The following is a 137,140-nucleotide window of genomic DNA, read 5'->3' on the forward strand; positions in this document are numbered from 1 at the left end:
CAAGCAGCAGGATCCCAACTAGAGAGAGGCCGGGATTGGGTTGGAGAAGGAATAAATTTGAGGGACAAGCAGAATCCATGCTCACAAACTCCGCTGGGCCATCTCCATTCCTCTCCAGTGATCCAAGTGGTGGGCAGTTGCACCACCTTTTTTCCTCTGTGCACCTCTCCAAAGATGAACACCCCTTCAGGTTAGCACTGTAATAGACGCCACAACACAGCAACCGAGGTACACTAAGACTCTGTTCAGACAGCAGCACCTGGAAGGCTGTCTAAGCTCCCAGACCCAGCGGTGAGACGCAGCTCACACATTCAAAACAACATTCCCAGATGAGGCTCCAAGAGGCCTCACCTCGTCCTGTCTCCCTAGTTTGCCTGGAAGGGATCTTTGTGTAAGAGCATGGAAGGGAGTCCAAGCCCCTCAGCTCAGCAACCGGGAGCCCTGCACCTGGGACACCTCATGTCTACTTTTCACAGGGTTCAGACATGGTCAAAGCACCCCTAGATGATACAGCGAGTGCTGCTGCTGAAGCCAGGCAAGAAGAAGATGGGCTACGTTTGGCTGCTGTCCTATTCACATGCGAAGGTCCTTGGGCTGTCCCCAGTGCTCTCGCTGCAGCGCTGTAGAGGAAACCCATGGCAATGTGTCTTGAGGTGAATCCTGTGGGCTGGTGTATCCAAGGGGGCTATACCTCACTGGGCACCCAGCCAGCCTCTCTACTTCCCATCATGTCATTCCTCGGGTAGGAAAGGAAAAGAAGGGCTAGAGTTGTGCTGTTTATTCCCAGGGTCACGGCTGGGTGGCCTTCCAGAGTCACGGTATATGATATTCATAGCACCTAGTAAAACTCATGGGAAAGCTGAGCTCCAGTGACCTAGCAGACCTCAGAGAACTGCCAGGTCACATTTGGCAGCTCTGCCTGATCAACAAAGAGCAGAATCCCATTTCACTCACTCTCTGGAGAAGGACACACTGCTTTGAAGACTAAGGTCACTTGGCCACAGAGACACTTGCGTGTGCTACAGAAGTGTGAGCAATCGGGGAAAGAGCAGACAAAACTTTTACACTGTGCTGAAGTTCTACTTGTCCAAGGGCAGTGAAAGTAAGAAAATAAGAGAAATGAGAACAAATATATTGCCACGTGCAATTCAAGAGCAAAGGTACCTGAGGAGGAAGGTACCTGTGGCTTGACACATGCAGCAGGGCTGACAGAGTTCCTCAAAGCATTGACTCACAGCTCATTCAGAACATGCAGCCCCCACTCCAAAAACAACATTTGATGTTCATAGGGTCTCTTTTACACAACATATACTCTAGTTTCTCAGTACTTCCCAAATAATAATAGATTTACAGTACTCATACAGAGCAAGACAGAAGCATTTTAGAGAAGATCCAGCATTCCTGGAGGGAAGGTCAAATGCATCCTGAAAGGTGGGGATGCTGATCTGAGCACTTTACCAGAGTGCTCTGCAGTTCAAAGCATTTTCTAGAGTCAGGCGCAAGTCCCCCTTCACATGCAACAGGGAGCAATAAATACTCCTGCAAATGAGACATCAGGATCCCAGGATAGCACAAGGCTAAAAACAGAGCAAAATGCCAAAATAAATAGAAGATAGCTAATACCTACCTCTGAAAAGATTGCTGTGAGTGACTCGCTCAGCATCAGGTAGGAAATCCGCAGCAGGGGCAAGGATCCAGGGCAGCACACAACTGCCTCAGCAATGAGTCACTCCTCTCTCTTCACGCTTTTGTGAAAAAAAAAACCCGAAACGAAACAACACAACAACAAAAAGAAGAGATGATGATGAGTCCCTGCAAAGAGCCTTCTTCGTGACACAGCCCAGACTCATCCAGAACACCATCTAACCTGTGTGCTGCAGGTGTCTTGTGGAAGATAAATCTGTGGCCACATAATTAGAGACTCAACTGTAATTCATATGCACGAGGACATTGAAGGGCAGTTGTACAGCCAGCCTTGGTGCTGACATTTCTCAGTGATGAGAAATGTGTATTCTGATATAACAGCGAGCAGCAACTGCCTGTTGTCCTCAGCAAGGTGCAGGACTAGCAAGAGGTGACATGTGCTGTCAGGTAGCATTTGGGGTAACGGCACAGGAACAGTAAGAGCTGTGAGGAAGACTTGGGAGAAGACCCTTGTTTGGATACTGGAGAAGTCTCCAGTCCCAGAAACACAAGCTGATATGGCTGTCCTCCCTTGTTCCCTTGTCCCCTCCATGCTTTCCCACTTTCAGTTTCCCTTCTTGTAAGGAAGCCCTGGGCTCTGGGCTCAGCCACTGCCCCCTTCCAGGTCCTCCTCACCTGCCCTTCACTGTTCCTTCTCCCGCTGTATTCCCAGGCCCAGTATCCTGCCCAGACAGTACCAGGCTGGCTCAGCTGCATGTCGTTGGCCACTCAGCCCCAGCCTTCCCACCACATGCTGTCCCGCTCCACACAAGCTGCTCCCTATTGCCTAAGCCTTCCTTTGCAGTTGGATGGATGATGGGAGCACTGCTCCATCATCTGTCACTAGAAACTCCCACCACCCAGGCAGATGGGCTGAGCTCCTCCCATCCCCTCTCCCCATCCCACTGACAATCACCCCTCCTTTGCTCTTCCCATTCCCCATCTCACTGCCCCAGCCAGCCCTGCTTTCTGCTTCCAGTCATCCTGGTCAGCCGTCCCAAGTCCCTCTACCAGCTATCAGGCAATAGCCCCTTTCCCAAACAGACCCAGCATTTCCCTGCAGCTCGTGGTCTCATCTGCCTCCCAGTCTCATTTGCTTTCCCCCAGATGTTTGGTTCTCTCCCTTGAGTTTCATCCCTTCTGTATTCAAATCAGGGAGTTTTCTCCACCAGGCTTCCCATAAGGCAAAAGAGAGGTGGCTGGGAACATGGGGCAGAGGAAAGCACTGAGAGATTCAAACAGAGCATGACACATAACAGCAGGTTGCAGGTCTAGAAGGGAGAGCCCTCCCAGTTTCCTCCTGCGGTGCTCCACCCTGGGAAAGTCCATATGCTGTCATGACAGCCTCAGCAACCAAAAAGGTTGGGCAGGTTAGTAGAGGTTGAAAAGTTTGTAGCTGTGAAGCTGTGACGAGTCTTCTTTCCATGTTTAACAAAACCATGTAATTTGTCCATGCTGGTGGGGGAGAGTAGTAGTGTTTCATGGAGCTGGCAAAACACAGCCTCCATGACACAAAACCTGACATCCTGCCCACCGCCAAGCCCTTGCTTGAAAGCCCGTAAGTTCCACAGCTTTTGTCCCCTGGGCCATATATATATATCCTCTAGCCCAGGAAAACTAGTGGTGGGTCCCCATTTTAAAAAATAACTAAATAAATATGCCCTATTCCAGCCGAGACAATAGCTTTCTATGGAAAATTTCTGCTCCAGTGGTGAAACTTTGACAAAGTTATAAGCAAGTGAAAACAGGGTCTTGAAAAGGGAAGTGTTGACAACCTTAATAATAGGAGCTGTTTCTGGCCACACCTGTAATTAAGTGCATTTATTGCTTTTTTCCATATATGCCTTGCCTTTTTTATCCTCGTGGTATTCCCAGCCTCTGTCAGTTTGCAACTGGCTCTCTTTATTACACCCCTGCTGGCTTGCTTTGGTAAAAGGAAAAAAAAAAAAAAAAGGCGGATCTAATGGGGAAAAGAAACAAATAAACAGGAATATTTAGGTGCATTCTCAGAGCTGTGTCAGGTCAGGGCAGATGTATCAGAGAACCACAAGACAGGGCCAAGGTTCTTTGGGAGGAGCTGGACTCAGGGCTGAATCAGCAGGATCTTACTTGAAGATGTGTAACCTCGTTCCTGCTCTCCTGTACGTTGAGTACTCCCTGGGCACCAAGGCACCCAAGTGCCTGCAGGGTCTGGGAAGATGAAGGGTCACAGGGGAGGCACCATGCCTGCCTTGCCACGTCTTACAGATTCCTCCTCACCCTGAAAGCAGCACATCTCCCTTTAAAATACTCAATGCTTGGTTTTGGGTTTGGGGTTTTTTTTGAGATAAAGAGATGAACTGGCCCCTCTCTCTGTTTGGCTTTTGCCCCATGGCCTCATCCTGTGGCAGAGCATCAGCTGAGGCAGCCATGTCCTATCTTCCTGAAGGGGTGGAAGCAGGCTGCTCTGCACCCTTCTCCCTTCCTGCAAGGCACTGGGGGCAGCCTTTGGCAGCAGTGTAAACTCAAAGCCTTTAGTGAGAGGTTGTGATGCCCAAGGAGAAGATCACAGCCTTGGGGCTCAGAGACACAGCCCTCTCTCTGTCTCTGTTAGGAACAGTAAGAGTAAAATAATGGAGAAGTAAGAAGCTACATTCATCCCTTTAGGGAGCTCTACAAGTCAGGCCAAATGAAATATAGGACTGCTCAGGTGGGAGGCAATGCAGCTGTGAAGTGATTTGTGTTTGGGAGGCTGCTTGGAGGAGAGGCTGGGTACAGAAGTATGGATCAGACAAGGTCCCCCATTCTTCTCAAAGGCCTAAATACTGATCCTGAGAGCTACAAGCTGGTCAGACTCATTTGAGCCTTGGAGTGGGTCCTCTTGAAACATATTTCTGAGCACATGAAGAATAAGAAGGTGACTTGCAACTGCCAGTGTGAATTTACCAATTTACTGAACAACCCAATCACCTTCTTTGATAAAAAGACTGGATTTATGGGTGAGGGGAGAATAGTGGAAATCATTTATCTTCAGTTCAGCCAGGCTTTCAACACTGTCTCCCAATGTTCTGATATCCAAGTAAAGGTGGTACTGTCTCAATAGGTGGACAAGCAGATGGACACAAAAAATATTTAGCTGGTCAGGCACAGGGAGTAGTTAATTGTTAATGGGTTATCCTCTCCCAAGAGGCTGGTACCAAGTGGGATGCCTCAGGGGGCTGTACTGGGACCTCTCCTGTTTAACATGGTTATTGATGACCTGGAAAACGTGATGGGGTGCACTTCCACCAAACTTTCAGGTTGTTGAGTTGGAGGGGAAACAAATCACCATGACTGAGGGAAGGACTGCCCTCAGAGGGCCGTAAGCATGCTGGAGGGATGGGCCTGCAGGAACACTGGGAGTTCAGCAAGGGCAAATGCACAGCCTTGAACCTGGCAAGGAAGAGGCTCTGGCAATGATTTGGGCTGGGGAGCTGATAGATGCAGAACAGCTGTGTGGGAAAGGACCTGTGAGTCTTGGTAAAATACAGAGCCAAGCTCTTCACTGTGGTGCTTGGTGGGAGGATGAGAGACAAGGAACATAAGTTGAAAGAAGAGAGGTCCAGCATGAATACAAAGAAGATTTTTTTGTCCTCAAAGGCAGTCAAGTGTGGGAAAAAGTTGCCCAGAAAGGCTGTACAGTCTCCATCCTAGTAGTTTATAAGATCAAATAAAGCTCCCAGCAACCTCATTTGACCTCTTTGCTGACCCTGCTTTGAGCAGGAAACCAGACTAGAGCTGTCCTGGGGTCTCTTTCAAACTGAATTATCCTTCAATGCTGTGATGCCCAGGGCCCCATTTGTGTGTAGCGTGTGTGTCTGGCAAGTGCCAGGTGTGTAGGTGCTACACACACGTGTGTCCGTGGCAGGGGTGAGCTGCGAGCCTGATTCCCGTGCGAAGGGAGCGGCTCCAGGGAGACAAGGCATCCCGCAGATATGATGGGCGATGGGTGAGGAGCACAGCGTGGCAGGGGAGCTGCAGCTCCAAATACCTGTGACAACTGTGCCAGTTTTGTGCACGCCGGGGAGCTCGCTGAGCATCACAGCAGCAAAGTGAGCTGGCAAGGAGCCTGTGGTGTCAGCGTGCGGGGGGACTGTGCGTGTGTGTGCCAGGGGAGGGAACGTGTGGCCGTAGTGGTGAAATGTGCGTGCAGCACACGCAGCAGGCACTGCGGGCAGCGGGCAGCGGTGTCTGTGGGGGCTCGTTGTTCACAGCAGCACAAACCGGCCGTAGTTAAAAAGCCTCCCATGTACGAGCATCTCCCAGGCGGGCTCTGGGGCTGAGGGGACGGGACAGAACGCAGGCGGTTATGAAAGCAGCTGGCCCAGTCAGAATAATTCGCGTACTGCTGTGGGAGGGACAGGAGAGATAAACAATGCACTGGAAGGCGGGAGGGCAGGGAGAATGGCTTAAAATGCATCTTCCCGACATGCCCTGGTGGATTAGTTCAGCATCTCAGCGCAGCGCCTCTTTAATTCTTATGCAAGGGGTTTCTCTGGAAGGGACAGTGTGTCCTCGCCAGCTGAACACAAGGCACAGGGCACCGATTAACAAAAGGCCATCTCACCACCCGTCCCACACAGCGAAGGGCGAGAGGCAGCTGGGACTCATTCCCTGTGAGGACTGAGGTTGTGTATTTTTGTTTCTGCCCCGCATCATGCTGTTGCTCGTCAGGGACTGCAAGACTTGCTCATCTGAGCCTCCCATGGCCTCCTATTCACTTCTAGAAGGTGATGATTTGTGTCAGTAAGGCCTGCCTCGAGTAGGCTATTTTTGGGGAAGATCTGAGGCCCAGTGGCTCCCAGTTCCTGCATCTGGATGTCTAGAGGCCAGGGGTATCTGAGCTGGGAATAAGCACAGCATCTGGTCTGGGAATAAGCACAGCATCTGGAATTGTAGGCAGCGGTACAAAGCTGATGGGTGTTGTGTGTGTACCCAGGGAAGTGCGATGTCCTGGCAACAGCTTTGCTGCAGCTGCAGACACAGGATAGGCAGAGACAGTCTAGGAACTGCTCCTGGTTCATTTATCACTTGCAATGTCCTTCTTCAGCTGTACAGGGAGGCGACAGGTTAAACCCACAGTGGAAGGTTCAATCTGTCCTTTGGCCACTGATTGCTTCATGATCTTGGGAAAGTCACTTTGCCTTGCTGTCAGGTGCTTCTGTCTCCCTTTGCTTGCTTTCTCTCTGAGAACAGAAGCTGTCCGTTCTCTTGTGACTGCAGCAACAAGCAAAATGGAGCCACTGAAGACATGAGGACTCTGGAGGCTTCTCCGTGGGACAAATCATCAAATTATTACAAGGATTCAGAAAATCCCACGCTTTTCACAAATGGCCCTTGCATTTTAACAGTTGACAATGCATTTTGAGCTCGTGAGACCATCTGACCACTGCAGGAGAGCTGTCTCAAACAGAGCAGCAGGGAACTTGCAGCTTCATCTGGCCAGGACAGCTCTACCAAGACACCTTGTACCTCCTCTGCAGCAACCACTGCCAGCTGCTCTCACCCTGACTTGCCTCCTCCACTGACCTCAGACTGCTCTGTCCCTTTGGCACCCACTGGCTTGCTGAGCACTGCTGGCTCCTTGGACACTCTAGGGCACCCCGGGTGCAGCCAGTCACCCCATGTGTGCAGCTCTGTGCTCCGGAGCTGGCTTACATCACAGCTCTTCCCTGCTTTTCCTACAGCCTCACACGACACTGGAGAGGTCACATAAGTTTCTCTATTCAAGGCAGCCTCCTTGCTAGTGAGCACAACACTGTATCTCAGAAAACAAAAGGCACATGGTGTAACCCAGCAGCCTGGAGCTAAATGATGGCTCCACTCTGCTTACATTGAGTCAGATCATTCTGTGTGGTACCAAGTGTTCTGCTATAGGTATGCACTGCCTGTCATGTGCTCGCACCCACTCTCCTACTGATTCATTACCTTATTCCTGAGAGAAGCATGTGGAGACTGCAGGTCATGTTATAAATACCTTCAAAGTCTTCTCTGGAGTTCCTGCACCAGCTCGTCCTCCTCTGTTCCATACCCCAGAAGTGGTGCTCAGGCCTGTGCCCGGCCCCCAGTAGACACACAGAGGCTGTTGCTGGGTGAGCACCTAATCACCTGTCAGGAGCAATTTCAAGCTCCTTATTCTCTCAATTGTGCAGCTTCTGTAACAAGGCTTTGTGCTCTACAGGCCCTCAGCTGACTCTTTCAGTGACTGGGACATTCAAACAACTCTATCAAAGCACTACAGCCAGGCACCCAAATATTGCCAGGTCCCAGGTTTCAAGACTTGCTATTTCAAATCTGGGGCCAGCACCAAAATAATCCTGCTAATTTCAGAGGCCAAAAAAAACTTTTAAAGCTCAAATATCTTGTGTCACACAGACTATTTCAGGATAGTGTTTGTGTCCATCCTGAATTTCTTCACAGGCATCAGGGTGATGCCTGGAGTGGCTACCTAAAAACAGAGGCTAGACAAAATAAGAGAATAAAAGTAGGTATTTATTTGAAGGTTAAAACCTAAGGCATCATTTGCAGTGGAACCACATTGCTCCACTTTACCTCTTCCCGGGCTGACCTGACGTCGACAGTGAGTCGCTTGGGATCCGTGTGCCCAGGCTGCCCAGAAAGCAGAGACATTGCCCACACTAAATGCTCCCTTCTGGAGGGGACGTGGTCAAAGGTAAGCATTACATGGGCAGCCCACTGACTGCTCTGCTGGTGTCGCTTTTCTTGGGAACTGGAAGAAGCCCAAGACCAGAGCCGTCTTACAGTTTGCAAGCCAGGCTGTCTTTATCTCTTGTCCCAAGGGGATACAAAATGGTTGTTTGCCTGAAGAGCTCTCAGGGCATTGCAAGCCTTCTTCCTGACAGCCCTCATGCTGACGAGGACACCACTTCCATGCAGTTTCACTGCCCCTCTCCCACCATCGGAGCGTGCTGGCCTCCCACCTGTGGCATGGGAGAGGCAGCAGCACCATGCTACAGCCATAGGTTGTACATGTCCCATCGAGGGACTGAATAATCGGAAGAAAGAGAGCAAATTTCGTACACTGAGCACGTGCAACCAGGCAGAGCTGAGAAAGAACTGAAGGACAAGCAGACAGCAAGGCAGCAACCAGAAGAACCTGACTCTGAAAAAGGTCATCTCTGCCTAACTTCCCAGAACTGGCATGGCTTTGCAGATTTCTCCCCAAGAAGAAGTCAAAGTGGTAGCACATATCTGAGCTGTTTCCAGAGTCAGTGTCCGCTCTGTGAAAACCGTGGCCCGGCTGTCAGGAGGGCTGACCTTTATTGCAGCATTGGTGGTGGATGCTGGTACTTTCAGAGCCTACTTTCATTGCAGATCAAACATTTTCTCCCCCGAACCCCAGCTGTGCCCCATGGCAGTGCCTGGAGAGTTGGCCTCAGCCCCAGCCCAGCCCCACAGGGTCCCACCAGCACTGGGGCCAGAAGCAGCACTGGGTGAGCCTGGGGAGTCAGGAGCTGCAAGGATGCTGTGGGGATGAGCACAAGTCTTATGAGGAGCATCTGAGGGAGTCAGGGTTGTTTAGCCTTGGAGAAAAGGAGGCTCTAGGGTGACCTTATCACTCTCTACACTTACCTAAAAGGAGGTTGTAGCGGGGGGGGGGGGGGGGGGGGGTGAGGTGGCTATTTTTCCCGAGTAACAAGCAATAGGACAAGAGGAAATGGCCTCAAGTTGCACCAGGGAAGGTTTGGTTTGGATATCGGGAAAATTTTCTTCACTGAAACTGTTGTCAAGCACCGGAACAGGCTTTTCAGGGAAGTGGAGAAGCCACCACCCCCATCTTTAAAAGATGTGTAGATATGGTGCTTAGGGAGATGGTTTAGTAGTGGACGTGGCAGTGCTGGTTTAAGGGCTCTGGTGACCTCAGAGGTCTTTTCCAGCCTGGGAGAATCTATGATTCTGCGACGGCAGGACCCGCGGGGATGCCAGCCTTGCTTCCATCTCTAGATGGTGCTCTGAGGCCGGGCAATGGCCGGGCTTGCCCAGTCTCGCCGCGCCACTCAGCCTCCGTGCGCCCGTCCTGCGGGCGGGAGCTCACCGGGGCTGGGAAGGGCAGGACCCCCGCCCTGCGGACCACGGCAGGAGGAGAAGCCTGTGCAGCCCTTCCGAGAACTGGCTGCCATCTCCTCTCCTGCTGCTGCGGCATCCCCCGGCGGTGGGATCCCGTGCCGCAGGCAGCTGCGAACAGAGCCTGCCTCCCCTGCCTCCCCATCCTCTGCTGTCCCCCTCTCTCTGCCCCAGCGAGGCTGCTCCAGCTGCCCTACACCACCCCACGTTTGCCGCACCCCAGCAGGCTGCATTCCCTCCTCTCTCCCTCCTGCGCATGCAGCAACAGCCCATCCCAGTTCTGCGGATTTAGCACGGGGCCGGGCCCTGCGGGGTTTTCCAATAATGATGATGCTCCATTAGGGTCCAGCTCTGCTCTTACCACGGGCAATGCCAAAGTCCCATTGACTTCGCGGGGGCAAGCCCTTAATGGTCTGGGAAGATAAGACTTGTTGTTGTTGTTGTTGTTAGTTTTTTGGTTTTTGTTTTGGAGGGGTTTTTTTGGGGTTGTTTTTTTTTTTTGGGTGGTGGGGGGGTTTGTTGGTTTGTTGGGGTTTTTTTTTGTGACATTTAAAACCATGGCCACTTCGCATTGCCTGTCCAAAAGCTGAGAGAGACCTCAGCCCCTCCTACAAAGGCAAAGAAGAGCTGCTAAAGCTCAAAGAACACAGAGGAGACATTCTTGCAGAGGTCACAAGCCTGTGCACAGCTGCTGGGGCAATGCCATGTGCCCTATCCATTCCTGGGCAAAACTTGGATGAAACCAAACTGTTTGAAACCTGTTTGTTCAGAAGCACAGACATTTTCAGCACCATTTCCTAATCATGGAAATCCAAACCCATTTTCTCCCCAATTGAGATTATTGTTGTGTTCCTTAAAAATATTTTTAGTTCCAGTGTGTATCAAAGTGTTTTGCTGAGCAAGTTTTGTGTGAGTTGAAAGGTGCCAATGATGATTTCTTTTCAAAAGGGTTGTCCAAAAGTGTCACCAAAAATAAAACATGAAACAAGTTTCTCAAGTGTCATTTCAAACAACAACATTCATTTGAGAGCTGGCAAGAGCGACAACAGCATGGTTAGTTGTCATGGGGTAGAGGATCTGAACCAGTGCCTGGATCCTATTCATAGGGGAAAAGTCCTTCCTCTCCCCATTATCTTTCTGGTACTTGAATAGCTTTCAGTAATGAGCCAAGTAAGATGTTCAGAAGTAAGACAGGAAAGAAGTACAGATTGTGGTCGAATAAACAAAGAAGCAGTGTCTTCCTCCTGAAAAGCAAGCTGCCAGTCCCTCGGGATTAGAGGCAAGTCTTAGGGAAGCAGTCCCTCCATCAGGTCCTGGAGGAGGGAAGGACCCCAGGGACATCATGCCCTCTCATGCATTAAAGGTATCTTCTCTGGAGAGCACAGGGCAAGGAGGTATCACCTACCTCGTGCTCCACACACTGTGTGCAAAAGGTAAATTACCTGGTGTGTTTACAGTTATGAATGGCCTGGATGGCTGATTCGGAGAATCCTTAAAAATGTCAAGCCTTCTCTATAGCAAACACTTTTCCAGGATGGATTCTCCCGGTGGCTTTTCACAGGCTGCGTAACAGAGTCCCCAGCATACAGCCAGAGAGGCACTTGTTGAGATACTGGCTGCTGTGGGGCGTTTTTGGGAACGTGGTTGGGTGTTTATGGGATGCAGTTGTGGTGTAGGATGGATTATGCCCCCACGAGTGGCGTACACATGTAGGCACGTGCAGTGTGTCCTTGGGCACGAGTGCTCAGGGATTCCAGCGTGCAGGCAGAAAAGCACCTGTGCAGAGCAATGTCCTGCTGCTGTGTATCAGCAAAGCCTGTGGGCGTGTGTGCAGCTTGCAGGAACAGTCACTGGAGTGGCTGCACCATGTTGTTTGAGGGGCTGTGTGTGGCAACAGCAGCACAGCTGCATGAGGAGTGTCTGATAGGCAGAAACTTACTCATCACCTCTGTTTTCCTACACTGGCTGTTCCTCTCCTTCCCTCTGCCCCCTCCCCTCAACCCCTTCTCTCTCCCCTCTCTAATGATCTGAGAGCACTGAAATCTTTCTTGCAATTTTATTTTGAACAGCAGGGGTTTAGCTGGGTATTCTTCAATGCCTCACTGTCTTCTCCACCGTGACATGAAAACGTCCAGCAGGTTCAGACATATGGAAGGGCCTGGAACCAGTATGGCTGAACGATGCTTGTTCCCTCAGATTTATTGCAATCTTGTCCCGTTTTTCTCCCAAAAGCCCCACCAGGTGAAGTGAGGGGTGCCAGTGCTGACCTGTTGTCCCAGCCACTCCAGCTGTGCATGCCCATGGTCCTGGTGCATCATCCTTGTCTGGCATCTCTGCACACTTGCTCCTTGGTGATTGATGAGCCTCCCAAGAGCTAACGGGACGCTTCATCCCCACCAAGCACTGCCACCCACCTCCAAAGGATGCTGTACGTCCGTGAGGGGGGTGCCCAGCCATGAGGGTTCCCCCTCTCCTGAAGGCCACCACCCCAGCCTGTGTCCTGAATGCCCATGTCCTCGCACGCAAAGTCCTTCTCTCTCGGTCCATTAGTTTGTTTCCATGGCCAGTGGCAGACACACGACTCTGAAAGCTGTATTAAAAGCCAGGTCAATACCAGCCCCCACTTATTCCCTCGGGGGAAAATAAGTAAATAATGAAAGGAGTAACTTCACTTCCTAAACCAGCAAATTCTCGAATTCAGTACTGAGAGAGGCACCCCAGTTCCCAAGTGGGGAGCATTGGAGTTCTGAGGAGAGACAGCTCTGCCTCAGCACTGGCAGAACCAGGAGGGATGGGGGCCACTCAAAATCCAGTGTATCCATTATTTCAGTGAAGGCTCTGAGGCAAACTGCTCTGGCAGATGGACTCTGGAGCCGAGGATCACTACAGGAGCGAGGTAGAGACTGAGGTACTTAACGTCTTCTTTGCCTCAGTTTTTAATAGTGAGACCAGTTGTCCTCAGGGTACCCAGTCCCCTGAGCTGGAAGACAGGGACAGGGAACACAATGAAGCCCCATAATCCAGGAGGGAATGCTCAGAGACCTCCTACACTGCTTAGACACTCCCAAGTCTGTGGGGCTGGATGGGATCCAACTAAGGGCACTGAGAAAACTGGCAGAAAAGCTCATCAAGACACTTTCCATCCTTTCTCAGCAGTCCTGGCTAGCCAGGGAGATCCCAGGTGACTGGAGGTTAGCCAGTGTGACATCCATCTACAAAAATTGTTGGAAGGAGGATCTGGGGAACTACAGCCCTGTCAGCCTGACCTCAGTGCCAGGAAAGGTCATGGAGCAATTCACCTTGCCATCATACAGCACAGCCAGGGAATCAGGCCCAGCCAGCATGGGTTTGGGAAAGGCAGGTCCTGCTTGAGCAACCTGATCTCCTTCTGTGGCAAAGTGACCCGCTTAGTGGGTGAGGGAAAGGCTCTGGAGGATGTCTACCTGCACTTCCGTAAAGCCTTTGGCACTGTCTCCCAAAGCATTTGTCCTGGAGAAATTGGCTGCCTGGAGAAATTGAATGGGTGCACTGTTCGTTGGGTAGAAAACTGGCTGCATGGCTGGGCCCAGAGAGTGGTGGCAAATGGAGCAAACCCGGGCAGGACAGCTGCCACCCCACAGAACCTACATCCTGGGGTGAGAAATGACCGTGTCTAGGTCTAGACACATCTTGTGAGTCTATTTGTGCTCTTTCTCAAATGCACTTCCATATAACCTCACTTTCTCTTCCTCTTTTCCCCTTCCTTCTCCACCAGCTGCCTGCTATGTCTGCTTCTTCCTCTCAGCCCTGCTATTTCCTTCCTTACTCTTCTGCTTCTTCCTCTCTTCCTTTTGCTTCTTGAACCAATTCCAAATTGATATTGAGATGTTTTTTTCTGCTTTGTAGATCAAGGATTAGGTGGGACATAATTTCTTCCCCACCACAGCACAGCTATTGGGTGCCCAGAGCAGCTTCCTGAGTTTCCTGTTTGTCTTTCTGTCCTCACCTCATCTGCAGTTTTGGAGGGGTGATTCTGCTGCTCCTGAAGGAAGATGCTCATCAGGTTTTCAGCTCTTTTGTGAAATGACAACAAAGAGGTGTTACAGGTCTAGCTTTGGTTGATGTCCTCCCTCATTTTCCCTCCACTTGAATCTAGCAAAAAGAAAGGCTTTGGGGTTTTTAATGGGGTTTTTAAGCCTTCCATCTAGAGCAATGTCTTGCACATCTCTGCCTCTTCACCATGTCTATCTATAACCCTTCCCTGGGCAAAACCCTCACTTATCTCCAAAGCAAACAAGATTGCTTGACCCATCCTACTGGTAATTTTAATGCAAATTATTCCCTCCATACATACATTTGTATGACCTTCTCCCTGAGCAAATTCTCTGAGCCTCTTATTGTAGGTTTTTATCAGAGAGGCCCAGAACAAGAGAGCCCTCGCAGTGGAGCTTCCAGGGTCCAATGCCATACAAATAGCAAACAGCTGTGTTAATAACCCTCATCAGTCTCCACAACAGGCTGCAGCCTTGGAGTCTCTCCTTTGCTTCCAAACCTCCCCTTGGGATTTTAGACTTTATTAAAAATAAATAGTTACAAATTCAGTTTTACAGCTGATGGCAGCAGGGAGAAGAATGGAGGAGGCAAAAGGAGCAAATGGAGGGTCTGCTGTCCAGTCAGGTCACCTGTCTGTCATCCCGGCTGTGCTGTGCCAGGGAGCAGTCTGAGTGTGGCAAGCACAAGGCCCTGCCTCCTCCGCCAGGTATCTCAGGAGAGGAGCAGGACATGTTTTTCAAGAGGACTGGGAGAACTGGATCTGAGTCCGTGGAGCTGAGCTGCTTCTGGAGGTGACAGACACCAAAAGCCAAGGAGACTGCAGAGTGGCTTATGCAGAGCGTCCTTGTCTCCTAGCTTGGCGTTTGCAGTGGAAGAATATGGATTTCAGTTCTCCTTCTCTTTTATATACAGAATCATGTGCAACAAGCAACAAACATGCAAATAAACTCCTCCCTTGAGATCCTTCCCCACTCCCTCCAGGAGTCCCAAACTCTCCCTTCTATCCTCATCTGGTCAGTGCTTAGGTGTCGCTCCTCTCCTAGTGACAGCGATGACCCTTGACAGCCATGGGGCCTACCCAAGGTGAGAGGGGACAGAATGTTTGCTGTTGCCTCAGTAGCAGAAACACTTGCTGTGGGTCCCAATCTGTCCACTGAAGGCAGGGACTCCTGTCACCTCTCCAGAGACAAGAGACCAGGCCTGCTGCTCTCCTGTCTCTGGGCAGGAAAGGGGTTCTAGCCCGAGCTGCATACCCGAGAAGAGTAGTGTATCCTCACTCCTCTCCCAGGCTGTATGACCTCATGAGAAAGGGAGTGTATCAGAGCAGCTCCAGGCTTTGGTGTACTCGGGGGCTGAGAGGCAATCATGGGAGGCATTGTTTGGTGGTGAAGGGGCTTATCCAGTGTATGGGTACGGAACAGAGGAGACTGTGGGCAGTGGGTGCAGAACGGGGAGGCTGGAGGAGTTAGATGGCTGACTCCCTGCGGTATGAGATTGTATCTAGGGGCAGAGTTGCCTGGAGCCGCTCCAGGTCCAGGTGGCTTCCAAAATCCATCATCTGGATGATACCTCCCTCCTCCTTGGTGTTGCCCCCTAACACCACACCCACTTCATCATCATCTTCATCTTCATCTTGACTGACAAGTGCCAGCTCATTCTCGTAGCAGAAGGCACTGGGAGGTGGTGGAGAAGGTAGGATGGTCATCTTGCTTTCTTGCAGCTCCCGGGCTGAGCAGCAAGGTGTGCCAGCCACCTCGTACGTCTTGTGAAAGCGTGAGTAATCCACTTTGTAGTGGTTCTTCTCCTCAAACACAACTGGTTCAAAGCGGTGACCCCAAAGGATTTCACTAGCAAGGTAAGAGCTCCGTGCCTGTGTGGTCATGGCTGTGGCTTCCACCATCCCCTCCAGAATAACCACAATCTCAAAGTTCTCCGTCTCCAGCTCTTCCTTGCCAATCCCATAAAGGGGGCTCTCCTCATCAATCTCATGAACGATAATAATGGGTGAGACCAAAAATATACGATCAAGACCCACATCGTAGCCCACATTTAGGTCCCGCTGGTCCAGGGGGAGGTATTCCCCTTCCTCTGTCATGTAGGGCTTGATGAGCTGAGCTCGGACATGGGCCTCCACGATGTGACTCCTCCTCAGGTTGCCCACCCTCCACATGAGACACAGTTTGCCATCCCGCACGGAGATGACCGCATGATGGCTGAAGAGGAGGGTCTGGGCCCGCTTCTTGGGCCTTGCCATCTTGGCCATGATAGTGCCAATCATGAAGGAGTCAATCACGCAGCCCACGATGGACTGGACTACAACTGCCATGATAGCCAGCGGGCACTCCTCAGTCACGCAGCGGAAGCCATACCCAATGGTTGTCTGCGTCTCCACTGAGAAAAGAAAAGCCCCCAGGAAGCTGTTCACGTGCATGATGCAGGGCTTGAGGAGAGAGGGACCACCTGCCACCGCCGGTGCATTGAGGTCGCCGTGGAAGAAAGCAATGCACCAGAAGAGGAAGCCGAAGAAGAGCCAGGAGACCAGGAAGGCGGCCGAGAAGATCATCAGCATGTATCGCCAGCGCGTGTCCACACAGGTGGTGAAGATGTCGGCCATGTAGCGCTGAGATTTGTTGCTCAGGTTGGCAAAGTAAACGTTGCACTGGCCGTTCTTCTTCACAAAGCGGTTGCGGTGCTTCCGCCGGGGAGCGTGGCCCTTCCCGTTCCGGCTGTGCCCGTTCATGCTGCCCAGCGCAGAGACCTTCTGTCCATCCTCTTCGGTTGACACGATGCTGTACCTGGGAAGAGAAGAAACAGGTGCTTCCATCAGGAATTCATGAAAGATAACAGCAACCACTGAGACAGCAAGGGCAGGAGACGTGGGTGGCTCACAGGGCTACGGTACCACCCTGTGGGATTTCACAACGGCACGATTCAGTGATTCTTGCACCATGGTGCCAACCTGACCAAAATGGTGGAGATCAGCCACAACGTTTGCTGAGTGTTGCTGCCAGGAGGTTGCATCTAGCAAAGTCCTGACAGGGCAGCAAAGCAGCAGCAGCTTGTAGCTCTGTGGTACCTTCCAGCCTTTATGGTGAGGGGGGATGCAAGGTTTTGAAACCTGACAGCAGCTGGGACAGCCAGGAAGCCTGGGAGCAAGCACCTGCAGCCTGACCACATTTTGGCCCTCATATAATACAAGGCTGGGAGTATCTATTTTCTCCTCTGCTCTGCTCACTGATTTCATGGTATGTGGTGACAATGTTTATACACATCCTGCACTCAGGACAATTCTGTTGCCACAGCAACATGTGTGTCTTCCAGCATCCTTTATCTAAAGCCAAAGGTGTAATTTGGAAATCAACAGCCAAAGCACTGGCAGTTTCCTTGGCAGAAGCTACACACACACTTTCTGAGAGATCTTTGCCCCTCTGGCTACCCTCCCTCGCTCTGACACTGCCCCTCGTCATGCTGTGACAGTTGCAGATATTCCTTAGAGATGTGGTGGCAGGAGATGTTCTGACCACCGAGGAAGTCAAGAGGGTGCACTGAAGCACGAAGACTGCTCTGCTCTCATGCCTGACAAGCTGCAGCCTCATAGGACCCTGGGAGTTTCTCTCTCCCACACCATAGTGTTGACATGTCAGCTGGAGCCCTCCATCCACATCTCACAGCAAAGACAGCACTGGTGGCTGGAGCTGTGATTCCTGGGAACATGGGGCTTCTGCAGTGCTGCTGGAATCTGTAATTTCTGGCCCAGCACTATGCAGTGCTTTGCTTCTCCTCCATAGTATTCCTCCAAGCACTACCCCTACAATATGGCATGCTTTGGATTGGAGAAGGAGAGAGGAGTCACCCCTCAGAACAGGAAAGCCGCTGGCAGGTAATTTGAGAAGAATATATCAAAAGGCAGTCTGAAGTTAGGGTCTGAGGGGCCAGATGAGGAGGACCAGGTCACTCCCAGAGCAGCAGCAGGTCTTGAAAGGAGGGTTACTCACCGATTGACTCGGACGCTGCCCATGGCTCGCTCTGTCATCGGATGTCAGGGGGCCGCGGGAGCTGGCGGGGCGTGGGCACTCATGCAGCAGCACTCACGTGGGACTGGGCAGCTCCAGGTTTCACCTCTGGCGAGCTGGGACCAGCGCTGCCATTGCGATCGCTCCTGGGCACGCGCCTGGCAGAGAAGGACGAAGCAAAACCCAGTCAGAGCCTCCCCTGACAGCGCCCATCCCAGTCCAGAGCGGCGGGCACAGGGCTCCCAGCCTTTTGCTCAGGGGGTGTCGGGAGGTCTCCTTGGGGCACTGCAGCCTGGCTCAGGCAGGTGAGGAACTGATGGATGCAGCCTGGGTGCAGGGCCCGCAGACCCCGCGCTCCCCAGCACCTCCCGCCTGCAGAGGAGCAGGGCCGGCCGGTCACCGCTCTCCACATCAAGGGCACAGCAGCTGAGCAGCTCACGGGGCCCTCGCCCTGAGCCATTATATTAATATCAGAGCTTACACCAGGACGAGAGCTCAGCCAGGCTAAATACCTCGCACACAAGGGCTAACGAATGCACAGCAGCCCTCAGGGATCCCCGTCAGCCCAGCCTAACCCGGAGGGGATTTTTCTCCAGGGTGTGCAGAACATCCCCCCCCGCCCCGTTTCAAATAAAAGAAGGAAAGCAATGGGTAGAGCCCAAAAGAACTGATGGAAAGGAAGGGCTCAGGGGTAGCCAAGGAGAAGCCAGTTAGAGGAAACAAACCTTGCGCCATGCCCTGTGTACAGCATCCAAGGAGAAGCTCAGCAGCAGGGTGCTGGGAGGATGTCCAGCAGATGTCCCAACCCAGTCCTCCCAGAACAGAAGAATGTGAAAGTCAAAGACAAGAGCCAACCTATTTCACCTGCCCAGAGCTGCTGGGAAGTGAAATGCCCTGAGGGGGTAATGACTCACAGATTAGGAAGGGCTTTGTACACCCATGTTAATCCTTCACTGTGTCCTTTGGATTACAGCAGCCAGTGAGGAGTGTGGATGCAGGCAGAGCCAGCTAGTTTGCTTCCTCCCAGCCTCACCCATGAACAGCCACTGGTTGCCAGATATGGGGAAAATACAAGGATTTTTGGGATCAAATGTAAGGTTTAGAGTTGCTTGCAAGTGGTTGTGCACAGACAGGAGAGAGGAACAGTGAGCGATGTTGTCTAGGATGGAAAAGCTGGTGAGAACCACCCGTGTCTCATCATCAGTGATGCAGAATGGGGCTGCACGTGGCCAGGGGTGCCCACCAGCTTTCCCCAGTTAGGAGCACAGACTGGAAAGCAGCAAGTAAGGAGCTCCAGACATCACCTCTGATAGGATGAAGACTAACCAGTTACTGAGGCAGCTAAAGCTCTGCAGCAACACAAACATAGTTGTTCAGACCAAGAGTATTATGAGACCAGGAGAAGATAACAAATCTGTAATCCACAACTCACCATATAAAGACAAAAGTGAACAGCTGCCCAAAAATCCCCATCAGGAAAAAGCACTTTGACACCGAGCTCTGCCAGCTCCCAGCCCCTCACTGCCCTACAACCTCCAAGTCTTTATGGAGTCAGTTTGGCCAGATACAGGAATTTTTGCTGTGCAGCTGGGTAAACCTATAGCAGACCCTGGGGTTGGTAACCTAAATTAATCAGAAATGTTGATGTGATGAAGAGAGGACACTTCATACTCACAGATGGTCCTGCTGGGATAAAGCTAACTAGAGCAATTACATGGTGAGTTCGGACTGCAGGGTCCCACATGACTTTGGGAGGTGACAAAAGGTGGGCAGTTTATATAAACCCCTCTATGCCAGCCCCAGCTGGGAGAGGAAGGGCATCCTCTTCAGCTGGCATCTTCCTCAGCCAGCCTGGATATGCCAGGCTCATCCTTAGCCAGCACTGACCCCAATACCACAGGGAAGGCGCTGGCAAAGCTCACACATATGAGTAATTCACAAATTCCTAGAAGTTTCTACAACCAACAACTCTCTTTCTCCAGCTGTAGAAACAGATGCACCATTTCTAGAGATTTTGGATTTCTGGCCCAGGCAGCAGCCAGCTCCAAAAGAGAGGAAGGAGGACCTAAGAAGCTTTGTGAAACCTTGTGCAGCAACACCTGGATCTCTGCTCCTCATCTTGCCCTCCTCCACAAGAAGGGGCAAAGAAAGCAGATGAAATACAAGGGCTTCGTTCAGGCTGGTACAGCCATGGGATGGGATGAGCATGCTGTTAAAGAGTGCTGCATCCTATGGTGCTGTGCTTCCTCCTGGCTCCCACATGGGAGCTCATGTCAGCTGGAGCTGTGGCAGAGCCTCTTGCACAGAGTGCATCACGGCTGGACCGTGCAGCTCAGAGCCTGGGCAGTGTTTGCTGCTGGCTCCACAGCGCCCGAACAGAGTATCAGCAGCTAAAGCCACATCAATTCCTGCAACTGGTGCTTAATCACAAGGAAAGTATTTCCATAGAGGATAAAGGCTACCAGTCTGAGCACACACATTTGAGAAAGGGAAAGTAAATGCTTTTATTTGCAGTAAATGGCTGCAAGTGGGAGACCCATGGCCTTGGATCGTAGACGGATCCATGGAACTCACACAAAATTGCACTCACAGATCTTCTTCTGCTTAAAATTTGAGAATTTTTCTGGTAGATTCAAGGACCTCAGCAACAACGGGCAGCATTCCTGAGGCAGGAGCTGCCTGAGGGAGCCATTTTTGCCCATTATGAGCTCGTGGGGGTTTTGCCTGTTGAAGTCTAAACTGTGCTTCACTGCTTCCAGGCCAGTCTGTTCTCCGGTTTTCATTCTCCAGCTTGGATTTCTCCAGTTGTCCTTGGAGAATAAAGATCTTCTGCTTCAGCCTCTCCATGTTTATTTCAGCATCCAGAACCCGCTGGCTCATTAGCTGAAGATGACACTCACTCTGCTGGGCTAAGGACTGGAGCTCTCGGACTTCCCTCTCTCGTTCAGCCTGGCTGGCCTTCAGCTGATCCTGCAGGCTCGACGCCATGCACACCTGTCTCTTCAAGTTGTACTGGAAGGTGTTTAACATTCTCCTGACCATGGCATTGTCCTTCCTGAGCGCAGCATTCTCACCCTCGAGCCTGTCATACTGCTTCCTGAGCATGTCGTATTCCTCCCTGGGCATGACATCCTCCCCCACGAGCACAGCACTGTCGTCCTTGAGCTCTTTGAACACCTGCCTGAGTGCAAAGTTCTCCGACATGAGCACGAGGTTCACATTCCTGAGCATTTCATTCTCTGACCTGAGGAGGATGTTCTCCTGCCTGAGCGACTCGTAGGTCGGCTGCAGGGACGGGGACTCCCTGTCCTCGCTGTCCTCCTCGTGCAGCACGTGGGGCTCCGCTCCCGTGCTGCTCTCTGGGTGTCCCACATAATGGTCACCAGCACAGGCCCATGTGGCAGTGGCCTCTGTCCCCAGGTGCTGGCCTGAGCTATGCTGGAAAGATTCATGGAAGCCACTTGGTGCTGTGCTGGCCTTTAGGAGAGCAGGCCCCCTCTGATGCCCAGGAAGGTGATAGGTCGGGCTGGGCTCCTCATCTCCAGCCAAACTGTCAGACATTCCCATGTCTTCATAAAATGGTTCCTGAAACTCCTGATCTTCCTCCTCAAACTCCAGTGCAGGCTTGGCCAACCCCACTCGTTTATCTTTCACCATGTAAGAGAGCCTGGGTTCTCCCAGATCCTCTGTCTGATTGTCATCTCTGCTATCATTGCTCTTGGACAAGGGTGAAGGACGCTCAGAGTGGCCGGAGTTCCCTGATTCTTCACTGTCATCATCATCACCACCATCTTCATCATCACCTTCCAAGCCTTGAGATTCTGGATGGACCATCATCATTAGCCCAAAGATGCTAAATGGCTGCGGCATTTTTCAGGATGCTCTGGGCTGCAGCAAGCAGGAGAATCCGGATTGTCCTCCTGGAGTGCAGGCCGTGCAGGCCATTGACACTGATGAGCAGCGTGCCACCTTCTGCAGCCTCAGCAGGGCTTGGTGTGGCCACCAAAATCCCTCTGTTTAGAACACCAGGATGTTCAGGAGGGAGAGGAGAACCACATACCTCTGCATCTTGTCTCTGGGGACAACTGGAACCACCAACATTCCAAGGTCTGTGATGTCATCGAGTTCCATGTGTGCTGAGCTGTCAGAAGCAGGGGAGAGGGAGGAAGCAATCAACTGCTGTCCTGATTCTGTCTAGGTCTGCATTAATTTTCTTCGTAGTAGCCAGCACAGTGCTGTGTGTTGGATTTAGTACGAGAACAAGGCTGATAACACAGACATGTTGGAGTTGTTGGTGAGTAGTGGATTACTCTAAGCCAAGGACTTCTCTGTTGCCCATGCTCTGTCAGTGAGGAGCTGTGCAAGAATCCAGGAGGGAGCATGGCCAGGACAGCTGGTCCAAACTGGCCAAAGGGATATTCCATGCCATAGAACATCATGCCCAGTATGTAACTGGGGGAGTTAACTGGAAGGGACTGATGACTCTCTGGGGACGCGCTGTTCGTCAGTCAGTGGGTGGTGAGTAATTGGGTTGTGCATCACTTATTTCTCTTTGGTCCTGTTATTCTCTCTCTCTCTGCTCATTATTACTATTACTACTATTATTATTGATAATAATAGTAATATGATTCCCATATTTATTATTATTATATTTTGTTTCAATTATAAAATTGTTCTTATCTCAACCCACAAAAAGTTTACCTTTTTTTTCAATTTCCCTCCTGCCTGGGGCTGGGGGCAGTGAGAGGGAGAGAGGGGCTGAGTGATACATAAGTTGCCTGCTGGGGTTAAACCACAACAACTGCAAATGTGTTTTTGGCAGCAGGGGGATAAGCTGTCTTCCTGGCTGCAGAGCTGACCCCAGCTTGGGGATGCTGCCAGTGGGCAGAGAGCAGCTCATGAAGCCACCTGAGACCTGCAGTGCAAAGGAGGGACAGGGACCATCCAGCCCGGGTAGCAGCATGAGTCGGAGGGGACAACCCTGTCCCACAGGGTACCGAGACATGTCCACCAGCAAGGTCAAGCCACTGGCATTTTGGTGGGGGCTCACCCTGGACAGGGGCAGGAGACATCACCAGCACTTTGGCCAGAGGCACCACTCCAAGCTGAACGGCCAGTGAAGGGTCCACACTGTGGTGTTGCCAATCTGATTCATCCCCTGCTGCCAGCTGGCACAGGGAAGTGTTAGTAATACCGAGTGCCACAAACTCAGAGCGGCACGAGCCAGGAGACGAACAAAAATAAACACATTTCCCACTTCCACCCCAACACACCCCCACAGCGCGTGGTGCCGCCATGGGAAGGACAGATAGGCAGGGGAGGAGCCCTGCGCTGGGGACTGCTACCACATTGGGTCACTCATTGTCCCTCCTCAGCAGCTGGTGGCCCAGGGCCACCACTGACATCCCTGATGGCAAAATTGATGCCGCCAGCTTGGCAAGGCCAGGGGCCTTACCAGGAGCCCAAATCCTATGCAAACGTAGTTCAAATGGCTGTGAAAAGGTCCCATTGCAACTTGGAAACCTGGAACACAAATGGAATGAAAGGGGAAGGCTCAGAGGTGTCTCCAGCAGAAGGGGATTATATTCATATCCTGAACGGGCAGCTGCCTGTCACATGGACAAGGGGGAGGAAAGCCTGGCTGAGGACAGAGACACGAATCCAGAGCATGCCTGAGGACATTTCTTGGAGCTTGTTCTGCCTCCTGGGACCCACATGTGGAGGAGGAAGCTGCAGGGTCAGTGGCAACTCCTATGGAGTGGGATGAAACCAAGCTAGTGGGTGCAGCAAGGAGAGATGCTAGGCAGGAGGCGGCATGCATCCCTTTCCATCCCTCTGCTGCCTGCGCCAGGTATACATGAACACCCATGTATTTCACGGCCTGCAGAAGCCCCCAGCACTCTGGGAAGCTGCTGCAGCACGGACATCACAGCCACTGCCTTGCAGCATTGAAACTGTCAGCCAGGTGGGTCTCCAGGGGCCAGCAGCTGCCTCCAGCCCCAAAGCATGCGCTACCCTTCCCTGTTTCCCAACCACTTTCCCCCTCCTGTGTCTTAGATTGAGCGATGCCAGGACACCACCACGGTGCTGCAGTCATCTCCTCCTTCCCGTGTGACACCGTGCTCCAGCAGCACAAGCCATCACACCAGCCCACACTGCCACCCCGGTTCTGCTCTGGCCCTGAGCAGACACGTGGGGCTGCACTGCTGCTGTGCCTTTCCAAGGGATCTGCAGGCTAATAAGGTCAAGGCGCTTGGTGCCGGGGCAATGCCTCCATCGCTGCATCCCTGTACACAGCGCAGCACCTCGCACATCCTGGTCTTTCTCCAGCCCCTGCCAGAGTAGATCATATATTGTCAATCCTTCCTTAAATTTGCAATGGAAGAGTCTCATGAAACAGAACAGAAAAGTCCATGCTAAAGCACTCCCCCACTTCTCTTTTTATAACAACCGTATCTGGTGCTCTGGGACATACACTGTGAGCGACAACGATGGAAAAATCCCAGGGTATTTTTACACTCCTAGTCTTTGCTTTATCTGGAGTTGTCTGGCAAATGCTTCCCTCCTGTCTGTGGTCAATACCGCAGCCGCTGGTTGCGCTCCGCTTTGTGCCTTTGTCCCTGTTACCGGCTCTGTAGCACCGGCTGGCTTGGGATCAGCATCCACAGACCCATCCTGCCAGCTCGGGCACGCTGACAACACGGCAGACGAACTTCTCGCCTCTTGGGGAGTCAGGGCGGAAACACCCACAGCTGAGAAGGGACCTCTTTGCCTTTTTGCAGAGCCTTGCAGACCCACAGCATTCTGTGTGTCCTCGCCATCCTCTTTGTAACTCCATCTCCTCTGCTATTGCTCATGAATATTCCCAGGGTTTGTGCCAGGGCTCACAGGGCAGCTTGGTGCCATGGGGGGCTGTCCTGCCACACGAGTCAGCGGCCGAGCTCTCGCTCCTCTGTGCCGGCAGGGCAGGGTGCCAGGCGCTGTACGAGCACACGCGAAGGCACAGTCACCGTGCAGGAGAGTTTTACCATATTAAAAAGGCAAGTGACATATGGAAGGTGAGGGGAGGAAGCTGTAATCAACTCTATACCATTTTTATATACACACTTCTGCCTTTTCGTTCAATAATTATAAATAGATTAAGTGCCAAGAGTCCCCATCTGCCCCTCAAGGCATGATCTGCTGACCAGTTTCCCTCTCCAAAAGAGGATTTTATTCATGTGCCCCTGCCCGGTTTATATTTTGGAGTCGAGTGAGAAGGGGGGATATTTTTTCCCCCTGTGAAGCTCTGGAGCCTGAGGATGGGTAATATGAAAACAAAACAAAATGATTTGAAGTTAAACCATCTCAGTGTGTGACTCAGAGCTATTCATAGCTCCCTGAAGCCAGCTGCAGCAACGGAGCCAGAAGGATTCTGCCCGTATTATTATTCCAATTACCATCTGAATTAAAAGTTTGAGCAGTGATCAGCCCACATGCTGATGGGAGGGGGAGAGAAGAAAGCGAAGAGAGAAGGAGAGAAAGAGTGAGAGGGAGAAAAAAACACATAAAAATGGGAACCACACAAAGGTCCCCAGGATGACAAAGTCGGGAAGAGGCACAGAAAGGTGACAGCATCACCTCCTGCCTGCTCCCACACCACCCCAGCGATCCCTGCTGCTGCTGCACTGTCCAGACAATGGCGCTGCAAGAACAGCTGCCTGCTCCCCAGCATCTTGGACTAGAGGGGGGATACCCCGCAGTGGGGCTGGTGGGATTGGCGCTAGCATTCACCCACTCTTCTCTGGCCAAAATGGGTCTGGGGGTACAAGACAGAGGGGCTGGGGGTTGACTGAGCAGGATTGGAAGGAGAGGATGGTGCTGGAGTGGCAGCTGGGGAGAAGTCCCTGCTTTTTCTTGCTGAGCGAGGTAGGTGGGTGTTATTCTTTGTAGCTGGCATCAGAGGAAAAATTAAATGCTCAGAAGGCCCCTGGCCTTCCCTGGGTGGCGTTCTTGGCCAAAAAGGAATGGAGATTTTGTAGTAGCCAGGGTGCAGACCGCATCCCACCTGCTCCTGAGGAAACACAGGGGCTGACATACGCCCAGCACCCTGCCTGCCAAAGCCACAGACTGGACCCTGGAGGGTTGATGCAAAACCTGCAAGAGCTGAAAAACTGAAGGCTCTGGGCTGTCCCTGAGGTCCTCATAACCCAGGCAGATGCATTATGCTCAGGTCAGCTCCTCCAGCTTCCCAGCACAACTGCACAGTGCAAAGGGCATCTTCCCTAATCCCCTCCTCCTTGGAATTCCCTTCACTGGGCGTCCTGCCCTGTGGGAGCCCTGATGTAAGGCCATTCCCAGCAGCATCCATGTGCTTCAGCATCTTTTCAGCACAAAGTGCCTGGCCATGCAGGGTGTCTTGATGGCTTTTGGCTACTCAGGGGACAAGGATAATTATCGGTGTGCAGGAAAGGGGGGCAAGGGTGGCTCACGTCATCTGCCTGCCTGCTGCAGTTGTGCTCTTGACAGGGCAGGGATGGACTGCCAGTGACTCTGCCAAGCGCCCAGCAAGGCAGGTGCCTGCAAATAGTTTATGAATGATGATAACAACAGTGACAGCAGCAAGGGCGAGCAATAACCAGGGCAAAGCCTGCTCTGCGGCAAGCCCCCGATCGAGAGAGGCTGCAGCCGCTGCTCCGCACCCAGCTGCCGCACGACAGCTGAGTTCCCAGCCTGGCCTGGCTGCTGAGCACTAACCCATCAGTGACAGGGAAAAAAACCTCCCTTCACCCCCCTTGTCACTATGCTAACAAGGAGCTGAGCAGAGTCACGAGCCTCCTGAAAGGGCCCCAGCTTCTCCCCTTTCAGCCATGCCTGCTAGGCACCAGAAACAGAGCAGAGGGAGCATCCCAGGTAAGCTGCAAAACCGCATTCCCGCGGATCAAGTATTCCACTACAGGTTTGCTGACTTGTATTGCTGCAGCTTGATCCGTCAGGTTTAACCAATACATCTGGAAAGTGTCAAGACTAAGTGCTTCCCAACTCACGTACGAAGGACCTTTTCCCCCTCCTTCCCCTACCCCCCAGCTCTCTGACAGGGTGGGGCTGCCATCGCGGGCAGGACGGGGCTGGGGGAGAGCAGTGAGAAGCGGGACACGGCGGCTGCATCTGCACACTGCCAGGACTGCGATATCCCCCCCGCCATCACTACGGGTTGCTGCCATACCCCTGCTCCTCCGGGCTGCGACAGTCGCTCCCGCTGGCATCCTGCCTGCTCACCTGCCTGTCGCCTGCTGGCACTCGGTGCTGCCCGCAACTTCTGCCCGCTCACCTCCACCCAGGCACGAGGCTCTTTCTTGCTGGTGGGAACAACGGGAACAGGAGAGGAGAGGACTTCTGGGGCCGCTGTGTCTGGTCCCGTGGCAGGCACCGCCTCTTCGTAATGCCATCGAGCTTTTCAGAGGGATGAAGCGCCTGTCTGCCCAGCCTCTGGGATCCCCAGTGCCCTCCAGCCCCGCACTCAGCGTGCTGCTGGCGGGGCCGATCTATACAGCTCTCCCGGGGCTTTACCCTCCTCTACACCAGAGTCACTTTCGACATCCACTTGCTCTAAGACTCCTTTCAGCTGGTCAGTCTGCGCGGGTGCTTAAGCAGGCTGCCAGCAGAAAGGGAGCGGGCGAGAGGAGAGGGGAGAGCAAAGCTGAAGGCAGGGGAAAGGAGAACAGGCAGCAGAGAGGCAGCTGGGACAAGGCCAGCAGCTCATTGTACCAATGCTGGTGCCGCTTGCCAGGGAGGGAAGGAGGTGAGGAGAGGTGTCAGGGTCGTTTCTCTGAGCCTTTTGCAGGGGACAGAATGGAGGATGCTGCTTCCCTCATTATCGAACAGCACCAGGCTCCCTCTGAAGTGTTTCAGGAGAAATGTTGCCATAGAAATAAAACAGCCGTCCAGATTGTGAGGGGCAGACCCACTGCCATGGTGGCAGGAGCGTGGGCAGAGCGGTGGCAGGAGCCCCTGGCTGGCAGCGAGGGGGGGTGCGGGGCTGGAGGGTATCTTGTTCTCCATCCTCCACTCTCTAATTTCCAGTGAGAGCAGCAGTGGTGTTGCTGTGCCAGCATGGCTGGTGCCGAGAGACGGTGGGCATCTCCTGCCCAGGTAAATCAGTGGGTTATTGCCAAAACTGTCCCTGAAGCAAGCTGCCTGCTGCCAGGATCCCAGGAGGACAGGCATGGAGGTGCATGGGTCTCTGGGGCCACTTCGGACAGGGTCACACTGCAGCCGGCTCCCATCCCTCAGCCGCCTATGCCACGGCACCGCCTTCACTGCTGGAGAACGAACCTGAGAGGTCTGAGGGTGAGAACCAGCTCAAAAGCAGCCCTTGCCTGTCCCAAGCTCCCCACTGCCAGACAGTCAGCATCTCTCCCAAGAAGGGGCTTCAATCCCAACCATCTCCATTAAAACCACGTTGCCTGGCGAGGAAAACCGGTGCCGGTGCCTCTGGGGGTTCCCTGCGAGGCCTCTCCTTGCCCTGGTAAGGGGCACAGGAGCAGTGACGTCAAGGAGCAGGAATTCAGTCTGACTCAGTTTCGCAGCGCTGCGAGGCAAGCGCAGACGGCTTCGCTCAGCCCGTGCCATTCACAGAAAAACGAGCGCCAGCGGGAGGCTGGGAGCCGCGTGGATGAGTAAGGGATCGATTGCTAAGACGCCAGCATCCATCTATTGATTCCTGGCCGCACAGCCGGGTTAAGCCAGCCCAGCGCAATAACGAGGCAGGAGAGGGGGACTTGCTGAGGGCAGAGGGCCATTAACTGCTCTGCTCTGCGTCCGCACTGATGTCAGTGCCCTCCTCCCCCTTGCCGGCACCCTCCTGTCACTGACACCACCCCAGGGATGCAGCTGCTTCCCGGGCGTGGCCGATGGCTGAGCTTGGGGTGGCCGAGAGGATGGAGGGGCCAGTGGGGACCGGTCCTGCCAGGTAACTCCATCCCTCCCCAGACACTTCCTCGCTTTCCGGTTTTCCTTGCAAACCATGGCAGGAGGCTGCAAGGGATGAGGACCACTGCCAGCCCCCTGCCAGCACCACGCGTCGGGGCACTTGATCTCAGCACCCAAACAGGGAAAGATGGAAGAAGAAAAAGGTGGAGGAGAGGGAACCCACTTCCCTGCAGATCAGCCCTCTCCAGCTTATCCTCTCTGTGGCCATCCTCACCATCTGTCCTTTTCCCTACCACCCCCTGTCCCCACCAGATTCATGCTTCCCTCCTAAGGTACATATTTCCCCTGTACTTATTATTATTTTCAGTGACTGCAAACAGGAGAGGCCACACACTGCTGGGGTGTTTCCAGCTTCTGTGGGTGCCATTCCTGGTGGTGAATGGAGAAGGGACATATTCCCATGTCTGTCAAGATGTACTCCCCATGCACCTGCCTGATCCCTCCCAGGCTCTGGGTAACCCCAAGCCCTGGGCTCATCTCCACACCTCCCACCTCCTGTGGATGCCTCCTCCCGAGAAGCCAAGGAGGGCAGAGAGCAGGGGTTGAGGGCAGCCTTGGAGCTACATCACCTCTGCCACGCATTCCCGTGTGCGCTGTCACCGTCTGCCCTTCAGAGCACACCCGCCAAGGGGAGCAAGGGGAGAAGAGAGAGGCCCCAGAGCTGCTGTTTGCTTTGCCATGGATGGAATTAGGGCTGAGCAGCGGGAATAGGAAACTCCAGGCTCTTGCCAGAAGGATTTGGTTGACTCCAGGCAATTTGCCCAGGAGGGAGGGCCTTGGGGGCTGAAGGGCCAGGGATGTCCAAGGTGATCTGCCAGCACCATGCAAATCTGCCTGCCCACTCCTGCCCTGGCGGGGAAGCCGACCTTGCCAACAGGGAGTAAAGGCAGACTTTCTCTAGTACTTTGCTCATGGCTTCCTCCTGAGCTCCTTCACCCAAACCCACTATCCAGAAGACCCTTTGCACTGTGCCTATCTGGGGGTGTTGGACCACCAGCAGCAGGATCAGCCATGCTGGGACTAGGAGAGGTGGAAGGCAAGGGAGAGGGGGGCAGGTCTGAAGCCCAAAATCTCCACAGACAGCAGGAGAACGAACACGTCCCCTTCAGCCCCATTTGCACCCAAGAGCTTGGAGAGCAGGTCTCCAGCTGCCTTCTTCCCTGTGAACTGGCCGGGACCAGCACAGAGAAGAATCTACAGAGCAGGAGAAACAAAAGGTGAGCAAGACCCAGCCCAGGGCGAAGAAGACTCCAAGAAAACACGGGGAACTGAAAAAATGAAGAAGTTACCTGCAAAGCGACCGAAGTCAGGGTGGCAAGGGGGCGGGGAGGGAAGTTGGGGAGGTTTAGAGGCAGGAGCCCACCCCTGCCCCTCGGCCCGCGGCCGCCCCGGTAGCTGTACGTGCATACGCCATGCACACAGGCAACTTTATTATTCACTGGCACGCTCACACGAAGCCACGCATCTCTCCCTAAGTTATATTTATAGCTGTTCCTCGGAGCGAACGCAAATGAAACAATACATTATTTTCCTAAGGGAGAAAAACCCTTCCCGCTCTCATGCCGGTGAGGAGAGCAGAGCTCCCGGGTACCGCCTCTTACCCGGGTCCTGCCGAGGGCTGCCGCCTGCTCCAGCCGTGCCGAGCCAGCGTCAGAGGAAGGGGGAAGCGGCCGGTTTCTCCATCTCACCATGAAATGCCTCAGCCGGACCGGAGGAATCAGGGAAGTCTCTCTGCAGTCCTCGCTCGCCTCCAGCCTAGGTTTATTTTTTTCCCCTCCCGAAGAGCTACTTCTCCGCTGCGACCTGCTCCTCTCCTAACTCTGCCCTGCCCACGCCAGCGCTCTCCTTCTGCCTCTGCCTCTCAGAATTTTTTGCTCCCAGGAGCGTCCATCCCACGGAGTGCTGATGTGCCTTCGTGGCTCAGCGACGGGTTCAGGTCTCCCCCTCCTGCCTGGCTCCCTCCTTCTCTGGCATTATTTGCCCGTGCCCCTTGCTGCCCCCCTGCTCTAGTCCCCAGACCCCCCTCTCCCTGACACTCTTCCTCCCTTTGCGCTCCGCTCCCTTTCCCTGGCTGCCTCTCCCCCTCGCTGATTGCTATGCAGTCTGTAGCTGAGAAGTCAGTAACTCTGTGGTAGGATCCAACAGCTTTCCGCTACTTTAGCCCATCCTCGCATGTGAGCTCAGAGCTGCGGAGCCGCCATGGGGGAGACGAGAGCAACCATCGGCAGCGGGAAAGGGACGGTGGGGCCGCCAGGTGCCCCCAAGGAGGTGAATCCTCCTCCTGGGCTGCTGCACAGAGATGAAATGACTACCGTCAGAGCGTTTTTTCCCACCTGGATTTGGGGTGCCGGGCTGACACCTCGCCCTGTGGAAGGACCAGGCTCTCCCAGCTGATGCAGAGTGTTTGCTGTGGGGCATTGCCTCCCCACTCTACAGAGCTGGTGATTTCCTGCCGGGATGGGCAATGCTGGGACAGGAGCGTGGACACGGAGGGGCCAGACCCCAGGGCTCCAGGGTAGTGCACAGCCACCCTACCAGGAAACCTGTCCAGGAAACCTGTCCAGGAAACCTCTTTCTGGGTCTCCATGGCCAGCAGCATCTCAGAGGCTTGAAAAAGGTCACTTCTTGGTGACAAGGAGAGAAGGTGGGGGACTCTGCTGCAGCAAAGCCAGAGGCTGAAGAGACCCCTGACCACACAGGCAGTGGCTGTAGGCACAGGGTCCTGGGGACAGCCCTGCTCCAGGACAGCGTTGTTTGAGGACATGGCTTCTGTCTTGGTGTCTCGCCTGCTGTCCCCAGTGTTAAGGCCTGTGCTAAAAAGCCAAAAAAGACCAAAAAACCATTTTTTGAGTCTCCTCTGGCCCCCAATCCTGCAACGACCATGACCCTCCCTCCCAAAATCATCCCAAGATGTGGCACATGGGATGACCCCTGCACAACACGCTGTGGAGCCTGCTGTCCCCCACCAGCACCAGTGAGTGCTGCCATGGCGAGCACAGCCCGCTCCCACCTGGCAAAGCCACTGCCAGGGAAGCAGAGGGTGGGTTTAGTAACTCCATGCAGATGAGCATCTGCAAAGCAGGAATGCATCAGCCCCCTGAATGGGTCAGTTCACCCCAGTGCACCCATGGCCGCTCCCTGCTGCTCCTGGGGAGCTGCTGTGCCTGGATGGAGCAGGGTCAGCCTGTCCATCCCCTCTGCAGCCATCCCTGTGAGGACCTCGTTCAGATTCAGAAGGGTACTTACTTTCCCAAAAGCTCTGTCTCTCGGGCCTGTGGGGCTGCTTCCCAAGAGCTACTGACCAGGATCTGCACAGCTGTCCTTTGGCAAAGCGTACCATCCCTCTGGCACCATGACAGGCCTTTCCTCGTCATGTGGTGAAGGGACGAATATGGGGCTGAGACATCTTGGTCTTTCCCAGAGTGGGCAAAGCTGCCAAGTGCAGCCCCGCGGCCGCCTCAGCTTCAGGTCAGGTTTCCCCCTCTCTGCCTTTTGCTCCTCATCGCTGGCTACACCGAGACCTCACCACGTTTCCCTCTGCCTTTGCAGCAGGAGGATAGATGGCTGTACCTTGTGCACAGTGTGGCAGCCCAGCACTGCCAAGAGGCAGCTGGCACTTCCGGAGCCAATGAGAGGGACATGGGGATGTGGCATTGAAGATGCCACCAGCCTCTCGCTGTCCTTGTGCCCCCCAAGTGCCACGCCCTGACCGCCCCATGGCCGCCGGCCCCAGCAGCGGGGTGGCTCACACTCGCCGCCCCCGCCCGTCTCCACCAGCACTGTCTTTAATAAGAAGTGTGGAATATTTTAGCACCTATGGAAAAGCCACCACAGACGGTGGTGGCAGCCGTTGCCAGGGAGACGCTCCCAAAAATAGCCCCACTCCGCCAACCTTTCCCAGTGCTGCTGTGGGGATTGAGGGAGGCAGAGGGATAGAGGGATGGAGGGATGGTAGGGTGGAGGGAGAGATGGATAAAGGGATGGATGAAAGGAGGGAAAGAGAGATGGAGAGATGGACAGAGGAATCTTTGGAGGGGTGAATGGAGAGGTGAATGGAGAGAGGAGGAGGGAGGGGTGGTTGAAAAGATGGAGGGAGGAATGGATGGAGAGAAGGAGAGAGAGAGAGAGGGATGGCTGGAGATGGCTGGAGATGGGTGCAGCAGAAAGCAAGAGCTCCTGGGAAGGTGGGCAAGTGCTGCCTGCCCCTTCTTCTGCCTGGGCATGAAGAGAAGTTCTACCTTCATGCCAGCAGCCCCTGCTTGGACACCTGTGGTCCTGCATTCCTGAGACACCAGCTAAGCCAGCAAAAACCCTCAAGCCCTCTCTGCCCTGAGCAGGTTTGACTTTGAGTGTTTAAACCAGAGAACAATGTTCTGGACTCCTTAGCACCTGCCAGGCTCCCTCTGCCATCCTCCTCCAACCATCCCATCTCTGTCCCCAGTGTTCCAGAACTGCCCAGCCAAACTGACCTGGTCATGGGTGCAGTGATGGTGACACACAGAGGTGGCCCATGGTGCTCAACCCCACCATGTTCCCCAGCCTCTCTGGGAATGCAGAATCATTTTCCTCTTTCGGACAAATCCCTGAGGCTGCCCACTCTCCCAGGAGGTCTGGGTGCAGCCTGAGCTACCTCCTGCAGCAGAAATGGAGGGGGACACCTGGAGCACCACCGGGGGCAAAAGCACAGAAGCCTTCCTGATAGAAGGAAACCAGTGTTTTAGTGATAAGGAAACCCCCTTTTGTCCCTCTTGTCATCCCATAGTCATCACCTCACAGGACAGGCGGAGGTGGAGCAGGGCCCTGGATGAAGCTGCTGCTGCCTGTCCCAGGGGCTCTGCAGGAGGAGCCTTCCCAACCAACAGAGGCAGAGAGGGAAACCCCAAAAATAGAACTAAAGGAGGGGGATAAGGGGAGGGGGGGGGGGGAGAAAAATAATCCCAGCAACCCCAAAATCTCATTTTTAATATCAAATCCCAGCTCACTTGCCTCCTTGTCACCCTGGCGACATTCCTTGTGGTCACCATGGAAACGGGAGGCATGGAGAGAGCATCACCATGCGGGGTGGTGGCAGCACCCGGCATTATTTTGGGAGGCAGGGAGACACCCGGCGCAAGGCGCTTTGCATTGTGGCAGGGCGGGAGGAGGGAAGGTTTATTTTTACTTGGTCCCACTCCATGTGCCAATTTTTTCTCCTCTAAGAGCCTGGGTGTCCCTTGCCCTGCTGCAGCTTTCCTGTGGCCTTCATGTGCCACACAGGGATGTCCCACAGGGACACCCCAGCCCTACCACCCTGTTCCAGCTGGGTGAGCTTGATTGGGCTGCTCCCATGAAGTCCCTCTAATGGTCACCTCAGCCGGTGGTTCCTGGTGCCACAGTGGGAGATAATGCTGGGACTTGGAGCCCAACAGTTCTTCTTGGGAGGGTGCAAGATGAAGAGACTAAACCTTTGCCACCCACACCAGTTTTACCCCTCTGCAGGGTGCTTCTTTCCCTGGGTGGGACAAGAAGCTGCAAAGAGGAGTGCAGGGACAAGAGAAAGACGAGGGCTCTCAGACTTTGCACACCAGCGGATTGGAAGGGGACCTCTTGGAAGAGGTCTGTTCCTTCCCCCCAACTTCACATCCCTGCTCCATGGGTCAAAACTCTTTGCCCACCTGCAAAAGGACCTGGGATACCAGGGAACTGCAGGGCCACCAGGGCTGGGGCTTGGCTTTCACCAGCACCCACACGGCCTTGCAAAGCCACGCTGAAATCGCAGGCAGCTCCACTCTGACATCTGGAAACCCAATTGGGCCAGTCCCTACCCTTGGCCAATCCTCTCCTTTGCTCTAACCCACCCTTCTCCCACCACACCAACCCTGCCTCAGTGCCCTGGCTGGGGGCAGGTAGGGATGTCTTCAGTTTTGTGGGGCCGAGCAGGTGTTTTCCAGCCCGGCCTGTGAATCCATCTGGAAAAGCCCTATGATGCAGGTGCTGGAGCGTCAGAGAGGGAAAACACAACCGCCAACCTAATGGGCAGGGAGGAAATGTACGCAAATGTATTCAGAAAGGGATCCGGTGATGCTAATAGGCTTGTTAATCCTCTCAGAGAGCACCAGGAATAATATTTTTACACTTCAGTCGTTAAGGATTTTACTCCAACCAAGCCCATGAGGGCAGAGAGAGATGTGTAGGGGACAGCCGCAGGTCATGGTTGGGGACAGGGAGGGCAGCAGCCAGAGCCAGCTCTGGGACAAGAGCAGGCAGGATCACACAATCCAAGAGTAACCAAATTAGACCCACGGCCAGGTGTGATTTGCTCAGGGACAAGGAGACAAATTAAAACTTCCATTTGGTTGTACTAAAGCAATGTTATATTAGTGATTAGAAATTGATTATCTAATTGCTGGGTCTTGATGCAGAGGTCCCCCTGCTGCTGCCATGAGATCTCCCTGCGTAACTGTGCTCCAAGGACAGGGTTTATTCAAACTAAGTTGGTCACCCAGGGCTGTTTGCAAATATATTAAAACTTTCTAACTATCACTACTGAGTTCCTTTCTGTGAAATCTATAGACCCAGCAGCAACCACGTGCTTCTTTCGCTCACATTCCCTGTGGTGCTTGTAACCCTCTTGCAGGAATCCAGGATTAATATTTTCAGTGAAGTTTGTTTCAAACCAGCCCTTAGGAGGATCTTTTGTTTTCTTCAGGGCTTGGCTCAGGGATCCACACTGCTCCAGATAGGATACCTGAAGGCAGGGGTGCCTGGTGGGGCATACACCAGGGAGTGGCTGTGCATGAACAGCTGTGGAGGAGCTGCAATGGCTTGGTAATTCAAATATCTCCCCACTTCTTCTTTGTCTCCAGAAGACAAGGTGGAGCACGGGTGAGGAGGTGCGGGAGGTGGGATGGGGCCGGGGAGGGCAGAGAGCAGAAGGCTGCCGACTGGAAGCAGGACAGAGGTTACTGCACCCAGAGGCGCAGAGAGGCTAGGCACTGGCCCTCGCCGGAGGGTGTGTCCTCAAGGCCAGAGGATGGGAATCCTGCTCCCTCTGCCTTATCCCCTTTAACCACACTTCCGCGTGTAACTTGAGACAAGCAGGGGAAGAAAAAAGAGGAAGGAAAAAAAAGAAAAAGGGAAAAATAGCGCAGTTATTCCCGCCTCCGCCTCCTCCTCTCTCTCCTCCCCGGCCAGCCAGGAGCCACGTCACCGTCACCCAGCACTGGCTTCGGGGCTGCTCAGCCTGGAGCTCTCCGGGAGACAAACTCCAACTTTCAGCCCAAAGCAGAGAGAGGAAGGCCCTAGGCTGGGAGAGGGAAAATCCACCTCGGTGGAAAAGTAAACAAGGGAGACATCCAGCCTGGCAGGGGAAAGCCATCTGCAGCCACGGGAGAGGGGAAACTGAACTTTGTGCTACAAGAAGGGAAGGCTCCGTGCTCAGGGAAAAAGGAAAGTTGAGCCGAAGGAGGACTGTTCATTCAGTCGAGGCTCGGGGGAGGAAAACTTCCTGCCCTTGTCCTCCCTGCCTGCAGAAAGATCCCCACTCCCTTCACGCCAGAGGAGTCCCGCCGGCACCATGAACATCTTCCGCATCCTGGGGGATGTCTCCCACTTGCTGGCCATCATTATTCTCCTGCTGAAGATCGTGAAGTCCAAGTCCTGTGCTGGTGAGTGCTCCCATGCCCCAGGGAAGGAGGGTGGCTCTTCTCGGAGGGCAGCTCTGTGAAGGACACAACAAAATGGGTGCTGGAAAAGCCAGCGATAGCCCATACAAACGGGCGGCCCCCCTGCGTGGGCTCTTCGAGGAAAGTCATCCTCTTCCTCTGGGAGGTCTCCCTGGCAGGAGAGGGCTGTGTTGGAAGGATGTGATGTGGCAAGGCACACAGCCTCAGGCAGGTGTTGGTCTCAGGGTGGTGAAGTGAAGGAGAGGGCGGCAAGGCTGGAGAGAGGTGGAAAATGAGAGCGAGAGGTTGTGGCGGTAGCAACACCAACAACCTGGAGAAGAAGCTGCTCTAGGTTGGAGGTTCTGCCAGTGGTGGACAGGTGCCAGAGGCTGCCCCATCCCAGGGCGAGGAAATCAGGACAGCAGCTTCCTGCAGGAGGATTTTGCTCATAGTTCCCTCCTCAAGAGATTTTGGGGCTGGGCTGCTGGGCCTGTGGCCGCTATCACAGGTACAGAAGTGGGTGGGTGTGACTGCATCTCTCTGCCAGCAGTGGCCAAGTTCCATCAGCGCCCTGGGGCTGGTCCTGCAGCACTTCCCTCCTGTGGGAGATGTCACATCACACAATCCCTGGTGAGGTGGGCAGGCAAAGGGGGAAGGATGGGAAGAGAAAGGTCTTTTGATGACAGCAAGGCCTGAACTGGCCAAAGTGGTGAGCATGCCCACTGAGCACCAGTTCCCACAGGCAGCACTCAGGGGCACCAGCAGGAGCCTGCCCTGTTACCCTGGGAGACCCTGGCCACTCCTGGGGTAGAGGTTCCTCAGCACCCACACACCAGCCCCGGCTCACAAAACAACACACTTACATACAAATGCTTTCAAAGGAGGCGTAAGGGGAAACCACCATCCCACGGGTCCTTCCCTTCATCTGCTTTACGTTCTTTTCATTTCCCTGCCACGCAGGAATCTCTGGGAAGAGTCAGATACTCTTTGCCCTCGTCTTCACAACCCGCTACCTGGACCTGTTCACAAATTTCATCTCTGTCTATAACACTGTGATGAAGGTAAGGAGAGGGCAGGGCAGCAGAAGAGGTTCCTCTCAGCTCGTTGTGGTTTCTCGGAGAGGTGAGGGTACACAGTCACTGGGTTTTTCAGCCAGGAAGGGTGGATAAAGACTCTTCCTTTGGTTCCAATGTCCCTCCATTGACCAAAAAACCCCCTTGCCATAGTCAGTAAGTGAGCTGAGCCATATTTAGTACCACTAAAACTGGAACAAGATGCCATGAACCAAGCCTAGGTGTCCTTGTACAGCAGGAGCATTAACATAAAGCTGCCACCAAGCCAACCTCTACACAGAGTGCCCCGGAGGGACTCAAACATGTGTGATTCTCATGGTGGGGCAAGCTTTACCTGAACACTGGATTATCTCCTGTATAAATCAATCCTTAAGCCAACACAGGCAAAGCATTCACCACTATCTTGACTTTTGCCAAAGCCAGCCTCTCTTTAAGCATGGAAAGTGCAACTGCAGGTGAGGTCTTGCCATCTCCCTTCTGTCCCACAGGTCATTTTTCTGGTTTGTGCCTACATCACCGTGTATATGATCTATGTGAAATTCCGGAAAACGTTTGACAGCGAGAACGACTCCTTTCGCCTCGAGTTCCTGCTGGTCCCTGTCACAGGCCTGTCATTTCTGGAGAACCACAGCTTCACCCCCTTGGAGGTAAGGCAGAGCTGAGGCAGGAAAAGGGAAGGGAAGCAGCAGCAGCCTGACACCAGGCAGCAGAGTGAGCAGCATGTTGAATAGCTGAGATTTTTAACAGCAAAAGCAGGCAAGAAAGGCAAAGTTGGCAGGCCTTGAAGACAGTACCATCTACAGAGCAGCTCTGTGCTGTCTCTTCTCACTCCCAGCAGAGCGAGCTCATTTTCCCCAACTTCAGCAGCACTGCTCATCCCCCTCACACATCAGTGGTTTGCCAAATGAAAAGCTTTGGGTCTTAACACATACTAACCAGCACTGACTCCCCACTGCCTCCATTTTGCACCTCACAGATACTCTGGACCTTCTCCATCTACCTGGAGTCCGTGGCTATCCTTCCTCAGCTCTTCATGATCAGCAAGACAGGGGAAGCAGAGACCATCACGACGCACTACCTTTTCTTCCTGGGCCTCTACCGTGCTCTCTACATTGCCAACTGGGTCTGGCGCTACCACACGGAGAATTTCTATGACCAGATCGCTGTCGTTTCCGGGGTGGTACAAACCATCTTCTACTGTGACTTCTTCTATCTCTACGTCACCAAAGGTAGGCAAACAGGTTGCTATAATACTGAAATGTTCATTCAACACTCTTGCAGTATAGGGTGGAGCCGCAGCTTGCCATGTGTTAATACTTACATGACTTTAGTTTTTGCTGTATTTGGGTCCAGTTTAAAAAATGTACCTATTCACTGCAAGTGGGCATCACTGCTTGCAAGGCTCTAGATGTGCATGTGAAACACAGCAAAAATTAAACCAGAGTTAAGCCTGGTTTAACCCCACCTCGGGAAGTTAACAACTGAGGTACATTCAATTCTACATACACTCTGAAAGATTATGAATCACACCAAAAAAAAACCCAAAACACTTTGAGGGGGAAAAAATAGCTGCAGGCAGACAATGTACCTGAGAAAGCAACAGCAGACATATGGAGATATTATTAAACCTACTCTTCTTTTGATAGGGAAGATCGGGTTCTTGATTATCAAGAACTGACTCTGTAGGAAGATGGGCATCTGCACAGACAAGGCACCCGTTTTCCAAAATCAGATGCCCCTTCCATTTCAGTGCCACGCTTTGGTAAATGGCTGCACACCAGATCTTACAAGTGCACCAAGGGCATAAATCCTACAGAACATGCTGTGGTTTGCCGAGGCTGAAGTACGCTTTAAAACACTTTCTGGTGAGGAGGATGGAATTAGATGAAATTAGCCAAGTGGACAACTATTTTCCTCCTTCTTCACTTTCCCCAACCAGTCTGCCAAAAGCAGTAATGACGGCCCACGTTTGATGTTTCAAGGGATGGATTTTTGGTAGCTTCATGCAATACACCTGCTGACAGAGAGGTGACAGGAGCACTGAGCAGGTGGCTGGCCTTGGCAGATTAAGACTTCCTTCTGTCATTAAATATTTTTGTAGCCAGAAAAATACTTTCTAAAACTGCCATCAAGGTGCTCCACGTCAATTCCTTTTTTCTTTTCTAAACTAATTCCCATTTTAGCTCCGCTCAATTCATGTGTCCTGTGTCCTTCTGTATTTTGTGAGAAATCCATACCCTTTGTAGTTGTGATGGTGGAACAAAAGGGGGAAAAAACACAACTGCTGGCTTCCAATCTCACACTGCTAGTGACAGAGCTGCAAAATTTAGATGATACAAGAGGCAGAAGAAAAAACATTTGTAGATGGAACATCACAGCAGGAAGAGAATTGCTTTTTTTATCTCTTTTCTTTTACACAAATGTTCTGGATCATGGGAGAGAAATGGTGTCTGAAGACATGCAAATACTTTGCAGTCATTTATGAGAGCCAGCAATATTATAGCAGGTTGCATCTCTTACATTCCTTAAAAAAACCCAACTTTTCAAAACATTTCTAACACTGAAGAGCTCAGAAAAAAGGGCAGTGATGCTGAAAAAAGGAAGCAAAAATGTGTTATATAAAGAAATGTATTTAATAAGACTTCTGAGCCTATACCAAAGCACTGCAAAGGGATTTTTATAGAATGCTACTTCTTTTTATCTTGTTTTCAAAACTAGATAAGCTCCCTTCTGTTTAACAAAAGGACATGAAAGACATCCTGAGGAAGCTTTCAGCTCCCCAAAGCTTGTATTTCACAGAATGGCATGGGGTGTGGGCAGTGAGGGTGGTGGGGGGGAAATCATTTAATCCATGCCCCTGCTCATATTTTTCAAGGTCCTGTCCAGTAAGGTTTTGCTTATCTCCAAGATGAAGCCTCTCTGGGCAATCTGTGCCAGTGTCTGACCACCCTCACTACAAAATATTATTTTCAGATGTTTAAGTGGAATTTCCCATTGCCACTTGCCCTGTCACTGGGCACCACTCAGCAGAGTCTGGGTTTGTCCCCTTTATTCCTCCCATCCAGCACTTGTACACATGGGTAAGATGCCCCTCAGCCTACTCAAGGCTGAACAATCTCAGCTCACAGCCTGTGCTCCTAGTTTAAGATGCTCTTGTGGTCCTTCTTGACTCACCCAGGCGCCCCCATCTCTTGTTCTGAGAGCCCAGAGCTGAGCCCACCACTCCAGCTGTGCCCTCCCAAGGCTGAGTGGAGAGGAAGGACTCCCTGCTCACTCTGCCAGCAGTGCAGCTCCAGAGGCTGTTTGCTTTGTCACAAGGGCACACTGCTGCCTTGTGTTCAACTTGGCGTCCACCAGCACACCCAAGGCCTTTGCTGCCAAGCCATGGCCCAGCTGGGCAGCCCCCAGCACATACTGGTGCCTGGGGCTGTTCTACCCCAGGGGCTGGCTGTACACTTGGCTTTGCTGACCTTCACAAGGCCTCCCTAGCCCACTTCTCCAGCCTGACACAGTCCCTCTGGCCTCGCCCAGTCCATCAGGCCCTCCTGCATGGTGCATCCTCAGCACATCAGTGCCCTTCCCTCTGGCACACAACAGAGATGGGCCCCAGCGCCCACCCCAGTACCACCCCGTCCCAGGCACAGCCAATCTGCACCACTGACCACTGCGCATCCAGGACAGTCCCTGCTCTGGCCACCCCATCTAAGCCTATGGGCCTCTGGGCATTTCCCAGAGGCATCCCTGCTGCCATCTCAATATTCAGCTCAGATGGGCTGGGACGGGCTCAGCAGGGGCCTGGCCACAGACATTTATTCAGGCCATGCTCTGTATCAAAAGGAGGGGAAAGCACTGGGGACAGCACATCATCAAGAAAAAAAAATTACTATGGTCCACCCATGAGAACAAGTAACAAAGACAAGAACCTCTTCCTTTAGCATAAAGGAGAATAAATAGCTTGTGGTTTCCCTTCTTAGCAGCATTCATAGTGGTCGTCTCCCATTTGCAGTTTGCAAACCTGGCACCCTGCTACTGGCGCTCTAAATCACAAGTTAGAAAACATAAAATTATTGGAACAATAAAACAGTGGAATTCTACTAAATTTATTAATTACCTTCTCTTTCTCTTTGCAGTCTTAAAAGGAAAGAAGCTAAGCCTTCCCATGCCTGTTTGAAGACATCCCACAGACAGCACAAGAAGTTCCATAAAATGAAGCTGTTTTAAGATCACAGCTTTCCTTCCCTGGCCCTTTTTGACTAACGGATGGCTCAGCTGAGTGTCAACCCAGTGCCAGGAAGACAAGGCTTGGAAAACTGAAATGCTTTTTATCCATCAGACTCTTCCCCTCCATTTTTTTATTTCTTCTCACTTGAATTTGGTGCTAGTGCTGGCCAATACTGAAGTAGTGCAATTTCTTCTCTCCCAGCTCTTCCCAGCATCTATGTCCAAAACACACCTCCACCTTGACCCTGAGGCAGCACAAGGGAAAATGTCACTCCCTTTAGTCCTTCAGCAAGTGCCCATGGTAGAGGGAGCATGTACTAATGAAGTCTGTTAACATAAGACAACTGACCCATTTCACAAGTGGCCATGTCTGACACAGCAGATGCTACAAACTGTTACTTTAACTCTGTATGAACTAACACTCTCTTGAAAATTAATTCTGCCCGACCCTCTCTCTACTCAGGCCCTGTAACATTCAAGAAAAACACATTTCCTTTGAATTACACAAATCTTCTACTTCTGCAAGTGTTCAAACATCCTCCCCGCTCACTTATTTTCAGTTTCCTTGTATTCTACAGACAGGGACGATGTCAATGAAAATTCAGTGGGCTGCCAAGAAGTGTTTCCATCTCCTTGAATCTGACTTTCAAGAACTGGGAAGAACAGGAGCAAAGATGGCTTTACATTCCAAAAATAAAGACAAAGTTCACAATTTATTGACAACAGTGTTTTTATTTATACCTACAAAAGAAAACAAGATGGTATCAAAAGGACAATTTACAAACTAAGAATAGTAACATAGCTCTTAGTATCCTGTGCCTGAACACCACAGATCTATGAATCTCTCAATTCAAGTCTTCGTTAATACAACAGGAATGTGTTCAGAGACCAGCAGGTGTGTGAAACAAGATGCTGATCCCACACAAAGCTAGTAATCCTTCCATTGTTCAGAGAAGTCCAAACAGTAAATTGTTTCAGGAAGTGGGAGGGGAGGAGACACCCAGCTCAGATATCTGACACTCCCACAAACTTTTTACAGATTGAAAACAATGCAAACAACACTAGAGGCTAATGCTTTATCAACAAGGGCCCTCCAGCTGGTACATGGAGCAGAGCAGAGAGCACCAGATGGGACAGGGGCAGCACATGCCACGGTGCATTCAGCGGTCTGGCTGACGCTCTGAACCGAACCGAGACCCTGGACTTCAGCTAACCTCAATGGCAATAAAGCACTGCCAAGACTTGGCATTGATGTTTAAACACGCACAAGTCACCCCCAAAAGTGAAAGCCATAACAGACTATAAGGCAGCTTTGGCGGTCCAGAGACCCTTTTTAAAGCCAGTCAGTGAGATGTCCTACTCTTACACCCCTCAAACACATTTCTGCATTCTACTCCTGAATTTAAAAAAAAAAAAAAAGGCAAAAAAAAAAAAGCTCTAGATTTGCTTGCAAGGGAGGCCAAAGATGTATCAGTCAGTGCTTGGATAAACAAAATGTTTCTGGCTTTCACTTAACACAAGCAAAGGAACTTCCTGCCCATGCACTGGAATTATAAAATGGAACCAGGGAACTGAGGTTCTGGAAGGAATCTCCCTTCTCCCTGTCAGCAACCTACCTGTGTACTGCACAAAAAAAGAGAAAAAAAGCGCATCCATCCCCCAAAATTTTACTCTGGGAAGAAATTAAATTTCAAAAGAAATAATTTCTGTATAAGCAAGCTCTTTTCCAGGGCTATAAGAAGTTCCACTCCGCTACAGAAGGAGTGGGCTGCCTTGTTCATCCATATGCAAGAACACCAACAGAAAAAACACACAACCCCCCTGCACTCTCCTAATGCAAAGAGCGTGCCTCAAACCAGGAGATGTATCCATACTTTTGTCATCTTATCAGATCAAGGGCAGCCAACTCCTGTTATCATCTACTGTCTCTGAACCGTCTGGTATTAGAAATAACAAGTCAACAACATGCTTTACTAAAGGGGGGGACCCCCCTCACACCCACCTTAGCCTGTAAAATAAACAAGTTTTATTTACGTATTTACTAAAATTTCACTCTTCTCTAACATTTTCTAAAATACTACCTACCTGCAAGAGCTCAGCTCAAAGGGACCAATGGAGCAGGGAAATGCACTCAAAAGCCAGAGAAAGCAATAGTCAGAGCAAGGTACAAAAGAAATAAAGCTTCAGAATCAAGATGCACTAACCAGCTCACCGCTTACCTCATGAAAAGGAGACCCCAGGCAATCTCCTCCTTCCTTCCTCCCCCCTGCCCCCCCCCAGCCCACCCTATTCAAACCTCTTAAATTTAAGTGTGGAAAACTCTGTCACATTTTATCGAGCGTAGCGGCATTCAGAACAATTTTCTAGGTAATTTCTAGGCTCTCAAGGATGACTTCTTTCAATAAACCCAAAAACAGAAATTTGAGAGCAGTAACTAATTTAACCGTAATCAGGCTCCACACATTTGCGATGCTGCAATTTAACAATCGTAGCGAAAGAGCTTACTTGGCTGAACATTTCAGCAGTGATACCCACAGCAACTATCCGTTTTTCAGGTACTGAATTCAAGACAGCTTTGGTCTCTGACACTGGGTTTTTAATCCCAAACTCCCTACTGCAGGCTGATACAGGTAGCAGAAAATGGGGCTTCCAGACCTACGGAAATCGCCAACAATATACCCAAAGCTTTACTCTGAACACCACCCAGCTCAGACAAATGAACAGAGTTTTCTTATGGAAAGTCACCTACAGTAAGATTACAAGCAGTAATAGTGAGCTATTTAAAACAAAAAATTAAGATTAGGAGAAGTGAGCATTGCTCCCTTGCATTTATATTTTAAATTAAGTGCTTTTTGGCTCCCCCAGAGTTTCCCATCTCTCTTTATACTTCCTGAAATTAAGTTAACGTGTTACAGATAGAAACTTCTTTCCCTCAAAAGCAAGTTTTCACACAAACCATAGACACCAAGATGATCAAGCTGGGACCTATCTGCCTTATACCCTTTTCTTTTAGAGAAAATAAAATTCCCAAATTCCTCAACATGCAAGACAAAAATAATAAATTTTCCAGTCAACTACATATATTAAAAAAAAAAAAAAAAAAAAAAAAAAAAGAGGACAGGGTCATTAATGTGGACTGGGCTCGATTTTTGATGGGCTCGAGGGATTTGAATAGTGAATTCTAAGTCTAACCTGCATGAAAGACATCACAATGGGAAAGAAGAGAAAGATAAGGTTAGTTTAAATGCAAGAGGTCTACACTGGTCACCAGCAAGTGGTCTCATTTGCGGGAGGGGGGCGGGGGTGGGGGAGGGGGTGGGTACTGGTAGGTGGCAGTCTGTCCCATATAGCCCATCACGTTAGTGGCAGGGGGCTGCGGAAACTGTTGTGACATGAGCGGCTGCGGCTGCTGGCCCGAGCGCCCCACCATCCCTGCATACTGCTGTTGGGTAGTGCTCTGTGAGGTTCTCCCAGCCGTGGCAGCTGTGGTGCTGGCACCATAGCCACTAGCACTGTACTCTGCAGTGCCATAGCCACTCGTGCCATAGGCAGCTGCTCCATAGCTCCCTTGAGTGTAACCATACTGGCTCTGTGCTGCCCCAAAAGCAGAATTTGGGCTCCCGTAGGCACTGCCATAGGTCTTGTTGGCTCCGTTGGCATAACTTTCACCACGCTCACGGTCTCTGAAGCCACCTGAGTCTCTCCGGCCCTCTTTCACTCCCCGGAGCCTCCTGTCACACTCTTCCTGGTACATCAGGTTAGGGTTGTTTACTGAACTGCTCGTTCGGTAACGAGAACGACCTCCTGGCGATGGATACATTAAGATTTAGTACCATAAACAAGTCTTAAACAATGATGTCTGGTACACTTATGCCACCCTTTTTCCCCCTTCTACATCCCCAATTTTGCTCCCAAGGAGCACCTTCTTCTGACTGACTGTAACTTCTCTGCACAGCTGTGCATACACCTCTTCATCTTGCTCAAGGTGTAAACATGAAGTTCAACAAGGGTTCTTTATGTATGTGCTTGGAGACAAAGAAACGGGAGAAATTCAGGACTAATCTGGAAATATAAGGAAACTTCTTATTCCTTCAGGGAATGGGAAGAAAAAGTGTGTCAGTTCCTGAAAGCCAGTGCATCCCTTTACCGATTTCAATTTTGCACATGCTTGCACGTGCACCTTTGTTGCCTGTCCTTAGCAGGAGCTGTGAGGAAATAATTACTTCATGCAAAATCAGCTCCCTGAGGACCTTATAAGGAGAAAAAAAATTCTACAGCTAAGGTGAAACAGGGGACTGCCTCTCTCTTGGGACAGAAGTACTATGCCTACATCAAGTGTTGGGACCTCAAGTACAGAACAGCATTATTACTCATCTGTCATCTTAGACCTGCACTTACTACTTGTCTACCCTCTTTTAATCTTCCCTCCCTCAAAGTGGGGAACATATTCCCTCTGTAGCCCTTCTCCCTTGTGCTTTTACCTCCACCACCACCTCCTCCTCCTCTGTGGTCCACAAGCTGCATCAGCTTTGGATTGATGGCTTGATTGGCTTCTTCCAAGACTTTGATAAGCTCCCTGGCTTGTTTCAGGTTTCCTGGTGTGAAGAAGGTGTAGGCAGTACCTTTGTTGGTACTACGTGCGGTACGGCCAATACGATGCACGTAATCTTCGGAGCTGTTCGGATAGTCGTAGTTTATCACAAATTTAACATCTTCCACGTCTTGTGAAGTGCCCAGGAGCGAAGCACAGTGAAGGGGTGGGGTTGAGGAAAGGGGAGAAGAAGAGAGGACGTGCCAACGAAAGGTGGGGAGCACGAATGCAGTGACAGTAATAAGAAAAAAAAATACCAAGTTAGTAATTGCATGGAATAAATACAAGACAGACTCATCCCAAAAGAGTAGAAGACTGAAATTTAAGATCATCAGGAACAAAGGTCAGTGTCCTGAAAAAGAACGGCAATTTCAAAGCAGCTTTGCCCTGCACTCAAAGTCATCCTCCCCGGAATGCATGTCTCTGTCTTCCTGTGTCAAAGACACCGATGTTTGTGAATAAGCTAATTGAATTTCATAGCTGGTTTTTTTTTTAACACAATCTGTAAAGTGAAAATGTCACCATCAGACAGAGCAAACTGGGGCGGAGGAAGGGCAGAACTGCCATGGTAAAGCTTTTACTCTGTTGGGAGAAGTCTAACAAAAAAATAACAGTAACGAGATCACTTACCTTCCACTTGGTAACATGAAATAAAAAGCAATCTTAAAAATATTTACTTTTACAGTACTAATAAAATACAGTGAACTAATTTCCCTAGCCTAACACTTTAGGCATTCAAATACATTAGTTTTATTCAGCCAACTCATTAAAAATTATTCAGACCTGAAGTATCTTAACTCAGCTTTGTAGTTGTCACTAGAATGCATTGCACTAACATTTCTGTGCTGCTCTGTCCAGTTCTGGCAAGTTTGCGTGATTTGGACAATCCTGAATTCCATAAGCAATTCCCTACTTCCAGTGTCAAATGGAAGCAGGAAATAAAATTATCAAAACAGCGTTGTATGCAAAACAGTTTTAAAACTTAGGAAATCCAAATTGTGTTTTAAGACAAGACAGACTTTGTAAACTTATGGGACAGAACCTCAGTAAATATTAGTGCAACGCTTCAGTGAAAGCACCTTAAGTACCAAAAGCACCTACTTGCTATAGTATACAGTATTTTCAAATGCACCGTTCTACAGTAAGTGCTCTAACAGCTCAGAAAAAAAAAATAATTTAAAATCTGCATTTTAACGAGAATATTCTGAAAATATCCAAGATAAAACACAGATTTTTGTGATTTCCTTTCCTCTTTTTTTTGTTTTGTCTTAAAGAGAGAAACATTCTCTGTTTGTTACCAGACCGATGCACACTCCCTCCTCCTGTGGGAAACCGCTGCAGCCGATCCCGTCTCTTTGCCTTTTATTTTTGGCGGCCTCCTTTCGAAAACTCCGCCCTCTGACACGGGACCACTGGAGCGCGGGGAGCATGCATCAAGGGTCCGTGGCAGCGAGAAGTCCCCACACACGCTCGCTCTGTGAACTGGCTTAGACGCTTCTCTGTAGCCCCATTTGGTTGTGAAGCGCCGGAGAACCTGGGCTCAGGTAAAAGTTTCAGGTCCTCCAACGCTTTTTGTCCCCTATTTGGGGCTCTTAGGGGCAATTGTCAAAAAAATGAAGATACAAAAATTACATCCAAAGGGTCAGACTGCATCTATTGCCCAGACTGCATCAATTTCAAAGGGATTGCAGGAAAAATAAAAACATGAGGGTTGTTGTGACAAGAGGGGGACTTTATGTCTGTTTCTTATTACAGCAAAGGAGGGGCTCCTCAGTCTTTGCTGACTCCAAAGTCCTGAATCACACCAAAAAAAGTGAGCGAGAAGGCAGGTTTCACAGGGGGCTGCGCGAGTCTCCAGCTAGGGTCCTTGATGCAACAGTTTTTTTAAAAAGGGAAAGTGAAGTATAGAGAGGAGTACGTGTGACAGATTGCATCTTCACAGCCGGGGTGTAGCTAGACTGACAAGCTCCAGGCTACATGGTCCTCAGCCAGTCCCGTTTGGCACATCCAGTAGCAAGTGACTTGAATTATCAGAGAGGATACAAGGATGTGCTTTCCTGTCAGAAAGCACAAGGAATTGTAGCTACCAATGCAGACAGAACTGCCTTGACTGGAGAGGAGCAGAAAGAATGGGAAGGCAGGAAGAGGAAGATGCAAGGGTGTTTTCCAGACTGGAAAGTGGTCCTGGTAGAGCACGCAGCTCGCTGAAGACCAGAGCGTGGTACAAGACTCGGCTTCTCCAGTCTAGCATGCTCCAAAGTGTTTGCGCACACTCGCAATCCTCCTGCACTTTTAGAAGATAATGTAGCAGGATCAAGAATTGAGACTGTAAATCATTTTTAACAGCTACCTGGGAAACAATCCCTTTGTCAGACCATCAGAACACCATATGGCACAGACAGTCTCCAATTATTAAACGGGACAGATATAATAAACTAGCAAACATGCTAGTCTAGAGAGCTGTTTAGACCATCATTGTAGATGTGCCCCCACCCCTGCACTGAGAATGATCTGCAGCTGATACCAAAGCTTCTGTTAAAGAAAACAAAACAAAACAAATTCAATGTTTTTAGTTTAATAGACTGAACAAAAAAATAAATTAAAAAAAAAAAAAAAAGATCAGTGCAGAGAGAGGACCTCACTCCAGGGAATTATCACAAAGAAGTCATTACGGGACTCAGAACTTACCTGAAGAAGCTTTTTTGAAACCAATGTTCCATTAGGAAGAGGGAAAGCCCTGGTGACTCAGCCAAAAGGCGCGCGCCCCTGTTTTATGTTATTTAGGTAGAAGCCTTCACTTTCCAGGATCTTGGAGGAAGTCGTCCAGAAGTTTGCCAGTTAAGTGACTTATTTTAAGCAGCAAACTCAGGGCCCCAAAACAAGCAGAGATGTTGTTCAGTAACAAGAAACAGACTCTGATACCTTTCCCCCTTAGCTTGGGTGAAGTGGACGATGGGAAGTGGGGAGACTGTTTTCTGAAGTGTTATCCAATTGAGTCGTTTTGGGGGAGGGTGTTGGTTTTGTTGGTTTTTTGGTTTTTTTTTTGAGGGGGGTGAGGCTGTTTTAAATGTCTAGGCAAGATGCACAAAGAAGCTACCAGCACATAGCAAGCCTGTTTAAAAAATGCTGCTAGAGAAAGCAGCTCTCTTTCATACAAACTAGTTTCAGGCCTCAGTCCCTTCTCCCAACAGGCCCAAGTTCTAACTGCACAGGTCCAGACATGACCCTAGAGGGCAGAGACTGAAGTCCATATAATCACTTCCTGAGGAAGTGCTGGACATTTTTTGAGGGGGGAGGGGAAGGAGGGGTGAAGGTTGTGTGAACAAAGGCTGCCAAGCCTATTAATGGTCTGCCTGTATTAAAGTGACCATATGATGCACAGCACAGCCACCCTTTTGGCATACAAAGAGAGCTCAGGTAACTGAGGCTTTCAACCAACTAGATTCTCTGAGTTAAATCTCAACTGATTTGCAGTAATTTTGTCTACAATTTACTAAAATGAGACACTGACTCCCAAGTAGTTTATCGTCTACCAAACTCAGGGTGGGCAGAGTATTCAATGTCTGTTATTAAACTCAGAGCACTTCAGCAGCCATCCTCCTCCTCTAGGGTGGGCAGATGCATACGGACTGTGCTCAGCACACGGTGTTTCACAACACAAATATGCTTATTATAAAAGGGGGCACAACTGTTGCATCCAGACAGATCATTTTCATACCACCAGAACAGAGCTGTGCGATTTTGATTCAATTACACATCTGGGTAACAAGATGTTAAAGGCCATATATCATCTCAGTGGTCCTGCCTAGAAGGAACACAGAGGAGGGAAGGTTACATGTCAAGAGCAAAGATCTGGAGCAGTGCTTTCTCAGATGTGAATACATCTGCAGGGTAAACATGCGTGTACACTGGGGTTGGTATGTACAAATCTGTGGTGTGTCATATGGGGAGAATATTCGCTATTTGCTGTTGAAATGCTCTCCCACAACTTCCTACTTGAACTTTATCTGACACGCTCTGAACTGAGAGCAATCCATCCCTACCATCCAGCAACAAAAGCTGGATTTGGGGAAGAAGTGAGTGTGGTGGAAGGGTTGGGTTGCATAATTGGACGTCTCTTCTCCCTCTTGGCGATCGATTGGTCATGCCTAGGCCTTGCTGCAGACCAAAGCCTGTTCATTAGGAGCAGGAAGAGACTTTGAATATGAAAGAAAAAAAAAAGATTAATGTTAAAAAACGTATTTCACATGTGGGGGAAAATCACGCTTTGAATTTTTTTTTTAAAGAAACATTTTTCAGTCCAAAGAAGAAAAATATGCAGCAGTAGGCAAGAGTGGTCTATGTGTACAAACCTAGCCCACGAGATGCAACGTCGGTAGCAATGAGGATAGGAGCCTTTCCAGAACGAAACTCTGTAAAACAAAGCATGCTATGAAGTAAGATTTTTCAAAAAGATAGTTACCTGAACTTGATTTACACTAAATGCTCATTTTCCAGAAGCTACATAAGGTGGGTCAATTCCAGAAACCCCCACAAGTCAGGATATAACGCCTCAACGATTTTTCAAAATCCATCTGCGTTAAGCAATTTTCCAACTTTATCAAAACAAACCAAAAAAAGGCACAAATACTGAAATTAAGAGTACAAAGGCAAGAGAAGTCCTTTTAAATATGTCTATTTGGTCTAGAGATAAAAAAACCAAAAGAAGACCAGAGAAAAACACATCTAGGTAAATTAGGTAGAGCAGCCTAAGTTATTCTCCCGTCAGTGACGGACTCACCATTAAGCACCCAATCTCTTTCTGGCTGACTCTTGTCTCCATGGATACACATAGCTGGCCAACTGCCAAACAGAGACATACATTAGTATAGATAGAAAGTACATACATTAAAGCAAACAGGAAGCTTTATTGGCATTTTGTTTAAAAGGGAAAAACTGTAAGATTTGAGAAATATTTTATTCTCTGGCCTCTGTCTACCCAGCATGTGTACTGTAAACCCGCCACCTACATAAACAGCCGTTTAAGCCAAAAGACATTTGCTATATTGATACAGTCCCCATCAGCATATCAGGATTCTGATACACTAAAAAAGCTGCACTGCTTATGAAAACTCTCTCTTGCACTAATGCTTTGATGGAATGGAATCTTCTGGCAAACAATGACTGAATTCAGCCAAGAAAATAATGGATAAGTTGTTCCCAACAATAGCATTAAGGTGGTTTAAACCTTATTGCTTTTGATTACAATTTTTGTTTCCCACTAGAAAGAAGTGGAGGAAGGGGAGAAGCTAATCACCCATCTCTGCGCATCCTTCGAGTGAGATCATCACATCTCCTCTTTGTCTCCACAAAGATGATAGTCTTGTTTTCCTTCTCTGCCATGATTTCTTCCATCAGTTGGATCAGTCTAAAACAGACATGAGAGCCAAGATGTATAGCCACACATATCAGAATAAAGGATCTCGCTCTCAAAGGACATTGAGGACACACACAACACACATCCATGTAAGTTAGTCAGTATCACAGAAATTTCTGCTGGTTGTGCAAAGGTATGGTCAAAATATACACAAGAGACTAGTTAATTACAGGACTGACTTACTTTGTAACACTCAAAGATTAAATAGTACTACAAGTAACTTCACTATTTGGAATTCCTAGAAGGCTCACAAAGCATCATACACTTTAAAGTACAACCAAAGAAAGTGAAATGCTGGGAACATCAGCTTACTTATGGTCTTTCTCGCTTTCCATGCATACATCCACTATCTGCAGGATATTGTGGTTGGCACTGAGCTCCAAGTTTCCCACATTGATCTGAACATAGTCCTGCAGGAAGTCCTCGGCAAGCTGGCGCACTTCTTTTGGCCAGGTGGCACTCCACATCAGAGTCTGGCGGTCAGGCTAAGGAAAAGGGAAAACAGATTTGTTTACGATACTACATTTCAAACACGAAAACAAGGGAGGCTGTCCTTCCATAAGGGTCACGCACCCTTATCTGGTCAACAATTTTACGAATTTGTGGTTCAAATCCCATGTCCAACATTCTGTCAGCTTCATCCAGCACCAGGTATGTACAGCGACGAAGGTTGGTCTTTCCAGCCTCAAGGAAGTCAATCAAGCGACCTGGTGTAGCAATGCAGATCTCCACACCTTCAGAACAGAATGAGGAAAAAGAGTAAGGCTCTTCATTTGAATGTCAACTGGTATTTTTAGTCAGAATGAATCACCTCCCAGAGAAAAATTGTTTTAAAAAAAAAGCACCACCCTCACTCGTACCCAAGATTGAGTCATTTCAGTAGAAGCCCTAGTTCTGTTGATTATTTTTTCCATTCTGAAATTACTGTTACAGTGCCATTAGAATAATAAATGCAGTACAGAAACTAAAAGGTTACTGCCAGAAAAACACCAGTGAAGAGCATTCCAAAAACCAGAAGTGAAGCAAGCTTCTACTCAAGCCTGATCCACCTTCCTCCAGAACTATGCAGTCTAGAGAGGAGTCATTTTCAAACATGAAGTGCTCCTCTTTCTATATGGGTCAAATTACTTTCACTTTTTTTTTTAATATATAAAGCCAAAGCATGGGCTTTAAAACTGAGCAATTATTCACCAATAGTGAGAGACAACCATCCCACCAACGTTTGTGGGGATAAGAAGAGCATTCAAATATTCCTAACTAATACCGGGTTGGGCAATTTACACATTCCTTAAAAGGAGGATCTGGTTTCCACCAATTCCCAAATTTTACAGGTGACTATTTCAGGGTCACTGAAATGTCCACAGAAAGTAGGTTTAAGGAAGAGGAAGCATGAAAAGATTTTCTTCTTAAGCAGAATATCTGTTTTACTGCACTCCAGAAAGGTGTGCAAAACCCAGCAAGCTGATCCTTCCAAGGACTCTTCATGAAACCTTGGACTCTTCCACTGAAGATGCTATTTTTGAACTGGAATGCACTGTTTTCTTGAACAGCAATATCCCACAGACTTCCAGAATGCATGCCTTTATCCCACTACTGCAGTTTGCAATAAGGACCCTGCAAACTGCAGCGGTAAGCAAAATTTTCTGATGTCTTGAATAGATCTGTATGTATGTCTGCCTTGATAATAATTCTTGCACCTTTTCACATAATTCTATTACATTTTTTAATCTAGTGAAGATGAAAGCCATCAGCACATTCCTGCATTTGAAATTATAGGTCACTTAAGCACTACTATGTTACAGTAGCTGCTTACAGGGTACATAGTGCTTAGTGCTTAAAAACAGTTAAAAAAAAAAAACAAAAAACCAAAACAAAAAACCTACAAAAAACTGCAACCAAACAAAAAACCACACACTCCTTCTGCTGTCCAAAGAAGTTTTTATAGATTCAGAAACAAAGTTTGATTATTTGAACAAATGTAGGCAGAAAAATTGAAATCTGCCTTAGAAAAAATCCTTCCTTAAACACGCTGCTGGTATTGCATTTCCTGAAAAGAACCTGTTCTCCTTCTGTGAAGTTTCCTTTTCCCCTTTCTACACCTCGATGATCTTAACTAGTGGAAAGTTCAAAGAGCAATCAGAAAGAAAATCTAATATCCACGCCACTATACAACAAAAAAAAGAACTACCTCATGAACTGTCACTGCAACTGGAAAAAGAGACAGACACTCTTTCACTCTCGTCCCCTTCCAAACAGGTTTTGAGAAGTTTTGTTTTTACAGAGATTTTACAATACCACTTCCTCCAGAAACTGCAAGCACCCATTTTAAAATTACCTCTTTCTAAATCTCTGATCTGGGGACCTTTGGGTGCTCCTCCATATATGCAGGTACTCTTCAGTCTTGAACATTTGCCATAATCATCAGCCACCTGCTGCACTTGCTGGGCCAACTCTCTAGTAGGTGCCAGAACCAGACACTGCAAAAGGAAATTATTCAGGAAGAGTCAAGCTGCATACACATCCCTAACATAAAACCATAAGCAAAGTTGGACCATCTGCTCTTTATTAGCTGAAACATTTAAATATCTTTAGACTACATCAGCAGTTGCACAGAATTTCAACTGAGTGGGATGTTCACATTGTGATAGTAAATATTCCTATTCTGATAGAAATAGGATATGAAAAATTACTATTCTGATACATCAATTAAATAAAACACCCATCTCATTAACAATGTCATGCTATAGATACAAAAACGAAGAGAATCAACAAGCACTTACAATTGGGCCATCCCCTCTCTCCAAATATGGCTGGTGGTTGATGTGAACAATTGCAGGCAACAAGTACTAAAACAGAAGAAAACAGTATTCTGTAACATATACAAATTGTGACTCTGCAAAACCAGATACTTGCATTTATCCAGCACAACAGAAGATTTTTAAGAGCTGCTGACCGACTGTATTTGCTTTGGCGGATGAGCACAGAATGTGGCTGCTCAGCACCTCTGAAAGCAAGGCTCACTTAAATTTGGAGCACAAGTTAGCGGAACTGAGTAATCATGGTCCTAGCCAATGTTTTTCATAAAGGATAAAAATCTTTTTTAACACTACAGCTAAAATTAATATATATGCTGAAAGTCAACCATCTTTTATTTTAACCTGGATAGTTTATGAAGCAAATGTGCTAAAGAGAATGTTCTGGTTTTTAAACCACAATGTAAGCATAAAGAACTGACTAAGCATCCAAACAGGAAGACACACACACAATACGCCCTTGTGAATACAACAGGCTTGTAGTTGAGCTGGAACTCAACTGTCCCCCACGATGCAATACAAAAAGCTTTAAAAATGTAATCATCTTGCTGCTAGTACTGGCAAGGCCAAAAACTAACCCACAGGTAATTTCTGCCAGGTGACCAGGAAAGCTAGCTGAAGAAATAAAAGGAAAGAATACGCACTGCTAGTGTCTTCCCAGAGCCGGTCTGTGCAATGCCCACCATGTCACGACCGCTGAGGGCCAGTGGAAAGCCTTGGCACTGAATTGGAGTGGGTTCTGTGAAGTTCTGGTCCATCAAGGCATCCATCACATACTCTTCAGAATTTAAGAAAAAAATAAATTTCTTAAAGAATAACTGAAGCTTTAGAGAACTTTTTAGAGAACAGAACCAGTAACTGTTCAGGTATTTTCTGAGCCATCTTCATGATCTTAAAAAATAGCAAAAATACTTACGTGGAAAGCTACACTGGTGGAACGCAAACACTGGCTTGGGGCAGCCCTCCATTCCTCGAATTGTTATCTCCTTCTTCCTTCGCAATTCTTCAACTTCATACTATTAATGAAGAAAGAAAAAAAAGAAAAAAATAAATGCCAAGTATCAGCAGGGACTTAAAGTGTGTGTTTCTAACTACTAACTCTTCTCACCTCTGGATAACAGCTTTGTTAGAGAACTAAATTAAAACAGGATGTAAAAACAACTGCTTTTCTAAAGATTTTACTTTAAGAGTGACTTATTGTACAGCTTCTCCAATATTCAGCGGTATGAGCTCTCTACATAGCCTAGAAGGACTAATGTCAACCTCTTCTTACAACCAACCCTTTTAAATGAAGAGTATAGTTAACAGAACATTTTTAGGCATTTTTCCAGAAGCCAGAAATGACCAACAGCTTCAAAAGTGATTAGAAACAGAGGATAAGAAACACGTTTTATGTTACAGTGCTAAGAATTAAACAAACTAAATAGGTCCTAATATACCATGAACAGAAGGCAGGGCAGTCCTTCTCCTTCAGTTAACACATTGCAGAGGTAGATAAATACAGAGTTCTTGCTGGATAACTTGCAACTCAAATGTTGCTTGGAATTGTTACAGAGAATGAAAGAAGCTCTGACAACATCATAATGATACCCTAGGACCTCACAATTTTTTTAAGGAACTTCTTGTAATATGTCAGAAATGTGTAGCCACATAAGCATAATTTCAGGATTAGAGAAAGTATTTCATTTTTGTGTAGGTTCTTTTAAGTCCAACTGCCCTTTGCAACATGCTTCGACAATTCATGACCTTATTCTAATGCTTATTAGAAATCAATAGAGACACATCAATACCTAATATGTACTTTATCCAAAGCAATAGATTCACTATTTCTGAGAATCTCTTGAGCTTGAATTAAAAGGTAAAAAAGAGAAAGTGACTTCTTGGGAAAACATGAAAATCCTTTTAGCTGGCTAAGCCAAGGACAGCTACAGCAGCTCATGCTAACCGTGGTTCAGTAGCTCAAGTTGTGGTATCTTTAAGAAGTTGATACCCCCCTCAATTCCTTTATGCCATATGCATATTTCACATAAGGATTTGTAAGTCTATGCAATCACATAATGACACCGTGCTTGTTGCCTCGCGTTTAGAGCAAAACACCTTAATTTCTAATTATAAAAATACATTGCAAGAGAGAATAGAAGACCAGACTCAAGCTAGGCAGGAAGGGAAGATTACTGTATCGACAGAGTAAACACAAAGTACTGCACCTGGTTTTGAGCCCCCGATGTAAGGAGGACATTTTTTTAACATGGCATGTCCAATTATGGGGGAAAGCTGGAGGCTGCAGTACAGACCACATGAAGACAGACTGGGAGCGCCGGATTTGTTTAGCTTGGGAAGACTGGGCTAACAGTGGCCTTTAACTGCTACTTTCAACTACTTGATGGGTCGCTATAGGAAAGATGTTCAAAATCCCATGAGAAACACTAAGCCCTGAGACAGCCACCCAGAGAGGATATAAATTCCCCTCATCCCTGGGGGTATTCAAACGCAAAAGGACATGGCACTAAGCAACCTGCTCTAGTTCTACCGTTAGTGCTGCTCTGAGCAGAGGATTAGACTAGAGGTGTCCCCAAGGCCTCTTTCAGCCCAAATTACTCTTATGACAAAATATTACTTTTCCAACATTTCTCATGTATTTCTGTCACTTTTAGTTCATTATCTTAGGTTTTTTCAGGGTTTCTCCAGTACGGTAACTCTCTAAGTTTCATCTCCACTGACAAATCGCTAGACCAGACAAGAATGATGATGATGCATTACAAATGACAAAATATAAAATATCTCATATAAAAACAACTACGAAGAAAGGCATATCCTTTGCTAATGTTAAATAATAACGGCAACTAGAAACAAGTATCCTACAGAGTACACATGCCAAACACACTTAAAGAAGAGTCAGCTCTATTTTACATGCTGTCCCAAACCTCCTAGGACAAGTTTTTCAACCTGAGATATTTTCTGTTGTAGACAACATGGAACTTACCGGAGTAAGCCTGGCCACTTCTGGATGTTCCACATAAAAATTCTTCTCAAACTTGGGCAGTTCATTTAAATCCCATTTTTTCTTACGTAAACGTTCCCCTGGATTACCAAATTTCTTTGGAGGAAGAGGACCTCCACGACTCGCTCCAAACCTGTGAACGTGAATGTTAGTTATTAAAAAAAAAATACTACCACTATTTAAAACTAATTTAAAATTACTCTGGAATTTTCTTAGCCACTTTCCATTGTCTTTTCCCCAAGCTGACATACGAGCACAACATTCTAGCAAGTCATCCCCTCCAATCACTACGATGGTACAAAACTTCTTGAAATAACATAAACCTGCTTTAGGTTGATTCTGAAGCTAAAACCATGTTATTGTAAAACACCCCTTCAAAGCTCCTGTCTCTAGGACATGGCTGTGTGTACACCTATAGCTGTACACCTACAGCACCTGCCTTGAAACCGACGGTGCACTCACAAAGTAGTTACATAAAAGGGATGAGAAAAATCTCTCCTTGCAAGTTCCTTCTCTCTCTCTCAAGGTTTGTTTTACACTAAATAGCTATTTCACTATCTCCCCCCTCTATATCTTCTCTCCTTTCTTATCAAGAACTATGCCTCAAATGAAAAACAATAGAACGAAGAACAGAAAGTAAACAAGTCCAGCCAAGCCTGCAAGTCCATCTGTAATTCTGTAATCAACAAAATTTTTAAAAAAGTATTTTTGAAACACAGCCTAACAGGGAAAAGGAAAAAAAAAACCTGGGAAAAGCCATATCTGCTCTCAAGTGCATTGTGATGAAGACTGAAGAGAGTAAGAAGCCAATGTTCACAAAAAATTTCTGACTAGCAGAACGACTCAGAAATTACTGCTCTTTCTCTCTAAGTTTTCTTCATCCTGTTAATTTTACACACTTCAAAATGTTAAGAACTAACTGTAATGACTGGCTAATGCAATAGCCAAAACATGAGCTGCTGGCAGTAAGCTGTAAGAATAACTAATAACCCAGTGGCATGAAATGATTATTTACCGTAAATATCATGAATTGGATTTTAAAATAATATTTAAAAAAAAAAAAACCAGTTACAGCACTTTCATCAGTATTGTACAAACTTGGCAGAAAGTACTTTTCCAGATGCTATCAAGTCCATTTTTGTCCTAAAGCTACAGCTTTCTGCAAAACATGAATTCATGAGACATGCCTGTTAGAAACAACTTTTAGACTGCAAAACCGAAGAGTCTGCACCTTACCCAAGTAGTACACTAGTAAATAAAAACCTGGTAATGAAACAAACTGAAAGCAACAAAAATCCCTAAGCAACTTTCTTAAAGGAGTAACTTGTGGATGAAGGAGGGGGTGGAAGAGTTACCAAAAAATAAACAAGACCTGAAAAAAAATTTCTGAATTATCTTAAGTACAAGCCTATCTGCTCAAACATTAAATACATTTGTTCTTTAAATCACTTCCCAATGGAAACTACAAATTACAGTGACTAAGAGACCAAAGAAACAGAACTCAAATCAACATTCTAACAAGAAGCGGTTAAATTGTTGGAAAAGCCAAGTATAGTAGATATAATTTAACTTAAAACCTGCTAAGTTAGTTTTAAAATGTCTGCTGTGTTGCAACTGTGCATTAGGCTTCTTCCTTTTCCTATAAATATCCCTTATTTTCTCATCAGTGTATCTATCAGATCCCCCAGACAGCCTGCAGAGTCATCAATTTTTGTCATATGAAAAAGACAGTGAAACACAACTTCAAAAATGCATTTAAGCATTATGTTTCCTTTCAGGACAAAGGAAAAGAAAGGCACAGACTTTCATTTATAGGGATATTCACCTTTAGTGATGATGTTTGTTACTGATCATGCTAACTTGAGGTCAAAATGTCAACAATTTCAGTACCCAAGTAGTTCCTACAAAACCCACAGCCTCACTCAAGTCCACCAGAGGTTGAAAGGGTTGAAGAGCTCCCTAACAAAAGGAAACATATGACAGGGCTGATTGCAAGACTGGACACTGCAACAGCTGGGTACTATGAATACTTGCTCCACAGCTATCCAGAGGAAAAAAAATTTTATACAGAAGGCACATAGTTTCAGTTCTCCACTCTTGTACACAATATGCCTGGATACTGACCTGAAAGAAAGGAGCCCTACAGCAGCCCTTGAACACTGCCTCTGTGGGGGTTTATCTGCTAAACTGGCAGTAACTGACACTTCACAGTCTGACTCCAGGTAAAATGAGATTCCAACTCCAATTAAGCTGATTTAAATCTAATATTTCCCTGGTTTGCCAACAGCTCTCTTTACAAAGGTAAATTAGGCTGGCTCAAAACATTCTTCCCTAATATTACTGGTGCCATCATTTCCGGGACAGAACTGAGTAAACCTGATACATTCCAGAGCAAAACGTAACAATTTTCCATCCTCAGAAGTCACCTACAGCTCACTCCTGACAAGAGGAAACCAGAAAACTTGTATGTGATCAGCCTACAGAAGAAGTGGTGATAAACTTTCAGATGGTGCTGAACCAGCACACTGGGTGGCCCAACATTTTACAGAGATTATTTATGAAGTAAGGTAAGACTGTTGTTAGTGGTTACAAATATTTTCATACCTTAAAAGGATGTATATAACAAATTGAATCCTGATGCATTAAAGCTTCCAGGATAATATGCAAAAAAAAAAAAAAAAAAATCATGCAAATGTCCAAAAACTTCACAAAGAAGTATGTAGGCACTTCTTTTACTCATGCAAAACCCCTGATCTAAAAGAGAAGCACCCACTATAATTAAAGACTTTACAGAAAATGAAATTACACTACTTTTAAGGCACATCAAGTGTTGTGTCAACGCTTTGGCCAGTGTTCTTTTAAGTAACTGTATATAAATCTGCATACTCAAACTCACTCACTAAACTCCAAAAACAGCAATGGTCTGATCTATCTCAGACTTGCCAAAGCGCTTACTCCAATGTCCTTGTGTTAAACTGAGCTGGAAATCTCTTAGCAGAAAAACACCAGAACCCTCCTCTCTGTGAAAAAAAAAATGAAAGTATCTTTTAATTTCAGAATGTTAAATGTGGGTGTAAGATAAAGCAATGATACAACTATCTCCCTCCACAGACAACGAGAAACTGAATGTCAAAGAGCATTGCAATATGTAGCAAAATATTCTTTAATCTCCCAGTGGCAAGGGAAAACTAGAGGAAAAGGAAGTGGGGGAGAAAAAAAAAGGAAAAAGAACGGAGAGAAGACTCATTAATTGACATCTAGCTTACCATATAGCAGAACCCACAGGATATATTTTCTGCTAATCCTTGAAAACTACTTGTGATGTGAAAATGCCACTGTCAGAAATCAGTTCTAACTCTCTTTAAAAAGGCCTGGCGCGAACGCCTTATTACTTTCAACCCTTAAAAACCTCGAGACTCATCTAGTTATGTAGTATAACGCCACTGTATTTATTGCTGTCATTCTCAGAAGAAAAACATCACATCAAATCAAACCTGAAAAAGCCCTTTTCAAGCCAAACCTCCTTTAAAAAAGAGATTCAAGAGTATCAAGCACCAGGCCTTTACAGAACCACACAAACAATTTCTGTAGCGCTATGTAACCTTGTCAAGTGGGGTCCAGCACCGTGTTCATCGAGATCACCCTCCCGAGTACCCAAGTCCCCGCATGGCAGCGTTTCCAATCCCATTTCCTCTCACGACAAGTCTGGGAGTGCAGCTGAAAGAGATCTTCCCCCCACTGCCATATTTCTAGTAAGTCCAGAAGGAGCGATGACAACCAGAAGGGCAGACAGAGGGACAACCAGCTCTGCCAGGGCCACCGAGACCTTCGTGGTTTGCGGGGGGGAGGGTGCCACGGGTGTCGCGGGGTAAATAAGGGGACTGGCAGAAAATAATTAAGGGGGCAGGGTGGATGCAGGCCTTAAAACTGCAAGCAAGTTTCACAATTAGTTACACATGAGCGGTGGAAAAGCTAAATTAAAAAAAAAAAAAAATTAAAAACACAAAACGCTCAAAACCCACCACCCAGCCTTGGTGACAGATAAGTCTCCAACTACCTCCCGCCCCCACATGAGAATTTATGGGGGGGAAATCCCCACAAGCGGGATCTTGGCTCCCCCAATACCGACACTCCAACACACACCCCCCTGCCCCGCGGCCTCCCCCCCGCCCCCCAACGCAAGCGTTCGGCTCCCCCACCGCCCCCCCGCCGTGCCGACCCCCCCCTTACCCGCCGCGGTCTCGGTCGCGGCCCCGGTCCCCGAAGCCTCTCATCGCCCCCGGAGGGGTGGGTGAGAGGCAGCGGAACGCCGGCCGTGGGGACGGCGAGGGGCTGGGGGTACGGGGAGAGGGTCCAGCCAGAGGCGGCTGCGCCTCGGAGGCCTCGCTTTGCGCCACCTCGCCTCTTTGGTGGGACACAAAAGGAGAAGAGGTGGTCAGTGGGTCCGAGACCCGCTGGGCGTCAGCGGCCGGAACGGCGGGGCTCTCGGTCGGCTCCAGGGCCCGGGCAGTGTGGAGACACCAGCGTCTTCTTCCTCCGCGCTCCCGGCACAAAATGGCCGCCGCCGCCCCGGCCCGCTCCGCTTACGTTACGGGCGGCCTGGCGCTGCGCAAAGTGCGGCCCTCCGAAACACCTACGCCTATTCACGGAACCCAACTATGCACTAAGCGCGCTCGTGGAAACACCGCCCCGCGCAGTAGCAGGCGGGCTACGAAAGGTGCGTAACGCTCTTCACTTAGAGCCGGGGGCCCGCGCGAGGAAGGCGGAGGGGAGGAGTAACGCTATTCCCCAAAGTCAGCTGCGCAAGGAGCGCTCTCCGTAACCCCTTCTGCACGGTGGGGAACACCTGGGTTGAGGCGCACGTTACGTAAGTGCACGGCGTACGCAAGGTGCGTAACTCAGGCTGGCGTAGGGCGGGAAGAGCCCGGTGCGCTTGGCGTAACAGTCTTACACGGACCGTGCAAGCCGGGCCGGAGGGTTACGCTGGTTGCGCAGAGGGTTTGAAGAATACGGCCCGTCGTCTACGCGCCCACGGGCTCCGCTGAGGTGGCGGTGGGGTTGAGGACACAATGATGGGACAATGGCGGGACAATAACGGGACACTGGGCGGTGGGGCGGGAGCGGCCCCTTGGACCTCTGTGGCGGCTCCGGCGGGCCGAGGTTATTCCATGTCAGATTAGCAGGGGGATCTTGGCGCGGCGCTGGGGCAGGAGCAGAGTGACAGCGGCCATGATGTTTGCTGTCGCCTGAGCGCCAGCAGGCAGGGAGAGAATTCCCCAGATGAGCCAGACACTCCTCACTGAAAGACAGAATAATCCATGAGGCGATTACGTGGCACAGGCCATAAATCCTTTTGTGCTGTGTGTATGCTATCGCCAGGTCCGTGTGTCCTGGCACAAGGAGCCGTGTCCCATGGATGGTGGGGTTACAGCAGCCAAACCCAGCCCTGGCGCACACCCTGTTATCGCTAGCAGCAGTGCTTTCTGGGCTGTCAGGTTATCAAAAACTGGTTACACTGGCAGAAGGGAAAGCAAGTCCCCTTTGCTTTCAGACCCTTGGATAAAAATAACAGCCTAGAACGACACACAGATTACCATTTTAGTTTCACGTGCTATAGATATATGTACATATGTATCACATGTGTGAGAAAGCAAAAAGCAATCTTAGTGCTTAAAATAAAATACTGGAAGAAACCTGTGTCTTTTTAAGTGGGTGGCAGGGAGTCAAGTGACACTGCACACTCTCACTGATGGGTACTTGGGTACTTGGCCGTTGGATACAAATGCCCAGTGTGGGAAAGCCTGGCACGTGCGAAGGACTGGACACTGCGTTAAATGACAATGGCCAATCCATTCCTGACCCTCTCAGATCAGCCAGCCTGCCAGCCTTCAACTCCCTACACTTTTGTCCACTGTGAAAAATAGTGTTTTACCTCGGGAAAAATACCAACTATCTGCTAAGAAACCACTTAAGGGAGGCAAGCCCTCTAGGTCTGTCACAAGGAAAAGCCTGGCTAAAATGTCAGGCTTCTCTTGCATGAATTTCTGTTCATTGCTGCCTTTTTACTTGATGTTATCTTACATGCATGAGGACAAGTTCTCTGACCAGATACCAAAATTAGATTCATTGTAATTACCAAAGTAAGACTTTCTCATTTTATATATATATATGTGTGTGTGTGTGTGTATGTGTATTGTTTAGTTTATTATCAAACAAGCAGTTCCATGAGCACTGGAGGTATTGCAAATGGAATTGTTATTTTGGCCCCCAATGCCTCATTTCCCTCTTTATTTCCAGCTTCTTCTTTTGCCCCCTGTGACCTACATCTCTGGCTAGTTCGGAGCTGTGCCTGTGCTGCTGGCTCCCTCAGCAAGCTGAATCTTAAGTGCCTTTTCCTTGGTGTAAGTGCTGGTGCCAGCCTCTCTCCTATCTAGCCATAGGATTTGTTTTATTCTTTTTAGTAGTAACAATATTTATTATTATTTAATAGTAATCTTTAATATTCTTACTTGTACTAGAAGAATGGCAAGTCAATTTTATCAAGTTTGTTTCTTTAGAGAACTAGACAAAAGGTTTTAAGGTGTTGGGTTGCACCCAGATTATTTTTCTTATGAAAGATCAATGAGATTATTGAGAGGAGTTTAATTCAAAGCACCCAAACATAGTCAGACTTCTGTTCTAATTCATAGTCTTTATTTTTAACTTTAATCAGAACAGGTTTAAAACATTCTGTCCAAAAAGTAGAAAATGCTAAATAAAAACATAAACATCTAGGCGAGATAAAATGGCTTAAAAATGTATTTGTTCCTCTACAGTACATGAAAACCCATCAAGTTCTTGAGCTGTTGTTCCTCCCACTGCCTTTTCCATCTATATATGTCGATTTTATAACTGAGTTATTCCAATTCTGTTGCATTTCACACTGTTAAATTCTACCACTTAGACACTCTCTTTGAAATAAATTAAGAAAGAGTATATTCACTCTCATGTGAAAGGACAGGTTTGATTTTCACAAAACATAGAAAAAGGATTCTAAGAACAATTCAAAATCTTACTGCTTATATCTTTGTGTGCTAAAAGTTCAATTGAAAAACGAAGATCCTAAATGAAACAAATTCTAGTTCAGGAAAACTGAACTGTACAAAGTTCATCCCAGTGTTCTCCCAAAATATCTTAAATAGTTCCCAAAAGCTACAAATGCAGCCAGGTAGTCGTCGACCTTGCACAGATCTTCATCCCAACTACTCAGCTGGTTTTTAGCTGTACATTTACATCATTTTTTTACCTATTCTTTGGCATCCCCAATCCCTCCGGCAGTTATTGCAAATGTGGCTTCGTTTTCAGGCATCTCAGGGCTGGGAGAAAAAGAAACAAGAAACTTGTGGGTTTCCCCATGTAAAATGCAGTTGTGAAATAGTCTCTAAAATGTTGTGGGTGTGAGCAACCTGGAATACATCAGTGCCTTTATACCTATGTGCAAACTGTAGGATGTGATCAATATCGTCAGGATCAAAAAATGTGAAATTATCGTGTCAGGGAAACTTGGGAATTTAACGTCCAGAATTTTCCTGCCAAGGGACCACCAGTACTACCAAAGTATTTGATGGTCTTCATTAAGAGCTAAGCATCTAGTAGGATTTATGATGAAAGATTATGTAATTTAATGTATGCAATACGCAGGACAACTTTAATTAGTTGTTTACTCTGTTAATTAGTTTGTCCTTTCAGATTTTCTCCCAACATACCATCTAGAGAGCTTCAATACCTTGAACTTTGTCACCTTAGGGTTGCTCATAACACAGCTTCCCTTCCGTGAGGGAAAGGTGGTTTACCTGTCGTAGATCTTTGCAATCCGCAGCTCCCCTCTCCCTTTCCTCAAACTGATCCTGGTAGTCGAAGCATGAGCAAGGATGTGGCCCCCAATGGGCTTTTTCGGGTCTGCCTGAAAGCTGAATTAGCAAGAAAATTGCGGTGATTCACTGTGCAAATTCCAGAGGTTAATACTGTGATTAACTGTCAGAATGAGCCCTATTCAACTCAGTAATGAATAATCAACAGGGATATACATTAGAAACCCGACTTTAACACACTTGCCTCAACATAAGACGTTCAATGTTCAATGCTGGCATCATTCTCCTATCATTAAATTCAAGAGGCTTAAGAAATACACACCTTAAATAGCACATATAAGCTGCTCCAAAGGAAAATGTGGTGCTTTTTCAATACTTTTTAGAGCTTGTTCTCTTCATTTAAGTCACAGTGAAATCATACCACCATGCCAGGCAGCAGATAAACATAAAAAAGCTCATTCCAAAAACTGAGAGAAACTTACAGGTGTCATTAACTTATGATTCCTAATACCACAGGGAACAATGACCAATCTGAGCTTTCATTTCAGTGCCTCTTTCTCCATACAATCTCAGTTCTCATCTCTATTACATAAGTAATACAAAATACAGGAATTTTTTTAAAAAGAGAGAGAAAAAGTATCTTACGTCATAGTTGCTCCTGGGTCAGCAGTCATCTGGTTGGTCACAAACACAGCCACATTATATTCTGCAAGAGAAAACAATGCAAAGAAGGTAGACTACATCCAATTAGAATTCCAAAATATTCTCTCATCCATGGTAAAAGCAAGGCTTCTGCTGAAGCACTTCAAATTTCAAATGAATGAGAAGAAAATATTCTTTATGACTGATGGCTGCAGTTAATCAGGAGACAGCCTAGATTTGCTCCTGCGTGGCTCCAGCTGTAATATGCCAAAAATGAGCACTTTTCAGAATTCCAGTGAACAAGTCTTTCTCAGTTCCCATCTTCTCTGTTGGCTCCCTGCCCTCAGCTCCCTCTCCTTCCCTTTCTCTGTTTGCCTTTTTTTTTTTTTTACTTCATGAAAAAAGCATTTATTCATTACTCATCAACATTTCTGAGACATTCCAAAGAGAAGGAACTCTATTCATCCTGTCATCATCCCTCAAAGCATTGCAAAGTACTGAGAAAGTGGCAAGAGGCATGGCTTTTTTATTTCTCTGTGCCTTCATCCTATTTTCTATTCTTTTGTCTTTCTTTTGTACTTAGACTGTTGAAATTCGGGGAAGACAATTACTCTTACTGAATATTTGTCCAGTTCTACAACCTGTTATCTCATTTAGGGCTTAACAGTATTTCTAGAAAAACTCTAAAAGTTGAAAAGTCCAGAAATTTTCTCAATCTGTCATCTTGAAATAATATATTATCAGTTTGATCTTTTTGGTAACTGACAGAGGTGTAAAGTGAGGAAAGATCCCTGGGCCAGTGCCTGACTGATAATACACTTGGACTACTAGGTGGTTGTGCTACCAACAGCTACTGGTAGTGACTCCAGTCCATGTTTTCCAAATCTTGCAATGTTTCCCTTACCTTCTGATATTTTTTGGAGCCTTGACAACATCTGAGCTAGTTTCTGTTGTCGTTCGGCCAACTCTCCGCGACCACTGAAATCCACACGGAAAAGTGCCATTATGGAGTCAATGATCTGCATTGTAATCATGCTAGATAAGTAAATATAGTGAAAGAAAAGGAACATTTATTCTGAAAACAGTAAGCATACAGAAAAAAAAGTCTTGTACCAATAACTTGAAGATACCAGCTTCCTCATGGAACTTGGCTGCTACATAGTCAAGCAATTCCATCTGATGTTCACCTAGTGGGAAGCAGAGTTGCCAAGAGAAATTAAGACCAGAAAGAACTGTGAAGGAACAAAAGCCTGAATTTTAAAATTCCACTTTAAATGTCTGCACTGGTTATATTTTCACTGCCAGCAGTTTTAAATCCAGTGCCCAGTGACAATCTACTTTGCAGGTTCCAATTTCCTCTCACCCATCTCACAAAACTTTTTTGTGAAAATCTTCACTCTGCATGAACAAAATTTTTTGTTGTGTTAAGAACTGAAAAGCAATATAAACATTTTAATTTAATGTTGAATTAAATGACACACAGAAAATGTTTTAATCATATTATGTTTATACTGCACTCTCAAAGAAGAAGTCCCATTTCAAACTTTCTTGAAGTTTTAAAGTGGTGTCTTGTGACAGAGTGTTGGAGCTGTTAATAAACTGAGAAGTGTTAATAAACTGAGAATTATTAAAATGGGTACCTGGGAGAAAAAAACCTAGATATCATGCCAGTTGCAATAATGGCCTTACTGGTATATGCACGTGCATACAGCACGTTGTCAAGCACTGCCTCATGGTCAACATTGAAGCGATCAGCAATGTCACGCAGGCGGTCTGGCCGGCTGGCATTAGTCAGAGTTAAGGATTTCTCCGTGTGCAAACCATGCTCTGAAAATAATAAAACTCCATTCCAAAATAGGACTACGGGGGAAAAAGAAGAATATTTATTTTAATCCTAGAGAAGACTGACTTTTTGTCTTCAGGCTGTCCCACGTACCCTAAAGATAGTTTAGGGCTCACGATGATAATTGTTTTGTGTTTAGGGTTTGAGGCGGGGGGGTTGACATATGGATATCTGTGCTCTAGGAATTTAGCTGTGAGCAAAACCTGTTTATATACAGTCTACTGCAAATGTGACGTGTTAAAAATAGTGTTTAGTACTTAGATATATTTATCTTGAATAGAAAAGCTGCTATAACCTGTAGGAGGCCTACTAGATCTCAAAAAAACCAAAAACCCCAAAAACAAACAAACAAACAAAAAAACACCCCAGTTAAAATAAAATCCAATTTCTAACTCTAATCTTTCCAGGTTGGATTACATCAAATGACAGAAGAAAAACTCACTTCCTTGTGGGCCACTACACATTGTGCTCTCCAGGATTTCTGTGCCAGTCTTAATGTTTTACGTGTATGAAGCTATCAGGAGCCTCCTATTTACTTATACAAAATGAACTGTCTTTCCAGTTGATCACACCTGTAGCTTTTAACAGTCAAAAAGATACAAAGTGTTCTCGGTATCAATGAAGATAATCTTTCCACCTGTGTAGCCATTTGGTCCTGGGAGCTGAGCTGTCACTACGGAAAATCATAGAAGATCAAAATGAAAAAGCAGGAAAAATATTTTCTTATTCCATCTATTATTATTTTTAAAATAAAATACAACTGTTTATCCATATCACAAAGAACTGTCAGTTTTAATCCATGTGAAAATCAGGAGTATAATGTCTTACTGCCATCTTGACAATAAACTCAAGCCGCTTTTCTTGATTACAGCTCAGATGAGATTTAATTAATGATGTCAAAACTGTTTTACTCAGTACTATCACTAAATCTGTATATTTTAGGGATATTATTAGTAAGTTCTTACACACACATACACTTAATCCTCTACCCAAATTAATTCTATTGGCTTAGTAGACTCTTTTTCCAGCTGTAACTCATATGATCAGAAATTCCTTGGATATGAATTTTTCCTGATATGCAAATAGTTGCTGATTGTGGATTTTTGTCTCTTTGGAGTGAATAAGCTAAAATACTCAATCCAGTTGTAATCATTCATGCAAAATGGTATGACTCTGCTGACCATTACACTGTACTAACCAGAAGAGGCCTTATTTTTCCAGAACATGCCATATTTCACTTTACAATATAGGGTTCATTTAAGAGAATTTGCCTACCCAGTGTCTGGTAATTCCAGCAGCATTAATAGTTATATAAGTTATTGTTTACTACTATTTACACACTGAGAGATATCTCTGGGAAATCAGAGTCCTGCTGTATTTGGCACTGCCCAAATACGGTGACTGCCAAAGTCTGTTTATCCAGTTACTGACAGCCAGTAGTATCCTTTCAGTGCCCTTTCAGAATGTCATATTCAGCAAAACCTCTTGAAACCAGGACAGTCAAAGAGTTGCTGAGAAAAAATGTTGCCTCTGCCCTTTTCTGAGCAATGCTCCCATCTACATGTGACCCATATTTGTGCCCTGCTTTTCCAGATGGTGTGTTTCACTGGTTTATCTAAGACAGCCTAATATCTTCACTCTCCTTATGGCAAAACTTCCATGGATGTGAGCAGTATTAAAAAGTAACCATTTTTATGAGTTCTCTACTCAAACACAGTTAATGGAGGTAAGAGTCACCAAGATCTGTTTCACTGTATTTGTAAAAATAAAAGATTCTGACTTGTCTCTATATGTTTACTTCTGATAAAGTCAGTTACTATATCCATAGTAAACAATGGATTCACTGAGAAGAAACATCACTCTCTTTTAAGGTATTACACATACCACAAAGAGTGTGAGATAGCTGGGTTTTGCCTGTCCGGAACTCTGTTAAATAAAGAAAAGGAGAAAAAAGAGTCAGAGTTTCTTTTTCCAACTTCGACAGATTCAGGAATTACTGCAGTTAGAAACACCCTTACTTACAAAATTAATTTCTATCTCTACCTTTTAAAATCATTTAACCTCAATTTCTAAATCATATTCTGTGCAGGAGAAATGTGTTACATGAAAAGAAAAATCTGAAATGCTTTAATTTGATCGTGCTTGACTGCTAAAGTGATTTATTCTCTTGTATATAGAAGTTAAAACCACTTGGCACCTGTGGAACAGTGATAACAGGGGGCCAGGGTGGGAAGAAATGGCTGATTCCATTAACCTAGCCCAGTTTCATTTCCAGTAAAATGATCAAGGAGAAGCTTACAAGTTTATTAATCTCATTCTATCAAATCACATTAGTCTCCAGTTTATGTTTTCTAAAGGGAAGAGTACTGTGTTTTATGAACTCTTACTGCTGAAGTGTCAAGCAGCAACTAATCAGGTGTACTGTAATAGTAGCTTAATTGTCATTTCAAAATCTTACATAAAATGCAATGTACCCTAAGTGTGCATAACTAAAATACCTTTTGTGACAATTTTGTTACGGGAAAGGAACACACTGCATCAGGGAGAACTTTGGCATGTTAGTAATAGTCTTAATAATGCAAGATATTTTTTGTACTGAATCAGCATGCCCAGTAATGATTACTCAGCTCAAACTTAGTCTGCAAGCAAATGAAGAGGAAAAATGGGAAAACATTAAGAGAAGTGGATTATTTCTTCTGGCACTCATGTAGGTACTCATCTTTGTAACTACAATGTGGTAAATTTGATAGAAGTAATCCAAGTTGAATTAAAATCAAAAGTAAGTTGCAGTTCTTTGTTCGGTAACACTCATTTAATGGGGTTCTCTCACCTCCAAAGGCCTCAGTAATTGCCATGCTTTCAATCCCACCACCCAGAAGTTTACTGCAGAAAGGGAGAGGATTATGATGTAGTTAAACCCAAAAAATCATATGAGGAAAGTAAAAAAGAGACCTTTTTACTACTTTAGGGAAAGTAATTTCTGCCCTAAAGCCCCTCACTTGATGCATTAAGTGCAGGGCTCTAAACGATCATTGATTCATAAAGAATTAACTCTGTCTTTATCTCCCTTTTTGTGTGCAAGGGAAAGATCTACAGAAATTATTACTGCAAAGAAAGGAGAGAAAATAAGATTTGAAAAGATAACATTCCATAAAAATATCTCCAGGGAGAACTTGAAGACTTGTAATTTTGACCTGAAACCTGCAGATTATTTTGCTAGGTGAAAAAATTATACGTTCAGTATTTCTGGATGCCAACTATTTATTTTCAGTGACTGTAAAAAGTCCAGTTTACCCTCAGAAAAGGAGTTGGTTTTGGTGCTTACTGATTCAGGCTTCTTTAAGCCAGCACTAACTCCAAATGCAAGGGGATTTATGTGTCCTAGCTGAGTATTTATTCCCTTATATTTCTGTGTCTCATTAAAGACAACGAAAATGATTATTGGGAACATTTGGATGAAGGAAGGATATAAGAGATAAGCTTACTCAAATTCCTGGCTGCCAGTGGAAATATGAAATACCATCTTCCGTTTTTCACTGTACTCAAAGGCAGTGAGGAAACCTGGTTCCTAGGAAAGACCAAAGAGAACATGAGAGGTTTATTTTAGCTTTAACCTGAAGTTAAAAGTGCAGTATCCCACATAAATATCTTTTTTTCCCCCTAGCCTCATTCACGTGGGTTGGTTATAAAAAGCACCACAGCATTTGTCTGGTTGTTGTGGAGTATAAAATATTATGCCTTAGAGTAACAGGCAGAATAATTTTCAAAATTATTTTGATGATGCAGTGGGAAATCTGCTAAGGGAAATGTTGCACAGCATTTTGGAGAGGCCAGCATAAGTTCAAACTCTCAGGAAAGTGACAGGCTTACAACAAGCTTGTTTGCAGCTTCTTTAATCTTGTCCACTTTGGCCTCTGAGAGCCCCTTCACATTGCACAGCGCCCTTCTTGTGGTCATCTGGATTCCTTTGATTGTGCAAATCCCAACTGCCTTCAGCTTTTTAATATCTGCTACGTTCTGCAAAGAAATTTCCCTCCTGTTGAGTACTCAGGACAGTTAACAGCTAGAAGGTGAAGTAAACCTTTGAAACATATTTTAAGTTTACATTCATACGCATGTGTTTTCAAGAAAGAAACAGATTTACAGTAAACTCTTCACTGTGTAGTTTGTGACACCAACAAAACAAAATTTTGAGTAACATTGGTGTGAGGGTTCATGATGCAGAGAACAGCTCCTGGTGGTTTTGAGAGAAAGGTGTCTGGGTATTTACTTCTCCCCATTCAGTGTCAGTTTTTCTAGATCAAAGATGGTAGTAAAGAAACAGTACAGAATTATTTCAGATAGTGTGGAGCCCAACCTAGGACACCTTGTAACACTCAGTCTGTCCTTGGTCCCTTAGCACAGTTAAGCTGTAAACCAGATAATCTGATGGTGGATAGCTGGGAGCTGATTCATGAGGATCATTGGAAGCTGAGTCTAACTGCTGTGCTGTTTCTGTATGTCCAGTTTAAAACATATGTATCCTGCAGAACTGACTGACACTTTGGGCTGGAGGAGGCTACTAGTTTTTCATAAACTGGGAACAGCACAACTTCAGACAGCACCCTACTGACATATTTTGCCTTCCCTCACCTCATTTTTTGATTCTGACATCACTGGAAATGTAAAAGCAGGAAGAGATTACTCACAAGAAAGCATACTATGTGAAAGGTATGGGATAATACATCAATTTACAATTTCCAGCCAAGATTTTCCTTTGAAAAAAAACTATGAACTGGACAGATTATCTATTTATCTAGAGTGTGTGGGTGCATAGAGCATAAGAAGGGAGGGAGGTTATGTGAGAAATTAGTCATGTTTATCTGGAAGCTTATTTCTCATCCTGTGATATGTGTGTGACACTCAGCAGAGGCTGAGGGGTAACAGCACCTTAAATCCTATAAAACACTTTTGATGATCTAACCACAGTCTCAGTTGTTCTAATCTGATTCTCTTTTTGGGCACACTGGCAGATACAGTAAATGTTTTTCTCTCTACTCCTTGGAAAAAAATTCCAAGCCCACACAAATTATTTCTTCAGGTAAATGAATTTAACAGATATGGGTCATCATGTGTTTGCACAACACTTTTAACTAGCACAGCTGAGAACAAAAACTTCCCCTGAGGTGTGGGAATAACCACTTGGAAGAAAGAAAAAAATAATGGAAAGGAGCAGAAAACCCTTATTAACTCCAGAAGAACAGCCTAAATCATTATTCTAAGTTTTCAAACTCTTTCATACATTTGTATCATTCTGTGAATGCTGTGCCTCCTTTTGTACTGACAGGGTAGTACAGCTCCCTTCCAGCCCAGGTCACCCTCTTTGATCAAGTTGTTAAATTTTTAAAGCAATAATTTATTTTTCCTATGTTGCCCCATAGTTTGAGCTCCCAACCATGTGATCCTTCTTCAGAACTAACTTTAAAACTGCCAGTGAACTGCCAATAAAAAAAAATTGTCAACAACTGCACTGCTGACATGCCCAGTCCAGTAACTACAGCGCTGACTAATGATGAGTCATTGTGACATGTCCTCCCCATCTGTATCTGTCTGTAGTCGTTTTCATTAGAGTCAAATCTCACATTACATCGGGCAAACCCAGCTTTTTATTCTGCTTCTATAACTCTGAGTAGAATAGGATTCCAACCCATGAGCCAGCCTCCAAATAAACATACAATAGTAGTAATTCAAATAAATAGGTGGTGTTTATGTGATGATGGTAACAATGATAGGAATTCACATTTTATGAAGAAAACTAACCACTTATTTCTCTAGCTACTAATATTTTCCTCACTCCTACTCTACCCCCTGCACCAGCATGCTGAAAATAGTATAGCAACAATTGTCACAGTGTAATTTCACAGGCACAAAAAATGCAGGAGTAATTACAAAGATTGGCAGGAACAGGAAATAATCTATCACACAGTTTTCAAATAAATTAGCAAGCAGTTGGTTTTTCAAGAGTGCTAGGTGCTAAATACTTTGAGTATCTTGACACTCTATTTAGGAATCTGATGTGAATGTGATTTTCTAAAAATCTGTCTTATCACCAAAGGCAAAATTTGCCTCTGCTGACTGAGTTAGAACTTACTGCAAGGAGGAATTTCAGTTATTTGCATCAATGTGTATACAATTTTGGAAACAACCTCACAGTAGCTTTTCAAGGACTTCTGTCCTTGAAAACTCAGTGTGATCAAGTGATTGCTAATACTTACAATTCCATGCTTCTGCAGCAGGTCAATATCCTGAAAAAAGGATTCCTAAACAAAATAGCAGAAAAAAAATAGATGTTGCTTTTTCTTGTTATTACATCTATCTCGCTATGTGACTGTTTCAGATTTGTAAACATTTATTGATTTTTCACAAATAATACATAACTTGTTGGACAACTGAAACAAGCAAAGCATAGGAAGCCAAAAAGGCTTATCATCTTTTCCACAAAGTGTATCTTCACAGACAATTAATCCTCTAATGTGTTAAAACTCGTGTTATCATCATCATAATCTGCAGCTTTTCTGCCATAGTTTCTCACTCTTTTTTCATGCTGATGATCATTCCTCAGAAGCAGACAATTAACTGATAGTCCCCTTGCATTTAATATAGAAGTGTAAAATACGATGAAATAATGATAATCCCATTACAAACTGTGCATAGCTTTTGAAAGGTTAATGAAGATTACTTGAAGAGCCAGGCTGTATTGGGATTAGGGGAATGAGATTTTCTTGGTAGTAGACTGGAACAAAATTTTAAATGCATTGAATTCCCTGATGGTTTTTGGGGACCTCCTGTCCCTCCATGGGTTTCGTAACACTATCAAAATACCTTCAAACATTTGCTGCACATAGTTTTCAATCAATCATACATTTACCTCATCATCCTGGTATCCTGGTTCTTCTTGGACTACTTGATCCTCCATGGCCTTCATCACGAAAGAGCACGCAGTAAAGTATTGATCGCTACTGGGAAATGCAAACAGAGACAGTCTTGGGGGGGCAATAAATGAGTAAATGTCTGTAAAAGGGCTTTTAAGAAGTCCTTGAACTATAGAAACTTGTTAGTATGACATCAGATATGGATTCAAATTTGGATTCTGCTTCCAACTCTTTTATTATCTGACCTACTAGCCCAAAAGGAGAAAATCCATGGCTTTACACTCCCATGAACCAGTTTGACTAGAAAGGACTTCACGGGTATTAGGAAAAGAGATCTCATTCCTTTGTGAGAATCTTGGGTCAGAGATGAGTTTTGGATGTGGGAACATTTGAAATGAATTATCACTAGTGGAATTTATTCTGGTAAGAAAGTGAAAGATAGTCTGCATTTTTATAACAAAAGTCAGCATAGTTGCAGACAGAATGGGTAATGGAAAGGCAATGCAACGGCTCAGCCTCCCCATCTTGATATGACAGAAAACCCTCAAAACAGTGCTGAGAAGGCTACAGCTCCTTAGTGATTTATCTTGAGAGCATACTGTTAAAGCTGTATTTGTTTTCAAGTTCTTGCTGAGGTTCAAAACGACCAATAAATGCTGAAGACGTGCAGGTAATGCCTGTAAGGAGTATGCTTGCATGGAGAGAACAAAAGAAGGGTAATAAAAATCTGAGACTTTTATTACGCAAACCCTTATACAGAGAGCTCATTTCATGTTTTCTCATGGTTAACTTGTGATGTCTGTACTCCACCACAGCTTCACTGCCTTCTCTATGTGACTTCCTATAAGCAAGGCCTAGAACTGGAATAGGCACTTTGTGATAGCATGGTTAAATAAGCAAAGTGTGACCTCCTTAAATTTTATGAATGCAAGAACAGTGAATACAAAGTAGTTCCTTAGAAATACAATCTTATAACCAAACTACTGCATCACTTTTGTGGTTTTGTAAATGGGTTAAGTTGCTTCTGCTTAAATTGTGAGCTTACTTTTGGTGTTCTAGCTATGGATGATCAAAAGTTTTGCAGACGACCACATCAAAATGTGTGCATACATTTACTTGCTCATCCTTGTTAACAAAATCTGTGAACTATAAGGTGGGCTACGTCTAACAGAGGTTTGGATAACTTCGGCTAAATATCTGCAAAAAGCCTTTTTTCAGCTTCTAAATGGATATTAATTTGCTTGCAAGAATCTTATGTATATAGAGGCTGGGAAAACAAGGAACAAAATAGCAGAATTTTAGAATTATCTTATTCTGTTGGTATTTAATGGAAATATTCTTATAAAATCAGTTTTTTCTGATAGTATCAGGATATATTTAATTTCTATTTCAGGACCCTGACAATTATAGAATGACAAATCATGTCTTCACATAATTACAGCAAAACACTATTAAAAAATACTTGGGGAGATTTGAAAAATCCCTTAGCTTCAAATACTGAAGGAAGAAAAACAAGTAATGCAAGAGGCATTAAAACTATATTACAATCTCCTTTTTCATTAAAAACGTCCTCACAAAATGCACATAATCCTGCACTTCAATCACCGCCGAGCACGTTATGGGATTTTTCTCCTACTCCCCATCCTTAGGCAATTGGCATCTCACAGCAGAAAAACAAGGCAGACCCAGACCTGTGCCTTCCTGCAGGCTACAAGGGAAAATGGAGAAATTATACCTCACCCTACTAAAAGCTTTAGGTACGAAAAAAATCCTCCTGCTCAGTGGAGCGTTCTCCTGCTGCTGGTGTGTTGGCACACCTGAAGGATTCCAGTCACCACTGCCTGCAGGGAAGCAGATAAAAGGGTGAAAGTCTGAGACAACAGAGCACATCCATGAAAAGCCACTAACAGTCCTGTGCCACCTCAAGTACCCAAGGGTAGGTGAGCAAGACCTGGATGCCACACTCCTCACAGCCTGCGGGTGTGACAGGGAGCTGGTCCCTGCAATTCCCCTCGGGCTTGGGCTGTCAGAAAATGGCAGCAGAGCTCGGCTCTCTGGGCCGAGGGCGATCTGACCTGCCCCAAGGGGCTCCACGGCGGGATCTCACATCTGTTGACTCAGAGGAAAATAACTGATTAATCGTCATCAACACACGGATTTACTTGGCTTTTCTTTGCCAGCTGCCTCCTCATGAGATGTATATTTCTATTCCCAAAGGGCGAGGAATCACTGATCTCCCTGCTCCGCGGAGCACCGTAATTCCCCATCAAAATTAGAATAGTAATTAAATCGCCAGCTCATGCCGAGGCAGCTCCGGGGCAGGTGGGAGGGTGCAGTACCCGGGGCGAACGCTCCGGGCTCGCCACGGCCGCCCGCCTTCCTCCTCCTCCTCCTCCTCCTCCTCGTCCTGAGGGCACGGCCCCGCCGCCTTCCCGCCGGCGCCGAGGGGCGGGGCCGCGGGGGGCGCCGTGAGGGCGGGCGCGGGCTCCCGGTGGGGCCGGGCCCTGCGCCTCGCCTCGCCCCCGCCCCGCGCTGAAAGACGCTGCCTTCACCGTCTTCGATCACTCCGCCGCCCGTGATTTATCAACTGCTATGTTCGCCGTCTCCCAGGAGTATCGCAGTGGCCTTACTCTACAGCTGGAAAAGGCAGCCGTAGTTAAAACCACGTTGGTTTGGAAGGCATTTAGTTCAACGCAGCTCTGTCTTTTGTTTTTCCAGGGTGCCACTCACGCATCTTCCTCAACAAGGCACACACACGGCGGTTTTGGATTGGATGGCCAAAACCTGTCAGAGATCTGGAAGAGAAGTGACTTGCCTGGAGTCACAGGACAAGAAAATGAGGCTGAGTCATACACATGACTTAATCTGCCATTTTAAAAGGATGGAAAAGGTGCTTTTTAGGATATGAACACTTGTACGAGACATCTGCAGTCTTCTTGGAGACAGTATTTGGAAAGCAATCGCCCGTTTTAGCTTGCCTCGGGTAGCACAGTTGGTACGGGACTGCATGTCAAGGAGACATCACATCTCCTGCGAGCAGGAGGAGTTCCTGGCTGCCCCTTGTGGGGGCTTGAAATGGCAGAAGGCATTGGAGCAGCTTCTCAGCCTGTTTCAAGGGGCTTGTGAAAACTTCCCCACCCTCTGCCTGTGGGAGGCTAAGGGCACCCTTTCCAAGCCATTTCTTAGCCAAGTCAGGAAACCAAGCAACAAAACCCACGGCCCTGTGCCAACATCAGCACACCACAGGAGTGCTCGCAGGGTCCCCATTCAAAACATCAAGCGATTTATATAAGTACCAAAAGTCTAATCCTGGGAGCCCAAGGCTTTGTCTATACAGAGGAAGTGGCTGGCACTGCTTTTGAAAACCCCATTATTCCGCAAGAGCTATTCCAGAAGAGCACTTAGGCAGACAGCCCTTTAAAGGCGAATTCCTTCACAAAGTATGCTTTTATTCCTGAACAGAATGCACATGCAGAGGGTGACCCTTCTGGTGCTGCTGAGCAGCTCTGCAGCAGACAATACCTCTCTCTGTAAACAACCTTCCCTTCATTATCCTTTTAGTTTGTAAAATGGTTCTCAGAAAGGTCAATGAATGCCAGAATCTGAAGACCATTTCCCACTCCAAAGTGCTACTTTGGGCAATAAATTACATTCTACAAATTCAAAATGTTGTGTGATCATTAATTGCTTATTCAGCTTCCAGCTGGTGTTGCACAATAACCCCACAGAGCCCACCTTACACATTGGCTCAAATGAGTAGAGGTATCCCTCAGTTGTCTCCTTCCATTTTACAGGTTCTGCTGCTGAACCACTGCATCTCCAACTCTGAGGGAGGTACTGGAATGAGACACACCACTGTGATACGCATTGCCTCTTACTTGAGATCTCGTACCAGTTTAGAACCAAGAACCAAGTCAAACCATTACCATAAAATATTAAGTATCCAGGTAATTTTTTTGCATCCTCATGAACTTCATCCATGGTTGCAATAGGGAAATCATGAGGGGTTTTGTTTTTGAGGGGGCTTTGTTTTCTGTCTCTTTGGTCAGAACTAAGATGAACTGCAAAAGCTCTGTGCATACAATGGGTCTCAGGGTAGGACTGGCAAAATAATCAGCTCAGCGAAGCTTCATAATTAAGACTGGAGTAACAGGAGAGCTCTATTGTTGAAATGGAATTACTGGAAGGAATAGAGATGGTACTGGGAGACTGAGTTATGTCTCCACCACAGTCTTGAGATCCTTAAGCAAAGCCTTGACAAAAGTATTCAATACTACAGTATTGGGAGTGACCCTGCATTAAAAAGACACAGATTTTGCTACCTCTAATTTATTTTGAGTTAAACACTAAGGATATGTTACAGGATTAGAGATCTCCCTTCTGTCTATCAAGATGTCCTGTCCAGACCATCGTTCAGCATTGCATCTATGGAGGAAGTGATGAATTAGAGCGCTGTGCCCATTGATATAAAAGAGATGCCAGGTCAAGTAAGGAACACAACAGATTGTATGTGACTGGAAAAGAAGATAACAGTAATATCAAAACACCAACTAGAGAATTCAGGAATGGGTATTTTTCTAAATGAAAAATAAATAATCTGTATGTCAACTATACAAATACAGTAAGTGATAGCAGTCCAAGCACCACAAGATTTACTATTTTAATAGGTGATTGTGAAATTAACAATTCTTTCTATATATAATTAAGAATGACATGATAAAATATTTTTTTTAAAGTGAACAAGGCCACTTTCAAGTTTTGCAAAACCTAAACTGAGTTAGAGGATTTGTGGAGACACGCATCAGTATATCACATGGGATCTATCAAAAAGACAAAGGACATAAGAAAAACTGTCCATTTTGAGAATGCACAAGGAATTTTTTATTTAAGATAAAAAAACAAACTAGTAATAGAGAACAATAGGACTGAAAGAGACATCAAGAGATTATCTAGCTCAAAGTAGAATCAGATGTTCATTTGCCTGGGGAGGCTGTGGATTTTCTTTTGTCTTTTGAGAAAGAACCAATTTCAGTGCTTGCCTATCCTTGCCATTTCCCTTGTTGTCTACCCTTCACTATGCTGTGCAATTTTATCTGTAAAAGTTATGCAATATTTGAGCTAACTTCTACTTTTAAAAGTTCAGATAACTGAGACTAATTCTTGCATGCTTTTTTCTGCCCCAAAAAAGAAAAAAATGCCAGCATAGGCAATTCTAAGAAAATGCCCAAACATGATGGATTATGCAATAGTGTGTACATCTTGCTCTTACCTGCTCAGGACCTTTGGGGCTGAAATATGCAGCTCTGGAGTAAAGTATTGCCACTCAGTAATTGGCAAAAGCTTTGTACTGAATGTGCAAGGCCCCAGGACTGAGACTTGTCAGGTTTGCTTTGTTTAAACTTCTCTCGACCCTTCTGTATCTTTTCCTTGGTTAGCTGTCACAGCAGTTTCCATAATTAAACAGGTCTACAGCTAATATGTTTTACTTCTGATGGTACAGCCATCATTTTATATAAATAAAAGTAACAAACAGTTATTCTGTGTAGAAAAAGAGATTTATGACTAGCACAACCATGCAGTGCAGAGAAATGCAGGCCTGGTGCAACAGCAGAAGCTTCGAGAAGTGGGGGCACAAGATTTTCTGAGGAATACAGGGATATAAATGTAACAGGCAAGGCACAGGCTTGGCACTGCTGGCCTGATGGCTGTGAACAACTCACCAGTGATCAGTCGAAGAAATGCTGACCTGGAGCTGGATTTAGGGGTAACAAAGAGAACAAAAAACCAAAAAAGAACCCCAAAACCAAAAAACAAACAAACAAACAAACCCAAAAAAGCAAAACAAAAAACCAGCCAACCAACCAAACAAAAAAAAACCCCGAACCAAAACAACAAAAAAGTAACATTCATAATAGGCACTACATGCCATAAAATCAGATGTAGCTTGGTGCTGCTGGGATGTAAGTGCAGCAATGTTGGGGCCCTGCCAGGATCACCTTGGCATGCCTTTTCCAGTCCCAGTGTTCCTGGAGCTGTAGGCACTCTGACTCTCTCAACCCTAAACCTAACCCTAACCACTACCCCTAATCACTACCCTAACCCTTTGAGCACATTTCTAACCTATGCTAACAGATATTTTAAAAAATATATATTTTTAAAGCAGCTTTTTCATTTTTAACATTTCTTTCTGCTTGAGCGACTGGTGCTGTGACCTTTTGCAGTTTATCAGTCTCTACACAAAAAAAATGAATCTCTATTTTAATCGCTATTGAAAAAAAGCGAAATGCAGTTGGTAAAATGTATTACTCTGAATCATGAAATGTATACTTTGGGAAGTGCAGGTCTTTTTTTAACTGTGAGAGCTTTCTAAACAGCTGTTGCAAATTCCAAAATAACTGCTCTTGACTAACTCCACATACATAGATTTTTGTGCTGGAATAAGTGCACCTTGTTCTACTTCAGCTTAATATTAACTTTATGATAAACAGAAGTAACAGACTAATTATGAAATAAGACTGCCCACATATGTAGCAAAGTGGGAGTAGTGATTGCAGTTACATGTATCTTTGTTCGTTTGAATTACCTCCAAGATGAGATAAAAGTAGGATGAAGAAAGCAATAATAAAATTTGTTTGATATGAAACTGTTACCAGTCTTCAAATTTGGTGACAATGCCTCTGACTAGCTTGCATTTGAATCAAAGCTCAGTTACAGGCCTGGTTAAAGTCCATGGGTGAATATCTTCATTTCACTAAGTAAACCGGAAGAATTGACTAAACAATCCTCTGCTCAGAGATTAAATGGGAAGCCATTCCCCAAGGGAATGAAGTACATCACATGGCCAGTCCCTGGCACCAGCGGCCTGATCAGAGTACAGAACATGGCCAGGCTCCTACGCTGCCCTCACTAGTGCCCAGTGTCCCAGCTCTCAGAGCAAGCTTGAGCTCAGCTTTAACACAGCAAGGCATTATGATTTGCATTTCTCCTATTTGTATTCCCGCTGGTGCTTATCTGAGCAGTAAAAAAGGAAAGATGGAATCAGGCAGCTGGGAGATGGGGGAGAGAGACAGGGAAAGGCTGCCTTGGCACGGTGTTGGATCAGTTTTGCCATTTGATGGACTGTCACTGTTTCTGTAGACAGAGGGACTTCTCTGGGACTGAATGCAAATACAGGGGGTAGAATTTGTCTGGCAGCAGCTGAACACATTGGTGCACAATAAAAAATTAGAGAGAAGCAACAAGGATTTGTTGCAGGAAGCTGAGTCAGAAAATTTGATTTAACTGCAATAACTCATGAGAAAGAGAGTTAAACCAATAAAATGTCTCACGGATGCATCTGCTATGCTGCAGAACATAGGACTCTGTGTGTGTATCCTTCACAAAGAGATTCTGACTCCTAATGCAAACAAAGTTGGAAGTACTGCAAATACTGTCTTAACTGTTATGGCCAAAAGAGTCAATGCTTCTTTAACTTATTCACACCCTAGCACTGAAAATCAGTCTGAAAAAGGCATGAAGCAAAGCAGCTTTATGAACCAAACATAAGACAGCAGAGTTTTCAGTGTTACAGCTGAAAAAAGCATAATTCATTGAATGTTTTTTCCCCCTTTAATGCATTCCAGCCCAAAGAAGCTGAGTGCTTCTGTTGTCAAGTAGGGTGAATAATGATTTTGAGTACACTGCTCTGTTTTGTACTCAGGACAACATTTTCATTAGCATGCTTCAGAAAGAAGAATGTATTTAAAGTGCAGCTGATAGAAAATTTTAAATTTCTGGGTCACGGTGGATTTCACTGGTCACATCAACAAACGACATATTACAGGAAAAACATTTTTAAATTCATATTGGGAGAAATTCAGCACTGGTATTTCAGACATTTCTTCATTAAAAAAAAAAACCCAAACTTTGAAGAGCCTCTACCCAAAAAACGAATAAATTTAACAGTCTTTCCACATTCCTTATCAGTTTGGAAAAACTCAGGTTTTCTAGCTTAGCCTCTCAGTTGGTATCAGCTTGCCTTTTAAACCAGCCATGCTGCAGAACTGAACATGCTCTTCCTTTGGCCAGTTTTCTACTCTTGGCTTTGCCTGCTGCTTCCGCAGTGGAGTTTGTATGTAAACCACAGATAAAAACCCTCATCTTGCTCCATTTGTGTTCCATGTTTGCCAGGGTATTGGCTACAAGAGATCATAAGCAGTTTTCAAACCCCAGAACTTGGATGGGCATTGAGTACAACATCATTCAGGATTTTTTACCTCAGAATAATATTTAAAGGTCTCAGGAATTGTAATTGGCTTTAAAATGCTCTTTCCTTGATTTGGCTACAATAGAGCCTTAATCTTCAGTAATGGTCCAGCCAATCATCTTCTTCAATCTCAAACCTTTAAAGTTCAGATATTCATTAGCCTGATTATTCTTTTTTTAATCCATTGCTTTCCTTTCCTTGAATTACCATGGTTTCTTCACCAGCCTTACTGGAAGTGAGTTCTTTATTAAACATTTCTCTGCCCAAATCTGGAAAAAAAAAAAAAAAGCTGTTAATCTCTCCTTATCATGTTTTTGCTGAATTGGTGATTATAAATGACATATCTGTGTTTCTGAAACTCTGTGCAGGTGCGCAACTCCTACTCAATAACAACTCCCACTGAGATTCAATATACACCAGTACTTTCTACTGCAGTCTTTCTTCCTATTTTGTCTGTCCTCCACTGTTGTTCTTCCACTGGATTATTAAGGCAGCACTTCCTGTTTTAACAGTCAGGCAATCCAAGACAGAGGAATAGATCAGGGTTTTGAGACCAAATTTCACACATGACCTCTGTTCTTAGGGCAATGAGCATCAAACAAGAAGGAAGTCACAAGACACTCAAATATTTGATTTCAAAATTGTATTCAGTATTGAACTGCAGCCATGAGATGTTCCTAACTGACCAGCCACTGTTCCCCAGCCTCAGCTATCACAGTGCTGATGCAGCAAAAGCAAATTGGAGAGAAGAAGCTGAAGAGAGCAACAACCATCTTTCCTCCCAGGCATTTGTAAGAAATGAGTGAATGGTCTTGAAGAACATTTTCTGAAGTAAAAGCATCTGCAGATCAGTTCAGGATTCTGAATTGTCTGGGTGATTTTTCCAGGTATCACTTCAGGAGGAATTCAAGTCTATTTGAAAGGATAGAGGACCTGCTTCCAAAGAAAGGAGTAAGCTCCTCTCACCTATTCTTCTCAGGAAAACAAAAGGGTTTAAGTGCTGACGGGGAGGGACCTTATTGGTTTAGGGGCAGAATCTGTGAGAAAAACTGACAAAAAAGCAACACTAAAATGTGCAAAGCAAACCCACTTCCACACTGCCTTTACATGAGCAACTGTCCTTAAGAATATATATATATATATATATATATATTTGTATTGCAGGGCATATATGGGTGCCAACAAATCAGCTATGTCAGCAGGAGAGAGAAAAATTAACTCAACCTATGACATCATGTCCTATCCTTCTCCAAACACTGTGTTACCTCTCCAGGATGAGGTGCTGTTTTTAGTCCTCTAATTTCAAACATATGTTGAGACTGCTTCCAAATGCTTTCCTTCTTGTCCTTTTCAAGCTTTGCATCTTCGGTGTGGAGGTCTGAAATACTAAATATTAGCAGTCCAGATTTCCTGTGCCTAGCACATGTCAGTGAATCCAAAACCTAAGGAAGCTATTTGCACTACTTAGGCACATAAAGGAACACACACACACACGCACGAACACACACACACACGCACAAACACACACACACACACACACACACACACAAGCAGCTTTGATGGGTTCCAGCTGTCTGGGATTGACAAACATTTACACATCTGTGTATACACACTCTCCTGATTCACATTTGGGGAGCACATATTATAGCATAGCAAAGGCCTTCACAACAACAAGCCTGAAAATTCTTAGTAAAACAAATAGTGTTTAACCTTTTCTTCCCTGTTATATATCTGGAAAAGTCACTGGCTTATATTTTACCTGTTTGGACTTAGCAGATTTGCTTGTTTGATGAGGATGGTACTTGCTAGAAGCTTGTCCATGTCTCAGTTCTTTCAAGAGAAATGAAATGCAGAAAAAATTTCAGTGATTTACCATATTGTTAGAATTAATGCATTCCCTTTCAAAGGCCTGGCCATCCCCAAGTGAAACATAGCTGTCTCTAGGGCAAAATGCAGCTGCACTAGTGCTAGCAGCACCACGCTGCAGTCATGGGAAAAAGAATAAAAGTATCCTCTCCTGTTGAAATGGCCGGAGAAATTTCAGGGTCATAGAAGGCAACTGTAGGCTTGCAAAATAGCTATGACACCAGGGAATGTCCTTATCTAGTAAAAAGCAACTCATGGAATTATTCCATAAAGCTCACAGCCAAGTCAGTTGTCTCCAACAGAAATGAGTTTGGAATGTTTCTTCCCCCAAGATTTATTGACTCCATAAACCGCTTTAACAAAATTAACAAATCACAACACACTTGTGTGTTTCAGTCTGCCAGTCTGGATAAAAAATGGCACTAGCATCACATGGTTACTGTATTTTTCTAAGACAGTTTTATAAGCAAACTAATCTCTCCCAAATTCCACTCCCTGCATAATTCCTCAGTGAAATATGTTTCCCCCTTGCCACTGCATGGTGACAAAGCAGCACCAGTTAAAGGGCTTTTTCTAACATGCTGTAATGGCAATGCTCTGCCTGTGGCAGGAGGAATGTGGCTGGCAGCACGGCAATATCACTGGGATGATACTTAAACATAAGCAAAGACAGGGATTCCAAAAAATAAAAAGTTAACTGGATTCCATCAGCATTGCTCTAATAGTGACTATTAAAAGAAGAACTAAACCAAACTCAATTCAGCTTGGTCAAGAGAAGCCAAAGATTTTGTTTCCACTTGTTGGCAGACATGTGACAACACAAACTTTCATTACAAAAATATGTAGAAATCAGCAAGTTGAAAAGTGAGTAAATTGTGTGTTATACCAAGAGGTCATCGGCAGCATGAGTAAATATAAAAGAAAATGTTTGCTATACCTAATTTCAGATTTTAAGGAGAATAACTTGCTCTCCTGCCAGCTTGCTTTCAAGGGCTCTGGATTTTAACAGAACAGACAGACTTGTGACTGATCACCTATTTCTTTTCACCCCTCCTCCCCTCCCTGCTTCAATGTACAATACAGGAAAACTCCCAAAGTGTATAATAAGATAGGCATTGTTCTTAACTTCAATTTAAGACCAATATAATTCAGTTTCTTTCTGAAGCATTTGTAGAGAAATAAATGTTTGACTCTATCAACACCGGCTTTGAATATCCTCACAGGCTTCTGTATCCGGTTCAGCGTTCCCAGCCTCTGATTCAATGCAGCCTCTGTGTACATTTACCACTACCATTCCTTCCACTGTTCATACTTTCTTGAAGGCTGCTTTGCCCAAATATCCTTCTCTTGCTTTTTTCCTTCTCCCTTACTCTCTTTGCTCTCTGTGGTTAGAGCCTTTCCCTTTTTTGTGTGACAAATAAGCTTTTTTCCTTTTATGTCCAAAATTCCCATGGCTTTTTGTTAGATATTTCAAAGTAATTTGCTACTCTCTACCCAGCTACAGTGGTCATGCTGTTGCATTATACTCCATCATCAAGGTTACGCAGGTCTCAAGATACCAAATTAGGGGCTCATAATTAAACAGTAAAAGGTTAGTGGTGAGCACCTGCAGTTCCCATTGACTGCAAAATAAATGCTTATTATGGAGCATTTTGGAAAGTCACTATTTGCCTAGGTGACTAAATATCAAACTAGGACATTTTTTTGGATACTGCAATCTCCATGTTTTTACTGGCAGATTATCCTTATTTGCAGGCCACTGCACACTGGCTCACCTGTCTCAATTTCGATTACAAGCTTTCCCGTGTTCTACACCAGGCTTGACATCCTGACATGATCCCTTACAACAAGTTATCACTACCAGTTGTTTAACCTTGGAACTGAAGTAGCACATTACTTCAACTGTAAATGAATGAATGAATTGTGAGAACAGCCTGTCTGCTGACCCATGAAAACAATTTCCCTTTCTTTCAGAGTGACAAGATTTAAATCTTCAGAGACTCAGATTTTCATTTGCTTTTATTTCCAAAATGAATCAAATTACACAGATGTGTGAGCTGGGAAGCAGTTTCTAAATATGACATGCCTTCCCTCCTGTTAAAAAGATGAGATTCTTCACAATATTTAAGCACTTGGTGTTTAAGTCAAAGTTAAGTATAATTTTCCCTGTACCACATTCTTCCCTTACTTCTTTTCTAAAGGAAATGTCTGCTGTATCTTGGATCTTGGCTAGAGAGTACAATATAGGCACTGAGTGTTGCCTGGGGAATGATGACCTGCAATAAATAAGAATCCCTGAACAGCAGAGGATGTGCAAAAGGTGCTTGTGGGAATGTGTTTGAAATTAGGGTGATAGAACATCTGCCAAGGACTTCAAGAAAATCTTTCTGAATTGTTACAGAACAACTCCTGTTTCATGTCATCTGACAAATTGATCAAGAAAAAAACCCCCCAAAAATCCAACAAACCCAAACTGATAAACTTGTCAGTTATAGTAACAAGATGAAGAGTGTTGAGGAACACATTCAGTGCAGGTAGCTCGGTGTGCAGCTGCAGTGTCAGCCGCAGGTTGAGCTCTGGGTGGTGAGAGCCCCAGGCAAGAGGCCAGGAACTGGCGCCGACCTTTTGCACAACAGAGGGCACAGGACCTGTGGCACAGCCAGGTGACCGGACACTGAGACACAGCAGGAGCCAGGACTCAGCTGGAAGAGCCAGGACTTCGTCACACACAGACTGGGAGGGTATAAAAACCCAGGGCTTTCTTTGGGGTGCCTCCTCAGAGACACCCAGATCAAGCTGCTGGTTTTTTGTTGCACCATGAAGGATTCAGACGTCTGAGACTCTGCTAAGGGAAACCCTGGCTCGAGCCAGTAATGAAACCTGGTCTGACTGTGTGAGTGTGGGGGGTGTAGGGGGTCAAGTGAGGGACTCACTGGGTCACTGGAGCTGCTTGCTGAGAAAGGGCTTCAGTCCCAGTGTGACCGACAGAGTGGCTTCTGGATGGTCAGACAAGGAAAGTTTCCTTAAGGGCAACGAATACTTTTAATGAAAGACTGAGCTTCTGTGACACATCCACATGCTGGCCGCACATATTTGTGAATATATTTTTATCCTGCATTCCTACCAGTCTTCTCTGAACTGCTTGTCATCTTGAAGGAATCTGGGGAAGGGAAGCAGAATGAAAAACACGGTTCCTAAGTTTAGAATCCAAGACTTAGTTTATGTTTTGTTTTATTTTATGTTTATGCAGAGAGAGCACCCTTCATTAAGGCTCATTTTGCTTGGGCATTTAATGCAAATTCAAAATTTATATTTTCAGTATTTCTTTTCCTTGTGAAGCAATGAAGATCCTCCTTTACTGCTGCTAAACACACTTGACACTGTGCTGCTACTTGTATGACAGCTGTTGAGCTACCAAGATCACCTTCTACCTGGTCCTAATAGGTCTCATATTTGCATCCCTTGCTACCCCAGGGAACAACATGGAATTAGGATAGGAAACCAAAACCAACCAGATATCCCATTTATTGCTGTAAATACTACTGTACCTGGCCTTCACAGGTCTCATAGGAATGGGTTCTAAATTGGCATCCTAGAGTAGTGCAGACCATGGGTGAGCTGTCATCTGCATTCCTCAAAAGCCTGAAAAGCAACCTCATCTGCATATGAGCTGGCAGCAGATACCAAAAAGGACTTTCTGGGCGACACAGTCCATTGTCATGTTGTTGCAGACACCACATCATCTAAAGACCACATTACTTCCAATTTTTGCATTTGGTAACAGGCCATCCACAGGCATACCTTTCTAACACAAAGAATTGGTGTAGAGTAAGACCTGTAGATCAAGGCACCCTGGGGGGAAAAATGACCACCTGGGTTGGATACAAAATTCTTATTTTGATTAGCAGGGTCTAGGGAGAATGCTTACCTCAATGTTCGTGTGACTCTCCCTTTGGTGACAGCAGTTTGTTCATCTTGAATTTTTCTGGTTCCAGCTGGGGATAGTCCCAGTTAGTGTAGCTTCTTGGAGCTGTTAGTGTGCTTAAGTGAAGATATAGAAGGAATGGAGAAAGAACATGGAAGAGGAAAGAATACTTAGCCCTTCTCTCCTACCTTCATAGCATGCTATACACACTGAGCTTCACAGTATCTCACAATGCAGTTCATGAGTACACGAGTGCACTTGTTTGTACGAGCAAAGCACAATTTATGTTCATCTGAGGCCTGAGATGAAATCAGCTTGGAAGGGAACTTAGAATGCAGACCCTGTTTGCTCTCCCTTATAAACAACACAGCAGCACAGTCCAAAGGCCCAACATCTTGTCTGCAGCAGCTGCCAGTGGTGAAGGGTTACAACAGCACCGAAACACCAACCCATACAGAGAGATGCTTGAGACCCTTTCCCTGGTATTCCCTTTCCCTGCATCTGCCCATCAGGAACCTACAGACTGGAGGTTTAATATTTCATCATTTCCTGGAAAGGTCATCTTAAGTGAGCCATGGAAACAGATGACTCTGAAAGTAAGAGACAAGGAAATTAATGAAATACAGATGTGGAAGCAAGCAAAGAGTAGCCAGGTAATAGGAACAGAGTGAAATAAAGCTTAACACAAGCTTTCACTGCTGTGGGCTGCACATGATCTCTGAACCTTTGGTCTCCCAGACACCAAGGACAGCCTTGTGGCAAACTCTTGTCAGGGAAGCAGTGGATTCTCTCCAGAGCATGTGTGTGGCTCAACTGCCTGCATTTACACTTTTTCTGCTTCTTAGAGCAGAGGATATGTTTGCCACGTTAACACATATTAGAGAAGCCCAAGTAAACAAATGTAAACATGTAGTATGTATGTGTAAATTGAGGGAAGGAGGGCAGGAACTGAGTTTGAAAGACAAGGGGTAACTCAGTTTGCAACCTTACAGCTTGCAGGAGCTGCATTTCCTGACAGGAGCAAAACTGTTCTCACCTATCATTCGTTCTGAAACTGCATTGCAAAGCTGAGTCTTGGACTTATCAGTACTGAAATGTGACCGTGGGAAAGAAGCACAGAAGCAGATACACAAGGCTTGACTCAGCAGTGAAGAGAAAAAAAATAGGGCTTAAGGAAAAAAGAATGACAACTCTAAATACTTTTTAGTTAAGAGATCATGTACACAGTGTTCTTTTGAATAGCAAAGTCTACATTTCAGCCAAAGTAACGACTGCAGCTTTGAAAAGCCAGTAGGGAAGAAGTACGTGATTTGGTAAAAAAATAAGGATGAAAACATTTCTCCTTCCTCCTTTCTTTAAAGGTCTGGTTAGCAAAATAGAACAATCAGAAAGAGTGTTAGTGCAGATATTTAGAACTTTAGGAGATGATAAAAGCCAGCTTTGAAAAGTGAAAGGAAATTAAGAACCTGTGAATAAGTAAGTAACTAAAAGGGAGAAGGCAGAGGCAAAGTAGGTGAAGGCATATTTGTTGGGTGATAGAGGGCACACATGAGGGATGAGAAATATAACCTGTGCTTTACTGCATTTTATTATTTTATTTAGGTTACTAAGACCCATCCAGAAGACAGAGGCATGAACTTTCCTGGCTATCACTCAGCTGTTCAATGAAGGGTACCACTCTGTGACAGACACTTCATTATCTCTAAAAGTCATGGCATCCAAAATAGCTGGATATTAGGATACTTGCAATAATTAATTAATAGATGCCTGCACAGTACTCTGAAAACCTCCATTTATAGGATAAGTATTAATTTCAGATTACTCTTGTGCGGATATGTTTTTCCACTTCTCTTCACTCTCCTGGTGTTTTCTTTGCCTAGCTATAAGCACTGGAATGGGGGCCTCCTGGTGGTGGAATCTGTAACAGTCAAGCGGGAGGAAAGGCACATTTCTCTAGAAAGCAGTGAAACAGCTGATCTTTTATCTCTTGAGTTAGCTATAATGAAATAAAAAAAACAGAGAGAGAAAAGGAAGTGTCGGCTTTGTCAGTAAAATATAGGTGAGGTATTTAACATCTAGGATTCTAAAAGAAGGGACATCATTAGCTGCCAGCACTGGGGCAACAGGAATTACCTCACTGCTGAAAAATTTAATTGGGCAGGGAATTAATTTCAATATGCCAAAAAAGTTTTATTTTATAGGTTTTAAACTCAGTCTCATTTATCCCACCAGGCAATGTAGCAATTTTCTATACAATAACTAAAATAAATATTCTCTTTGATGTCAGAATTAGTCTAGAGTAAGTCTACTGAATTCACCAGTCAATGGGGTTTCCCTGTAATTACTGATATAACAGAGAACAATAATAATCCTGCAGTTTACATGAAAAAAGCCAAGAGGAACACTATGGAGTTAAAAGCAGCTCTGAGAACATCTAAGCTGTAGATTCTCTATCACTTGTGAACCAAAAACACTGAAGAAGATGCTCCAAATTAGGCTACCAAGAACAGCTTGGGTCTATTCCAAAATTTCCACACTGCCATGTGCTACAGCCCTATCTTCATCCTGTCAATCTCTCAGCCTTCCACCAGTGTTCCCAAAGATGTCTTCCTGGGAACATAGGCAGCCTCCTTATACAGTGACTGTACCATACAGGCTCTTCACCATTTAATGGGCTTTTGCAGTTCCTAAGGGATCTCTGTAGTTATTATCCTGGGAGAAAGAGTGTGTGCTAGGTGTTCTTTTTCCCACAGAGTGACAGACACAGAAGGATGCACAGTACTACACCATAATGCTTTTAACATAGCTGAAAATCATATGTCAAACTATATATATATCTATATATGTATGTATTTGCAATACACTGAGAGACAATGCTAGAAACAGCAACAGTCAGTTCTTGTCTCGGTATCTACCTGGTGTAGGTGGAGAAACAATGAGGAAAAGCTGCTGCCAAAATACCCTGGGAGGTTGGTGCAGTGAGGAAATTCCACAGCATTTTTCAAGGAAATGGAGTATGGCAAGAAATGAAATTTAGTCAAACCATGCAGAAGAAGAAAGATTCCTGTAGCAAATCACAGTGGAAATCAGACACTGAACCTCCTTCTCTTAGTCTCCAGGGGAAGTTTTCTGAACTCTTGTTGACAAGTCCTACCAACCATGAGACCATTCACACAGGTATTACCCACCATGGGCACAGCAACCAGGCACAGAAGGAAGCATTCACCTCACATGCCAAAGCAGTGGGGATGGGCTGCCTGGCTTTTTCCAGGTCTCTGCTCCACAGAAAGAGGCAGTCAGAGAATCACTCTGAGACCCTAGATGCATGAGACAGTTTTAGTTTTACAATAATTACAATGTGTTACTACCACAGTCACCCTGCTCAATGCAAGAACTCAAGCAACAACTGTGCTGAAACATACAGGTTTCTTCTAGGAAGGTGAACATTACTGGAAAAAAACCCCAACCAATATGAGTGTTAAGAGCTCAGTCCCTCACTATCCTGTATGGTCTTTGGCTCTGACAAGCACCCAGGTGAGCTGCCTTCATTTTTTCATTTCAAAATTGTAATTCTACGTTCTCTCAGGTTTTCTTCCAAAGTTCTCGCCCTCATTTATCTGGACCTTCCTTTCATCTTTCTTTTCCAATATATGCACACACATATGGATAGTAAATGGTGATAGAAGCCACAACTACTTCACAAATACTTTGCTGTGAACAGTGAGTTTTTATTCTACTTTTAAGGGTGTTGACTTCCCCCCCACTCCATTATAATGACTTTTCTTATTGCAAAAATCACTGCATTCCAGTGCACAGACTCTGGTACACTGGGTCAGAAGGCAACTGGTTTTATAGCATGTGTCATGCAAGAACCAGATACTGGTTAACTGGACTACCAAAAGATACTGCAACACCAGATTTTTCTTGTCTCAAGTCACCAGGTTTAACTGTGCTATTTTTCCAATTCTCATTCCAAGCGAGCAATTTTCTGGTTCACTTAAGGCAGGGTGCCAATTAAGCACTCTGGGAATGAAAGACTGTTAGATAATTTTTTTTTTCCTGGAGTATTAATACATGTACAAACCAAATTCAGATGTTGGTGATTCTTTTCTCCTCCTTTTATCTGCCTGCCCCCTTCTTTGTTTCCTTGTCTTTATTGTACCCTTTTAACTAAAGTCAGCATCTTAGTATCTCATTAATCCAAAATTTTCTAAAGAAAGCCCCAGGAAGTCCTCAACATAAGCTTTTTTAACAATGAAGCAAATAACTTCAGATCACTATTCTAACATACTGGAGAATTATTTTATAGTTTATGAGTGGCAGTTTGTCTCTGTAACATAAAAAGTGCTGGTGATACGTGTTACACACCCGTGCCATTCATTCAAAATACTATCCAAACCAACTGCCACTGCCACCTCCCATGGAATACAAGGCAGCAAGCAACACAATGAATATAAATTTATTCCGTCATGTGCAGAAAGGGAGGACTTTGCAATGTGCACAAGAAATCAGGGTGCTGGGACTGCTTCAAAGGAAGGTGTGTGAGGAGCTGCTACTGTGGAGTCACTGTCCCTGGAGGTGTTTGAGAAAAGACTGTACATGGCACCTAGTGTCATGGTCGTGTTCACACGGTGGTGTTTGGTCAGAGACAGGACCTGATGGTCTCAGAGACCTTTTCCAACCTAACTGATTCTGTGTTCTGTATGATTCTTCTCTCTCCAACTCCTCACCCATCACCCCCTGAACCCGTGCAGGCCAGGACCCCAGACCTCCTCCACTTCTTCTCCCACGTTCCCAAGCAAGGAGGGGTTCTCTGCCTAATGGCGTTTAGTTATTTATCTGCAAAAACAAACAAAAAATCCCCACCAAAATCAATTCGAAAAACTCTTCCAAGCGAGTCGAGCGTTTTAGGGAAGGTGTTAAGGAAAACGCGGTCAGCACGGCGCTACCCTGACGCAGCCCACCCGTGAGCAGAGCCCGGCCGCCAAGCCCGCTGCCCGGCCCTCCGCCCCCGTCTCCCTCCACCACAGGAGGCGGAGCGGAGATCCCGTCGCCACGGCAACGCGGCGGCCGCAAACCGCTCCCGGGACACGCGGCGGATCCCACCGGCGGCGGGCGGGGAGCGCCGGGAGCAGGCGCGGCCCGACGGAGAGGTGCGGCCCCCCCGGAATTAAGGCGAAGCTCGATGGAACAGCCCGGCCCAACCGCCCCCGCACCGTGGGGCTGACCCTACCACTGCGGCGGAGGGGGGATGGGGGGGGTATTCTTCATCGGCTCTGCTCTTGCCGAGCCCGCTGCTTTTCGCCAGTGAGATGCCGGGAGGGAAAAAAGAAAAAAGGAGCATTCCAGTAGTGGCCCGTGCGGGGAATAGCGCCCCGAGGTGCTCCTCTTCCAGCTCCTCGGCGTGCCCGTAGGGTGGTACGGCCCGTGCCCCCCGAGGTGCCGGGCCGCGTGGCGCGGGGGGTACCGGCCGAGGGCGGGGAGCGCGGGGAAGGGGGGCTGGGGGGAGGGGTCACTCCTCGCCCCGTCCGTCCGTCCGTCCTCTGTCCGCTGCCCGCCTCCGTCACGTGGCGGTGGAAGTGCGAGGGCCGTGCCCGTGGAGGGCCGGTGCTGCCTGGTGGCAGTGGCGGGGCGGCGGCCAGGACCCCCCCTCAGATCGCCATCTTGGCCTGAGAGCCGGGGGGCTCCGCCTGGGGAGAGCAGCCGCCTTGCCACATCACTGCTCTTGGCCCACAGCCTCAGACCGCTTGTGTCTCTCCTGCTCCTTCAGGAGCCCCGTGTAAGCCTGGCCAGCAGCGTGCGATGCCTCTCTTTGGGAACTCCTTCAGCCCGAAGAAGACCCCCCCCCGGAAATGGGCCTCGCTGTCCAACCTGCACCTGGTGAGTCCCAGCACCTGCGGCTTGCTGCAGGAGTGCTTCCTTGGTGGCACGGGTGGGTGGCTCCTGCTGTGTGTGCCATAATCCTTACAAGAGCTCCCGGCTGCTTCTGGGGCAGGAAAAGGTTCTCCACCACAGACTTCCCAGGGCAGTGGTCACAGCACCAAGCCTGACAGAGTTCAGGAAGTGTTTGGACAATACTCTCAGGTACATGGTGTAGCTCTTGGGGATGGTCCTGTGCAGGGCCAGGAGTTGGACTCAATGATCCTTGTGGGTTCTTTCCAACTCAGTATGTTCTATTATTCCAACTGTGCTGCTTTCTTCCTGCGGTGCAGCACCATTCCTGATCGCTGCTGACTATACATAAAGCTAGAAATGGAATAGCTCAGGGAAGAATCATCATCACCCCACTTGCAATCCAGAACTGTGCCACCGAAAACTTCTCACCAGTGGTCTCCAAGTGCAGGGAGATGAGTGTGTGGATGGGAGAAAGTGCAGGGATGGTACTGAGAGGAGCCAGTCCTCTATCTACTGCAGCAGTACATGACCAAAGTAGGATATCAGGCTCCAAGGCCATTTGGACCATCATCTTCCACTGGACTGCCAGTCACTAAGAAGTGGGAGAGCAGGGGGTGGCTCTGAAATTCTGTGAAATGCTGAGTGTGATCTTCTCCCTGCAGGATAGATCCACTCGTGAGATTGAGCTGGGCCTGGAATACGGCACCCCCACAATGAACCTTGCTGGCCAGAGCCTGAAGTTTGAAAATGGCCAGTGGGTGTCAGGTAGAGTGCAGCTCAGCTTGCTCTGGTTTGAAGTAGCCACAGTTGGCTGACAATCTGTATTTTGACCTCCTTCTTTCTTCCAAGAATCAGGAAGCTTCCTGGGGGATCGCAGGGAATTGCAGCGCTTGCGCAAACGAAACCAGCAGCTAGAGGAAGAAAACAACCTACTTCGGCTGAAAGTGGATATTCTGCTGGACATGGTGAGCCTTTGCCCAACTCCTGCATGCCCATAGCAGTGGGGATGCCCAAGCAAGGGGTGCTGGGTCCCCTGAAAAAGGCTGCTCTCACTGCACCCCACTTCCTGCTTTACCCTGCCATGCAACACAGGTATAATGGCAAGGTGCTGTGGGAGTAAAGCCTGATCCCTTCTGTGAGAAGAGGGGACAGTTTCCCCCACATCAGAGCTTGTTGAGAACACTGTGACTGAGGAGATAGAAGCCCCTGCAAGTGCCGTGCCTCTTCTTTCCCTTTCTGCACAGAATATGGCATTTTTCTTGCCACTCTGTCCTCTGCCCTAACTTTGAAACTGAGTTACAGCCATCCTCTCTGGTCACAGAAGATTAAAGCTTCCATCTAATGTCATGAGGGGTGTGACATCTATTCTGTGTGTAAACCTGTGGATGAATGAATTTCAACTTTACCCAGAGATCACAGCTTTCATGCTTAAAATCTGGAGAGACATTCAGTGAAATAGAACACACATCTCTTCTCAGGTCATAAGTGATTTAGCCTTTATGTCAGTCTGAACAAATATTTCTTTCCGTACTCTTCACGTGTTTTAAAACTGGAAGGTGGCTTTTGTGGCTGGAACACTTAGCAGAAGCCCTAGTTGCTCTCCAGGTTTTCCAGGCAAGCTCAGTGAAGTGTGAAATGGTAGCTTCCCCCTTGCTCAACAGGAATAAATTCCCTCCTGCAGGTCCTGGCTTGTGGCTGTAAATCTCGGTTGTGCTGTGAGGTTGGAAAAGCCTCACAAGCTTTTAACTCACTCCTGTTGTTGTTTGCTGTGTGTTCCAGCTCTCTGAAACCACTGCCGAGTCCCACCTGATGGAGAAGGAGCTGGAGGAGCTGAAGCAGCATAGCCGGAAAAAGAAGTGAACAAGAGGTGGCCAGGCTGGTTCTGGGTCTTGGCCCACGGGATGCTGGGGCTGGCTTGTGGCTCCCAGCCATGTTGGTACTGTGTGGAGGTACTTTGTTTCACGGGACCACGAGTGCCAAGATGCCTCCAGCGTCGTGTGGTGCCACGGGTACTGCTAATGGCTGGTTTGGCACCACAGCACTGTTAATTAACACGATTTTCCTCAGAGCACTTTACCTTAATATGTTTCCTCACTGCAGCCCAGCATAGGTACCCTATTCTTTAAAGCAGCTGGACAACGGGCGGTGGAGAAGATCTGTCTCCATGAGGGCTCCTCCTGCCTTCTCTGCTTACAAAAGCGGGGGGACCTCTGCCCGCTCCCCCTAGGGAGCCTGGGGGTGCTTGTACAAGCCTCACCGTCTGCCTTGGGCGAGCAGGATGCTCGAGTTTCTCGTTCTCGAGAGTTTTGCGTATTTCACATAAAACCTTGCAATTAAAACCGGGTTCTGAGGGTGTCTGTAACGCGTCGCGCTGCGCTGCGGGGGCCGGGGCGGGGGGCGGCCTCTGCTCCTCCGCGCCGCCAGGGGCCGCTGCCTCGCCCGGGCTGGGTGGCGGGAGGGCCGCCGCGCTTCCGGCGGCGCTCTGGCCGCCGCGCCCTCCGTCCTGTCTGGTGGCGATGGCGGCCGCGGCGTCCGTGTCCCCGGAGGAGCTGCTGCCCAAGGGCGGCGCGGGCAAGGCCGAGGAACTGGAGGACGAGCTCGAGGAGGAGGAGGAGGACGACGAGGAGGTATCGGGGCGGGCGGCGGGGAAGGCCGGGCGGGCGCGGTGACCCCGCGGGGCGCGCAGGGCCGTGCGGCGGGGCCTGACATGGTGGTGCCGCCCGCAGCTGGACGAGACGCTGGCGGAGCGGCTGTGGGGTCTCACGGAGATGTTCCCCGAGAGCGTCCGATCGGCGGCCGGGGCTACGTTCGACCTGTCGCTGACGGTAGCGCAGAAGATGTACAGGTGAGGGGGCGGCGGGCCTAGCGGGAGCCCCTCGGAGCAGGCCCGGCGGGCAGAGCGGGGGCGCGGGGCGGCTCCGCCGGCTTTCGCGGTGGCTTTGCTGCTGGTAGCGCAGTGCGGGGCCTGCGGGGAGCGGCAAGCCACGTTTTTTGTTTATGGGCGGCGTGGGAAGGGCGGGGATAAGGGGATACCCTGGAGCTCGGGGTTGGATATGGGGGAAGGCTGATGGTTGAGGCACGGAAGGGAAGCGCGGGATTGTGCCAATAAGTGGCTAAAGAACTGATTCTTAATGTTCTTTCTCCTTGGTAGATTCTCTAGGGCAGCTCTGTGGATTGGGACCACCTCCTTCATGATTCTGGTTCTTCCTGTCGTCTTTGAAACCGAAAAACTGCAGATGGAGCAACAGCAGCAGCTGCAGCAGCGACAGGTGAGGCAGGAAGGCCCAGCCCTCTCTGCCGGCCCTGCAGAGTTGGCCGGGAGTGCCTGCATATCCCGCTGTGAGCAGCTGCTGAGGGAGCTTGGGAAGAAGGGTGCAGTCTGTTGTGTGCTGTGGCCTCACTCATCCCACCAGCTGCTCTGTCTGGATGTTCTAACAGGACAATCGTGCCCAGTTGCAGTGCCAGGCTGGTGGCAATCCCATCCTGGCTTTCACCAGCCAAAATCTGCTGTGAGGGGCTGAAACGGGGGCTGTTGTCGGGCACTGGTCTTGGCTGCTGCAGCAGGCGTGGGACTGGTGCTGCAAAGTGCTACCAATACTTGGCGGGGGGGGGGGGGGACACCATGGGAAGGCATCTTGTGTCCTTGAAACCCCTGAATTGATTGTTTTCTTTCCAGATCCTCCTTGGACCCAACACAGGGCTCTCAGGGGGAATGCCAGGGGCCCTGCCTCCACTGTCTGGAAAAATCTAATTTGCGGGAGCTGAGTTGGATTCGTATCAAGTGGGAAGACCTTGCGATTATGATATATTGAACTGTTGATTTGTTGGGCCAGGGCATTTTTTTCTTTTTATTTTTGCTTCTCCTTTGGGACATTGACCTGTTCATAACAAGGGAGGGAAGCCCCCCTCTGGACCTGATGATGGCTCCTGTCTGCATCCCCCTCTCCTTTAGAAATCATGAGTATTTCCTTTTATTCAATCAGTATGCCATAACCAGTTACAGACTTGGACCGGGGGAGCTCCTCTGCCAGCTTCTTGCCCCCACAAAACACCCCGGGGCACAGGTCAGGCTTTGAAAAGCAGCAGTCAGACAGAACAAATGCTTTCCTGCCTGATTTGGAGCTGAAGGACAGTGGTGGACAGCAGAGGAAGGAGGGGTGCCGGTGGCAATCAATACCCCATGGAAAACACTCTTTGGGAAGATGCACCTGCAGAAACACTTTCACTGCAGCTGTGTGTGTGTGTGAGAACCGAGGGAGCAGCAGGCCAGGTTTGAGACGATCACATCCATGCAGATTCTCTGCCTCATGAAGTAGAACAGACATCAGCTGCGTATTTTTTTGTATGGAATATTAAATAAATCCAACCTGAGCAGTGTGGTTTTAATAGATGTCCTTGAGGGAGGCTCAGTTCTTTCAGAGCTGTCGGGGGATTTCTGGGTAGGGATCTCTCCATTTCATGCACAGCCTGGCAGTGCGGAAGGCACCAACGTGGCTTTGTCACCTTCAGAGGGGTGGGGAAGCCTTGCGTGGCTTAAGGGAATTCTCAGGGAGGTGATGTTACCTCAGCACCAGTGCCCGCCGTTCAAGGTTCTTAACTCACAAAAAGGTGGTTTTATAACCAAAGAAAAAAAAATTTATTTATCCTTTACATACTTTGTTACAGAACAATTCAATTGAACGTACAGAAGTGATAGGACATTTATATGGAAACTTTTTTTTTTTCCATTTTTAATATTTGGTTAAACAAAATACATCTCTGTAAACAAACCCAAGGCAAGGCTCTAACAAAACCAAACAAGCAAGAAAACAAAGAGGGGCTTCCCCACTCCCGAGCAGTGGGACTGGACCAGCTCACCCACCCTCGGGCACAGCAGCCTCACCTTCCACGGGGATGTGATCATACACTTTCCCTTTACCTGAGCAGCTGGATCACACTGTTTCTCCCCCGGGAAAGCAGCTGACATACAAGGAGAGGAAAGCAGCCCCAAAGTATTTTAAAACATCTTTGCATATTGTGCACTGATCCATTGGCTTGCAGTTTCCATGCAAACAGGGTTTTTCTCCAAAGTGCAACTTCAATCAGCATAGAAAATGTTGCTGTTGAGATTAATATTTTCCCCTCTTGAAGAAATGGCTTCAAGTCAGGAGCAGAATGCCTGCAGGCTGAACATCCTGCCTGGAAAGTGTTTAAAAACTCTGCCAGCTGGTATTGGTCATTGGAATGTGTTACGAAATAGGACTTTTTAAAACGTTAAGAGCCATTTGCCCTTGACTATGGGAGGCTGTGCTCAATGGACTGCAAAAGAGTGCTTGCCAGGTGTCCAGGGGTCAGCAAACACCATCGTCCCGTCCTCATGTGGCCTCTCTTCTCTGTTGGGATGGTGCCATTTAGGTGGTCTCTCAGGTTCGAGCACCTGCTCATGCGTTTGCAGAGCTCTGAAGAGAAAAGTAACTGAGAAAAGGTCGTTACAAGCCCTCCTTTCACCAGCTCAAACATCAGTGATGAGTTTCCTGCATGATGGAACAGGATTCTTCGAGCTCCATCAGGTCCCAGAGGTTGCCGTTCAACCAAGACATGTAAAGATGGAAGCAAACAGCAGCTCAGCCAGGAAGCGCTAAACACAATGAGTCAGTTCCAAATTCACCATTTCTTCCTCCTGCCATGGAAGGCATGGCTGAGCTACAGCTCGCCTGGGTGACTGGGAAACAGCTGGTGGAGATTCCTCTTGGTGTCTCCATGTCTAGTCTCTCTTCCCCATGGAAGGCAGGAAAAAGCAATTCACCCATTAATGGAATGTTTGTTGGCCAACACTAAAGGAGAGGTTGGTTCAACTACCAAGCCAGGGTGTTTCCAATGCCTGAAAGTTCTGGTGGACCCTCTGTAGCTCCCACACCAGCGGCTGGTAGCAACAAGAGGGCAAAACTGACTGCTATAAAGGCTTCCCTCCTCAGCCCATTTTTATTTTATAACTTGACCTCTTTCATTTCACATGATATCCGTGACTGTAGGCTAGACTTTTGGAGAGAGGAAAATAAAGGGAATTAATTTCTTTGAAAACCTCTTCAGCTTTATTCCTCTCTCCAAGGAGTCCCTAAACTACTGGGTGACCATGCAGAAAACCAAAATAACTGTTAAAAAATACTAAGAAAAACCCTACCGTAGCATGAAGAAACCTAAGCAGACTGTGGCCTCTCTTCAGTCCAGAAACTTGATACTCCTCAGTCAGCCTGTGCTTGCTGTTTCCATGTGACCTTAGCCAGACACACACTGCCAAACAACCGCTCACCACATACATAAATCCTTGGAGACCCTGGGGAAGAATCCTCTAGCTACCTGAAGAATTTCTTGGAAGATGACACTGGTTTTATTATTGTTTCCTAATTCCTGGCACAAACCAGCCCTAAGAAGCAGAAGGTCGTGCTGAGCACCGTACCATTCCTAGTGTTTTGAGTGTCCTGAGAGACCCTTAGGAATTGCAAATGTCTTCACGACAACTTGTTTTGGAGGGAGAGAACTGTAAAGAGATGGCAGCGTGCTCAGCCCCTGCTCCTTCCTGACAAGCGCTGGAGGGAGCAGCGTCCCACCACACGCAGCCTTGAACCACACGGGGAAAGGGAAGCCAAGGGTTTCCAGGCACTCTTTCCCCCAACCCAGTTCTTCAAAAGCACGATGCCTTCCAGCTGGCCAAAGGGCACTGCAGCTCATCAACCTTGTAATTAAAGTGATTGCCTTCCAGTTTCCTCCACTCTGCCCTCAGTTCTTCCCCACCCACCACCCCCAATGTCCTGCTCCACTGCCCTATTGCACCAAGGAAGGAGGAGAAGAGCCTAACAAAGGAAATTCCAGACGAGAAGAGTCGGGGCACCCATTATCCAGGTTTTAGGACATCAGGAGTTTGGTAAAGGGGAAGAACTGTAGTGGGAGGACAGAGTCAGCCCAGGTCACACGTCAGCTCTCCAGGTCTGATGTGCTTCCACCTCCTCTGGCACCACCAACAGGAGTTCACAGTTCTTTCCTCTCAGCTGGTGTTTCAAAAATTTCCTATCATAAAGAGAAAGATCAACAAATGCTACTGAATTTAGAACTTTGTCATCTGCAACAACAACTAAATGCAACTAACTATTCAGATGTGACAAGAAATGGGGGGAAACCCCCAGTCTTTAGTTACTTTATGACAGAAAAAACCCACAAACAAACTTGCCCCAATAGATTCAGCCATCTCTACCCAGAAAATTCTCAGAATCAGACAGACATTATCTTAACCTCAGCAGAGATGAGTCTATATAGATGCTACTTTCTTACTTGCCAAGGTAGGAAAAACAGAATTAAAACCAAGTTTAGTTTCTTCATATTTCCAAGATCAAGAATCGCACCGTAACTTAAAATAATTCCAACAAATCTGGGAAAAATCTTTTCCTTGTGAAAAAAGAACACCCCATCATTTAGATGTCCTTAGTAGCAGTGTATCACCTGGTCATTTGACGTGTTTTTTAAACCCCTTTCTGCACCTAAGCTTTTTCTAATACCAAACTTGGATTACACTTCCAATAAATACAAAAGTCAAATCAATGTTTTCTCCAATATCCTTTGGTCCAGATGTCCAAAACTCCCAGTAGAGAAAGCCCTTATTTATTGCTGAAGAACAACAGACCTAGGATAAAATCCACCAGAACCTCTGCACAGTAGTTTCATAAGAGAGTCACTTTACTCCAGAAATTTACCAAAACTTCAGTGGCATGGCTGGCTCTGCAAGTACTACACAAGTGCAATCCCTATCTCAAAACAAGTCTAGTCAAGGCACCAAAGCTGCTAGTAGGATTTACAGCATGATGGAATGGAAACCAAACAGCAATCAAGAGCAGGTGAAAATTTACAAAGTATTTACAACGACTATCTTGTGTTAAGATTGAAAAGGGAAGGGGAGCCAAGCCGAAAGGGCGGCATATGCTTACATAGGAAAAGTTATTCCTAACAAACAGCTCTCACTGCTGTCAGGGATAAGGTTGCACTTTTAGTCTGGAAAGCCTTTTGTTGGAAACATACAGATTGGTACTACAGAGGCAAAGAATGCTGAGACTCTCATGTTCGAGGAGGGAGCAGGGCATAGCACATCTTGTTGCAGGTGTCACCCACTAATACCAGAGGTGGCCTCTACCTTCACCACTGACAGAGCCAGACACGTAAAAGGCCAAGTCGAGCTCTCCTGAGCTCATAGGGACACCACTGCCAAAACATTTCCCTAGCTTTGCACAAACGGGGCATAAATCCAAGTGGAGGCACAAGAACCTTATTACTCTCAAATTTTTACAATTGAAGGTCAGCCATACATGTTTCAATCGCCAGCTGTTTAAGGATGGATTTCTTACCTCCAACAGGGAAGGATTTGAGGAAATCCTACCTGAGCTCACTTTCACCTCCAATCCACTCGGGCACCTTGAGCTTGGAGTCGAGGTTGTAGTAGGTGCCTCCCACCTCTCGGACACAGATCCAGTGCTGTCGCTTGAGGGGGAGCTTCAAGGGGCCCCAGCAAAGGCTGGAGGGCAGATTCATGATGAAGCCCATCACGTTAGACAGGGCAATGGCGTTAACATCCCTGTAAGAGTGCAGAAAACAAGACATCAACAAGATTACGTTCTGGTGCTCTGACTTCAATCTCTTTCTCATTTTTACAAACAGTAGCCGCCTCCAGAATTACACAACTTGTCAGTACCTGCGCTTATCCCACCAAACCGCCTCGTAGCCTTTGGTCTGAAGTGCTGCCATAATCACGTTCACATCATAGTTCCCATTCCCCAGCATGCTCTTCTTGTGGGGGGTCACCATAGTGTTGGGAGACAGCCTGCAAACAGAAGAGGACACTGCTCTAGCAGGTGTCTGCTGAACCTGTACTCCACAGCTGGAAAGGGACTACTTGCCGTATAACTTGAAGCCCATTTTCAGGGGTTTTGTGTTTAAATGCAAACTATTCCATCCCTCCTTATCCCTCATCAAATGGGCTGAGGGAACTAAGTAATACATTAAGAATAACTTTGATGCCTCCAAAAATCCTGCCTTTGATGTAAAAGATATCACAAATCTCTTCCCCCCTGGCCCTTGGACTGGTACTTCTGAAGGATGCTTCAATTATGATTTTTCCTCAATTTACAGTTGGAGTAAATGCCAGTTTGCTATTTAGGACAATGGCTATTACAATTTCAAGAGTTCAACAGTCAACACCAGTCTTGAAGACTGGATGAGAAAAAGAGGCAGGGGAAGTTGGCTGCAGGAAAGGTTGTTCTTCTTTCTCCTCCACTGGTAAATGAAAGTATTCAGACACAAAGCTGTGAAGACACTTGGCATTGGGAGCTTTCTAAAGTGTTGCTGCTGCTTGATGATAAAAAAATATCTGCTGCTGCAGGTAGCTAAACAGATAATCCTGATGCGAACAAATCTCTTCAGCTTTGACCTCTAAGTTTGCTTAGACATCAATTGCATCACAGCATCTAAAAATGCTGAACCACAGTCCATCATGTTCATATAACCACAGAATATCCTGAGTTAGAAGGGATCCACATGGAGTCCAACTCCTGGTCCCAGACAGGACAGCCTCAAGGATCATACCATGTGCTTGACAGCATTGTCCAAACACCTCTTGAACTCTGTCAGGCTTGGTGCTGTGACCACTTCCCTGGGGAGCCTGTTCCAGCGCCCAACCACCCTCTGGGTGAAGAACCTTTTCCTAATATCCAATCTAAACGTCCTCTGACATTGCTTCATGCCATTCCTTCAGGTCACCAGAAAGGAGAGATCAATGCCTGCCCCCCCACCTCCCCTTTGTGAGGAAGCTGTGGGCTGCTATGAGGTTACATGCCAAAATATACAACAGCCTTTGCACAAGTTCAGATAACGGATATGAGACATAACATGGAGATGCGTGGCAAAAAAGCCTGTTAGCCATTTTTATGGTTTTATGTTTCCCCCCTCTGCCTAAGAAATTTTCTAAGGAGGGAAAACAGGATGTATTATTATGAAGATGACAGCTGGAAAAGCAAGCACGGGGGAAACTGGGAACAGAGAATAGCAAAGTCACTTAATGCCAGTCCAAAGAAAGTCAAGCCTCAGATGAGTTCTGTTGTGGTAAGTTGCTCTTTCCATTGATAAGGACTCTATTAATTCTGCTAATGCAAAGTTCAGATTTCATATCATCCAAACATCCACGTTTTACCTGTCTCCCCCTCCTGTGAACTCCATCCCCAAAACTCCTAATGTTCCTGCACGTTTTTCACTCGGCCTTTATTTAGCACACTGCATATTCTGCAGGCGTATTTCATCCACTGAAAATCCCTCAGCCCTTCTGCATTCCTGCCCTTGTTACTGAACAAATTATATTTCTTTAAAAAGGCGTCCATGCAGCAGTGGAGGAAGATGTTGGAAAATTCTTTTTAACTTTAGCACAGTAGTGTTTGATCCCCATATCTGTGACTAATGATTCATTTTGTACCATATAGTACTCTGTACAAATGCCAGAGATTAATGTGGCTTTCTGTTAACTCCCTACATCTGTGACTAATAGTCTTGTACCAGCTAGCACTTCCTTATTTACCTATATCAGGGATTAAGATGTACTAGCAGATGTCTTAGTTTTGGGAACAAAGATAGAGTGCCAGGGCAAAGAATGATAAGAGAAGTGCATTGTGACCTGACGACATTCTTGAGATATTCTCAAGGAGAAAAGATTCATTAGAGGGTCCAGAACCATAAATGGAAAATTTGGGGAATGGGATGTTCCCAAACGACCATCAAAGACCCTCAAAAGACCCCTACAGATATCCAAATAAATCCATGGAAATAATTAACATATATGCATGTATTCAGGAAATGTAATGCATATGTAATAGAAATGCAGTGAATATACACTGGTTTCATGCATATAACCTGGTCTGTTAGGCTGCCGGGTGCACGTTAGGTGGAGCAATCCCCGTGCACCCAGCACACTGAATAAAGTAATGTCAGCTTTCTTACCTAACCAACTGGTTGGAGAGTTTATTTCTGTTTTCAGTGACACCCTGACAGCATAAGGCATTTGACAAGAAGAAAGCAGTGGATTTAATACGGAGTTTCAGAGCAACTATGGCTGGAGAGGCTACTGACAAGTAGCTTTTGGCTTCAGCCTGAGTTTTTCTGCAGTGGAGCAGTCTGCAGCAGAACAGTCTGGGAAGTGAGTTCACCACAGAAGGGAGAGGAGCCCATAGTACCATGGTAAGAGGAAAAGCTGTTAATATCCACCGTGGGGCTGTATTTTACTAATCACAGAGATAGAACCTGCAGCTTGTCACAGCTCTTCCAGAACCTCCATAAAGTTGGCTGCAACTAATTCCTCAAGATCATTGTTTCAACCTACTAACCCTACTGAGCGCCAGTGAGCAAGGAAAGCCTTACAATTCAGAGAGCCCTTTGGGCTGCAGAAGCACCCTCTCATGGCACCACTTGACAGAGACAAGTTTATTCAAGAGCTGAAAGAACACATGCATCTTTGTTCCTCCACATAAGTTCCAGAGCCCCAGAAATGCGATGAAGTGACCAGCATGGGCAACAAAAAACTGGCACCTGTGAGCAAACTTGCACCAAGAACCACCTCAACTTCTTGACTCACACATACCTAAGTAGGGTCCACAATCATGAGCTAAAGTATTCTGACTAGGCAAGGAATTAAATTGTTGGTTTGGTTTTTTTTTATCTAGCCACTAAGCTGAGGAAGACTGACAAAGTTGGACAGAAATCCAGGTAATAATCCTCCTGATCTTTCTCCATCAGAAACTTCCACTAACATGTTGTCTTAACACAAGGGGCTCCAAGATTCCTGCGTGCAGCTGTCTTTCCTAAGCAGGTCTCAATACGCAGACTCCAGTGAAGCAAAGAGATTTTGTTTGTATCTCCACGCAACACTTGGAACATTCAATCACACTTCCTGCAACAAAAACCAGACGAACATCAAAAAGGTATTTCTTGTTTTAGAGGAAAGAGGAAAGAAAGACTACAAAATCAGAGGGGTGCCAGGACCAAGTTTTGGCATACGCTTGAGATGATAATCATCAGACTACCCTGGCCTTACATAATAGGATGCAGCAAAAAGGAAGCTAATGATTAAGCAATGTGGTTCAATCATTCTCCAAGGAATGTGGTAAAAGCTAGAGAGCTTATTTGTGATTTTGTTTCCTTGTCAACACTGGGTTCAAAAATCAGACCTCAACATTTTTGTAGGTTATTAAAAATATTCATCAGTCCTTTATCAATACATAGAATATGAGTGGACACAGGAAAGACAAGTGACATACAAAGGGCAACTAAATCCACGCTTCTTAAAGGGAAGTCAAAGAGCCACACACCAGTAGTCACCCAACAGAAATAGAAAGGCAGCGGCAATTCCTATGCATATCTTATAGTTCATCCATTTCCAAGAGGAATATCCATGTATAATTTCATACTACCATGGGGCTGAATCAATCTGTGTATCTTGATGTGTGTATTAGGATGGAACAACTCCATGTTGGAATGAAAGATAAACTCTCCCTTGTAGGGAAAGAGGTCCAACAAGATTAATATCCAGTCTTTTTCTGAGAGGTTTCGTGCTGCACACTAATTCTGTCTCACCAAACACAATGAAAGCCAACTAATTAGATCATCACACTCCTTCTACCACATGAACTGCCTTTGTTTGCTTCAGGCCAAGAGCAATCCAGCTGTGATTAAGATTCTGACAATTGCTGCTCTGGAACAAAACCACAGTGTGTTTACGCTGGACAAGGAGTGCCTTGAGCCTGCCATGGACCAGCTCCACTCCACCAGCAGGAGTTTTATCTACAATGCTATAATGAATAGCATCTTGATCGGATATTTGCTATTGTCCTTCACCACATTTCTTTTGCCAAAGACCGGCATGAGCTTGATGAATCAAGCACGAGTTTCATAAATTTGCCAGTTGGCATGAGAGCAGCAACACACACACAGCTTCCTGCTCATCAGCACAGGGTACCGCAATTGCTTTGTCCCACAGCACCTGCTGCCATGACGTGTGATCTCCCACCTGTCACCAACATAAGATGCTGGCAACAGCTGGTAACAGGTATTCAGCCATAATTTACACCATGTTGACAACACCTGCAGGTTGAGTATCAGAGGAGAGCCCTTCTCCTACATCATCACTTAGCTTCATCAGTGGTGGGTTACCAGAACTTGGGCTCATGCAGGAGAATTTCCACAAAGCATCAAAACACCACAAGATAAACACTGAGCAAAATATGATCTATTGCACAGGCCACATTAATAATTTATATTCATCCCTATAAAACTCAAACCCACTTTATTAATTATCTGAAGCTGCTGGGAAACATTTAGCAATGCCACAGGAAACAGGCATCCAGCTACTGAAATTAAATCCAGTTTGAAAGAGTACATAGGGTCTTTCTGCATGGGGAAAAAAAGACCATAATACTTGAAGAACTTCACTGAACCTCTTGAATAAGGAGTCACTCATTTGGCAAAACTCCTAATTTTCAAAAAACTGACAAGTGTTGCAGTACTAAGCCAGTAAGTTTTTACGATGACCTGCTGCCTTCATTCTCCCAAGGTAATCCCCAAATCCATTATTAACATCAACATAATTTATCTACACAAGGCAAAGGCAAAAATATGGAAGACAGGTAGAGGATGCATTAAGATGAGTAGGGAGGAAGACAGGACTCCAACCACGTGACAGCATCTGCAATAAAGCCCTTGGACCCAAAACTGGCAGCCAGAAAAGGTTAAGAAACAAGTAAAATGAGAAAGAACTTCTGCATGGAGAGGAAAAAAAAAAAGGCTGGAGTTAAAAAAAACCCAAGATGCATTCAGTTCAAAGCAGTGGCACAGCCTTAATCCCTTCTTTTCTATTTCCCCCCAAATAACACCTGATAATTCCTCCAATCAGCAGAGGACAAGGGAAAGCTAGTGTCAGTACAGAGAGCATCGTACCTCTGGAAAATCTCCTGCAGGGTTTCCCTAGTGAAGGCGTTGCTGTCCTGGAAGACGTTGTTGAGGGCATGGAGGGCGCACAGCTCCCTGCGTTGCTTCTCATGGTAAATATGCTGTGGCGGTAGCTGGGATGGCTCTGGAGATTCCGATTTGGTCTTGTCACCTTTCCATGGCACACAACTCATTTTCTCGATGGGTGGATGGGGAGTAGGTGGTGAAAAATGAAGGAGGCTGAAGTTTCTGCCTCCACAGTCACAACAGCAGCCCACTGCCCCTTTCTTTTGTGGGCAAGCGCTGCTTCCAGCTTACAAACCCTCCTCTTGTGCTTCAGTTTATTCAGTAATTGCCTCTGACGGCTGGTTTTAAAAACCACATGAAGATCTGCAACGTATTTTTCCTCCCTCCTCCCATACCCCATAAAATGTAGTATTTCCCTCCCCTCCACAGAAAAAAAATTAAAATGTCAAAATATACAGTTCTCCTTAGTGTAAAGGTACCAGCTGGAATTTATCACATCGCTCCTTTTCTTCCATCTCCTTTGGTCTATAGTGCCACTAAAAAAGGTACCCAGACCACGTCAGAAGGAGAGGCCCACCCGCAAAGTGCCAAAGGGGAGAAGATGAAGCCAGCACCTGGTGCTGCCTATGGGAGCACAGGGTGGTTAAGCACTTATCAGCTGCATTCTTCCATTCCTTTGGGAACTACTGAATCCTGACAGGAAGATGCCAACAGCTCGGGAAAGGAAACCGCCTCTTGCTAGGCCACGAGAAACCCAAGTCCAGGCTGCGGGGAAGGCGATTCCTCACAGGTCACCCTGCGCTCCGACAAAGGGAAGTCTCCGTTAGCAACGAGAAGCAGCACAAAACCCGTGGGAGCGACGATAGGGCAGGCGGGACCAGCCCCACGGCCTGCCTCGCACCTTTCCTCCCCGCCCCTCCCCACCCTACGTCCTCACAACCACCACCACCACCACCACCACCACCAAAACAACAACAACAGCAGCAGCAACCCGTGCGGGAGCCGCTTCCCACGACCAAGGCCCAGCGACCCCCGCAGCCCACCGCGCTCAGGAGAGGCCCCCGTCTAACCCCCACCCAGCCCTTCGGGGCTCGCTGCCGGGCCGAGGCGCCCTCCCTTCCCCTCGGGAGGGTTCGAGGCGCCCCGCCGGGCCGGGCCGGGCCGGGCCGGTCGGGTCCCGCCGCCGCCGCCACCTCCTCCTCACCGCCCGCTCGGCCCCTCGGGCCCCCCCGCGCCGGCGCACGCGCGCGCCGCGCTCCGCTCGCGCCGCTGTCGCGCACGCACGCACACACGCGCGCGCGCCCCCCCGCCCCCCCGCACGCGCCGGCGCCGGCCCCGCCCCCTCTGGCGTCAGCGGTAAAAGGAGCCGGGACGCGGGCGAAAGCGGTCTCATCGCCCGCTGAGTAAACAAACATAAATCCTCCCCCGGCTTCCTTCTGTGCACAAGGCTGGCGCTTGTGGCGGTGGTGCGTGTGTGTGGCCAGGCGGAGGAGCAGGCCAGGCAGCTTCCCCCGCCGCAGGGGTCACCTGCCAGCCCGCAGAGCCCCTCAGCCGGAGGGGTTTCCTCGCTGGCGCTGGCGTCCTGCCTGGCGGCCCCCGCCGGCGGAATGAACACTGTGGGCTCGCATGGCGAGCAGGCGTAGGGGTTTTCTGTCGGGAGCCCAGGGCGGGAGGGGCGGCGGGGTCCTTTGCGAGCCCCGGGAGCTGGCGGCACGACGGGCCGGGACAGCCGGTCCCGCGGACTGCAGGAACAGCCGGCGCGTTCCCAGCCTGTGCCATTGGCTGACACAACTATCAGTGAAAAATCCCCTCCTTCTCACTGGCTATCCCGTGAGAATGCCCACCCACCAGGGCGGGCTCTGTTGCGGCACCTGGTCCCACCCAGGCCTTCGAAATCCCTTATTCGATTGGCTGTCAAGGTTGTCTGTCACGAAGCCCAGCTCTCCCATTGGACAGCCGGTCCCGGGCACGTCGAGCGGGCTCTGTTGTGTGTGTGTATGTGTAGAAAACAAGCCGAGCTGGCAGTGCTTCTCCCATTGGCTTCGCGCGCTGCGAGGGGGCGTGGCCTGTCCTCATGAATAATCACGAGCCACCCGCTGTCGCCATGGCAACATGCAAATTTAGCCGCTGCGCCCCCAGTGATTGGCGGGCGCCGCCTTGGCGGGCCGGGGGCGGTGCCGGGGCGGAGGGGCGGAGGGCCGGGCAGGGAAGGGAAGATGGCGGCGGCGGAGCGGAGCAGATCCCCGGTTCGTGGGGGGTCCCCGGTGCCGGCCTGTATGTTCGCCCCGGAGCCCGGCTCCCCGGGCGGACGGCCTCGCGTGGCGGCGGCCGCCTGTCCCCTCCGCGCAGCCTTCGATGGCGAGGACGGCGAGGCGCTCAACGGCGAGCCCGAGATCGACCTCACCAGTAAGGTAGGCCCGTCGGGGGGGCGGGCGGCGGCGAGCGCCATCACCCCGCCGGGCCCTCGATGCCCTCCTCCCTGCCGGTCGGCCCTGCCCGGGGGGCTGCCTCTCCAGCCTGGCCGCTCCCCGCACCTCAGAAGAGCGAGAGGTTGGGGCCCGCCTACCTCTGCCGGGACGGGAGGCTCCCCTGAGCGCTCCCCCGGCCCCAGCATCACCTGGGCGGGCGGCAGAGCCGGCAGTGCCGTGTGGAGGTGGCCGGGAGAGGCGCAGTAAAAGTTGTCCCGTACCCCGGCCGGGACAGGAGGGTGCTGGCAGGCTGCTCCGCCCTGCGCCTTCCCCGCCTCGGCTGCCCGGGGGGAACGCCAGCCCGCAGTTGGTCTAGCATCCTCAGGAAGCGCAGGGTTTGGAGCTGTCATCTGCTGCAACGTCCCGCTGACGTTTGCCCTCCGCGCTGGGTCTCTGTAGTTATCTCTGCTGCCAGTTGTACTAGTTCCTGGGACTTTCTCCACAATCTTAAAAGGAGGTCAGAGCTTGTAACTTCTGAGCACAAGAGCCCAGTGACAAGGCTGCTTTGCTCTTGCAAACAGTGTTAAGTCAACGCAAAAAAGGCTTGTTCATCTTGTGCAGTTCCTTTCTAGGATCCCAGTGACAAAACTGTGTGGTGGTCTTATTTCTGTCAGAACCAGTTCTCACTTCCATCCTGCAGGAAGGTACATTGTAGTAATATGTGTGTGCCAGAGCCTGCCACAGACTACATTAGCTGCCTTCTGTCACTGTCTGCTATTTTTTTTCCTAATTGGCTGAGCTCTTAACCTGTTTACCTTTTGCTGCCACGGGTTTGATGCACTGTGGTGCTATCTCCCACTCTAAATAGTCTCCTGCAAACCTCATTCGGTCCACTTGTAATTATGTGATCCAGAAGTCAGCATAGCTGGTGTTTCCCCCTCGTTTTCTGTCGTCCCTCCTCTTCATGCTTCCAGCTTAAGTTGGTCCAGAGTCCTGGACTTTCTTGCCATCTCTGCACAGAGAAACAGAAAGAGAAATTGTGTCTGTGGACATGGAAAATTTTTTTTCAGTGCATGACTGGGTATTTTACAATGTGGTACTGTATTAAAACAAATGCTATGAAGATGTGTTATAAGATAGTAAAGAATAGAAGTGAAACCTGTAGTATTTATTGAGCCACCTGTTCGTGCCTTAATGAGCTGGACAAGATTTTTATACAGGATGCCAATATTGATCTGTGCTTTGTCTTGGATGTGACTGCTGTGGAAGAGGGCCAAGGAGGATGCCAAGGAGAGCATCACTGATTCTTGACAGCCAGGAACCTGACCAAAACTCCAGCAAAGAGAGAAGAGAGCTTTTCTCCCACAAACTCCTATTTGTGGTGTCAGTCTGTTTTCCGTTCCTAGAAGTCTGCAGGTGCTGTGGAGGTGGTAGGTAAGCATTTTTTTTGACCTTTATTACAATTTACTTTTCCATACAGCACTGTGCACCTGCTGTCTTTTCACTGGACTTTTCATTCATCCCCATCTTGGATGAGAGCTAAAACTGTGAGCTGTGCTCCATGTTTCCAAGTTAATCTCCCACTGTGTGCTCAAAACAGCAATCCCATATGGTGAGAATGCAGTAGCTAACCTGCGCTTCCCCGACCCCCTCATCTTTTCTGTCTTCTCACTTGAATTGTTCCACTCCAGTCCCTACTTAAAATGGGGACTCCCACTGCAGTCAGTTTGTCTGATAGTTGCTAGTTCTGTCCTGGTCCTTCTGACCCACCCCCTGGCATTGTTAATACTTTTCTCCCAGTCCTCTCCCTGTGCATTCACTGTAAGGTGAGCTCTTTTTTAAAGAGGAACACTTTGAGATTCTGTTATCAAGTGTACCTTGTCAGCTGGTCAGGCAAACAGTTCCATTCATCAGCATAAATTCATTATCATGTTGATCTTAATGGGTGTTTGTTTTCCCTTCAGTGCCAACACACTGCAGTAGTAATCAACTTTCAGGTCAAAAACCATAGCACACAAGGCTGTTAGTGAACCTGATACTTATATTAGATCTACATTGACAACAGAACATTAATAGCACCTGAACAATGTATGTCTACAGGGCATAGAAAGCAAAATACGACACTACATAAGATGCCTTTCCCCCACCTTCTCGACGGCTCGTGGTGGCCTTCTAGCCATGCAAAGTGTCAGACTCTGTTTTTCCAATAAAGAGCAGCACTACGTACCACGTAGTATTTGGTTTGCCTTTAATACTTATAGTTTGTCTGCTTCATGGATACAGGATGCTTTTTTTGTAAGGACTGCCTGTAGTAGTGCTGGTATAACCCGAGCTCAATCTCGCTGGTGTCTTGAAATTGCTGTTAATTAAAGCTATGGCCTCTTGCTTGCTGTTGGGCAGTGCAGAATGGCACAGTCCAGTCTGTCCCCCAGGAGTAAGCCTAGGCAACTGTAGCTGTTACCCACCTCTGGTGTGTGTTAAATCTCCAAACTGATCAGAGGAGAGGCAGGCAAAGCCGCCTTGCCCCAGAGATTGGGAAGGGACTTGAGAGGTGGCATTTCGAACTTGTGAGGTATGTTTCCTTCTGCTGTCTTAAGAATAAAACAATAACTAGTTGTTACTTTTTTGCCCTATAGGAAACCTGAGGTTGCTAGACCCGCATGGCTCCTACTGATAACTGCTCGTGCCTGACAAAGTGGAAAGAACAAAACTGAACGTTTTTGACTTTGTGAAAACCTCTTAAAAACATGCATTCATAAGGCAGGCATGGAGGGGGTCGCTCAAAGGTGAAAAGCAAAAAAAAGCAGAGGGGCCAAAATGGAGGGCTTCTCTTCAACAAAAGAGATGACAGAGAACAGGCTCTCTCCATCCAGGAAGCTAAAGAGATCTTCAAAACAGCACGTCAAGTCTTGCAGTGACCCAGGAAACTGCAGAACTGGCTGGGGCTGTGACTGCAGAAATAGTTGTCAGAAGCACTGAGCAACATTGGAAGGTGTGACCCGTGAAAGCTGCTATTTTATCTACAGATACTTCTCTTGATGTCCTACTATGTCATATCAGCTGTAAGTTTCGTCGGCCCCGGAGTAAACTTTGGAGGCAGTCTGCTACTGGAACACCCTTCAGGAGCACCTTTGCATGGCAGTGGAAGTAGCAGTGTGGGGGAACAGTGTTTTGAGCTGATGTGAGCGAGTCTGTGCTGTTTGAGACCCCCCAGCCCTCCTGCCTGGCAACGTGAGGAAAGGGTACAATGAGCTGCTGAGTGCCTTGGTACTTGTTACAACACCCTGCCTGCTCACACTGCTGAAGCACTTGGACTCATAGAAAAATAGAGCTGGTGATGAGACTTGAAGAAACTGAAGTTGGTGTGCCCTGCACCGGTGGCCCCTGTTATTTTATTGATCTTTGTGTGTGTTACAGCCTGTTTAATAGATCTTCTGAGTCCCTGACTTGTGCTGGTGCACTGGCCTAAACAGTGATCCTGTCTGCTGTGCTTCCAGGAATTCCTGAAAGTACTTGCAGAGCAAAATGAGCCCTACACATCAAAACACAGCCTTCCATTCCTGCCCAGATTGGACCTCTCAACAGTTGCTGATTCCCCTCTCAATACATTTACATCCAGTGGTTTCCCTCAAGAAGACAACGAAACTGAAAGGAAAATGGAACTGAAAGAAAAACTAATAAAAGCAAAACTCAGTCTTTCGTAGCATGAAATAGAAGGACTGTGACCTTCCAGATAAGAGTGCTTCAGTACCCTTTGCAGACCATGCCAAGTAGTTAAAAGGCTTAGGTAGGGCATGTGTCCAAAAGGGGCACGTGAAGGTGATTGTATCTGTTGTAGCTGTCTGGCCCTTGCAGACAGATCCCTGCTCTCTGGGACCCTTAACATTTGAGAAAAGAGTTGCTTTGGCAGCCTTAAACCTTCTAACCAGCACCTGCTGTCTGTGCTTCAGTTCCCCAGCGTGCATCACTATAGTTTTGAAAGCTGCTTAAGTGTTATTTGGGGGTGGGGGGGGGGGAGGGGGGGTTGTGGCTTCCTTTACATTCTAGATTTCCAAAAAAAGCCTTCATCAAGTGTGTCATAGTAGTGGGAAAGGTAGTTTCTGTTTGAAAACACATTGTGTTAACTGTGCTAGCAAGTCAGGCTGTGTTAGAGAATGTTGGGCAGACTTGAGGATGTTATTGTCAACTGCTGTAAACCATATGTTTTAGGCATATCTAGCACAGATTTCAGTCTCAGTGCATAGTGAAGGGAAGTGCTTCTTTCTGGGTGTGATTTTGGGATGTGTATGTAGGGACAACTGTGGATGTCATCGAGTGTTGTAGTGTGGCACAGGTGTGCCTACCCATAGGGCTCTTGGTGGGTGACAGCCTTTATAACTGTTGCTAAAAGTGCCTTTTTCACAGAAATGTGTATCTCAATCCCTATAGCTGTCAGGCTACTGTACTGGGGTGCTCAGCCACCAACAGATTTGTAAGCATGGAGGCAGCCAGAGAGCACGTAGAGTGGCTGATGGAGGTCTCCTTGGTCTGTCAGTCTGTCACTGCCATGCCACCATTGTGGCTGCTCTGTGCAGGTGTCCTCAGCTGTACTCTGTAAGCAGTGCAGGTTTCTGCCAGAAATGGTGGTATACCATTCAGTTCTAGGAAAAATCATTCCTGAAACACTCTCTTGTCCTCATTTTCTGCTTTGTTTCTGTTTTATTTTTTCATTCTCTTGATGTTCCTGCAGGGAAGGTCAAAGGAAGTTTGATTATTGCAGTAGCTGCAGTCAAAGCTTGTTGGTAACACAGCTGCTGGCCTACAAAACTGCAGCTCTCCACTGGTGAAACCTCCAGATGTACTCAAACAAATTGCTTTGTATGCCTGCCCCTCAGCACTGTAGTGTAAAGTACCTAAAAATTGAAAAGAATGCTTATTCATGTTCTCTCCTTTCCTTCTGCCCCCTCAGAAAACAGAAGGGGACATCAAATATGTGAAAGACTTAGGAGAAGCTCTGGATTTTGGTGCCCAGGTGTTCTCTGCAGTGAGGTCTGGTTGGCTTTCTCTGGCTGTCCAGTCATGTTTCAGGGGAGCAGCAGCACTCTTTGCAGCAGAGACTGTGGTGTACCCAGCTAAGGAATTTCTGTGGAGAAAATACCTCCTCCCCTTTCTGTTTTCCTTGCATGAAAACGTATTGGAGTGTTCACTTAAATGTGGCTTTTAAACACTGGTTACATCAGAATTAGATGCTTGGTATTCTTACTTGCTTTGAAGTGTATTTTCCAGCATAAATGAACTCTGAGCTCAGACAAACAACCTTGTGCAGTGTCACAAGGAAATAGCTGTCAGCAAAGCTGGTTTAAAAAACAAAACAAAACCATCGCAAAGCGGTCCTGGAAAAAGAGTCCTTCTCTTTCAATAAAGCGCACAGATTGATTGTGCTTGTAACTGAAGCTGGTTTTGAAATTGTTTGACATCTGCAAATGGATATTCAATCTTTTTTTCCAGCTGGTGATGGTGAGTCCAACTTCAGAGCAATATGACAGTTTGCTCCAGCAGATGTCAGAACGGATCGATGAGGGATGTGGGGAGACCATCTATGTCATTGGACAAGGATCAGGTGAGTATAGCTTCCCCAGCAAAACAACAAAAAATTATAAGAAAAACATAGTTCATCTAACCGGACTGCTGCTGAAGGTAATGCTTACTTTTCCAGAATAATGTCCATGAAATATAGCAGAATATGTGGGACAGATTCTTTTCTTTTGTTCCTGCCAACAACTGTCTTATGTAGTGGAGCTAAACATATTTTTTTATAAAATCATGCAAGTTCTTTTTTGGAAATAATGCATATCTTGTCTGAGCACACCAGGAAAGACAAAGAATCTAAAGTTATAGTAACAGCTTTAGTACAGACGTCCTCAGTGTCTGCGAAGATCTTGTTCTGTCTGATATTGTTCACTGCTCTGTTGGAAATAACATGTTTTTACCCCACAGGAATGTATTATAGATACTTCACATAGCCAAAATATATGCTGCTGACTTTCTTTGTTAGTATGTGTCTGTACTGTGGAGGGAAAGCTTTTCCTTTGCTCAGCATGAGACCTTTATTGTCACATTAATTTGTGTGTGGCTGCTAGTCATTTGCCTTTGCAGATTTTAGCAGTTAGCATGGAATACCTTTTTGTTCTTTTTGACAATTTGAATATTTGCATCTGATGCTGGTAAAATAATACTGAGCATGCCCTTGCTTTGAAATTGAAATTTCTTTTCTGAATATAAAATAATTGTCTGTAGTTATCATAAGGCTAAAGGCATGTTTCAAGTATACTGGATGTCTACTGGATATGAAGTTGTCATGCTCAGACATTTGCTGTGTTTGAGGAAGAATATGAAACCCTGGTTGTCAGTGCCAGGGTTGGCTGAAATAATGGAGGGGGGGAGCTGTGTAACCTCAGAACTGTGTGCTTTTTGGGTTTTCTTGGAGTTTTGTGAAGCAGCCAACTCAGAAGAGAAGCCAGAATTAGATGGCCAGTGTTCATGCAGCCAATATCACAGGGATTATGCTCTTGTCTCCAAGCAAGCTTCCCACATGTAGTCTGAATCCTTGGTGTTTGGGATAAGCACATCTGCAGTGGAGATCTAGCTAGTCAGGCTAGTACCTGCTTTCTCTTCTAGGATACCTTGTGAGAGTGTTAACTGGTGGTTGTTGCAATGATATACTTAGAAGTAAAATAGGAGGTTAAACTTCTGACTTCATTTCGTGTTGCAGCGTAGTCAAGGAAGATGGGGATATTTTCAACAGAGAAAGGATCTTGGTATCCCTGCCACTGTCTCTCCTTCTCATTCCCTTTCAGCATCTGATTTTCATCATCCCAGATACCCAACTCAGCTGACTGAGAAGCGAATGAAGACTGACACAGGAAGCTCATTAGTTCACCAGTAGTGACCTTTCCTGTTCTCCCTTGGCTCTTGCCCTTTCCTGGCCCCTACTTCTCGTTCCCCTCCTATAACCCGAGGCTCAAGACATGGGGCTTTTAGTTTTCCTCAGTCTCAGCCAGTTTATGAGCGAGGTTGGAAATTGCCTGGTAACTCTGCTAGTTTTAGAGGTGGGCAGTAATTAAAATGCTGATAAGTTCATGCAAACTGCAGTTCCTGCTTACCAGCTGATGAGTCAGCCGTGCATATGAGCATGTACACATGGCAATGACTTTGGTCATATGGGTGCAGTGTGGCTCTCCACCTTTGTTTGTTGTTTTGTGGGTGTTTTTTACCCACAGAGGAGATTCTGGGGTGAAATCTGTGCACCTTCACAGCACCTGCATTGGAAAAGAGACAGTGGTGGCCTTGACCATGTCTAGATAGTTGCCACTGTCATGCTCTGACTGTCAACTCTTCTGCTTGGGTGAGCTGCTCAGAGGAAGCAGTGCCTCCTTGTTTTTTTCTGGTCTTACGTGCTGTCAGCATTTCTTCCAAGTGCTAGGATGAAGGCAGTGAAACATGCCAGAAGCATTGTTTTAACTGGCGTATATGGGGGCTAAAGAAATTGCTGTGCAGGTCAGACTTGCAAAATACGTGTATTTGGGGTGTGGTTTTATAAAATAAGCTGATTGTTTACAGTGGTCCCACATTTACCACTAATGGCTAATTGTGGTGATGTTTCAGTCTGAGCTTTCCTTTTGTTAATGCTTTACCTTTTCTTGCAATGTGAGAGGAGATACTTTATCTGATTGAAGGACACAAAGTACTTTCAATACATGAAGTAAGGGAATTAGACAGAAATGTGTCTTCCTTGCCAATCCCTACGTATTTACTTGTAAAAATTGTGAAGAAAACTCCTCTAGATGAAAGATGGTGCTTTTCTAGTGTCTTTTAAGCCTTAGAGTGAAGACGATCCCTTTTCATTTTGGGCCAAGGGTGCTTATTCTGCGTACACATCTGACATCTCCAGTCCACGTATAAATCCCAATGGGTGTGCAGGTCCCAGGCAGGATGACACTGACTGCTCTTTGTCTCCTCAACACCACGCTAGATGGGACTGAGTACGGTCTGAGTGAGGCAGACATGGAGGCGTCCTACGCCACGTTGAAGAGCATGGCAGAGCAGATCGAGGCAGACGTGATCCTCCTGCGGGAGCACCAGGAGGCCGGGGGCAAGGTGCGCGACTACCTCGTTCGGAAACGTGTGGGTGACAACGACTTCCTGGAGGTCAGGTGAGGAGCTGGGTGGAGACAGGGTTAGTCAGCAGCTCAGCTGCATTTTTACTGTGTGAGCAGTGCGTGGTGCTGAGCCAGCAACGCTGCTTCGAGTCTTGGTGTTGGAGCTACCCAACAAAGGGAGTCGAGCTTGACCACTCCTTGGTGATGAAATTGCCTTTTTTTGTTGTTGCTGTCTCTTTTGTGAACAAAGAAAATTTGGAAATTTGCCTGTGTTTAGCAGAGGGCTGTTGCTCTCTGGGTGACAGCCTCACAGTTGGGGGATCTTTTGTATGCTGGGATGCCAGAAGTCACATGTGTGGCTGTATGTATGTGTATATATGCTCACTGCTGGAACACAGTACTTTTGACTAAGGATCCAGTTCTGTTCCAAGGCTGTGATGATCCAAGTCACCTTTTAATGGACATATATTAGCTTATATAACAAGACTTGAGAGTCTGCCCAGACCTGGATGGAGTGGATTTCCAACATTTGCCAACAGCCATTATAGCCACATTGATCAGAGTCAAAGAAGGAGCTTGCTGGAGGACACGGCTATCTCCTAAAATATTTCATCGTTTTTTTAGCTTATCCTTTTCTGGAAACAACGATTTTAATTTTTGTGCTCTACTTAGCGCTTGGCATTGTTGCAGCATGAGAAATGTGAGAAAGGCAGAGGTGTTCTAGAGGAAGTTGGGATTTAGTCTTCCTTTTGAATTGCGACAGTGTTTATGTTGGATAGCAGACACAAGGAGTTGGAATAGAGACGCTCTGTATTGCATCAAGCAGTGTCACGTTCAGTTGACTGTGTTCTGGACACCAGTGAGATGTTTCCACAGTCTTCCACATCCCAGTCCCCAGAGTCTGGGATCTCCACTGTTATTTAATAACTGTAAAAGAATCTCTGTTCTGCTTGTGAAGATCTAACATTTTTTAATCTCTGTTTGAAGGTTAGGGAGAAAAAGCCATTTGCAAGAGCAGTGATGTTTGGGTTTTTTTGATCACTTCTGTTCATTTCTTCAGGTACCATATTTTACCAGGCTCCTTTTTCCTTTCCCCTGCAGGGTAGCAGTGGTTGGCAATGTGGACGCAGGGAAGAGCACCTTGCTGGGTGTCTTGACTCACGGCGAGCTAGACAATGGCCGGGGCTTTGCTCGGCAAAAGCTCTTCCGCCACAAGCACGAGATCGAGTCAGGTCGCACCAGCAGTGTGGGCAATGACATTCTGGGCTTCGACAGCGAGGGCAACGTGGTGAACAAACCCGACAGCCACGGTGGCAGCTTGGAATGGACAAAGATCTGTGAGAAATCCACCAAGGTCATTACTTTCATTGACCTGGCTGGTCACGAAAAGTACCTGAAAACCACCGTCTTTGGCATGACCGGCCACTTGCCTGACTTCTGCATGCTTATGGTAGGTAGCAAGAAAGATGGACCTTACCAGCTGGAGGGGGGCTGTTCACAGCTTTAACAGCCTCAACTTCTTTCCTGTTGCAAAGTGCCTGTGGGGTCTTGGAGGGAGGCAGCATCTCACATTGCTGGAGAGCAGAAGCCTCTGTGGCTATCTCTCCTGTACTCTGAGGCGAGTGCCCCAGCACTGGTCCCAGACAGGCCCAAGGTTTGTGATTCTTGAAAATGGATAGATTTCTGAATTCTAGAAAACCTTGTTAAAACTGGGAAGAAATGAGTCAGTCTTCTGCCAGTGGCCAACAACATTTGAGATGAGCTGGGCCTGGTCATACGGTCCCAGTGGCACATCTACAACCTAATCACAACATACTGCACATCTGACACAAGGCCTTCTTTGTAATCCAGCTTCCTGCAGAAGGAGCATTGACATCCCTGTATTTTATATCTCTGGTGTAGGTTGGGAGTAATGCTGGGATTGTTGGAATGACCAAGGAGCACTTAGGCCTGGCGCTTGCACTTAACGTTCCCGTCTTTGTTGTGGTGACCAAGATTGATATGTGCCCTGCCAACATCCTGCAAGGTGAGTCCTACAGGCTCTCTCCAGGGCTGTTTCTTACCTCTGTGTGTGTTGCTGTCCCCTGCTTGGGTTCAGGAATTACTGCTGGAAGAAAGCTCCTTTATCTGGTTCTGACTGCGTCCTAAACACCTTCCAGAAATCTATCCTTTTCCCTTGCTCATTTTGCAGGTGGTTCACTTACACTCATGATTTCAAAATTACCTGTGCTGGGGACTCAACTGAGCAGCCCAAAAGTGTTTGCTACAAGGTTTTGCTTAATTGAGCTCTAAGAGAAGCAGCATACAGCTGGGGTTTGGGCTTTGCTTTCTCTCTGGGTATTTAAACCTGGAGGAAGAGTTTGAGTGTGATCTTAAGCTGTGATCAGACTTGATCTGCAGCAGCTGTTAGTGAAGGGGCAGCTGCTTGTTACCTTCTGCTCACCTGAGCACTTCTCAGGTACACTGGCATAACTACAGCAGCTCCTTCCTCTGTCTGAACAACCAAACAACACTTAATAAATCATGGTTTAAAGCAGCTGCGTATGGGCTATGGTAGCAGGATGGGAGGCAGGACTAGACACAAGCAGGGATGGCAGTAAGTAGCATGGGCTAGTGTTTTTTTTCTCAACAGCACCTCTAACCCCAGCAGTGTCCCATTAACCCATGCATGATGTTTTTTCGGGCTGTGACCTGTTCTCACTTCTAAAACTCTCTTTAAGCATTTCACACAACTTCAGAAACATGCTGTGGTTAATTGGAGCAATGGGTTTTTTTGATAATCAGTCCTAAGGATCAGGGAAGTGAATGCTCCTGGTACTGTCTGTAGTTCAGTTCATTACTATAAAAATCCTAAATATGTGTCAGGCAAATAGATGCATGTGATCAGAAGATAATCTGTGTATCTCTAGACTAGATGTTTGGCAAATAAACATAAGGCCTGACCATAAGATAATAACTGGGAAGGAAGGAGAACCTTTGGCTCAGCATGAGGAGAGAAGAGCTGCTCTTGGGAGAAGCTACTCCCTCAACATGCTCTGTTTAAAGTAAATAGACACAAGATTTGACTCAAGTATATCTGTGAAGAGCAGATGGCCTCATTAGATGTTTGTGTTTCTGTATCCAAAACATTACTTTCCCATAGGCAATAATTTGTTTACAAAACTCTGCCTAATTGGATTACAATTGTTGAACATAAATGATTTGCTCTTTTAAGCCCTTAGTGCCCTTTTTTGTTTTTTTCTTTGTTTATTGTCAGGCACTTTGTAGGAGGCTGATGCTAATGCATCAGGTAATGCCCCTGCTGGCTGCTAGATACGAGGCTTAGAAAATAAGTTAAAAAGAGGCAAAAGCTGAAAATTGGGAGCCATGAGATTTGTCCCAACACTGATTTCTGAATATGGTCCACCCACATTTTCCCAGTCTATGATGATCATCTTTGCCTCTTGCATGCTTCTTCAGCCTCCTAGGGCAAGTTAACTCCCAGGGAAAATATATTGAGGTTTGCTTCGTCAAAACTGATTTCCAATTCACATATTCTCAAATATTTTTGTCAGTGAATCTTAGTTTTCAATTAATTCACTAGGAAAAAGCCTTTCTAGAAAGAGGAAATAACTGCTTAAAGCTACTAATAGACAGCTATAAAATGTCTCCTTCACAGCATTGCAAACTTGTCTGTCTCTTCATGTATGGTGTCACTTGGCAGCAGGCTAGCTGGCATGAAATGGAAGATGGAATGGCTCCTAAGTCCTACCTGGGCTGCAGCAAACTCATAGTCTCACCTTTAGCCATCTTCTCCTGTCTTATCTGTGGCCAGAGCACCCGTCTCCCTTCGGGGAGAGACCCCACAAAAGTGATTTGTAAAGACAGGAGATGCTGCCCTAACAATATTCATTTCACCCTTTAAGAAACCCTGAAGCTGTTACAGCGACTGCTGAAGTCCCCAGGGTGCAGGAAGATTCCCGTGCTGGTTCAGAGCAAGGATGATGTCATTGTAACAGCCTCCAACTTCAGCTCAGAGAGGTAACGGGAGTAGAGGAGAATCATTTCTCTTTCAATCCTATGTGGAGACTGGGTGAGGAGATCCAGAGAGTCCCATTGTTTAGATGTGTGGAGGTTGCATCTGCCATGTGGTGTGTTGATTCCATAAGAGTGGTGATTTTGAGGTTGACCTGCTTGTGTTCCCCTCTCTGAGGCAGAAATGAGAGGCTGCTTCTGGGCAGTCTGCAGAAGACAGCAGGGAATTCAGCTTCCTTCAGTACTGGAACCTTACACCTTTTCCCAAATGTCATTAGAAGGCAGAAGTAATGTTTCAGGTTTTCAAACATGGGGTGTTGTGCATCTGACTGCTTGCCAGGCTCTCCCTTCCTAGCACTGTGTATTGAATTCAGTCCCAAGATTTTGGATGTCTCCCTACATGTGGAAAGCCAGGTAGGAAGGTGAACTAACTCCATTTTCATCAATTTTCCTTTACAGGATGTGCCCAATTTTCCAGATTTCAAATGTCACTGGGGAGAATCTAGATTTGCTGAAGATGTTTCTTAATCTCTTGTCTCCACGGACCAGTTACAGGGAAGAAGAGCCAGCAGAATTCCAGATAGACGATACTTACTCTGTGCCGGTAAGAGGCCTGGTATTTGCAACAATGTTCTGTTCCCTCTTCTAGGTTGAAGAAGGTATCTCCTCTAGAGAGGAGAGTTCTAGAGCTCTTCTGCTGGCCTGGTTGAGTAACCACAATTCCTGTTTTTTCTTTTTTGGCGTAGGGTGTAGGAACAGTTGTCTCTGGGACGACACTGAGAGGCCTAATCAAGCTAAATGACACCCTACTGCTGGGGCCAGATCCCCTTGGCAACTTCCTCCCTATTGCTGTCAAGTCCATCCACCGCAAGAGGATGCCCGTCAAGGAGGTGCGGGGAGGCCAGACCGCCTCCTTTGCCTTGAAAAAGGTGAGATGATCTCCTCTAGACCCCCAGAACAGGAACTGCCCTCCTGATTTTTGAGTGCTCTCGGAGTTCAGCTGCAGAAAGGCTGTTTCTACAAACCTCAGCTGCCTCATTTTGCAGTGGAATGAAATCCCATAGAATCTGTGGTTCCACATCCTGGTTTTTTGTCCTGGGAGCTGCCAGGGGATAGTAATGCCACTAGGTAATGATGTTGGAGTTACCTAAGAAAGTGGAGGCATTGCAAGAAAAGGCTGCTTTTGTGCTGGAACTGCATTAGTAGCCTGGGCAGCGTATTTGCACTACTCCTCTTGCCTTGTAGGACCGGCTGCATGATTTGGGATTTAAAATTCAGCAAAATTCCTCTTGTAAAAGGTTTCTGTCAATAGAAGCTGCACCGATTTTAAGGGGATATAGTTTAAGCTATACCATATTTCATGTGTTCAGACTTTTCATGTTATATTAACAGACATCATGATTTTGGGGAGATATTTCCTTGGGTAATGTGCAACCAGGATGTATGTTTTGCTTTTAAAGGATCAGTGAGGTAAATGTGTCAGTTTCCAGCATTTCCAGTACTCTAAAGCTTCTTTATGAGCTTTAAGGTGAATTTTATTTTTGCAACCTTTACATAATATCCTGTACATAACATACAGCTAGGCAGCTCTTGCTTTGCCTTTTAGTGGGCATGAGATAGTATCTGTGAAATCCCTTAGGATTCTGCTGGATGCAGTCAGCCAGAGCAGCAGATTTCTTCCCTGGAGAATCATGCTAAGGTTTTTTGTGTCTCTGTTTTCAGATCAAGCGTTCTTCCATCCGGAAAGGCATGGTAATGGTGTCACCCCGCCTGAATCCACAAGCCTCGTGGGAGTTTGAAGCAGAGATTCTGGTGCTCCATCACCCCACCACCATCAGCCCACGGTATCAGGCCATGGGTACGTGTGGCAGTGTTGGTTTGTCTTTGCTTCCCAGTGGTAGCAGTTTGTATCAGATCTAGCCTGAGATAATTTTGCTCCTGATGTCTCTGCCAACCTGAATATATGCCATAGTTCCTGGTTTTGCCTTTCCCAACATTGTGGAAGAGATAGTGGGGGAGGCTGTAAGGTAAAAAGGAGATGTGTGCCCTCAAGTGTACTTGGAACCTGCCTGTGCTGTATATCCATGGTGCAAAGATTCTCCACTTCCAAATGCTGATGGAAGGACTCATTTTGGGTCCTGCCCTCTAGCCCAGCTGCTTGGCATGTAGAATTCTGTAGAGGGTGCTTCAGGCCAGGCACAATTTGAAGGCAGCTGTGCTAGCTTATGTGCATGTTCTTTTTGGGGATGGAACAAAGGCAGCTCCGTGACCTGTATAGCCTTTGCTGAAGGGTGAGGAGCTGCCTTAGATGTGTCTCTGAAGCTCGTTGCACTAATGGCCCTGGCTGCTGAAAGCCTTTGTGCTTTACATTCACAGTGCATTGTGGCAGCATCCGCCAGACAGCCACGATTCTCAGCATGGACAAGGACTGCCTGCGGACAGGGGACAAAGCCACGGTGCACTTCCGCTTCATCAAAACCCCGGAATATTTACACATAGACCAACGGCTGGTCTTCCGGGAAGGCCGCACCAAAGCTGTGGGTACCATCACTAAGGTAAAGGCTGCCAAGGGCCGCTTGCTTTGCCCATTAGCTGCTTCTTACACTGAGAAGCCAGCAGGAGAATCCGAATAGCTCTGGAGAAGTGAGGGAAGAGAGGCTGTGCTTCAGCCACAAGCATCAGCCCTGATGTGGGTCGCGGATGACCGATGTGCTTTGTCGTGTGGTGGGTCTTTAGCTGGTGTGAATGAGGGAACATAAAGGGTGGGGCTGAGCCAGATGCTGCTGGTTCTTAAGGCTCAGTCTCTTTCTGAGACCATCTTATAGCTGGTCTCTTTGAGTCACGTTGTAGAGGTTAGAGTGCCACCTCAGCCAAGTGGCCCTTTCCAAGGGTGGGAGCTCAGAGCTCTAGGTTTCTTTGAACAGCTGCTGCTACTGCTGCATTCTTCTCCTTACAGCTGTTTTTATAAATTCTCCTGAGACTTTTTGTTAAAAAGCAACATTGAACCTCGCCAGATCAGCCTGGCTATTTTAATGCTGAGTTTGGCCTCTCCCTTTGCAATTTGCAGCTACTCCAGACCACCAATAACTCACCAATGAACTCCAAGCCACAGCAGATCAAGATGCAGTCAACGAAGAAGGGAGCCATTACGAAACGAGAGGATGGTGTTCCCGCCTCTGGGATGGCAGCTGGAGGCCCAGCAGCTGGGGATGAGGCCCCCTCAACAGCTGCAGCGCCACTGACACCTACTGCCCTGCAACCATTGGTAAGTGAGGAAAATACCATGTCTGTCCAAGCTGTTTGTGTCCTGGTTTCACCTGTTGGAGGAAGAGCAGTCTAAAGCACTAGCATTATCCCCTCACACCTTGAACTCACCTTGCCACAGAAATAAACAGAAATATGAGTAGTCTCAGAGCAGAAATCATAATTCTCTGATGACTGGGTGACTCCATGGCTGACCTTCCAGCAGACAGCAGCTCAGGGTGCTGGGACAATTCAGGTTGGACCTCCGGAATTGTCTAGTCTAACCTCCTGTTCTAAATAGGATTAGCTGTGAGGTCAGACCAGGTTACTCAGGGTTTTATCCAGTCATGTCTCAAAAACCTCCCAAGGAGGAAGACTGCACAACCTCCCTTGGCAACCTGTTTCACTACTTTGACCATGTGCACAGTGAAAAAGTGTCTCTATAAACCCAGTAGCTGAACTAGTGAAACATCTAACAACCAGTCACAAAAGGGGTCTTCGATGCCTGTAGGAGAGGTAGAAAATCCCTACACTAGAGAAATTACAACCTAGGTCATCTGCCCTGTCAAAAGAGGGAGGATGGGGACATCCAAGAAGAAGGAAAGGCTTTACATTTCTCTTTAGAGAAATTTATCCGGGTTGTTTTGTTGGTTAGGACTTCTCAGCTCAGCTTGTCCATGAAGGATACCTAGTGTTTCTGGCCTGCAAGGAATGGAAACTCAATTCTCACTGCAGGTTTTGGGAGCCTATTTATCAGCTTTATTACTGATAGAAGAAAGGTCTTCTCCTTGTAGGGTACTTCCTTAGTAAGTGAAGGGTTCAGGAACCAACTCCATCAAGCAACAGGGTGTTCGCCTTCTTAATTCTAGCTGTGTTAGTTGCCATGGTCAAATTTCACCCTCTTGAGCCAGACTGCTCATCAAAGAGGACCCCCTGGCAGGGATTCTCTCCCTCTGCATATGCCTGGGGCTTCACACCAGTCCTCCATCTTGTCCTTGTCTTTTTGTAGTGTCACTGTGATTGTAAGTAGTGCTCCAAGCTTGCTCTTTGTTTCATCCCTCCCCCTGAGACTCTGGGTTGCTTTTGTTCTTGCTTACGTCTTCCTCTCTCTCCTTGCTGCGTCCCCTCAGCCTGCACTGGATGAAGAGCCCCACATCCGTGAGGGCAATAAGGTATTTGGCTGCTCTCAAAGAGAAACAGTGGGTTTGCTGAGGTTGGGAAGAGAGGTTAGCAAGAGAGCCATGGTAGGGAGTGAGGGGCTCTCCTTCAATTCTGCACAAAGTCAAGGGAGCCTGAGACCTTGATTTCCTATATGCTGAACCCCATGGCACCTGCTGGCTCTCATGGGAGTGAAGCATTCAGAAACTTGGGAAATCAAAGTCTTCCCAGCTTGAAGGGCAAAACTTAATGGTGCATCTGTTTCTCCTCCTTTCCTCATGGTGTGTTTGCCTCCCTCCTGCCATATCTCCTTCCTGCAGTAGTAGGAAGCTGAGCAGTCACAGCTGCCCTGCCACTGTTGGCATGTGTGTGTGATCCATCTGAACTCCTGCTGTGTTGATATCCCAGTTGAGGTGTTGCTTTGCACTAAAGTCAGTCTTCCTGTTTTTCAGTCAAAAGTCGGAGGAGGAGGCCGTCGACGTGGGGGTCAGCGCCATAAAGTGAAATCTCAGGGAGCCTGTGTGACTCCTGCCAGTGGCTGCTGAATTTCTTGTTCCTCCTCTCTCTGAGGAATTCCTCCCTTTCCCTTCATTTCTTATCCAAAAGATCCAGAGCAGCATAAACCAAAACCCATCCCAGCTGATTGGCTGCAGAAGAATCGTCCCTCCTCCCTGCCGGAAGCGATGGAGAGGAGCATAATTTATAAGCTAATGAAGGTGATAAGACAAAGAACTGAGTAACTGACACCTTCCTCCTCCCCCTGTTGACACATTTTTGTACATCATGGGCTTAGTTTTTATTCTTATTAGTTTTTATTATATTGTGTGCATGAAGATGAGAGGAGAGTCTGGATAGAGCTGCAAAGAGCCAGTTAGTTGCCTCCCTCCTCCCTCACCCCTTTCTGTCCACAGGACTTGCTGCTCTCCCCTATTGGCTGTCTCAGAACCAGGGGTTATCAGATGCCTGAAATTTCACACTTGCGAAGGTTAAAACAGGTTGTTTAGGATAGCTCCATGGAGCATCATGTCATCACCACTGTGGCCTCATGCCAAATATGTTTTGGATTCCCTCCCTCTTAAACTATTTCTTAGTGGATTTAATTTAATGTTGTAATGACTGAAGTTTGAAGGAGATGGTGAGAAAGTTCCTTAATTGGAGATCTAAGAGGGAAACAAATTGGAAAGCAGTTGTTGATGTTAAGTTCAGGGATCCTATGCTCAATATCTTCAAATAATGTTGATAGCACTTAAAATTTTAACTAGCAACAGAGTTAAATGTGCAGACACCCACCCTGTTCCCCTTTTCCCATCGTGCTGCTTTTCCTAGTGTTTGTCCAGTGCACATTGGAGCAAATCTAACCTGCCTCTCAAGGCTGCAGCAGCTCCACTGACAGTATTAAGAATAGTGCAGGAGCACTCCGTCCGTCCCTTGAGCCAGAGAAAGCCTTCTCACCTCGACAGACTGAGGTCCCAGGGGGCAAGTTCTCTTTGGAACAGAGACACCCGGCTAACATGACCTCCCCTTGATTTTGTTTACCCCAAGATTTCCAAAACGTTTTTGGAACTCACTGGCCAAACTTTGCCGTGGCAAAGAGGTAGGATTTGTTTTCTCCCCTCTTGGCAAAAGAGGGCAGTGATTAATTGGTACCAAATTTATAGAAGTGCTTTCAAGGTGGGAAATACGTGGTAATGTGTCTGACTTTAATTTAATTTCTTAAAATATTTTATTTTTGTTAATGAGAAATTCTGGCTTCTCCAAGGTGGCCCTGCAAGGATAGTTTACAAATTACTGTTGGAATGGTTTTTTTAACCATTTAATGAGTTTTTCAAGTGATTGATTCCCTGCTTATTTTGATCTCTTTTCTTCTAACCCTGCCTTCTCGCTTGGCTCTGATGAGGACAGGCATTATCCTCTGCCAGCTTGTGGTGAGCTCTGGGAGCATGGTAGCATTTTGAGGAGGAGGTGGCATCCTCAGCAAATCATGGCTCTCCCCAGCAGGCGCGGTCAGGCTCAGTTTCTCTGAGGGCTTCCTCCTCCAATGAAGGACTTTTATTTTAATTAGAGGGAGACTGCAAAGTTTCTGTCCCTCCTTAGCGAGTTGTTCCTGTTCCTCACTCTGTGTCACCTGTGTGGAGTTCATTCCAGTTCACCTTGTGACTTGGGGTAGGCTTCCAGGCCGGCTGAGTGGCAGAGCGCATCTCCCGCTGCCAACACCAGCACTCCAAGAGCATTAAGCGGCACGGGAGAGGTGAGAAATGTGGTTTGGAGACGAGGGTCCTTTGCCTTAGAGACTGCAGTGGGCGGAAGCGGGAGGTCAGACAGTCCTTTTCCAAGCTATGTGCCTAAATACCAGCACTCTCCTGGCGAGGGAGGAACTATAGGCGGCTACAACACTAATAGCACCCGCATTGTGAGGGGGTGTGAGGTGTGGCTAAGCAGGGCACGAGGGCCTGGCTTGTTTGTCTTCTGGCCCTGTAGCAGCATCGAACTGCATCTGATTTCACTGCCCTCTGCTTCTGAGGGGAGCAGGGAGCTCCAGGCGGTTTTCTCTTTCTCCATTCCTTGTGCTCCAAATGAAGGAGACGGCTGAGACTGAAAGAAGGTTCACTTCAATTTGTGCAAAGGAGGTGGTGTGATCTCTCTTTTGTGACCAGCATTTACAGATCACTCAGGCTCGTGTGATCTATAAAATAAATTTTAAATAAGTTTGTTCCAAGTAAAAGTGTGGCTTCTTGATTTTTGTCCCTCTGGAAAACCAGGCTGAAATCCAAAGGAAGCAGGTTTGCCTAGCACCAGGTTCTTTTGCTGGCTACAAGAGAAGAGGCTATGCTCCTAAGTGACAGCAGGGCAGGGCATGGCACAGCACAGGAGAGCTGCTGCTGCGCCTCTGCATAGCCCTGGCAGCTTTTACTCTGGCCAAAATGAAGTGCACCTCGGTGGCAGAGTGGTGACATGAGAACACGGGTGTGGTGTGAGCTGTGCTGTGTGAGATGGGTACGAGTGGGCGTGAAGAGCAGCTCTAACAAAGCACTTGGGGCCAGCCCTGTGAGAGAAACTGCTGGCGGATGCAGTGCCTTGCAGTGCCTGTGTGCTGTGCTCCCTGGGACCTCGCTAGGACTTGCACCTCACCTGCTCCTGCAAATACAGTGGGTCTCTCCAGGGTTTGCAAGGAGCCTTTTTCTGCCTCCTCAGTTGATCTCAGAGGTTCGCAAAGGCTTTTTCTGCTCTGCACAGCCCTTTCATAGGTAAGTGTTGGGCTGTGGTAGCCAGAGCTGAGGCCCACACAGCCCTTCTCCTGGAGATGGCTGGTCTAGGGCCAGCAGAGAGCAAGCCTGGCCCTAGAGTGGCTGTCTGGGAGGAGGTGCATGCGTACTCCTCAGCATAAGCCTGCCTCCAGCCCCAGGTTAAGAAGACAGGGTTGTGGCCCTCCTCAAGCCAGTTCAATTTCCCATTTTTCAGGCTTTTTTATGCTCTAGCTTCCTCATGCTGAGGAAAATTAAATATTTCCTTTCTGCTTGCTTTGTAGCTGAATGAGTAATTAACAGCCCATGTTAAGGAAAAGAGAAGCATGCAGATACCCTGAATGGGGCTTTGTGTCAGGCTTTGTCCCTGCTAACCCTGCCTCGGTTGCTGCTCCTTGGGGCCAAGCAGGGCTCTGCTCATGGTAAGGCAGTCAGGAAGGCTTGGGAGGTGACTGCAGAATGAGGACAGCCACAGTATCACAGACTTAAGTCTAGTAGAAGTCAATGAAGTCCCAAGGAATTGGAGTTTTTAGGAGTAAGTCTTGTTTTCACCATTGTTTCAAGTAGTTTTTGCATCCTCAGGCCTGCTCAATGACAAGGTGACAACTGCTGGCCCTAGAGTTAGTACATCGGGCTCAAAAATAAGGATTTGCCATAAAACTGCATAGAAGAAGAGCTACAAGAATAGCTTTGTCTGTCTAATAGCTGTGCATCATTCCCAACAGCAAATAGAGTTACAAAACATCCAAACCACTCTGGGCAGTTTTGATATAATTTATTTGTCTTGGTCTCTTTTTTTTTTTCTTGCATAGGCATAAATTACAATCTGTTGATTAAAAAATAAAAGGAACAAACCAGTGCAGCATTTGCAACAGGCTACAGCATCAAACACAAACTCCTGTCTGTAACCATCTGTTTCTGCAGGGCTAATTCGTAACGTGTGTAGGGCAAACTGAGAAGGAGAGAGAATAGAGGAGGGAAATGGAGTAAATAAGAGAAATCTGCTCCCACAGCTGTTCTGCATTTCTCCTGCCTCACCAGGCTCATCTTTGGCATCAGCTCTAGGATTCAATACCCCCAGGCAAAGAAGCACATGCTGAAGCAGCAGTTTTACGTGCCCTCTTCTTCTGCAGTTCTCCGAAGGGCTGCAGAAATGCTACAAGCTACAGTCTGGAGAGCCAGCGGCCCTGGGCACGCAGTGCAGGTGCTCGGGCTGCAGCCCAGCACTGATGCTGAATTTGGGGGCTGAAAACCCACGTGTAGCCTCAGCATATGTTCCTGGGGATCCTCACACAGATGGCATGGTGAGGCCTCCAAAACCAGCTAGAAAAGAGCATGAAGCCTCAGGATGAGCTCTCACTGGTGTCTGCAGGGAGTTTTACTTACAACAGCAGAGATTTTCATGTCTAAAGGACAGGGCAAGCTTGCCCTGTAAAGCCAAATGCTCCCTAACCCAGACACAGCAGTTAACACCCACGTGGAAGGAACAGAGATCCCACTACAACTCCATTCTCAGGGGAAGAGGTCACCTTTCCTGCCTCTCACCAGCACGCCTGATTTACCACAAAATAATTTTTCTTGGGCAAAGACCTTGTCTGCCCGCACAGTCCAAGCCAGAGACCAGGGAGCCAGAAGGAACATAAGAAAAGGGGTTTTCCCGGGCTCATGGTTATGGCACTTGCTCCAGCAGCCAGAGAAAGGTGAGAAAAAGGGAGAGCTTCATCTCTGCTCTCTTTATGATTCAAATAAATACAGGAGCTGGTCTGCTGAGCCCAGAACAGGTCTAGGCATTCATAGAAGCACAGCTCCATGTGCTCAGTGCACTCACGGACATGACTCCAAGGCAAGCAGGCAGCTGTAGACAAGTTTAAAATAACTTTGGCTGTGGATGCCAAGAATTAAGACTATGCTCAATATAGGAGCGAATTTATAGTCCCTGGCTCTGGCTCCAGGTCAGCTTTCTCCCTGCAGCAGGGCCTCCCAGCTCTGCAAGAGGCTCCACAGGGTAAATTTAACCTGCTGGAGCCAGGACTCTGCCCCCTGGGCTCAATTCCCCTGCTTGGAGCAAGGAGACCCCTTCAGAAGGGATGTGCTGCCACCATCCTCCCCCTCCCAGGCTGGCATGGAGGGAGTGACAGCTCAGCAGCTCTGCCTGCTGCCCATCAGGGGATGCTGAAAGGAGACACTTCTTCAGCCCCTTCCTCTCCTCCTCTATGCCTACAGTGCTTCAAGCAGAGATCACCAGAGTGGGAATCAATACATGGTGCTCTCATGGTGCCAGGGGAAGGACAATACCAGCACTGGACACGGCTGAAACACTGACCACAAGCCCTTTAGCTTTTCTTTCAATGAAACACAACACAAAGCTGAAGGCTGTTAATACCATCCAAGAACATAAGCCAAATTATGTGATGCAGGCAGCCAGGAGGTGGAGGGGCCAGATGGCCCTGGCACTCCTCAGCCTGGGGAAGGTCCCTGTGCATCCTCCCTGCAAAGACCCGCTCTGCCTCCTCCCATCCAAACAGTACAGGCAGGATTCACATGCCCACTGCAGGCAGAACTCCCCCTCCTGCTCTGGCTCAGCCCTCCCCCAGCCAGGGCTCAGAGAACAGTGCAGTGCCAGTGAGGAGAGGCAGGAGGGAAAGGGAGCCCTTCCAAGAGAAAGGAGGTCAGCCTGCACCAGCCATCTGCCATGGGGGACCGGGAGCTGAGGGAGCCCTGCAGGCGGGGGTGGCTCTGCAGGCTGGCACCTGCGAGCCCTGGCGATTGCCCCATCTATCTCCCCCCCAAGAGCCCTGGGGCAGCAGCTCCCACTTGCTGCTAACAGTCAAGTATATACAGATGCAGCCATGGGCAGGAGGCCACAGCCACGCATTGCAGTCTCGGAGGACATCCGGAGCAAGGAGGGCAGGAATGCCTCCAGCACCTCACCAGCAGCAGTCCACAGAGGACCCCAGCTTCCAAGTCCAGCTACCAAGCCACCAACAACTTGAGGCCCGTATTTTAAACAGCTCTGCTCATCTTACTCTAGTTTATCCTACAGTGTGCGCTATTCTCCTACTAAACAAAGCTCTAGCCCTCTCCACATCTAAGCCACTCATCCAAGTGGCACCATGTAACATTCTCTGGTTAAGTACAAATTGCATGGAAAAAGTCTTTTTTCCCTTTGTAACTACAAACCCCCCCCAAAAAACCCACCCCAACACCCCAACCCAACTGGAAAATAGCTCCCCTCCCCACCCCTCTTAAAAAAGAAGTATCAGAACAAACCCCAAAGGAAAAGCAGGCAACAGGAATTTTCAATAGCATCATCAAGCTTAACACTGGGGAGGCAGCCAGCCAGGGAGGCCAACAGCATCGCCAAGACCCAACTCAGCCACTGGCAGCAGGAGGGCTTGAGTGGATGGATGGCAGCAGCAAGATGGGCTCTGCCACCAACACGTGCCACGCTCCTCTCCTCCTGCTGCCCCAAACCATTATTTTTATGTTAATACTTCATTAATACTGTCTTATTTCCTCTCTGCCGGCCCAGCATTGGAGGGCTGGAGATCTTTACCCAAACCAACACCAAGGCAAGAGAAGTGACCCTGTGTGGAGGGGACTTGGTAGCCATGACCGGTGGCTCCCACCTACTCTGGCAGCACCGAGTCAAGCACCACAATCCCACACATACACCCATCTCCTGCACCCAAGCCCGCATGAAGCACATCACAAAATGCCACACCCCTTTCCCAAGCCCTGGCAATGCTAGACACACCAGCAGGAGGGAGCAGGACAACAGGGACAAGGGGCAGCGCAGACCCGATACAAAGTTAGCTTAAAAAGTTAAAATGTCCGAGACGCACTGAAAACGAGCCAGGCTGCGCTAGGACCCACATGGGATGCTCTTGCCTCACCACCCCGGTCCTTGGAAGAGTGAAAGCCTCACCCCTTCGACAGCAGCTCTTCTCCTCCCCCAGGGGAGCAGCCTCCTGGGGCGGCTGCTGGCACATCCCAGGATTTCTACGTGCGAAGCAGTGAACCAGACGCATCCCCTGCTGCTGTCAGCCTGGCAGCATCCTCATCCCGCGCGGAGCCGGGGGTCAGTGCGCCAGCTCCCCGTGCACACGGAAGCGGTAGATGCAGGTGTATTCGGGGTGGCCCCAATTGCTCAGCACCCGGAGCTCCACCAGCTGGTATGTGCCCATGGAGTCACCCTTGGGGAAGAGGGAAAAGAAAAACTTGAGCCCTTGAGAGCTCTGTGAGGCTCAGAGACCCCAGAGGCCCCATTTTCTTCTCAGGGGTCAGGTGCTCCAAGCATTTACCTCCAAGTAAAATGTTTGGATGGGGTCGCCATCATGGTTGTAGGTGAACTGTCCAAGGAGAAGGCCCTCCTCCTCTCCTTCTTCCTTTAAGCCCTATGGAAGGGCAGGGAAGCATAAAGGGAGAACCAGGGGTCATCAGAGAGGGAAACCAGAGGTGATGCACACACTCAGGGCAGAAGAGGGAGAGGGAGACGCAAGCATGCTTGGCCCCCACTCCTGCTCTTCCAGGTCAAAATAGACAAATAGGAACAGGGACCAGTGGGGAAGGATGAAAAGGGGGAAGACCAAAAGTTACACCTACTCAAGCTCTTTTGTCCCCTCAAACTCTTTCTGAAACCCAGTGCTGCCCCTCTCCCCACCAGCATTGCTTCTTCCTCTTCTTCAGGATAAGACCAACCCCCCCGGAGCACCCCACAGCCAGGTATAGGGTTTGTTATCCCTCCCTTCCAGCGCCCTCCCACTGTGGCCCCCACCCCTCCCTCAGGTCTGGGCGAGGGCACTCACATAGACAGCAAAGTCCTTGGGGGCACTGGGGATGGTCCCCTGGGGTGAGAGGGCTTTTGGGATGTGCTCTAGCGTCACAGCCGTGGGGCGGATGATGCCGGAGAGGCGGATGACAGCAAAGCCCTGGGAGCCACGAAATGCCCAGCAGTTCCCAGGGTTGACGTCTGGCTATGAGCATGGAAGTGAGACACCAGCAACGTTACCACCATCAGTGTTACTTTTCTCCCACCAGCCTGGCTGCTGGCTTGGAGCAACAGCCAAAGCCCACTAAAACACCCACATGAGGAGCAGCCCAGTCCTGCCTCTCAGAGCCCACCTGCAGGATGACACGGGGAGACTGCGAGTGGTACCACAGGGGGATGCCGAACAAGCTCAGCAGCGCTGTCCGTGTCTCGTAGGTCTCTGAGCAGCGAGTGTTGATGACGCTGGCCCCTGGCATGAGAGAGGATGGCAGCAGGTGAGCTGCACACCAGCACCCTGTGGGCACCTCCCCAGGACAGCTGGCTCGTCCCCACCACCCACCTGCTGACTCGAGGGCGTAGTCAACCATCCCCACACGGTCCTCGCTGTAGCGCTTCAGGGCCTGGCCCACGATGAGATGCACTTGCTGCAGTGGGAGCAGAGGGCACAGGAGGGTGAAGAACTGGGGCAGGCATCCTGCCCCCCACCCGCCTGCCCCTGCAGGGACAGAGGGTGCAAGGACCTTCCCACAAAACAGCCAGGGGATGAATCACCGCGGCAAAAATGAGAGGACACGCGTTTGGCTGGGAAGCCTCCTTAGAGGTTGCTAAAAATACTCCAGGGGAGAGGAGCTGTGCAGTGAAGGGGCAGGGCCCAGGCACGCTGCAATTGCCTGTCTTCAAGAGGGGCTGGCCCAGAGGGAGGAGAGGAACTACCAGACACCCCGGAATCATCTGCTGCTCCCTCCCACCCTGTCCCACAGGATTGATGGGAGCTCCTCCCACCCAGAAAAGGAGGAAATGGCTGGAGCATCCACCTGGAGCCAAACCCAGCCTAAGGAGCTAGGACCCCGCAGCACCATGTTGGGTCCAAACTTTACGGAGTGCACAAAGCTTGCACAGACTATGGGGACTGCTAATCCCAGCTTGATCCCTCCCTCCACTACCTCCACAGGGAATTGCCAGCAACTCTTTCCAAAGCAAGCAGGCTCATTTTTTCCCCTTGGTGTCATTCTGCCGAAATGCTTTGCACCAAACAACTCAGCGGCGCTGCTGACGAATGAGGATAAGCAAGATGCTCCACCCATGGAAGCCTCGTTGGCACCTGTCCCACATTCTGGGTGAAGGATGCATGAGCAGAAGCTTGGATTTTAAGACAGTAAGAGCCTTGCAGGGCTGCAGGTACCTGTGACCCCTTCCAGA

The 137,140-nt window shown here is 47.3% G+C and overlaps 10 protein-coding genes and 2 long non-coding RNA genes across 29 annotated transcripts in view; 5 read left to right on the top strand and 7 right to left on the bottom strand.

The window, feature by feature from the left end:
* Positions 1–11,828: 11,828 nt before the first annotated feature.
* On the bottom strand, positions 11,829–30,791 carry KCNJ4 (potassium inwardly rectifying channel subfamily J member 4). 3 transcript variants are annotated; one of them, XM_048302215.1, is made up of 3 exons: positions 30,404–30,791; positions 17,814–17,989; positions 11,829–16,613 (listed from the first exon to the last, which is right to left on the bottom strand). In XM_048302215.1, exons 2-3 carry the CDS (start codon positions 17,849–17,851, stop codon positions 15,284–15,286), a joined length of 1,368 nt encoding a protein of 455 aa, XP_048158172.1. In that variant the 5' UTR covers positions 17,852–17,989; positions 30,404–30,791; the 3' UTR covers positions 11,829–15,283. The 3 variants fall into 3 exon arrangements, with proteins under 3 accessions (XP_048158172.1, XP_048158174.1, XP_048158173.1); XM_048302217.1 differs by lacking the exon at positions 30,404–30,791 and adding an exon at positions 27,090–27,466; XM_048302216.1 differs by lacking the exon at positions 30,404–30,791 and adding an exon at positions 18,557–18,736.
* On the bottom strand, positions 20,322–21,878 carry LOC125325305. The gene is given in 3 exon segments (XM_048302218.1): positions 20,322–20,503; positions 20,506–20,606; positions 20,608–21,878. Coding segments are annotated over 3 exon segments (1,263 nt in total). The 5' UTR covers positions 21,702–21,878; the 3' UTR covers positions 20,322–20,435.
* Positions 30,792–35,896: 5,105 nt separating the features above from the next.
* Positions 35,897–42,459, top strand: KDELR3 (KDEL endoplasmic reticulum protein retention receptor 3). The gene is made up of 5 exons (XM_048300812.1): positions 35,897–36,448; positions 37,406–37,506; positions 38,007–38,165; positions 38,495–38,747; positions 41,649–42,459. Exons 1-5 carry the CDS (start codon positions 36,358–36,360, stop codon positions 41,687–41,689), a joined length of 645 nt encoding a protein of 214 aa, XP_048156769.1. The 5' UTR covers positions 35,897–36,357; the 3' UTR covers positions 41,690–42,459.
* DDX17 (DEAD-box helicase 17) lies at positions 42,452–62,150 on the bottom strand. Its single transcript, XM_048300805.1, has 13 exons — positions 61,791–62,150; positions 57,543–57,693; positions 55,476–55,575; positions 55,204–55,337; positions 54,527–54,592; positions 54,082–54,223; positions 52,320–52,480; positions 52,059–52,231; positions 51,627–51,737; positions 51,111–51,172; positions 50,683–50,742; positions 46,221–46,460; positions 42,452–45,543 (listed from the first exon to the last, which is right to left on the bottom strand). Exons 1-13 carry the CDS (start codon positions 61,832–61,834, stop codon positions 45,020–45,022), a joined length of 1,968 nt encoding a protein of 655 aa, XP_048156762.1. The 5' UTR covers positions 61,835–62,150; the 3' UTR covers positions 42,452–45,019.
* A 2,086-nt stretch (positions 62,151–64,236) lies between these two features.
* Positions 64,237–77,230, bottom strand: DMC1 (DNA meiotic recombinase 1). 6 transcript variants are annotated; one of them, XM_048300810.1, is made up of 15 exons: positions 77,146–77,230; positions 76,547–76,647; positions 74,803–74,893; positions 74,150–74,194; positions 71,766–71,912; positions 71,381–71,463; positions 70,726–70,778; positions 69,780–69,821; positions 68,496–68,568; positions 67,742–67,833; positions 67,166–67,239; positions 66,957–67,071; positions 66,056–66,116; positions 65,393–65,509; positions 64,237–64,915 (listed from the first exon to the last, which is right to left on the bottom strand). In XM_048300810.1, exons 3-15 carry the CDS (start codon positions 74,857–74,859, stop codon positions 64,846–64,848), a joined length of 1,029 nt encoding a protein of 342 aa, XP_048156767.1. In that variant the 5' UTR covers positions 74,860–74,893; positions 76,547–76,647; positions 77,146–77,230; the 3' UTR covers positions 64,237–64,845. The 6 variants fall into 6 exon arrangements, with proteins under 6 accessions (XP_048156767.1, XP_048156766.1, XP_048156763.1 ...); XM_048300809.1 differs by having other exon boundaries at positions 76,969–77,201; XM_048300806.1 differs by having other exon boundaries at positions 76,758–77,201.
* A 51-nt stretch (positions 77,231–77,281) lies between these two features.
* On the top strand, positions 77,282–78,473 carry LOC125324663. The gene is made up of 2 exons (XR_007203058.1): positions 77,282–77,418; positions 77,525–78,473. It is a non-coding gene; the product is annotated as an uncharacterized LOC125324663 (long non-coding RNA).
* A 3,829-nt stretch (positions 78,474–82,302) lies between these two features.
* LOC125324664 lies at positions 82,303–88,073 on the bottom strand. Of its 2 annotated transcripts, XR_007203060.1 has the most exons (3): positions 87,851–88,073; positions 84,811–84,881; positions 82,303–83,320 (listed from the first exon to the last, which is right to left on the bottom strand). It is a non-coding gene; the product is annotated as an uncharacterized LOC125324664 (long non-coding RNA). The 2 variants fall into 2 exon arrangements; XR_007203059.1 differs by lacking the exon at positions 87,851–88,073 and having other exon boundaries at positions 84,811–85,199.
* A 5,819-nt stretch (positions 88,074–93,892) lies between these two features.
* CBY1 (chibby family member 1, beta catenin antagonist) lies at positions 93,893–97,076 on the top strand. 5 transcript variants are annotated; one of them, XM_048300818.1, is made up of 5 exons: positions 93,893–93,995; positions 94,613–94,722; positions 95,400–95,502; positions 95,587–95,702; positions 96,517–97,076. In XM_048300818.1, the coding sequence occupies exons 2-5, from the start codon at positions 94,645–94,647 to the stop codon at positions 96,595–96,597; spliced, it is 378 nt and encodes a 125-aa protein (XP_048156775.1). In that variant the 5' UTR covers positions 93,893–93,995; positions 94,613–94,644; the 3' UTR covers positions 96,598–97,076. The 5 variants fall into 5 exon arrangements, with proteins under 5 accessions (XP_048156775.1, XP_048156776.1, XP_048156778.1 ...); XM_048300819.1 differs by having other exon boundaries at positions 93,963–94,059; XM_048300821.1 differs by lacking the exon at positions 93,893–93,995 and adding an exon at positions 94,157–94,260.
* A 134-nt stretch (positions 97,077–97,210) lies between these two features.
* Positions 97,211–99,127, top strand: TOMM22 (translocase of outer mitochondrial membrane 22). The gene is made up of 4 exons (XM_048300816.1): positions 97,211–97,364; positions 97,464–97,582; positions 97,889–98,006; positions 98,414–99,127. Exons 1-4 carry the CDS (start codon positions 97,254–97,256, stop codon positions 98,486–98,488), a joined length of 423 nt encoding a protein of 140 aa, XP_048156773.1. The 5' UTR covers positions 97,211–97,253; the 3' UTR covers positions 98,489–99,127.
* Positions 99,128–99,349: 222 nt separating this feature from the next.
* JOSD1 (Josephin domain containing 1) lies at positions 99,350–109,997 on the bottom strand. Of its 3 annotated transcripts, none has more exons than XM_048300814.1 (5): positions 109,952–109,997; positions 108,730–109,543; positions 103,451–103,579; positions 103,139–103,333; positions 99,350–101,781 (listed from the first exon to the last, which is right to left on the bottom strand). In XM_048300814.1, exons 2-5 carry the CDS (start codon positions 108,912–108,914, stop codon positions 101,682–101,684), a joined length of 609 nt encoding a protein of 202 aa, XP_048156771.1. In that variant the 5' UTR covers positions 108,915–109,543; positions 109,952–109,997; the 3' UTR covers positions 99,350–101,681. The 3 variants fall into 3 exon arrangements, with proteins under 3 accessions (XP_048156771.1, XP_048156770.1, XP_048156772.1); XM_048300813.1 differs by lacking the exon at positions 109,952–109,997 and adding an exon at positions 109,818–109,930; XM_048300815.1 differs by lacking the exon at positions 109,952–109,997 and adding an exon at positions 109,824–109,925.
* Positions 109,998–110,941: 944 nt separating this feature from the next.
* GTPBP1 (GTP binding protein 1) lies at positions 110,942–130,424 on the top strand. Of its 3 annotated transcripts, XM_048300059.1 has the most exons (14): positions 111,227–112,589; positions 113,792–114,942; positions 116,643–116,754; positions 119,167–119,347; positions 120,395–120,743; positions 121,196–121,319; positions 123,199–123,313; positions 123,767–123,911; positions 124,054–124,236; positions 125,030–125,165; positions 125,684–125,862; positions 126,375–126,572; positions 127,681–127,722; positions 128,161–130,424. In XM_048300059.1, exons 3-14 carry the CDS (start codon positions 116,649–116,651, stop codon positions 128,251–128,253), a joined length of 1,851 nt encoding a protein of 616 aa, XP_048156016.1. In that variant the 5' UTR covers positions 111,227–112,589; positions 113,792–114,942; positions 116,643–116,648; the 3' UTR covers positions 128,254–130,424. The 3 variants fall into 3 exon arrangements, with proteins under 3 accessions (XP_048156014.1, XP_048156015.1, XP_048156016.1); XM_048300057.1 differs by lacking the exons at positions 111,227–112,589; positions 113,792–114,942 and adding an exon at positions 110,942–111,158; XM_048300058.1 differs by lacking the exons at positions 111,227–112,589; positions 113,792–114,942; positions 127,681–127,722 and adding an exon at positions 110,942–111,158.
* A 1,286-nt stretch (positions 130,425–131,710) lies between these two features.
* Positions 131,711–137,140, bottom strand: part of SUN2 (Sad1 and UNC84 domain containing 2) — a 10,925-nt gene continuing 5,495 nt past the window's right edge. The window contains exons 14-18 of one of the 2 annotated variants that reach the window (XM_048300055.1): positions 136,281–136,365; positions 136,075–136,190; positions 135,759–135,926; positions 135,255–135,347; positions 131,711–135,146 (exon numbers count right to left, since the gene is read on the bottom strand). In XM_048300055.1, the coding sequence (XP_048156012.1) occupies positions 135,033–135,146; positions 135,255–135,347; positions 135,759–135,926; positions 136,075–136,190; positions 136,281–136,365 (576 nt within the window). In that variant the 3' untranslated portion in view covers positions 131,711–135,032. The other variant, XM_048300056.1, reaches the window with a different exon arrangement.

The sequence above is a fragment of the Corvus hawaiiensis genome, chromosome 4 (assembly GCF_020740725.1).
Source record: "Corvus hawaiiensis isolate bCorHaw1 chromosome 4, bCorHaw1.pri.cur, whole genome shotgun sequence".
NCBI lineage: Eukaryota > Metazoa > Chordata > Aves > Passeriformes > Corvidae > Corvus > Corvus hawaiiensis.

What these genes read in the sequence shown, in the direction of transcription:
- CBY1 (XM_048300818.1), top strand. Translation starts at nt 94,645, where the DNA reads ATGCCTCTCTTTGGGAACTCCTTCAGCCCGAAGAAGACCCCCCCCCGG. An exon ending in CGCTGTCCAACCTGCACCTG is followed by an intron (nt 94,723 to 95,399) that starts GTGAGTCCCAGC and finishes TTCTCCCTGCAG; the next exon opens with GATAGATCCACTCGTGAGAT. An exon ending in AAATGGCCAGTGGGTGTCAG is followed by an intron (nt 95,503 to 95,586) that starts GTAGAGTGCAGC and finishes CTTTCTTCCAAG; the next exon opens with AATCAGGAAGCTTCCTGGGG.
- DDX17 (XM_048300805.1), bottom strand. Translation starts at nt 61,834, where the DNA reads ATGAGAGGCTTCGGGGACCGGGGCCGCGACCGAGACCGCGGCGG. An exon ending in GCTCTGGGAAGACACTAGCA is followed by an intron (nt 54,593 to 55,203) that starts GTGCGTATTCTT and finishes CTTCTGTTTTAG; the next exon opens with TACTTGTTGCCTGCAATTGT. An exon ending in GATCAGAGATTTAGAAAGAG is followed by an intron (nt 52,481 to 54,081) that starts GTAATTTTAAAA and finishes TCTGTTCTGAAG; the next exon opens with GTGTGGAGATCTGCATTGCT.
- DMC1 (XM_048300810.1), bottom strand. Translation starts at nt 74,859, where the DNA reads ATGAAGGCCATGGAGGATCAAGTAGTCCAAGAAGAACCAGGATACCAG. An exon ending in ACTGGCAGCCAGGAATTTGA is followed by an intron (nt 70,779 to 71,380) that starts GTAAGCTTATCT and finishes CCCTTTCTGCAG; the next exon opens with TAAACTTCTGGGTGGTGGGA. An exon ending in ATTGCAAAGATCTACGACAG is followed by an intron (nt 64,916 to 65,392) that starts GTAAACCACCTT and finishes TTTTTCTCCCAG; the next exon opens with CCCTGAGATGCCTGAAAACG.
- GTPBP1 (XM_048300057.1), top strand. Translation starts at nt 110,964, where the DNA reads ATGGCGGCGGCGGAGCGGAGCAGATCCCCGGTTCGTGGGGGGTCCCCG. An exon ending in TCCAACTTCAGCTCAGAGAG is followed by an intron (nt 123,314 to 123,766) that starts GTAACGGGAGTA and finishes TTTCCTTTACAG; the next exon opens with GATGTGCCCAATTTTCCAGA. An exon ending in ACGATACTTACTCTGTGCCG is followed by an intron (nt 123,912 to 124,053) that starts GTAAGAGGCCTG and finishes TTTTTGGCGTAG; the next exon opens with GGTGTAGGAACAGTTGTCTC.
- KDELR3 (XM_048300812.1), top strand. Translation starts at nt 36,358, where the DNA reads ATGAACATCTTCCGCATCCTGGGGGATGTCTCCCACTTGCTGGCCATC. An exon ending in GAAGTCCAAGTCCTGTGCTG is followed by an intron (nt 36,449 to 37,405) that starts GTGAGTGCTCCC and finishes CCTGCCACGCAG; the next exon opens with GAATCTCTGGGAAGAGTCAG. An exon ending in CTATCTCTACGTCACCAAAG is followed by an intron (nt 38,748 to 41,648) that starts GTAGGCAAACAG and finishes TTCTCTTTGCAG; the next exon opens with TCTTAAAAGGAAAGAAGCTA.
- JOSD1 (XM_048300814.1), bottom strand. Translation starts at nt 108,914, where the DNA reads ATGAGTTGTGTGCCATGGAAAGGTGACAAGACCAAATCGGAATCTCCA. An exon ending in GTTTGGTGGGATAAGCGCAG is followed by an intron (nt 103,334 to 103,450) that starts GTACTGACAAGT and finishes GCACTCTTACAG; the next exon opens with GGATGTTAACGCCATTGCCC. An exon ending in GGAGGTGAAAGTGAGCTCAG is followed by an intron (nt 101,782 to 103,138) that starts GTAGGATTTCCT and finishes TCTTTATGATAG; the next exon opens with GAAATTTTTGAAACACCAGC.
- TOMM22 (XM_048300816.1), top strand. Translation starts at nt 97,254, where the DNA reads ATGGCGGCCGCGGCGTCCGTGTCCCCGGAGGAGCTGCTGCCCAAGGGC. An exon ending in GTAGCGCAGAAGATGTACAG is followed by an intron (nt 97,583 to 97,888) that starts GTGAGGGGGCGG and finishes TCTCCTTGGTAG; the next exon opens with ATTCTCTAGGGCAGCTCTGT. An exon ending in AGCAGCTGCAGCAGCGACAG is followed by an intron (nt 98,007 to 98,413) that starts GTGAGGCAGGAA and finishes TTTTCTTTCCAG; the next exon opens with ATCCTCCTTGGACCCAACAC.
- KCNJ4 (XM_048302215.1), bottom strand. Translation starts at nt 17,851, where the DNA reads ATGACAGAGCGAGCCATGGGCAGCGTCCGAGTCAATCG. An exon ending in GGCAGCGTCCGAGTCAATCG is followed by an intron (nt 16,614 to 17,813) that starts GTGAGTAACCCT and finishes TTCTCTTCCCAG; the next exon opens with GTACAGCATCGTGTCAACCG.